This window comes from Eurosta solidaginis, chromosome 3, assembly GCF_040869045.1.
Source record: "Eurosta solidaginis isolate ZX-2024a chromosome 3, ASM4086904v1, whole genome shotgun sequence".
Taxonomy (NCBI): domain Eukaryota; kingdom Metazoa; phylum Arthropoda; class Insecta; order Diptera; family Tephritidae; genus Eurosta; species Eurosta solidaginis.
Window position 1 is genome coordinate 221660094 of NC_090321.1, and position 131069 is coordinate 221791162.

The 131069-nt window shown below is 37.3% G+C and overlaps 5 protein-coding genes across 16 annotated transcripts in view; 3 read left to right on the forward strand and 2 right to left on the reverse strand.

Annotated features, from left to right (window-relative positions):
* Positions 1-15921, forward strand: part of Lrt (Leucine-rich tendon-specific protein) — a 101084-nt gene extending 85163 nt beyond the window's left edge. For all 5 annotated transcript variants that reach the window (XM_067775248.1, XM_067775249.1, XM_067775250.1 and 2 more), the window contains 7 exons: positions 4734-5250; positions 5312-5507; positions 8734-9019; positions 9100-9811; positions 9884-10030; positions 12044-12129; positions 12349-15921. In XM_067775248.1, the coding sequence (XP_067631349.1) occupies positions 4734-5250; positions 5312-5507; positions 8734-9019; positions 9100-9811; positions 9884-10030; positions 12044-12129; positions 12349-12916 (2512 nt within the window). In that variant the 3' untranslated portion in view covers positions 12917-15921. The remainder of the gene's footprint in view (positions 1-4733; positions 5251-5311; positions 5508-8733; positions 9020-9099; positions 9812-9883; positions 10031-12043; positions 12130-12348) is intronic.
* Positions 15922-34594: 18673 nt separating this feature from the next.
* On the forward strand, positions 34595-57333 carry LOC137245114 (uncharacterized). The gene is made up of 3 exons (XM_067775264.1): positions 34595-35114; positions 56266-56487; positions 56640-57333. The coding sequence occupies exons 1-3, from the start codon at positions 34982-34984 to the stop codon at positions 56732-56734; spliced, it is 450 nt and encodes a 149-aa protein (XP_067631365.1). The 5' UTR covers positions 34595-34981; the 3' UTR covers positions 56735-57333.
* Positions 57334-59072: 1739 nt separating this feature from the next.
* Fem-1 (protein fem-1 homolog B) lies at positions 59073-120147 on the reverse strand. 3 transcript variants are annotated; one of them, XR_010951252.1, is made up of 10 exons: positions 119669-120147; positions 78561-78843; positions 76184-76536; positions 69567-69956; positions 69317-69499; positions 67151-67380; positions 64183-64285; positions 63986-64109; positions 61256-63810; positions 59073-61201 (listed from the first exon to the last, which is right to left on the reverse strand). XR_010951252.1 is itself a non-coding variant. In XM_067775256.1 (10 exons), the coding sequence occupies exons 1-10, from the start codon at positions 103864-103866 to the stop codon at positions 63647-63649; spliced, it is 1947 nt and encodes a 648-aa protein (XP_067631357.1). In that variant the 5' UTR covers positions 103867-103881; the 3' UTR covers positions 59073-63646. The 3 variants fall into 3 exon arrangements, 2 of the variants coding, with proteins under 2 accessions (XP_067631357.1, XP_067631356.1); XM_067775256.1 differs by lacking the exon at positions 119669-120147 and adding exons at positions 103643-103739; positions 103847-103881 and having other exon boundaries at positions 59073-63810; XM_067775255.1 differs by having other exon boundaries at positions 59073-63810.
* Positions 108818-111857, reverse strand: LOC137245112 (uncharacterized). 2 transcript variants are annotated; one of them, XM_067775262.1, is made up of 4 exons: positions 111622-111857; positions 109531-110012; positions 109303-109468; positions 108818-109239 (listed from the first exon to the last, which is right to left on the reverse strand). In XM_067775262.1, exons 2-4 carry the CDS (start codon positions 110005-110007, stop codon positions 109016-109018), a joined length of 867 nt encoding a protein of 288 aa, XP_067631363.1. In that variant the 5' UTR covers positions 110008-110012; positions 111622-111857; the 3' UTR covers positions 108818-109015. The 2 variants fall into 2 exon arrangements, with proteins under 2 accessions (XP_067631363.1, XP_067631364.1); XM_067775263.1 differs by lacking the exon at positions 111622-111857 and adding an exon at positions 111333-111562.
* Positions 114603-117182, forward strand: LOC137245111 (uncharacterized). 5 transcript variants are annotated; one of them, XM_067775260.1, is made up of 5 exons: positions 115201-115396; positions 115462-115495; positions 116000-116501; positions 116568-116730; positions 116805-117182. In XM_067775260.1, exons 3-5 carry the CDS (start codon positions 116004-116006, stop codon positions 116978-116980), a joined length of 837 nt encoding a protein of 278 aa, XP_067631361.1. In that variant the 5' UTR covers positions 115201-115396; positions 115462-115495; positions 116000-116003; the 3' UTR covers positions 116981-117182. The 5 variants fall into 5 exon arrangements, with proteins under 5 accessions (XP_067631358.1, XP_067631359.1, XP_067631362.1 ...); XM_067775257.1 differs by lacking the exons at positions 115201-115396; positions 115462-115495 and adding an exon at positions 114603-114694; XM_067775258.1 differs by lacking the exons at positions 115201-115396; positions 115462-115495 and adding an exon at positions 114720-114742.
* Positions 120148-131069: the final 10922 nt, after the last annotated feature.

The following is a 131069-nucleotide window of genomic DNA, read 5'->3' on the forward strand; positions in this document are numbered from 1 at the left end:
CGATAGATTTTCTATATCAAATCGAAAGCTGATTTATAGCAAATCGATGTTTTCGATAACTTTTCGATACAAAATCGATATCTCACCTATAACAATTTGGTAACACTCCAATAACAAATCGATAATTTTTCGTTAAAATTTCGATCAAAAATCGATATTTCGCCGATAAAGAATCAACAGCTTATTGGCAACATTTCGTTGCCATTTTTATAAATAATTAGCTTTTCGTTGGTAAGTAGATAACAAATCGATAGCTTTTTGAAAACAAATCGATAAGTTTTCAATAACATATCGTAGTTTTCAATTACAATAAAAAAACGAAAACTCGTCATTAAAATTTCGATAACCCATCGACCACCTCTCTATGCTAACGCTTACACTTACATACCCTACGTTTACCTTCTGGATTCCCACATACTGCGAGTAAAGATATTTACAATTAAAAACAAGTAAGGACGGGACTGTCTTCGGTTGTGCCGAAGACTTCACACCTTTCATGAATGGGGCTGTACAATAATCTTATCCCGTTCGTAATCTCCAAATAATCGGTTGTATAAAATATGTACATACCTAAACGATTTTTAAGATAAATATAAAATAAAAAATGGCAAAAAACCCCCTTATCTGAACGATCGGTTGTATGTGATATATATTATATATAGCTCCGATCGAAATGATTTTTACAGAAAATCTTCTATGATATATTAGAATAAATATCACAAAGTTTAACGTGTTTATATTGGAAATTAAGGGAGAAATGGCTAAAAATCTTCCTATCTGAACGATCGGTTGTAAGGGATATATACTATATATAGCTCCGATCAAAGTAATTGTTTCAGAAAATCTTCTATGATATATTAAAATATATATCACCGAGTTTCACGTTTATACTTTCTAAATTAAGGGAGAAATGGCCAAAAATTTTCCTATCTGAACGATCGGTTGTATGGGATGTATATTATATATAGCTCCGATCGAAATGATTTTTTCATGAAATCTTCTATGGTATATTAGAATAAATATCACCAAGTTTAACGTTTTTATATTGGAAATTAAGGGAGAAATGGCTAAAAATCTTCCTATCTGAACGATCGGTTGTAAGGGATATATACTATATATAGCTCCGATCAAAGTAATTGTTTCAGAAAATCTTCTATGATATATTAAAATATATATCACCGAGTTTCACGTTTATACTTTCTAAATTAAGGGAGAAATGGCCAAAAATCGTCCTATCTGAACGATCGGTTGTATGGGATGTATATTACATATAGCTCCGATCGAAATAATTTTTTCATGAAATATTTTATGATATATTAGAATAAATACCACCAAGTTTAACGCTTTTATATCGGAAATTAAGGGAGAAATTGCCAAAAACCTTTCTATCTGAACGATCGGTTGTATGGGATATATACTATATATAGCTCCGATCAAAGTGATTTTTTCAGAAAATCTTCTATGATATATTAGAATATATATCACCAAGTTTAACGTTTGTACTTTCTAAATTGCGACAGGAATGATCAAAATCGTCTTATCTGAACGATTGGTTGTATGGGAGATATATGTTATAGTGGTCCGATCCTACCGGATCCGATAAATGTCTAATATAATACAAAAATACATCCTTGTACCAAATTTCATTGAGATATCTCAAAATTTGAGGGACTAGTTTGCGTTCAAACAGACATACGGACGGACAGACGGACATGGCTATATCAACTCAGTTCGTCGCCCCGATCAATTCGGTATACTTAATGGTGAGTCTATCTTCTATATTTCTCAACGTTACAAACATCGGACCAAAGTTAATATACCATTTCATGTTCATGAAAGATATAAAAAAAAATTGTATGACTTGTAAAAAATAACTCGCAATTTTGGTTCCGGCTTCATGCTTAGTTTCGGTTTTGATTAAGCCTTCCGTTTCATATTCATTTCTGATTTCAGTGCTTACATCGGTCAGGTGAAAGTTCCGATTTGAGTGTAGTTTTCGGTTTCGAGATAGGACCAACTTAGGTTCCGATACCGGTATCGTTCTCTGTTTCCGTTACGGTTTCAATATCGTTCTGCTTTCAGTAATAGTTTTAGATTGGGTTCAGCTCCCTTTGAATATTGGATCAGCCTTGAATTTTCGTTTAGGTTTCGCTTCCTGGTTTGGTTCCAGCTTCGGTACCGTATTCGGTTTCTAACTTCTGTACAGCGATCAGCAGCTCTGAGAGATGCCTTTCCCCTAGTTTCAGAATAAGCCATAACCAGAATAAGCCCATCATCTTTTTAGTGGAAAAAGCAGATGGATAAAAAACATATGATATTCGTTGGATAAGAAAGCAGGAAGGAAACGTTTAGGCTGTGATAAGACCGCTGAAAAAATGAAACCTAGACAGGTGGATAGGGTTCTGATCGTTTCCGTATGATTTGGAGAGAGATCTATATCAATTGTTTCTTAGCTTCTTCAGAATCTTTAAGGAATAATTTCCACACTCGTCTTCAAATGCTTAGTTAAGGCCCGACCAAGTCGCCGTCGATAGTCTAATAGCAAAAGATCATTTCGGGAATATTTGAGCATAATTTTGGGACCAATTTTAAATAATTTCAAGAACTAGATTGCCAGAATTGTCACCGGTATCAATTCGGGATTATTTCATTATAATTTTTTCGAAATTAATTTGAGCCTAGGGCCCGGGTTTTCAGTGCGATTTTAAACTCCTGTAAATAAGGGTGTGTTCAAGCTCTAGTTGTTGCGAAGTGTCTCTTTTTTATAATCGAGCATCACATTCCTCGGCTAATTTGTACAAAATTTATAACGTGGCGCTTTAGTTGAAAAGAACGTTGACAGTGCTCTTATCCGAAAATGGCGCACTTTTATAAAAATTTACCTAAATTTGTTAATCAATTTTTGAGGCAAAGGCAGACAAGCCTGGAAACGAATAATTAAAAATGCCCACGGAAGGGCTCTTAAATGATCCCGAAATAATTCTGAAATATTTGCCAAATAATTCGAAAAACTATCTCAAAATGGTTCTGAAAATAATCCCGAGATCATTATGTGATTGTCTCGAAATTTCGAGTAATGATACCGAAGAAGTCTCGAATTGAGAGCGAAAATATGTATGTCCTAAATTATTCCGGGTATTCGCATATAATAAAAAATATTCGAAAACTACCCCTTTCACAACTGCATTTGGAAAACGGGAAAAATTTCTTTAAGAAACGGGCAAATTTATTTGAGAAAAGGACAAATGTATTAGAAAAAAGGGCAAATGTGTTTGAGAGAAGTGTTAAATTAATCTTTTTGAATTGTTCTGAAATGCACCTTACTCAAATAACATTTTCCCGGGTCTCAATTTAATTTGCTCTTTTCTGGAAAACATTTGGGGAATGTGTAGTTTTCACTTTCACGATTGAAGTATAAATTTTAACTTCTATTATAAAATTCATAGCCATTAGCACCTCATGAAAACCCCTGCCTCAAAAAGCAGAAGAATGACTGCAGTTGAAATGTAAAATACATAAAAAATTGTTAATATTGTAACGAATTGTTTTTGTTTTTATCGGCCTATTGATAAAACATTCAAGGTTCGAATCGTTATTGTTCTGGCCTTGAGCTCGATTCGAACCTTGAATGATATTGTAACGAATTTTGGGGAGTTCCCGATAATTGTGAACTTTCTGCTAACGTTCGAATTGATGAACTCTTGAACAAATAACTCCAATATTCAGTATTGCAAAATGATCTTTATTTAGACTACTTTGGGGTAGTACTTCACAACTAAAATTATACTTCACTAATAGCGTGTTTAAATCAAACTGATTAGTTATTCCTCAGCTTGCGTGAGTTTTATACTCTCTGTTGCCTCGTTCCCATATTTCTCCTAAGTTCTAGACTTTTCACGAACATGCAACAGTTGTATCGCATACTTGATTATTTAGCTATATGCGTGTGTATGTGTGAGTAACAACTTCTGCTCTTAGCTGATGACTACATATGTGTATGTGAGATAATCTCTTTGCTTCAACCTGTTGGTTATGTGTTTGAAATATTTTTCGTTGCCTTCTCTGTTAGTGGGGCTGCTTGCTTTAATGTGTACATGTACATAAGTGTGGCTGCTTGCTGTTTTTGCCGTTGTTATTATTTACTAACAGCATAGCGATGTTAATATTCGCCACAATATTCTTCACCTACTCCAGATAGGGTTAATACGACAACTGACTAATTGGATTGCATCTTATGAATTTATCAAACAAACTTGTTGTGAAATTCACAACTAATTTGTTTATATGTGTCAAAATGTCAACGTCTTCTTTATTGACCTAGAAACCTAGAATGCTTAAAATTTTCCGTAGAGCTATTTTTTATAAACATTTTCATTGAGTTTTAAATTAATGTAAATTTGTCTATAAAAAAATATTCATATGTATGTATATATCAAATGTATATATGTATTTACGCATTTTTTTTATGTAAATAAATGTTTGGTTTTTTTGTTTCAATTCATATCTCACTGAAGTCGAACATAATGTACGCAAACTGCGGAAACAAGTTGAGAATAACGTTAGTAAATTAAAATATGGAAAGGCTTAATTTATTACAAAGCTTAATTGCTGAAATTTAGTTCATCCACGTGATAAATGTATATCATCTTAAGAGTACTTAAATCATATGACTTTTTTGTTGTTGTTCATATCATATGTCTCATTATACAAATTTTCTACGTCTTCTTTTTCAGCACCCAAACGCTCCATTTATTCACCACAATCATATTTATCGTGGGCGCGATGGCTAATGATCTGCACACGAACATTTTACCAAGCGAAATCCCAACAATGACAGCTACTGCGACAACAACAACTACTACACCTTCACCAGCACTAAATTCCACATCCGGTGTTACGCTTTTAACGAAAAGTTCTCCTTATAACACATCCCCAGCAGCAACAGAGCTACCAAATAATTCAAATGAGATGTCAAACTCCATTTTAGTAGCTGGGATGTCTTCGTCGAGGGTTACACCTGCGCATACACCGCCGCTAATACCACATCCTCCACCAGCTGTCAAAGCTACGGGTAAACTTTTCAATAAAAGTTTACCAAAACGTAGAAAAGCTGGTGAAATTTCTGCTATACCCGTTTATGATCCGAGTATTGAATGGAAATGTCCGAACGTTACGAGTTCGCGTAGTTTAGAATGTGGTTGTGATTTACCGCATACGTTACGTTGTACTGGGGATTTACATGGACTAACGGTAATTTTAACAATTTTATGGTAATTGATTTGTGTGTATTTTTAATATTTGTTAATTTAAGGTTCTCGCTAGTAATTTGCTTGTGTCGCCGTATACGATCTCACTGTTGGACTGCTCATTGCGTAATGTCACCTTTTTGAGTGATGCCAAAATTTTCGAGGGCATCTCTTTGTATGGCTTGGTGATTTCTTCGGGTGAAATTAAACGTGTACATAAATCGGCGTTTTTGGGTATAAAAGGACCATTGCAGGCTTTAGGTAAGTCATTAAATATGTCCTATAGATGAACCTGAATTAAAGAGTTTGGTATTACATATGTTTTGGGAGAGTTCTGAAAATGTTCCTAGAAAGTTAGCATGTTTTAAAAAATAAGTTTTTAATAAAAATCAAAAAGAGTAATGCATGGAGGACATCCTCTAGCCCACGGTCATTTATATGGCAGGCGTCAAACGTTGACGCAATCTCAGCTGCCGGATAATGACTCCTCACTCACCTTAAGCGTTAGGTTCCATGTTTTTGGCCCTTTTGCAGGCCCATTGACTAGGACAGTTATGATTCCCTATAGCGATTCTCTCTTGCTTTGCGATGACTAAGTTTTAAATTTGAGTGATCTCGACTTTAGACTAATCCCTCAGGTATTTGTGTAAACACTGGGATAAAACTGAAACGTAAAGCATAATGCGATCTGATCATACTCCATGTTTATGCAGCCGGATTTTAGGGAATGAAGAGACAAAAAGCAAGGACCCCCATTGAATAGTGTTTAGCCAGAAGCTCAATCACCAAAGATAAATGAGTCTTAGTGAAGCCAATCACAAAAGATAAATGAGCGTTGATCGTGTATACAAGATTCGACTACAGGTGTGGCGAAACTCCGAATTCATTCAATCTTTCACGTTCGATTTAGCTTTACCCAATGGGGCAAAACATTCCAGCGACTGTTGCCTGGGGTATTCCCACTCCACGGAAGCCAGATGATCCTTACTTAAAAATAATTGGGGGACAATCGGTAGCGATATTAGGACTTCAAACCACCATCGGTAACACCGCAGCCGAGCTCGGTTCCTTCATATCCAAGTAGACGTTAAATTCTCTAACCGTATTAATTTTGGTATCTAGACCGCTCAAGTTTGGTGCTAAAACTCTCTTCTCCAGTATGTCATAAAAAATTCGTACTATCTCTCCCTATTTCGATGGAATTCGCAAATGGTTGGTAGGTGAAAATTCTAATTCGGTTTCATCTGTCGTTCCATCATGGATCTCGCACATTATCCGTTACTTTTGAGTCCGAGGCATTACTTGCAGCGCTTTTACCATCCCTTGTTGCTCTCTCATTTTCATTATCAATATAAGATTTTGAAATATTCATCGTGGTCCCTATCAAACTAGGGGTGAAGGATCGAGATTGCCTAGAAACTTCAATGTATTCATATCGAATCGTTTCCGATATGATTGGGCTTGTAAGCTAATGGTGGTGTTTGTTACCGCAGCGTACCGTATTAAAAGCTGTTAATGTACCATCAACATCGAAAAACGTTCTTTAAAACTTCGGGAGGTGTATTTATTGTTTCAAGAAGAAGAAGAAAGAGTCGTACTTATATATGGGTGAAGAAAAACTGGCCGTCACAACAGTGATCCTTACTGAAGCTTGGAACAGTCTAGAAATACTAGACCACAGTTTGTTGGATATCCAAGAAAACATGGCCGAGTTGGAATCTGAAGCGTTCTCCAACCAATCATTTCCTTACAGGTAAACTAAGAGGACGCAGTTTTTTCAATAGCCACAGGGAAGATGAGCAGGATTACGTTCCTGGTATCTGGAAGGAGTTCCTTCCACCACAGGAACTCATCTCTCAGCACTGGCTTATGTTGTTGTTGTTGTTGTAGCGATAAGGTTTCTCCCCAAAGGCTTTGGGGAGTGTTATCGATGTGATGGTCCTTTGCCGGATACAGATCCGGTACGCTCCGGTACCACAGCACCATTAAGGTGCTAGCCCGACCATCTCGGGAACGATTTATGTGGCCAGATTAAACCTTCAGGCCATTCCCTCCCTCCCCACCCCAAGTTCCATGAGGAGGTCGTCAGAGCCTCGTCTGTTAGTGAAACAGGATCCGCCGCGGATAGGTCAGGTTGACAATTGGGTTTGGAGAAGCTATATATTGCGCTGGCAACCTGAAGGGTTGCGCTACACAGCCCCTTGAATCTGGTATTTTAGTCGCCTCTTACGACAGGCATACCTACCGCGGGTATATTCTGATCCCCTAACCCGCGGGGGGGTATCACTGGCTTATCGAATCTAACAATATATATAGATAAGGGCAGCAAGACATCGCTTGCTAGGTTAAGCGAACAGATAAAGTTGCTGCGGCTCAGAAAGTATTCCCTTCGGCAGCCGTATTTGGAAGCAGAGGTGGGAAAACCTGCACTGAGTCGGGAGAGACAGGGGCAGGAGTACTTAATTTGCTATGCAATGTCCACAATCGCCTCGCGGGATCGTCATCATCCAATAAGCGTTTATGCGCCCTTTTGTTATAAAATTTCCCTAATATTCCAGCAAAAATTATTTTAAGAAAACTAAAGAAGTTTATATAGTCGGTTAGGAGTCCCGTTCCGTTTGAATGATTTAGAAGCTCCCCAAGGCCACCAATGATCTGGTCAGTCCTACAGTAGGTGCTCCAACGTTTCCTCCTCCTCTGGAAGTAGCTGCGATATGAGGTGTTGTGCTACAATATCGTTGGTATGATATTTCATACCCCTGGGTGACTAGAGTCTCGAGATATAGGCCAAAACGTGAGCCCGTGAATGCCTAGACAGTGTTTATACAATATTGATATCAAATGAAAGCTGTTGATGAGTGCTTTAGTACAGAGTAATATATTATACCGCTGGGTGACTATAGTCTCGAGATATAGGACAAAACGTGGACCCCGATATCCCTAGAATATGTGGGTAATATGGATATCAAATGAAAGCTGTTGCTGAGAGCTCTAAAGTAAATTTCATTGTGATATTCGATTTAGTCGCATAAACCTGGTAAAACTGATAAATATGCATAAGCCGAAATAGACATGAATTAATAATACCCACATACCTACTTATATGTCCTATTCGATTTGCCTGAAATTTGGTATATAAATTTGCCTATATTAGTGTTTACCATCCTTTTTGGGACTGGGATTAGGACTAGGACTGGGACTGAGACTCGGAGTGGGACTGGGGCTGGAACTAGAACAAAATGGATAGACTGAGAGAGAGATAGAATGAGACGACGATGGAGATAGATGAAGCGAAAAAGACGGAGGGAGGAGTGAATGAAAGGATTAGGAAAAAGTGTAGAGGGGGAGGGCAGAGTTAGACGGAAAAGGCTTTTTAAAATGTATGCAGGTTGGCGAAATTTAGGGCAGAACAGCGTCTGTCGGGTCTGCTAGTTTGTATACATTTTCCACAACTAACTAATTAATTTAATATCTTCACCTTTTCCAGGCCTTCCAGCAAATGCGCTTCTGAGCGTACCATGGAACTCGATAAACTCACTTGTTTCGCTTGAGCGTTTGGATTTATCAAATAATAAAATAAAAGCTTTGGGCACATCCGACTTTGGTGGGCTCACGAATTTAGTCTACCTCGAGCTAAGTAATAATCAAATATCCAGCATAGCACAACGGACGTTTGTGAATTTAAGAAAATTGGAAGTATTAAAATTAGGCGGCAACCGTTTGGGCGATTATGCAACAAGCCTTAAAGCGCTTACAGTTTGTTACAGTTTACGGTAATAGTTGAGACAAAACAAATACATAAATATTTGACTTTTAAATAAACCTCTCGTCTTTTTATTTCTCCTACCAATAGGCAACTTGATTTATCAGCCAATAATCTTAATGGTCCGCTCACCGCAGCAACCTTGCCAGGCTTACGTAATCTTGAATCGTTAGATCTAAATCGCAATCTCATCAAAAGCATACAAAATAAGGCATTACAAAATTTCACTGGTCTTACGAGTCTTTCGTTGCGGCACAATCAAATCGATGTATTACAGGATCACGCCTTCTACGGTTTGGGCACGCTAGAAAACTTGGATTTAAGTTTTAATGGCATCGTAGCCATATCAAGCGCATCTTTACAACATCTCACACGCCTCATTACTCTCGATCTTACGCACAACTTTTTACGAGCGCTCACTTCTGACTTGATTACACCTCTGCCATCGCTGCAAGTTTTACGCTTGGCAGGCAATGATATTTCGATTGTGGCTAAAAATGCTTTGGATGGCGCACGCGAGCTTAAGAGTCTCTCTATGCAGGATAATCCGCTTTCGTGTGATTGCACTATACGTTCGTTTGCCGAATGGTTGCAGGTGACGAAGTTACAGTCGGGAGATTTGATTAGCGCTACATGTGTAACGCCACCACGCCTTGAGGGTGCACCGCTTCTACAAGTACCGTTGGAGACGCTCAATTGTGAAATGGATAATGTAGAGAAGGATAATGCGAACATAATTGAGCAATTGGAAGCGATAACAAGACAAAATCATACGACCCATATTAAAGATCTGTCGGAAGAAGTAAGTTGAGGAAGAGTGGTAGAGAGTGGGTTTTCGGAATTTTACTGCAATTTCTTTTATTTTTTCATTTAGATTGTGCTGCACGAGCTTCACTTCTCAGCCGACTATGGCCTCATACTTACCTGGATACTAAATCTTAGTAAAAACGACTATATGTGTGATGCAATCTTTGTCTATAAAGAGGAAAATATCAATGAAATACTTATTGATAATTCACCGGTAAGTTTAGACCTTGGGTATCCAAAAATAAAAAGTCATTGTCCTTTTGCATACGCCAAGCGAGCACAATTGTGCTAAAGAATGCAGACCCCTGGCCTAGATCAACTCCTTACGGGCAAATTGCTAGTTTGTTTGTTAGGCTGAAGCTTAGTCTAGAGACTATGTTCTCTAATAGGATCCCATAGAGGCAAGATTCTGGCTCGGCCGCCTATATGGATGGCTGCCATCTAAAAGTTCCACACCTGTGGTAATTTTCTCAGACAATCAAGCATCGATCGACGCCCTCCACTGCTGGAATACTTTGAAAACTGACGCTAAAGATTTGTGCTATCAATTCTTCACAGTAAGTGATATGGGTTCCAGCTCGCCGCAGTGTAATTTGCTGTGTTTCCGATGAGCTTGCGAGAAAAATGATCAAACCGGACACTATAGCTTGCACATGAAGAGTTCAGATAAACTTGACCTAAAATAAATGAAAATTGAACTAAGTTCCTAATTGACCTCAATCGTCTTTCTTTAGATCCACTGATTGGGATATTAACGGGATGTTATACGATGAGAGTATACGGCGAACGCATTGGAATCCCAACCAATAATTTCTGGCGGAGCAGTAAAGACAAGGACAAAATGGGGAGTGTTAATAATTTCTATGCAGATGCCCTCTGGCCATAACACTGGTTTAGATCCAAAAATAACCAGAGGAGTTAAAAATAGAGCTTCCTAGACTTCTATTCGGATACCTTTTTGTACATAGTGTATGCCCTCGATGCAACAGCAAAGTGATCTAGAATAACGTCTGTTAATACTCTCACTTCAGATTTGTTTAGTTTGAAATGTAACCTCATTTCTTCCTAACCAAAGGGACCATGAGACCTCACAATCATCCTTATTTTATCAACACGGAGTATAATGCCTTTAAGGTTGCCTAACTGTCAATAAAGATCGCTACATATTTTCCACAAAATTTATCGTCCTTGTGAAATCTTGATTAAAGCATGGACCTCCCCTTGAAGACACTTCAAGAGTCAGTGAGTCGGCACGACTTAGTTATCCACAAACGCTTCGGGTACCGCTCAACCTTTGTTCGATTTTTCAATTCGAAGCGGTCTCTGTAGAGTGTAATGTTTCTTTCACTACCTAGGCCCACCTCCGATTCCTCCATCAAAGAATACTTTATATTCTCTATCTTTTCGCTAGATAATTGAAGTACACTTTTTACGTCAGTGCTAAGATGCCATTATAACTCCTGCAGTAATATGCCCCGCCTGTGAAACCTTCCATCATCTGCTGGATTTTTTGGTAGAATTTCCGGGCGTTATTTCTATCCACATTTAGCCGACATCTGAACCTCGTCGCACTGGCATTTCTTTCTTTTGAGTAGATGCCGGACTTCTTTCTTAGCGTAATGATAACGCTCCTATGCACCGCACGCTGCTGGAACGGTGCCCAACGTAACACTGTGTAGAGTCAGAAAACGTGCCAGACCTTTTTATCTGGCAAATATCTATCAACATCAACAAGTCACCCAGAAACCTTAGGAGAGTATTTTTATCACTACTACTATATTAACAACAACTCGTATTGGATACGAAATGCAGAAACTCCGCGCAAAATCACTATCCGCTCAATCCTACCTAGTATTATGTATATTGATGATGTTGTTGTAGCGATAAAGACACTCCCCGTTCTCGATATTGGTGGCCCTTTTCCGGATATAGATCCGCTACGATCCGGTAACAAACACCATTAAGGTACTAGCCCGACCATCTCGGCAACGATTTAATATGACCACAATGAACCCTCTAAGCCATACACCAACTTCAACCGCGCTGTAATTTAGTCAAGCACTTAAACTCTCAACCCTTTCATGCGTTGGATAGCATTTTACTGACCGCATTCATAATGGCCGTAATCGCCACCGCAAGACGGCATTAATGCAAATGTAAATAGTACTTCTTTATGCAGCTTGATTGGCCTTAATTACTAATAAATTACTTTTGTTCTTATTTGCAGATCCATTGCGAAAGCAAAGTCTTGAATGGTCAAAATACGGTCAGCGTAATTGTGCCAGACAGCTCCACTTTGGAAATTGGGGAGAGGTAAGGACTTATTCATAATAAAATGACCACTAGGGTGGTCCTTAAGAAACGAATATCTCGAAGGTGATAAAGATACATTTTGGTATATTTAACCATTTACAATCGGCATCTAAATATATCATAACTATTTTATTTCATAGCTTTAAAGACTACCCTAATGTTAATATATATTACTCATTTATAATTCTTTAAAAAATACCAAATTCCTTCCATCAACAGCTACCGTTTCTGTTTGGTCATGGTGCAAGAACAAAATCCCGATGCCGATTTAAATGTTGGCTGTTCGAACATTACCAAGCTCCAACTCAGCAATCCCGGTTCAGTGCCCGAAGTTAGACAATATCATCGACGGCCATATAAAACTGAGCTACCAATTTATCGTGCTAGCGATACCAGTTATGCGCCTGTTATATCAATGGATGAGAGTCGTACAAACTTGAAACGAAATTACAATACACTTTACGAAGAAACAAATCTACACAAACAGCAACAACAACAAAGCACACAACAACATGCCTACACATTTCTGGATTCATTAAATAAAAGTTTCCTGCCCGGCTTGGGACTGGGTATAGTAGTGACCTCGATAGTGGTGCTGGTTTGGGGTGCAACACGTATACGGCAACAACAACAACACCAGCACCATCAGCAGTGCACAAACAATAATAGCCGTGCAAGCACGCCGACTGCCACGACATGCTATGCTGCATCCGAACATATAGCACGACTTGCGGATGCCGAGAATGGCACGCGATATTTAAAATTGCAAGCTACAACAAGCTTGTGAAATTGATATTAGACTGACCTTAGTAAGTTCAGAATTGCGCAGAAAAAAATCGAGTCAGTTTTTATGAAATATGTACTGATATAAAAAATCGATAAATTTGTGAGTTGCTGTGGTATTTACAGTTAAATTTGTAATTCTCAGCAATTCTTGTGATAGTACTTCAATGTACCAATGCATTATGTATTTGATATGCGAACATATGTATGTAGTATATGCATTAGGGTTGTGCGAAAAAACTGTTTTGTTCTTCTTAGGATGTTGAGGTCCTCATGGTCCACCTAAGCTAAGGTGTTGATTGGTGATATGCAAAATGTAGTAAACAGGCGTGTTGAATCGATTTCTTTGATGAACCTGTTATAAAAAGGCAACGGGTTTAAAAGTATCGAAGTGTTCAAAAACGTTGTAGATAAAGTTCCAAACGAAATCGCCGGTTGCAAAATATCGAAGTGGTCAAAAAAGTTCCAGATCAAGTTCCGAAAAAAACAACCGGTTCCAAAACCCTGTCCAGTTTCAACAACGCAACCAGTTCCAATAAAATAGAAATCACTTTCGAGAAAGTAACGATTTCAGAACATCAACCGGTTTCAGAAAAAAGATACCGGTTTCAAAACAGAAAACAGTTGCAAAAACGCAAGCGGTTTCAAAAATATAACGAACTCAGAAAAAGTAAGCGGTTCAAAAGAAGTTGACGATACTAAAAAAGTTACCAGCTCTTAAAAGTAGTAGGTTCAAAAAAAGTTACCATCCCTTAAAAGAAGCCGGTTCTAAATCAGTAACAAATTTTAAAAAAGTAGTGGTCCTAAGTAAGTAGCCGGTTTAAAAAAAATTACTTTTTCTAATAATAGTAACAGGTTTCAAAATGTTACCGGTTCTAAAAAACACAACTGGTTGTACCCACTTCGAAAATATCGATTATAAAAAAGTAACCGCTTCCAAAGTAAGCGATTCTAAAGAAGTTACCGGCTCCAAAAAAGTAACGGTTTCTATCAAAACTATTGGTTTCAAATAGTGACCATTTCGAAAGAAAGTAAACAGTTTTATAATAATAACCGGTTTCAGAATCGGTTTCAAAAAAGTAACGACCTCATGAAAAGTAGCTGCTTCTAAGAAAGTAACCGGTTTTAAACAAAAAACATTTTCTAATAAAAGTAACCGGTTTTAATAAAATTAACTGGTTCCAAGTAGCCAGTTCTAAAAAAGGAACCGGTTCTAAGTGAGTAGCCGGTTTTAAATAAAAACCCTTTTCCAATAAAAGTAACCGGTTCAATAAAAATAACTGGTTTTAAAAAAATAGCTGGTTCTAAGATAAGTAGCGGGTTCGAAAAAAGTAGGCGATTATAAAAAAGCAACCGGGTCGCTTTAGCTTGTTCCGTGAATTGAGATCGCAGCCAGTGCCTGCAAGTATTGAGAAGAGAATTCACCCAGCCAACTGAGGTGAGGTGCAAGTTGATGCCTTCCCTTGCTCCTATGCTCAGGTTGCACTTTTCAACCAGCTTCTTTAGAGCTTATAAGTTAAGCTTCGTCGGTAGAAGCAGATGAAGGAATTGCGAGCTGCAAGAATAAACGGTTTAGCACGTTCTGTGTTCATGTCCTGCGCTCGCCAGGTCAAGGCGCTAGTTATTAGGGGCGGCAAAGTTGTCAGATATCAATTAAGCTAGGTCCTAGAAAACTTCTAGCATTTGCAAAAGGATGGAGTTTTTCTATAACATAAGTCCTGGCACCTTATTGGGGTTTTTCTGTTTGTTCGATAAACAAAACTGGTAGCACAATGGACACATTTAGTCTATGTCAGGTTTTCATTGACCTTACCCAACAAAGAACGAATTGAAGAAACTCGAAAAATGTTTTAATAAAACCGAGAAAAAATGGGAAAAATCTTTGAGCTGACCCTTGTTTTTGATAACTTTAGGTTGCCTAATATTACTCTTGAAGAGCTAAGTCATCTCGAAAGAAAAGCTAGTCAGCCACACGTTATCAACTTGCATTTGCCAACAATGTGCCTCGGTCTTTCACCGGTTGGCGTTTAAAATCTCATTAGTCCAAGAACAGGAATTTATTTCGTCTCACCCTAATGCAGTTTTTTTTCGTTTATTTTCTAGTTATAAAGTTAACACTTTAGCACCTAAGCCAAATATTAAAAAAAGAACAATTGTTAAAATATTTTATATTAGTATCCTAACTATTTCTGTATGCATTAATGTTTGTTTTTAAGACTTTTTCCAATTTTCAAAAATTTGTATTTCAAACACATTCTTTATTATTTGAGGATATATGCTAAATGAATCGCATAGAATAGTGTATTTTGTTGCATTCTTAAATTTCTTGTGCCATAGTTTTTAAAACTATTTTCTTTACTGCAACATACTTGCACACTAGGGTGGTGCAAAACAAGTCGAGGCTTTTTCTTGAATCGACGATATAGGCCACCTTTAGAATATTTTCATAAAAAATATGATTTTTATAGAGAAGGATCACTCATCCGTTTTTTTCTCCGCTGTATGTAGGAAATTGAAAGATCTACAAGAAAAGATCTCATAATAACTATATTATGATTTATTTATTAGATGTCCCTATTTACCCGAAAATGTAGATTATTTAAAAATTTAGGGACACATTTTATTTTTCTTATTCGTTGCGAAGAGTTATTTTAATGTTAGTTTTCTTCCTGCTTTTGTTGCTTTTCTTCGTTCCCTTTTCAATTATCTAGCTATAAGTTTTTCTGTGATCCATGCAAGAAAAAGATTTAAATTTGTTTGGCCCACACTAATGCACACATTCACACATATACACACACATAGCACCGTAATTTTAGGCGCTTAAGTTAATTAACTCTTCGCTTTCGCGACTTTCTTTTATTTATTTTTAAGATTCTTTTCATCATTTAATTTGCAAATACTTACACACATCATATCATACACTTACATATGTACATACTTTTGATATATAAAAATAATTTAATAACACCCTTAATTAATTTTTTAACAAGCAAATAAAAAATATTTATTTAAAAGCAAAGTATGGAATTATTTAAATACTAGCAGGGTACCCGACGTTGTTCGGGTTGCGTATTTATATTAAAGTGGCCCTTATTTTTTTTTTTATACTCAGTTGAGCAGAGCTCACAGAGTATATTAACTTTGATTGGATAATGGTTGGTTGTACAGGTATAAAGGAATCGAGATAGATATAGACTTCCACATATCAAAATCATCAGTATCGAAAAAAAATTCGATTGAGCCATGTCCGTCCGTCCGTCCGTCTGTCCGTTAACACGATAACTTGAGTAAATTTTGAGGTATCTTAATGAAATTTGGTACGTAGGTTACTGGGCACTCATCTCAGATCGCTATTTAAAATAAACGATATCGGAAATAACCACGCCCACTTTTTCGATATCGAAAATTTCGAAAAATCGAAAAAGTGCGATAATTCATTACCAAATACGGATTAAGCGATGAAACTTGGTACGTGAGTTGAACTTATGACGCAGAATATAAGACTAGTAAAATTTTGGACAATGGGCGTGGCACCGCCCACTTTTAAAAGAAGGTAATTTAGAAGTTTTGCAAGCTGTAATTTGGCAGTCGTTGAATATATCATGATGAAATTTTGCAGGAACGTTACTCTTGTTACTATATGTCTGCTTAATAAAAATTAGCAAAATCGGAGAACGACCACGCCCACTTTTTAAAAAAAAAATTTTTTTAATTCAAATTTTAAAATAAAAGTTAATATCTTTACAGTATATAAGTAAATTATGTCAACATTCAACTCCAGTAATGATATTTTGCAACAAAATACAAAAATAAAAGAAAATTTCAAAATAGGCGTGGATCCGCCCTTTTTCATTTAATTTGTCTAGGATACTTTTAATGCCATAAGTCGAATAAAAATTTACCAATCTTTGTGAAATTTGGTAGAGGTTTAGATTCTAGGACGATAACTGTTTTCTGTGAAAAAGGGCGTAATCGGTTGAAGCCACGCCCACTTTTTATACACAGTCGACCGTCTGTCCTTCCGCTCGGCCGTTAACACGATAACTTGAGCAAAAATCGATTTATCGTTACTAAACTCAGTTCACGTACTTATCTGAACTCACTTTATATTGGTGTAAAAATTGGCCGAGATCCGACTATGACCACGCCCACTTTTTCGATATCGAAAATTACGAAAAATGAAAAAAATGCCATAATTATTTACCAAATACGAAAAAGGGATGAAACATGGTAATTGTATTGGTCTATTGAAGAAAACTATAACTTTAGAAAAAAACTTGGTAAAATGGGTGTGACACCTACCATATTAAGCAGAAGAAAATGAAAAAGTTTTGCAGGGCGAAATCAAAAGCCCTTGGAATCTTGGAAGGAATACTATTGGTGATATTACATATATAAATAAATTAGCGGTACCCGACAGATGATGTTCTGGTTCACCCTGGTCCACATTTTGGTCGATATTTCGAAAAGTCCTTCACATATACAACTAACGGCCACTCCATTTTAAAACACTCATTAGTGCCTTTATTTTGATACCCATATCGTACAAAAAAATTCTAGAGTCACCCCTGGCCCACCTCTATGGCGATATCTCGAAAAGGCATCCACCTATAGAACTAAGGCCCACTCCCTTTTAAAATACTCATTAACACCTTCTATTTGATACCCATATTGTACAAACAAATTCTAGAGTCACCCCTGGTCCACCTTTATGGCGATATCTTGAAAAGGCGTCCACCTATAGAACTAAGGTCCACGCCCTTTTAAAATACTCATTAACACCTTTCATTTGATACCCATATCGTATAAACAAATTCTAGAGTCACCCCTGGTCCACCTTTATGGCGATATCTCGAAAAGGCGTCCACTTATAGAACTTTAACACCTTTTATTTGATACCCATATTGTACAAACGCATTCTAGAGTCTCCCCTGGTCCACGTTTATGGCGATATCGCGAAAAGGCATCCACCTATAGAACTAAGGCCCACGCCCTTTTAAAATACTCATTAACACCTTTCATTTGATACCCATATTATACAAACGCATTCTAGAGTCACCCCTGGTCCACGTTTATGGCGATATCGCGAAAAGGCATCCACCTATAGAACTAAGGCCCACTCCCTTTTAAAATACTCATTAACACCTTTCATTTGATACCCATATCGTACAAATAAATTCTAGAGTCAGGCCTGGTCCACCTTTATGGCGATATCCCTAAATGGCGTCCATCTATAGAAATATGGCCCACTTCCTCTTAAAATACTCTTTAATACCTTCCATTTGATACAAATGTCATACAAACACATTCCAGGGTTACCCTAGGTTCTTTTTACAACATGGTGATTTTTCCTTACTCTGTCTCCACAGCTCTCAACTGAGTATGTAATGTTCGGTTACACCCGAACTTAGCCTTCCTTACTTGTTTTTATTTTATTTAGTGTATGTGTACGACAACCAATCGCACACCTACCAAAGCATCGCAGTACACAGGAAAACTTTGCGCCACCTGTCAGCGAATAGATAAACCGAATTGCACCAAAAGGTTTGAGTCCCTGATTAACGCGTGTAAAAGGTTTAAAATCTTAGCTAAAAAAATTTCATATTGTAGGTAAATTTAAAGATTTTGGAGCAAATACATTTTGACCGATAACTCAGTTATCGATTAATTTATCGAAATATCACAAAATTCAAATGAAACCTGTGACCTTCCTCTATTGTTTGATGCCCATATTGTACGCATATTTAGATGTTTTAGGTAACCTCAATTTAACCGATTATCGTAATATGGCAGCGTGTAATAATTTTTTTTGGTACGCCACTGTATCTATTTATGAATTTGATTTTTAATTTATATGAAGCTGAAAAAAAACTTTGCAAAGGCATTCTTTGATATTTGTTTGGAAACTAAGTGTATTCGTTTTTCAAAAAAAAAAATCCTTAAAAGTAGCTTAATTATAGCTTAAACAATTATATTTTTTTGTTTCTCACGCGATTTTAATGATATAAGTTCTATATTCCCTTCTGGATTACAGGCTATCCATCTGTGAAAGTCTCATAAAAATCCATTCGTTAGTTTCCGAGATTATCGATATCATACAGACAAACAGACAAACAGAAAAAAGTGGTGCCGATGGATTCTACGACGTTCCAAACGCCAAGTACACTCATTTTTTTTTTTAGAAATCTTGGATCTACAGACACGATTTTCTAGAGATTTATTATAGTATAGATTAGATAAAGAAAGTCTTAAGGTGGACTTACATAAACGCTTTGGTCGCTTCAAAGCGAAGAAAGCGGCAAAGGGTTTCATTGTTATCTTAAAGCTCTGTCGAAGCGACAAAGCGAAGCAACGCGACCAAAGAGTTTATGTAAATTACCCTTTAGCTCCTTTACATACATGGGTATCTATGTCGGGTTGGCCGACAACGCGGAGAAGACGAATATGGTATTGTCTACTAAGAGATACAAAGTCCAAAATCGGACTAGGCCTAAGCTAGAAACATTGCACAAAATATCTAGCAATCATTCTAGACAGTAAGTTGTCGTGGAAGCTCAACGGGGAAGCGAGAGTGAAGAAGGCTTCAACGGCACTTATTACATGTGAAAGAATGCTGGGGAGTACGTGGGGTCTAGCACCCTCTCTCTCACATTGCGTATTTACAGCGATTTTAAAGCCTATCCTATACTATGTAGTCCTTGTTTGGTGGAAAGCCACACAAAAAAGAACCCTGCTCAAAAAATTAGAGGAGGTGTGCACACTATCAACGCTTGGCATTACGAGAGCCCTGAAAATAACTCCGACTGCTGCACTCTATGCCATTCTGCAGATTTCACCTCTAAATCTGGTGGCAAAGAAAAAAGCGTTAACGAGGCTAAGTGCCTCGGTGCAGCTTCAGCGCAGATCGTACGGCAATAGTAGTATATCGTCATCAATTTTAGGACGAACAGACTACCTGATTCCATATATTGTCTTCGAAGGGGCTCTTAGAGCCACAATACAGGTGGATAGTCGGCGCTAGGGTGCTCAAATTGCAGGCGAGGCAATACACGTGTACACCCATGGTTCCAAAGTAGTGGAAAGAGTAGGGTCTGCCGTATACTGTGCTGATCCGGAAATAAACAGATCCTAGAGGCTGCCAGATCACTGTAGCGTTATTCAGGCAGAAGTAGTAGCCTTAACCAAAGCAGTAGAAACACTGTAAAAAAATAGCTTAAACAGCGGCGTCAACTTTTATACTAACGGTCAAGCAGCAATTAAGGCAATAATCTTGCATTGCACAACGCCTAAAAGTGTGTTAGAATGTAAGCTATCTCTGGAAAGAATCGGAATAGGGAGAAGCATACATACGTCCCAATTAGATTGGGCGAAATGAAGAGAAGGCCACAGATCGACCAAAAAGGAAGGGCGTGGAGGTCTTAAACCCAAGACTAACAAAGTTACTACTTTTATTAAAAAGAGAGAATGTATCCTGCCTTCTGATGTCAAATGTTTTTAAATAAGGTTTGGTCAGTGATAGCAGATGTAGGAAGTGTGGGATGGAGAAGGACACGATCGAACACGTTTTGTGCTTTTGCCCTGCGCTTGTCGGACTAAGTCTCCAGTCATTAGGAGTGAAACAGCTGTCAGGTCTGGAAGAAACAAGTGGCATAGGTCATAGAAAGAAATATTTAGATCTTTCCTGAATTTGGGAAAATAGAATGGTTCGAGTTCAAAAATATATCTGCTGCTGATTAGGATATCACTCTATTTTGGCTGCCGTCTCAAAAAGCCTTTTCTCAGAGGTTGTTTTAAAAACGCCCTATCTGAGCATACAGCGGTACATTTTGACGTGAGATAGAGTGCTTTTTCAACCGAATCCCGAGATAGGGTGTTTTATGAAGTAAAGCTTGGAATAGGGCGTTTTTCAAAACTTCTCTGAGATAAGGTAATAGTGTACTCAGCAGTCGATAAATAAGCAATAATAGGGTGGTTGTCTGAGGAGGAAATCCATAGAGACTGTATGGAGTGGTGGAGAAGGCTGTTCTGCATACAATTAATTCTGGCCAAAGGATACAATTGGAGAAACCAATAAGGTATTTGATCTGTGCACTTCTTCCTAACTGTGCGAAAGCTGACTAGCATGGATCAATATTAAACAAGTCGATATTTAGGAGCAGCTGACAATGATATCCTAGTAAAGCTCAACACAAAGGATGTGAAGATTACAGCGAACGCTAACAATGAGGAGATACTTTCCGTAAAGTTTGTTAGCATAGAAAAAACGCTGGCGACGGTCATAAGCTAAGTTCGCAGAAGGCCGGTTTATTGTTCTCCAAAAGGAAATACAAGCCACGTATTTTTTAACTGCCAACGCTAAATGGCCAGCCAGTATCCTATATCCAAGTAGGGACTAGCATTCGTTTGCAAACTAAACTTTCTATTCTTATAAATCGCTGTTCGGTATGAAATGGGATCTCAAGCCGCAAATGATACTGTAACGAATTTACTGCAAATCCTCTTATTTGCAACCTTCTGCTAAGTTCGAATCACTAATCTGTTGAATACATAACTCCGCTATTCTATAATGCAAAATGGCCTTTATTAAAGTTCTTCACAATAACACTACTATTGCTCGCCAGGTAGCGTCTTAAATGAAACTGATTGTCGCGCCTCTACTGTTGCTGCCTTTTATACTCTGTGATTTCCTCGTTGCATCTTCTAGGTGCTTCCAGAATTTACTAGTTACTGCTATATAATTATAACTACAGATGCACATGATAGCTTCTCATATGCGGAGTATTTGTGAGCGACACTTCCACAATTATAACTGCATACTTTTGGGAGCATCTCAGATAAGATATCTGCACGTATTTGTGCGTCTCTTCTCCGTTGCGTGTATGTACATATGTGTACACATAATGATTGATCTATTGATGTGCATACAAGTCACTGCTTAGCATCGGCTTAGAGATGATAGTATCCCTTAGTGCTGCTAATATTCGTTACAATAGCGAAGCAAATAAAGCAAATAAAGACGTGTTTTTGCTCGATCCGTGTTCTTGATACTTTTGTTTTGTACTTTTAAATTTTTACCTGTTTTTTACATATTAAAGAAATAATGGATCCTTTCTGCGGTAAATGCGAAAAGCTATTCTCAAAAAAAGATAGCCTAATTGTACCATGCAGTGGAAAAATCTTTCATCGCGCCTGCTGCGAATCCATATCGGAATTTGATGCGGATCGGTTTATTAAGAACCGCAATATTATGTATATGTGTGGCGAGTGCGTGAATGCACATGATATGTTGAATAAAACCTACGATACCGTCCTAGTTTCCCTTAAATCTCGATTTCAATCTATTCTTACATTTGAAGTGAGATTTAAGAATTTGTGCACATAAATTGACGAAATTAAGGCTGAAATTAAGGCAAATAAACAATCAATAAACAATAACACCTACACCAACAACGCCAACAGTAATTCGAAGTGCTTTGAAACAATAGTTGAGGGAATGAATACACTGAATGATGCTGTGAGTTCGCGCAATGCCGCGCATGCATTGAACAGGTATAGCTACAATTGCGCGCATATACCACAAGCTTTGTCGATGACTGGCCCTCTCACTCCAACGCCCACTCAGCCATACACATTGTGCCAATGTTTCGCTGCTCGCTCCCCTCACTCTAGTGCACTTGCAGTCGACAGCGGCCCCGTGCCGTCAATTTTACCTGTGAGCTATACAACTGTTAACCCCAGTACTGCTGCTAACTTTGCAATGTCTAATAGGAACAAGACTGCAGCTTCGAAAAACAAATCGAATGCTGTTGGTAACAGCACTAATTCTGTTAATGCTGATGATTCTGTTGCTGTAATTGTTCCTGCTATTCAACCCAATTTTGGTAAGGATTTGACTGCTGTAACAACAATCGCACTCGCAGCCCTAATCACAGCCCCTGTTTCTGAATCGGTTGCTTTAGAACCTGGTGCTCCTAGGGAGGTGACTGCCGCCCCCCCCCCCGTAGGTCCATTTTTGTGTCACGGCTCCACGCATCGCTGACGGAAGCTGATATATCTAACTACGTATGCTCCAAGCTTGGTGTTGAACTTGACAGCAATATTAATGTTTTAGAATATTAGTTCCTGACAAATTTTTTGATAGGGTACTCGATTCTACTTTCTGGCCGAAACACTCTGTGGTGCATTTGTTTACTAGAAAGTCGAACCGTGACCGCGCTACTTTAAATGCATCAAAAAACTTGACAGGCAATACTCCAGAAGTGGTACAAACTTAAATTATGCCTTATCAAACGTAAATAATATTTCAATTAGTATATTTTATCAGAACGTTAGGGGGTTGAATACCAAATTAACGGAAATTTTTCTACTGAGTCATGATAGTCCTTATGATGTACTCGTTTTTACTGAGACTTGGCTAAAACCAACAGTTTTTAACGCTGAAGTTTTATCGAGTTCGTTTCAAGTGTTTAGAAAGGACCTACTGGCCAGAGCTGGTGGAGGTGTGTTAATTGCCGTTCACACTAGGTTTTCCGTGGAGGAACTACATTTTCCTGACTTTGAGGATGCTGAGCTTCTTTGTGTGAGAGTAAAATTTTCCTCAACCTACAGATATTTTATAGCCAACTACGTTCCCCCACAATCTGATATTTCCTTATATTTGAATCATTCCTCAATAGTGAAATCTGTATGCTGCACTGCCAGGGCCTGTGATTCTGTTACTGTACTTGGCGATTTTAATCTGCCATGTGTGTCATGGAGTCTTATCGACGGGAAGCTAGTCCCTACTTCTTCTCGCGCTATCGACTATGATTTCCTAAACGAGTGTGCAGATGTTGGACTTTTTCAAATTAACAACATTCAGAATAAATTCGGTAAATGCTTGGATTTAATTTTCTCAGACGATTCAAATTGTTTTGTAAATCGATGCGATCCCCTTGCCCTGCCTGAAGATGTGTATCATCCTGCTCTCGCGATGTTTATGGAATCTCATAATTTATCTGAGCGTTCCTCCAACGTAGTGCGAAAGACCCCTCACCGGTTTCTGTTTAGAAAAGCCAATTGGTCTAAAGTAATACTCGAAGTATCGAGAATAAATTGGCCTGAGTACGATGGGGATATTGATTAGAGGATATCCCATTTTAATAATGTACTATACGGAATATTTAAAAAATGCGTACCTACGTCCGAAACCACTGCTATATCATCATCGGCTTGGTGCACTAAAGAATTGAAACGCCTGAAAAATCAGAAGACGCGTTCATTCAAACGCTACAAACTTTCTGGATCAATGACTGACTATGCCGCCTACTCAATTTTACGTCACAAATATAACACATTGAACAGAATTTGTTATAGGAACTATATCAGTAGGATTAAAAGCCAAATTTTTGTCACTGCTAAGTCGTTTTACAGCTTTGTGAATTCAAAAAGGAAGATAAAAGGGTTTCCTTCTACAATGAAGCTAAATGATCAGATTTCCAACGATAGCTTCGAAATTGCTAACATGTTTGCGGATTTCTTCGAATCTACTTATTCAAGCACCTATGATTACCCGCCATCGAATTATCCTTTCAGATTGTCTCCTCTGGATTCCCAGGCAGTCCTATATATATGTACTGATGATGTTTTAACTCATCTGGAAAATCTAAAAATTTCTTACTCTAGTGGTCCGGATCAAATTCCGTCGGTAGTGCTGAAATCTTGTGCTCGATACTTATATCGACCTCTAGCCTGTTTGTTTAATGCGTCCCTGAAGCAAGGGGTATTCCCCAAGAAGTGGATAGAATCATTCATTATACATCTGCATAAAAATGGAAGCAGAACGTGTGTTATAAATTATAGAGGAATATCCAAACTCAACACTATTCCTAAGCTATTTGAATTGATTATCACAAAACAGATTGCTTTTAGAGTATCTTCATTAATTGACTTTTCACAACATGGCTTTTGCAAGGGTAAATCAACGGAGTCCAACTTGATCGAGTTTACAACCTTTGTAACCAACAGTTTTAAGACTAATTGTGAAGTTGATGTTATTTATACTGATTTTAGTAAGGCATTTGATAAAGTTTCTCATTCTATTCTTTTACTCAAACTTGATCGGTTAGGATTTCCTCCTTTGTTTCTTTCCTGGGTTTCTTCTTATGTGAAGGAAAAAAAACAAACAGTCATATTTAATAATAGTTGGTCTCGGTTCATAAACGTAACTTCTGGTGTTCCTCAAGGCAGCCATCTTGGTCCGGTTTTGTTCCTGTTGTTCCTAGTTTTTTGAAGAGCTGCAAGCCGTTGATGTACGCTGATGATGTCAAACTTGTAATGCCTATCCGCTCACCCATGGATAGGGCATGCCTTCAGGCTGATCTGAATAGTCTTGATGACTGGTGTAATGTAAACGCCATGTCACTAAACCTACCTAAATGTAAGTTCATGTGTTTTACAAGGAAGTCCTTCCAATCCCATGATTATGTTATTGGCGACTATGTAATCAAGCAAGTCACTAAGTTTATTGCTTTAGGCGTTACTATGGACCCAAAACTCGATTTTAAACTTCATATTGAATCTTGCGTGAATAGCGCTAAAGGTACTTTGGCTTTTGTTAAACGTTGGTCTAAAGAATTTAATGACCCGTACGTTACAAAAACTCTTTTTACATCATTGGTCAGACCTACTTTGGAATATGCTTCAATAATTTGGAATCCGCGTTATCAGGTTCATTCTGACAAGCTGGAATCGGTTCAGAAACAATTTTTTCTTTCGCTTTAAAACACTTACCATGGGATCCTTCTAGAAATTTTCCCCCCTATCGCAGCCGGTTAAAACTAATACAGCTGCCCACATTGCAGAGCCGCAGGGAGATGCTTGGAGTCTTATTTATTGTTAAATTAATAAGAGGGTCAATAAATAGTCCATTTTTGCTTGGCGAAATTAAGTTTAACGTTCCTATTAGGCCATCGAGACATTTTCAATCAATTTTTGTAGCTACATGCAGGTCGAATTATGAAATGCACGAACCACTTCACTGTTTATGTCGTGATTTTAATAAACACTGTAAAAATTTAGACGTCTGCGACTCGTTTCTTGGTATTAAAAAATACCTTTTAACTACATTAAATTTGTAATTCGAAATGAAGCAAAGAACGCCAAACCGTGATATACTGTTCAACCCTCTGTTGCAAATTTGAAGTACCAGTTACTTGAAACTTGTTTGCAAAATTGCGTTGTGATCATTATTTTTATATGTATGTAATGAAATTCTGTATAAATTCTATTCTGTATATATTTTATCTACTATTAATTTGCTTTATTGTCAATGTCATAAATTATTATTTACTAGCTCCTTCATGAGTACATTTTATCACATTTACAACATTTTATCTTTTGCTTACTTCTAAGTCTTTAATTGAAATTGTCAAGCGTTTGGTTCAATACTGTTTAAATATTACTTTAAAATTGATGACTGCTTATGTTGCTTATTTCATGTATTACATCTCAGATTTAAGTGTCGGTATATTTGGTCTGCATAATTGTTTAATTTGTAGATTGTTAAATAAATAAATAAATAAATACGATAACGATATTAGGCGGTGATGTAACCGGTGCAGAAGTATAGCTGTACAACATGACGGCAAGCACTATTGGAGCTTTGTGGTTGCATCTGTCCCCTGCCACCTTGAGATCACATTGAAAACCTACTTCCGATTGACTTGCATATACGCTAAATATCGGAACATAACTCACTGATACTCCGTGAATTTGGATGGTGGAGGGATACTCATCGGACACAATTCATTTAGAAATTGATTACATTTGAAATTGAAATTGATTTGTACGGCACTAAAACTTCAGTCGTATTGAGGGTATTGCGCTTTTAGCGGAAGACCTCGTAATTTGGCAGGCCTGGAAATTATTAAAGCAATCGAAGGGAATAAGCAAGCCAATGAACTGCCACGTAGGGTTCCAGCAAATAAATGGGTATTCCTCATAATCACCACTGCAGAAATTGTAAAGTCGTAAATACCAAGAATACTGTTGCGCATTTCTTTTATTAATGCCCGACTGTAGCTGCAATATTTTTAAAGCTCTTCGGAAGCCCTTTTTCGAACTAGCTATTTTTTTAAAAGTTCGTGGAACATCGTCATCATCATCATCATTAATTGGCCCTTAACCGCCTAAGTGATTTTGACCGTTTCGTCACAAGTCACGTCATCTATCCCCATTTTGCGATAACTAACAAAAATTGACAGCACCATGGGAGGTCAATTCTTCCTTCTCTCCAACTCAGTGGAGCTCTCCCCCTTCTTCTGCTTTCAAACTGCGGTGTCGACTTAAATATTTTCTTTTCCGGAGCGTCTTCGTCCATTCGTGTAGCATGATCTAGCCAACGAAGCCTTTTGGCTTTTATTTGCGGCACTAGCTTCATATCTGCGTAAAGCTCATACAGCTCATCATTATATCTCCTTCGATACTCGCCGTCGGCATTATGTACAGTATCAAAAATCTTCCGGAAAACTTCCCTCTCGAACACTCCAAGTCTATATATGAGCGACTTTTAGAGCTAATGTTCGTCAAGAGAGAACACTTTTGTTTTCAATTCCCCACTCAATCCAAGTCACAAGGAGGTTATCGGAGATAGAAATTCCAAAAATTATCGCTCTGATTAATTTAGATAAGTTTTTAGTATATAGCTAATCTTACATTCAGTAGGTGTGGACAGGCTTTTTGGCATCTAATTGGCTTTTAAATAGCTACTTTGACGATTTGGGTCGTATTCATTATACCTACCCACCAGACAACTATTTTTCTTAAAATCTACAGGTAGGTATACAATTTTTGGTTATGCTAATGCTTAGACTCTAATATTCATTCTATTTTTGCTCACAGAAATCATGAGTCAACGACGCATTAATGCTACGTTAAAATTTGCCCATCACTGTCATGTATGCATAACAACAACTTTAGTCGTTATTCAGCTGACGCTCCTTAATAATTTCGTTCTATAAGCATTCATTACAAATTAACATAGATTTTCTATGTATATAATGACGTCAAACTTTTCAGAAAGCATACGCGTATAGAAGTATAAATTATGACGTTCTTATTTGCTTAACTTACATATCTGCGGTCATAAGCAATAATCAAGTAAGTATAATCCTTTTACATGGGACTAAGGCGAGTATTGCTTATGCCCAGAGATATTTATATACCCCGCCTACAAATGTAACGCGGTGAAGCAAAAGTTTTGCCTTGTGAAATATTATTCCGCCTCTTTTTCTTATTGTTTAGCGGCAGTAAAAATACAGGGATAATAGTTATGTACCTACATTCAGAGAGTACTAGGCTCTCTGCAGGTTATATGGGACATTGTAGGTACATAGGAAAAGAGACGTTTTTTATAGGGCAGCTTGTCTGGGCTTTAGGGTATAGGGTTATATGTCTAAGGGCATAACCAGTGGGGGTTCACGTTTTTTATTAATATATATGTTCGAGGAACTCATGGAACTTACTGAATTTGAATTCCTGAAAACGGAAGAGAGCAAACAGAAAAGGTAGGTGACCCATAATCTAGCTATGTTCGGTAAAGAATATGATTGATGGGGATCTTTTTGGAGGAGAAAGGAGTGAGGGAGGCCGCATGTGTGCCCACTGCCACCGACCAGCGCGTGTACTGTGTGCAAGATGTGATCAGGACGGTATTCTTTGCAGGGACTACACTTATCATGCGCCAAGAAAACAACCACAACCTCGTAAAGAGTTGTTGCTAGCATAATACCAACGCCAGACCGAGAGAAAACTTCGATATCCGGTTTCATGCCAGCAGAGGCATAGAGAGCATTCCCACACTAGGGAACATGCTTGCCACACTGACTTGTATTGACAAAAGAATACGCCAACACCCGGAACACCGCCAAATATGTTCATGTAAAACCACGACAAATCTTGCTGCCCGACCAAATGCCAATATCCAGCTCCCATGTGTTTAGGGTAAAAATAGCGCTTGGCGCAAATAGAACCAGCCTATTGGTGTCAGCACTTCCAAAGTTAATCGAAAGGGAGATTATCGGGATGGATTTTCTGAACAGCCAGAGGAATACCATCATGTTAGATGGAATGCAGCTAGCTAGCCCCCTGCACGTCATCACAGCCGACCCATCTCAGTATCCTGACCACGTGGGAGCACTTGCCGGGAAAGCAGCAGGCGATTCCCTCCCAACGAAAAGAAATGTTCTCCTGTTGCCCGCTATAAACAAAGGGAACTGGGACCTGCTCCCACCATACTATCCTACATCCACACACCGGCTGTGTATAAACAATAACAACCGACAAACGAACTATATGTTTTATGCCGATTGCGAACGGCACCTGCAGGTCAGGTAAATGTTTCCTAAGAAGTTTTTCATCGTAGAAATACATGCGGAATGTTTGTCAAACCAGTGCCGAAGTGCAATCCCTTTAGAAAAACTGTTTTTCTAAACTATTTTTGCCCTTATTTTTCCAGGTACTTGAACCTATTAACATGGGTATGGCAAGGGAACATACTTACTCCATACCACTGTGTCCGCTTAATGACTTGATTAACTAATTTTTGGTTCCACCCGATGTTGTACTTTGTTGCTTATTTAAAACCTTATATACAAATAACTAGGAGTATAGAGAAATTCAATTTAAATTAACACATTTCGGGCAAACTGAATACATGTAGACAATACGTAAACGTCTTATGATGTGATATATCATCAGACATACCTCTATAGAGTTGGCTACATGAACAGGCATTTATCAGCGATTAACAGCACTTCACATGTCACATGCAATTACGTTTATGAAAATCTTCATATATTTACTTATGTATATCATATTATAGTGTCCGCTGTAAAGAAGTTAGGAACCGAACTCGTAGCTGGAACCGAATCTGGTACTGAAAACCACCACCGAAATTTATACAGAAAATCGAGGCAGATTCAACACTGAACGAGAACTGCAACCCCATCCGATAATTGAAAGCAGAACCGAGATCGAAATAAAAATCGGACCGAACCCGGAACCGAAACCGCCACTTAAATCGAGCCCGAAACCTGACTCAAGCCGGAACTAATATGAAAGACGTAAATGAAACCAGAAGTGAGACCGTCACCGAAACCTAAAATGCGCTCTATGCTCTCTAAATTATTTAAATTTTTAATGTGCAAACATCTTTGGTCTTGGTATGGGGGAATCCAGAATATAAACGTAAGGTATGTGAGCATAAGCGTTAGCATAGATGTGGTTTTCGATCGATGAATTATCAATTTACCACCCACGAGATATCGGTTTCTTATCGAAAAGTTATGAATTTTTTACTGAAAATGTATCTGTTTTCTATCGAATATTCTTTTTTTGCTATATAAAAAATTTGTCGATTTATTATGGGAACGTTATTAATTTTTCATCGGCGAGTTATCGATTTGTTTGCCGACATTCATATGCATATGTATTGAAATATCCATTAGAGTGGCCTTTAATTCGGAAATGTTGTATCTATTCTCCTATGTTTGCGTTGTAGAAGAGCTTTGATTCCGATTTCGGTAAGCCGAGACTTCAGAGGATTCAGATTTAGATTTCGGTTTGGAATGAAATTGGCCAGTAGAAAGGTTTCGTGGAGAAACATATATATATATATATATATATATATATATATATATATATAAACTAGCAGACCCGTCTGACGTTGTTCTGTCCTAAATTTGGTCTATCTGCATACATTTTAATAAGCTTTTTCCGTCTAACTCTGCCCTCCCCTCTTTACCTTTTCTTAATCCTTTTATTCACTCCTCCCTCCGTCTTTTTCGCTTCATTCATCTCTATCTTCGTCTCACTCTAACTCTTTCTCAGTTTACTTTCCTTCTCCTTCCCTCTTTTCTCTTCTCTCAAGTTTTTCCCATTCTTCTTCATCCCTTATTACCAGTCCCAGTCCTAGAGAGTGGTATGTATTTTGTTCCAGTCCCATTCCAAGTCCTAATCCCATTCCCAGCTCGTCTCTGGTCAACTTCCCGGAAAAAAAGATCGTAAATACTAATATAGGTAAATTTATATACCAAATTTCAGGCAAATCGAATAGGACGTATGTAAATAGGTATGTGGGTATTATTAATTCATGTCTTTATTTCGGCTTCGCATGCATATTTATCAGTTTAGCCAGGTTGATGTGACTAAATCGAATATCACAATGAAAATTACTTTAAAGCTCTCAGCAAAAGCTTTTATTTGATATCCATATTACACACACATTCTAGGGGTATCCGGGTCCACGTTTTGGCCTATATCTCGAGACCCTAGTCACCCAGCGGTATAAATTACTCTGTAATAAAGCACACATCAACTACTTCAATTTGATACCCATAATGTAAAACCACATACTAGTGTTACCCTGGTCCCCGTTTTGGCCTATATCTCGAGACCCTGGCCCATATCTCGAGACCCTAGTCACCCAGCGGTATAAATTACTTTGTACTAAAGCACATATCAACAAATTCAATTTGATACCCATAATGTAAAAATATATCCTAGTGTTACCCTGGTCAACAGCTTCAATTTGATACCCATAATGTAAAAACACATCCTAGTGTTACCCTTTTCCACATTTTGGCCTATATCTCGAGACCCTAGTCACTACCTACTTACCCTGTACTAAAGCACTCATAAACAGCTTTCATTTGTTATCCATATTGTATAAACACTTTCTAGGGGTACCCGGGTCCACGTTTTGGCCTCAATCTCGAGACCCTAGTCACCCACGGGTACGAAAAATACCCCGTATCAAAGTACTTATAAACAGCTTTCATTTGATACCCATATTGCACAAACATATCCCAGGATTACCGAGGTTCACGTTTTGATCTCAAGGTCCTATCCAGAACGGGATAAAAGTATCCTCTGCTTGTCTCCTGATTCTAAGCTACCCCTTCACCAATCTATTCATCTGCTCTTGAGTTATAAATAGTGTAACTAACACCACTTTCTTTTATATATATACATCACATTAGAAACTTTAAAAATAACAGTATTTCTCCACTATTTAATGGATGTTATTATACAATCTACAATCTTCAATCACTCTATCTATTAAATAAAGCGCATTAAAATCCGTTGCGTAGTTTTAAAGGTTTAAGCATTCAAAGGGACATACATAGGGACAGAAAAGGCGACTTTGTTTTATACTATGTAGTGATAATGATACATGCAAAAATACCAAAAAATAAAACTTTTGTTTAAGAATTTTAAGGAAATGTTCGATATTTTTAACGAAAGAGTATTTTTCAAGAGATGTATGCATTCTTAACCATCTATGTTGCATTAACTATTAACCATTTATGTTGCATAAATATGTATGTACACACCTATGTCAAGCTGATATGAAAATATATACATATGTACATTCATACATGCCTATAAACCTACGCCCGAAGTTAAATAACGCAGCGAATGCTGTGTAAGTACGTATGTGTCGCATCATGCAATTTGCGCGCACAGTTGACACCAAATAAACACACCCACGCATTTTTTGGTAAAAATGTTACTTTTGTTTAAACAATTTGGCTGATATAAGAAAGGAATCAAGTATTTTTTCTTTATGCAGAACGAAGGTAAATATTTCAAAGTTTTACTGCAAAGTAGAATTTTTCAAATCCATCCATCCGTTTATGAGTTATAGCTATGTAAACAAAAATTTTATGATTTTTTACAACATTTTGGCAATTTGCTACACCCCTACAATATATATCTTTAAATTATATTGACAATATCCATCTGACGTAGCTAGGCTTTCAAATGCAAAAAACCGTTTTAAAATCCGAGCATTCTGTGTGACGTGATGTGCGTACATGACATTTAGCGACTTTATTTTATTTATAGATAGATATATGCGGGCATATGTTACGCCAATTCAACTAGTATAACTAGTTGTAATAACAAGCTTTACATCTGATAATAAGAATTTTTATATATTACTTTTTTGTATTTTATTGTTTGTCATCCTCTTCTGGGTACTTTGCGCCCGGCTTTCACTTCCGCGTTTGGTTCTTATTCTGACATAGTAAAGTTGTAAGTTCCGACTCTGATTCCAGTTCCAGAAAACTAATTTCCGTTAAATCCCTAGTCCATAATATATATTATACGACTGGCCACCATGTAGAAAACGGGACTTCGTACAATATTCTCAGGTAATGCATTGTCTAAAAAAAGAGGTGTGAGTACCAAGTACTCGGAGAGTTTGATGTGTACATCTAGTAAACTAATGTTTTTAAGTTAGCTAGAGATCGCGCAAGGATTGAAGTTAAACCACAACAAAAGTTACTTTACCAGAAACGAATCATTTTTGAGAAAACCTTCTTCGGCTTCTTATCGTCAACAAACAATAAAGTTAAGTTATTTTTATTGTCGGCTCATTGTCGAAAGCAAAGTTATCGTTGAGTTATCGGCCGATAGCAAATTTGTGACACTTCGATAAGAAACCGATTTGTTGATAACAAATTCAAGGCTTTACGATAACGATTCGAGAACTTATCGATATCATTTGGATAAGTTTTCGATATCAAATCAATAACATTTCTATAACAAACCGATACCACAACGACAATAAATTGGTTAAACTCTGATAACATATCGATATGCCGATAAGCTTTCGATAGATAATTGATAAATTTTTTATAATGATAATTTGAGAAAAAATTAATAACTAAACGATAGCTTTTCGATAACAAATTAAGAAATTTTCGACAATAACACAATAAAACATCTGCAGTTCATTAATAACCTTTGTTATCTATAGCAAATTTATAACGCCTCGATAGTTGATCGATAACACGTTCTTACAACAAATTCATAACTCGTCGACAAGAGTCAAGTTATTTAATTCGTCCACAACCATCACCTTTGATTCCTCTATTACTCCGTAATCTTCTTTCATTTCCTTTCGTTTCTTACTTTTCCTTTTCTTTGACTTCCTTTCCTTCCCTTCCTTTTCCCTTTTCCTTCCTTTGCTTTCTTTTCATCTTTTCTCATCTCCTTTCCTATCCTACACCACAACCACTTCTCCACCTACATTCTATATTCCCCTATATAGAATAACTGCGCTTACGCTTACACTTACCTTACGCTTAAGTTCTGGACTCCCTCAGACCGTGAGCAAAGATTTATACACGTCAACATGTATGGTTGAGACTAGCCTTAAAACCATGTTCCGACCGAAAATTTTAGCAAAGTACTAGAGGCAATTGTACCAGGACAGTGGAAGATTTCGTCAAAGATCCATACCTGTCGTCTTCGAATCAATCATTATGCCACAGGCATCTCTGATTTTTTCAATAAATGTGCGAGCCTGCGTTAAAGTGCGACCTAGCAGTTGCAACCATTTCGAGTGCATATAAAAGTTTGCTGTAGCATACCCCTTAAAACTAGTCCCACACTTGTTTAAAACCATTTAAAATTATTGCAGATATTCAACACCTACATTCAATACAACTACAAACATACCGGCAAACGCAAATGCGTGCCGAGTTTTTTGTTAGACTTTTTTTCTCCACATCTATTTTTGTTGTGGTCACCAAAGGCTATCATCATCGTTAAGCTAGTGGCTAGGGTAGCCAGTTACATGCGAAGCTAGCCGCACAATGACGATGGTCTCTATAATAGCCGAGTCGAGCAAAAAGCCAAATATCCTTTGCGTAGGGCATTCGTGGTCAGCTTAGTATGTTTAAGGATATGAGCTCAGTTACAACAATGCTGAATGTCGCGCGCGCCAACTAACAAACTAAAAAACGTTTGCCAATTATCGATTTTCATTTTTATAATTTGAACAAAGAAAAAAAAAAGAAAAACTTATAGTAGTAAACGAGTGACAAAGCCAAAAATAAATTAATCAATGTGGGGTAGCCTTTGGGCAACCATTTCAAATAATAAAGGACACATTGAAGCAGTCCTTTCGAAATTTTGTGTTTACATGAAAAGTGGATTTAATAATCAAGAAGCAAATCTTTATATTTAAGTTTTTTTTTTTTTAATAAAAGAAAAGTAAAATTAATGATTTAGTTGCTCTATGAGTATGCTGGGTTTCGTTTATCTATTTTTAATACTCGGTTGGATTTTGATTGTGTTATTTCTTAAATGCAAAAAGTCCATTAAACCACATTTCGCTTTTAGTGAGAATTATACGGACGCAATTGCAGCTGGTGAGTGAAAGTGTGTGAAAAGTATTTTGTGAATTCCATTCACAAATATATGTAGAAGGTAATCATTCGTCAAATTAAAAAAAAAAAAAAGTAAGGAAGGCTAAGTTCGGGTGTAACCGAACATTACATACTCAGCTAAGAGCTTTGGAGAAAAAATAAAGGAAAATCACCATTTAGAAAAATGATCCTAGGGTAACCCTGGAATGTGTTTGTATGACATGGGCATCAAATGAAAGGAGGTAATGAGTATTTTGAAAAGGAGTAGGCCCTAGTTATATAGGTGGACGCCTTTTCGATATATCGCCATAAAGGTGGACCAGGGGTGACTCTAAAATTTGTTTGTATGATATGGGTATCAAATTAAAGGTATTAATGGGGGTTTTAAAGGGAGTGGCCCTTAGTTATATATACGAAGGCGTTTTCGAGATATCGACCAAAATGTGTACCAGGGTGACCCAAAACATCATCTGTCGGGTTCGCTAATTTATTTGTGTATGTAATACCACGAACAGTATTCCTGCCAAAATTCCAAGGGCTTTTGATTTCGCCTTTCAGAACTTTTTCATTTTTTTCTACTACATGGTCATAGTAGGATTTCGCCCATTTTTATTACCAAGATAAAGTGAGTTCAGATAAGTACTTGAACTAAGTTTTGTAAAGATATATCGATTTTTGTTCAAGTTATCGTATTAACGGCCGAGCGTAACGACAGACGGTCGAATGTGTACAAAAACTGGGCGTGGCTGCAACCGATTTCGCCCAATTTCACAGAAAACAGTTATCGTCAGAGAATCTATGCCCCTACCAAATTTCACAATTTGGTAACGTGGTAACAATGGTAAATTTTTGTGCGACTTATGGCATTAAAGTATTCTAGGCAAATTAAATGGAAAAGGGCGGAGCCACGCCCATTTTGAAATTTTCTTTAATTTTGGTATTTTGTTGCACCATATCATTACTGGAGTTGATTGTTGACATAATTAACTTATATACTGTAAAGATACTCATTTTTTTGTTAAAATCTGACTTTAAAATTTTTTTTAAAAAAGTGTGCGTGTTAGTCATCCGATTTTGCTAATTTTTATTTAGCACACATGCAGAAACAGGAGTAACGTTCCTACTAAATTTCATCAAGATATCTTCAACGACTGCTAAATTACAGCTTGCAAAACTTTTAAATTACCTTCTATTTTAAAAGTGGGCGGTGCCACGCCCATTGTCCAAAAGTTTACTAATTTTCTATTCTGCGTCATAAGGTCAACCCACCTGCCATTTTTTATCGCTTTTCCGTCTTTGGTAATGAATTATCGCACTTTTTCGGTTTTTCGGAACTTTCTATATCGAAAAAGTGGCCGTGGTTATAGTCCGATTTCTTTCATTTTAAATAGCGATCTGAGATGAGTGCCCAGGAACCTGCATACAAAATTTCATCAAGATACCTAAAAATTTACTCAAGTTATCATGTTAACGGACAGACGGACTGACGGACGGACAGACATGGCTAAATGATTTTTTTTGGCCCAGATCATTTTGATATACATATACACTTAAACGAACATAATCGACATTGATTTAAAATCAACCAACTTATTGCATGCGTGAATAGCTGTATTTCGTTGCAAACTAGTACAATTAAAACACTAGCTAGCTTACCGAATTGCATGGAAAGCAACAATAAAAAGTAATCGAGTTGAGTTGGCTACCGGAACCGCTTAGGTAATTGTCGACCTGATTGATAGTGTTGTATAATGTTGCATATTCAAAAATAGGGCACTATTGTGAACGAGCGAATGAAATGAACATACGAATGTGCAGATAAACAAAAATAACAAAATAACAGCGTGGCGGCAGGGTGACATACATACAAACAAACACACGCATTTCATGTATTTTGTTTTTGTAATTCTCTGGTTGAGTGTCAAAAACATACTGCGCTAGAAGTAGAAATGTCAAAGCAGCGAAAAAAAGTAACAATTAGCTGATAAACCTCGACCATCTGTATGGTTTTGGCATAATGAAACTGTTTAGCTAATTGAAGGGTTTGTTCAAGCTCGCTTGAAAAAAAATACACCTAATATAATCAATTCAGGCGTTTGCTCGTTTGCCTCAACGGTGATTACATTCATCGGAATGAAAAGGCAAATATGAAAACTCCATGCGTCTGAATATTTGCATGATTCTTCTGCCCTTACGTCACGGCGACAAGCTACATATAAATATACATATAAACATAGATATAAACATTGCTTACGATTGTGTTTGTTTGCCGAACTAAAGCCGGAGTCATTCATTGGTGCCGTATGTCGTATCGCTGTATCCGTATCCCTAACGTAATCAGCTGTTTATCGTTACGACAGTAAACCAAACCCCAATTGGTTGGCTACGATACGGTTACTACCTTAGCGGCACCAATAATCGATTGCATTGATTCTCATAAGGTTGGTCGAATCAGCTGTTATAAGGTTACCGATACGGTTACCGATAAAGCACCAATGTCTCCAGCTTAAACGATACTAATTCTCGTGCTTTGATTTTATTCTCCGCTTGCCTTCGTTTGATCAATACAATCGTACGCAAAACCTGTTCGGTCATTCGATCATGCTAACAGAGTCTTGTAAAGACAGATGCTGAGTATATTCAATTACGAGTTTATTCAATTATGAGTTTATTCGCATGATTGAATGTGAATGCAAGTTTTATTAGTGTTTGATTAATTCAAGAAAATTGTGATTTTTGCAGTTCTCTGAGAGGTTTACGCCGGTCACTTAATCGGCGGCGGCGGCTTAGACTCTCTTGACGGCGGCGTCAATGGTATTTTTGACGATCTGGAAAAATATCATTAACTTGCGGATGAGTATCTGGGAGTCTTGTTGTTTTTTATATGTATTTAAGGAATTCGACGTTTCGGCCATTTCGGAGAGATACGCGGTTTTTACCTCAAAATCTCGTAGATCGTTCAAAAAATTTCAGGAGTAGCTCCTTGCGGAGAGAGGGAGAAATACTTAAGGCCGCGGCACAAGGACATTTTTCATATAGATGCGTTTAACACAAGCTTATGCATTCCAATAACATCGCCACAATCAACCAAGATGTTGTGTTTGTAAATATGAAGGAACTTCAGACTTGGCAATTTAAGTTTATTTCGCCTTGCCCATTCACATACGAAATTTCGCGAGGCACTGGTATAAACATTCTCCCTATACAACAAAAATACTTGCTAACATATTTTGTGTCGTATTCATTTCTTATATTGCAGTTTTTACTTGCGAAAGGTTTTATAAAATTTACCAACGAGTGGGAAAAATAATTTCACTTGCAAAGTGTGCCAACACCCTTAGCCAAAGCAAATGCAAAATTCTTCTTCCTATGCTTTGCTTATAACAAAATTTGGGAGTTGGCTACTTTTCAATATCAGATGACGCCAGTGCCGGTCATTCTATCCATAAAAATACGTGCAATCTACTCATAATGCATAAGCTTGTGTTAAACTCATCTATGTGAAAAACTGCTTATATGTCGGGGCTTTTAAAATGGTCACACTTTTGTAGCGTAGTTTCGCCGAAGCAGATGTTCTGGGCTAACTCTAATACCCGTCGTCGTCACGGTTTCTTTAAATCATTTGTGGGTACATTCTGGTCACGCACAAAGGCGACTTACGGTTATCATCAATTATCTACTAATAGTTATGACTTTCGTGGCACAGTTTTAACGATTAGCATCAATGCTGGCTTATTGTTGATCGCGACAAAGGGCGCCTTCAGTTTTTTCGGCTGTTTTTAAGAGCTACAACTCCCGACGTGCGAACAGTAGCAATCCCGACCACCAGTCGCTACCACGCATCCTAGTCCTTATACCATATGCCAGCACAGAAGCCATAGGACTGCGACTTCGAACTCATAACTTCGTCGACGTCACTTTCCTAAAAGCTCTAGGTGTAGCTCCGAAGACTTTCTGACGGCTGTTTTTGTAGCGCTATGCTTTCGGCGGCCACCGTGGTGTGATGGTAGCGTGCTCCGCCTATCACACCGTATGCCCTGGGTTCAACTCCCGGGCAAAGCAACATCAAAATTTTAGAAATAAGATTTTTCAATTAGAAGAAAATTTTTCTAAGCGGGGTCGCCCCTCGGCAGTGTCTGGCAAGCGCTCCGATTGTATTTCTGCCATGAAAAGCTCTCAGTGAAAACTCATCTGCCTTGCAGATGCCGTTCGGAGTCGGCATAAAACATGTAGGTCCCGTCCGGCCAATTTGTAGGGAAAAATCAAGAGGAGCACGACGCAAATTGGAAGAGAAGCTCGGCCTTAGATCTCTTCGGAGGTTATCGCGCCTTACATTTATTTATTTATTTATGCTTCCGAGTTACACCAAAAAGAAACACCTTGAAACGTTAGGGAGTAACTATTCGGTCAAGGATGACGCCATCGAAATCATAAGCAGTCGAAGTGGATATCATTACGTAGCTCATGGGTGAAAATCGTATAATCCTTGGCGCATCTATATAATTTAAAATTTACAAGGACTGTGGATAAAAGTTTAAAAATGTAGACCAAAATTTGCAGACGTTTGTGTTCGATACATTTACTTCAATAGTCTTCGTTTCCGGCCGTATGGTATAAGAGCTCATTATGGATGCCCGCCTTCAGTTTTCAGACCAGTTCGACTAACCCCTACGTTAGGGTAGTAGAACATCCGGTAATTTGTTGGCCTCTCTTGAGAAAGCTTTTGCTTCACCACGTAGGTCATATTTAAACATGGTTGATAGGCTATATCCAATGTGATTCACTCCAAGGACTAGTTAGGGAAAGGGCAGCCAACTTTAGGAAATGTCAAACCGGGAGAACTGGGTGCTGAATTTTGCAGTGTGAAAATCAAAATTAAGATTTCTGACGCTATTTTATAGTTAAGCAAATAAAGTGATTTTTCAAACCCTTCTCATACGCGTTGAAGAGATGTACATATATACAACTTAAGTATGAGCTGAGAATCATTTCAAAGGAGAATTTAAACCACTGGAGCCTGCTATAGGATTTTGCATCACTGATTTCTCTTGTTCTCTAAGCCAATCGGGATATAAAATTCGGAACCTTTTTCGGGTAACTTGCTTTTTAACAACTTGAGAACAATTTGAAAATATGTTCGACTTGGGACATTTTATTCAAATTCATTGTTCTTTATTAATTTTTTGAAAAAATTCAGCCCTATTCTTGAATCCATCGTATACTCGATTTTCGTAAGTTCTACGAAAGTACGTTTACTGAATCCATCGTAAGTTCGAAATTCGTAGAAAGCCTTCACTGAACACACTCGAACTGTCAAATCGTAGAGTTTCGTACAAATTTTCTACGACGCGTATCAGTTTGCGGGAAAAAGTAAAATCATTAAAAATTCAGAATAAAAAGGGATATTAAACAAATAAAATATAAGTATATTATTAAAAGTGATATGTATACTAATTTAATTACAATCTATTGTTATAATAGGTCAAAAATTGTCACAACTCGCCAACAATGTTCCCGCTTACTTGACCTATTGCAGCAGCACCCTGAAATGGTGCTAGGCTTTACAAAGTGCCCAAAGAAGGAGTTTAACAAATTTTGGGAAAACATTGCAAATAGTATTGCGTCACCAACAAAAGATGCAACTATCTGGAAAAAAGTAATGGTTTTGTAATATGTATGCATGTATGCATATAGGCAACAGAGCTTCACAGATTTGGAAGAAAGCTTAAAAGAATTAAATTAAAATTAAATTACTAAAATATTTATTTAAATTTTTAAGGGTCTTATAATAATGACAATTATTACAAAAACTATAAAACATGATTACACCCTGAAACCTATATTTTTCGTAGAAATCCCTTTTAACGCTACGTTTCTCTTCGTTGGTCAGATCTAAGTGTATCAGTTGTGGACATAGCCGCGAACGGTGTACTTCCTTCATTTATAACACCGAGCACGTAGGTAAACGCAGCCTTGTTTAGGTGTAAAGTTTTTATAAAACACAATTTTTTAAAATCTTTATAAGTTCATTAAAACACGGATCCTTTCACATACATAGCCTCTTCTAATTTCAAGACGCCTCGCAATTTTTAAATCACGCCTTTCTTGCTCATTATACTCAGTTGAGCAGAGCTCACAGAGTATATTAAGTTTGATTGGATAACGGATGGGTGTACATATATAAAGGAATCGAGATAGATATAGACTTCCATATATCAAAGTAATCAGGATCGAAAAAAAATTTGATTGAGCCATGTCCGTCCGTCCGTCCGTCCGTCCGTTAACACGATAACTTGAGTAAATTTTGAGGTATCTTGATGAAGTTTGGTATGTAGGTTCCTGGGCACTCATCTCAGATCGCTATTTAAAATGAACGATATCGGACTATAACCACGCCCACTTTTTCGATATCGAAAATTTCGAAAAACGGAAAAATTGCGATAATTCATTACAAAAGAGAGATAAAGCGACGAAACTTGGTAGATAAGTTGAACTTATGACGCAGGATAGAAAATTAGTAAAATTTTGGACAATGGGCGTGGCACCGCCCACTTTTAAAAGAAGGTAATTTAAAACTTTTGCAAGCTGTAATTTGGCAGTCGTTGAAGATATCATGATGAAATTTGGCAGGAACATTACACCTATTACTATATGTACGCTTAATAAAAATTAGCAAAATCGGAGAAGGACCACGCCCACTTAAAAAAAAATATTTTTTTAAAGTAAAATTTTAACAAAAAATTTAATATCTTTACAGTATATAAGTAAATTATGTCAACATTCAACTCCAGTAATGATATAGTGCAACAAAATACAAAAATAAAAGAAAATTTCAAAATGGGCGTGGCTCCGCCCTTTTTCATTTAATTTGTCTAGGATACTTTTAATGCCATAAGTCGAACAAAAATTAACCAATCCTTTTGAAATTTGGTAGTGGCATAGATTTTATGACGTTAACCCTTTTCTGTGAAAATGGGTGAAATCGGTTGATGCCACGCCCAGTTTTTATACACAGTTGTCCGTCTGTCCTTCCGCATGGCCGTTAACACGATAACTTGAGCAAAAATCGACATATCTTTAATGAACTTAGTTCACGTGCTTACTTGAACTCACTTTATCTTGGTATGAAAAATTAACGAAATCCGACTATGACCACGCCCACTTTTTCGATATCGAAAATTACGAAAAATGAAAAAAATGCCATAATTCTATACCAAATACGTAAAAAGGGATGAAACATGGTAAGGTAATTGATAAGGTACATGATAAGGTATTAAGTAGAAGAAAATGAAAAAGTTCTGCAGGGCGAAATAAAAAACCCTTAAAATCTTGTCAGGTATTACATATATAAATAAATTAGCGGTATCAAACAGATGAAGTTCTGGGTCACCCTGGTCCACATTTTTGTCGATATCTCGAAAACGCCTTCGTATATATAACTAAGGGCCACTCCCTTTAAAACTCTCATTAATACCTTTAATTTGATACCCATATCGTACAAACTCATTCTAGAGTCACCCCTGGTCCACCTTTATGGCGATATCTCGAAAAGGCGTCCACCTATAGAACTAAGGCCTCCCTTTCAAAATACTCATTAACTCCTTTTGTTTGATACCCATAATGCACAAACGAATTCTAGAGTCACCCCTGGCCCACCTTTATGGCGATATCTCGAAACGGCGTCCACCTATGGAACTGAGGATTACTCCCTTTTAAAATACTCATTAACACCTTTCTTTTGATACCCATATTGCACAAACGAATTCTAAAGTCACCCCTGGCCCACCTTTATGACGATATCTCGAAACGGCGTCCACCTATGGAACTAAGGATTACTCCCTTTTAAAATACTCATTAACACCTTTCTTTTGATACCCATATTGTACAAACAAATGCTAGAGTCACCCCTGGTCCACCTTTATGGCGATATTTCGAAAATGCGACCACCTATACAACAACCACCACTCCCTTTTAAAACCCTCATTAATATCTTTATTTTGATACCCATATCGTACAAACACATTCTAGAGTCACCCCTGGTCCACCTTTATGGCGATATTTCGAAACGGCGTCCACCTATGGGACTAAGGCCCACTCCCTTTTAAAATACTCATTAACACCTTTCGTTTGATGCCCATATTGTACAAACAAATTCTAGGGTCACCCCTGGCCCACCTTTATGGCGATATCTCGAAACGGCTCCCACTTATGGGACTAAGGCCCACTCCCTTTTAAAATACTCATTAACACCTTTCGTTTGATGCCCATATTGAACAAACGAATTCTAGGGTCACCCCTGGTCCAACTTTATGGCGATATCTCGAAAAGGCGACCACCTATAAAACGAGGGCCCACTCCCTTTTAAAAATACTCATTAACACCTTTCGTTTGATACCCATATTGTACAAACAAATTCTAGGGTCACCCCTGGCCCACCTTTATGGAGATATCTCGAAACGGCATCCACCTATGGAACTAAGGATTACTCCCTTTTAAAATACTCATTAACACCTTTCATTTGATACCCATATCGTACAAACAAATTCTAGAGTCAACCCTGATCCACCTTTATGGCGATATCCCTAAATGGCGTCCACCTATAGAACTATGGCCCACTCCCTCATAAAATACTCTTTAATGCCTTTCATTTGATACACATGTCATACAAACACATTCCAGGGTTTCCCTCGGTTCATTTTCCTACATGGTTATTTTCCATTATGTTGTCACCATAGCTCTCAACTGAGTATGTAATGTTCGGGTACACCAAAACTTAACCTTCCTTACTTGTTTTCTTCTAACAAAGCTGCAAATGATATGGAATCCATTTTAAGCACTAAACTTTTATTTTAAATGATATAATGCAATTTTAAACTAAAATTTAAGTTGAAATTTTTTATTTACAATCGCTCAGCTGACTTCGAATAACCAAAATTTGACATTTTATATTGGCAGCACTTTTTTCTGTTTCACATGAGTTCAGTGATAGCAAATTCTTCGTATTCGTAGCGGAGGGTTGTATTCGTAGATTTTCTACGATGGATTCAAGAATAGGGCTGATTATCCGAAGTGAGCTTTTAAATTTATTATATAACTTTTCTTTAAGTGTTTTGTTTTAATAACGTGAATTCGGTGATACGAAATCCGTGTTAAACTGGCATTGAAATCGCCCGTTTTCTCAAATAACTTTTGAATAGTTAGAAAGTGTTAAATTTCGAAATTGGATTTTTATACTCAGTTGAGGGCTCACAGAGTATATTAACTTTGATTGGATAACGGTTGGTTGTACAGGTATAAAGGAATCGAGATAGATATAGACTTCCATATATCAAAATCATCAGTATCGAAAAAAAATTCGATTGGGCCATGTCCGTCCGTCTGTCCGTTAACACGATAACTTGAGTAAATTTTGAGGTATCTTGGTGAAATTTGGTACGTAGGTTCCTGGGCACTCATCTCAGATCGCTATTTAAAATGAACGATATCGGACAATAACCACGCCCACTTTTTCGATATCGAAAATTTCGAAAAATCGAAAAAGTGCGATAATTCCTTACCAAATACGGATAAAGCGATGAAACTTGGTAAGTGAGTTGAACTTATGACGCAGAATAGAAAACTAGTAAAATTTTGGACAACGGGCGTGGCACCGCCCACTTTTAAAAGAAGGTAATTTAGAAGTTTTGCAAGCTGTAATTTGGCAGTCGTTGAAGATATCATGATGAAATTTGGCAGGAACGTTACTCTTGTTACTATATGTCTGCTTAATAAAAATTAGCAAAATCGGAGATCGACCACACCCACTTTTTAAAAAAATATTTTTTAAATTCAAATTTTAAAAGAAAAGTTAATATCTTTACAGTATATAAGTAAATTATGTCAACATTCAATTCCAGTAATGATATGGTGCAACAAAATACAAAAATAAAAGAAAATTTCAAAATGGGCGTGGCTCCGCCCTTTTTCATTTAATTTGTCTAGGATACTTTTAATGCCATAAGTCGAACAAAAATTTACCAATCCTTGTGAAATTTGGTAGAGGCTTAGATTCTAGGATGATAACTGTTTTCTGTGAAAAAGGGCGAAATCGGTTGAAGCCACGCCCAGTTTTTATACACAGTCGACCGTCTGTCCTTCTGCTCGGCCGTTAAAACGATAACTTGAGCAAAAATCGATATATATTTACTCATAGCGGAACGATACAAGGTGGCAGCTTGGTGACATACCTACAAACATAAATAAAAATTTCATGTACTTTGTTTTTGTAAATTCGATGGACAAATGTCAAAATCGTACTGCGCCGTATTTTGATGTATCAAATCAAATAAAAAAAGCTTAAAATCAGCTGTCCCATGCTGCCAGCTTGTATCGTTGCGCCATGTATTTACTAAACTCAGTTGACGTACTTATCTGAACTCACTTTGTATTGGTGTAAAAAATGGCCGAAATCCGACTATGACCACGCCAACTTATTCGATATAGAAAATTACGAAAAATGAAAAAAAATGCCATAATTATATACCAAATACGAAAAAGGGATGAAACATGGTAATTGTATTGGTCCATTGACGCAAAATACAACTTTAGAAAAAAAGTTTGTAAAATGGGTGTGACACCTACCATATTAAGTAGAAGAAAATGAAAAAGTTTTGCAGGGCGAAATCAAAAGCCCTTGGAATCTTGGAAGGAATACTGTTCGTGGTATTACATATATAAATAAATTAGCGGTACCCGACAGATGATGTTCTGGATCACCCTGGTCCACATTTTGGTCGATATCTCGAAAACGCCTTCACATATACAACTAAGGGCCACTCCCTTTTAAAACCCTCATTAATACCTTTAATTTGATACCCATATCGTACAAACACATTCTAGAGTCACCCCTGGTCCACGTTTATGGCGATATCTCGAAAAGGCGTCCACATATAGAACTAAGGCCCACTCCTTTTTAAAATACTCATTAACACCTTTCATTTGATACCCATATCGTACAAACAAATTCTAGAGTCACCCCTGGTCCACCTTTATGGCGATATTTCGAAAAGGCGTCCACCTATAGAACTAAGGCGCACGCCCTTTTAAAATACTCATTAACACCTTTCATTTGATACCCATATCGTACAAAAAAATTCTAGTCACCCCTGGACCACCTTTATGGCGATATTTCGAAAAGGCGTCCACCTATAGAACTAAGGCTCACTCCCTTTCAAAATACTAATTAACACCTTTCATTTGATACCCATATCGTACAAAAAAATTCTAGAGTCACCCCTGGACCACCTTTATGGCGATATCTCGAAAAGGCGTCCACCTATAAAACTAAGGGCCACACCCTTTTAAAATACACATTAACACCTTTCATTTGATACCCATATTATAAAAACGCATTCTAGAGTCACCCCTGGTCCACTTTTATAACGATATTCCGAAAAGGCGTCCACCTATAAAACTAAGGGCCACACCCTTTTAAAATACACATTAACACCTTTCATTTGATACCCATATCGTACAAACAAATTCTAGAGTCACCCCTGGTCCACCTTTATGGCGATATCTCGAAAAGGCGTCCATCTATAGAACTAAGGCCCACGCCCTAGAGTCACCCCTGGTCCACCTTTATGGCGATATTTCGAAAAGGCGTCCACCTATAGAACTAAGGCCCACTCCCTTTCAAAATACTAATTAACACCTTTCATTTGATACCCATATCGTACAAAAAAATTCTAGAGTCACCCCTGGACCACCTTTATGGCGATATCTCGAAAAGGCGTCCACCTATAAAACTAAGGGCCACACCCTTTTAAAATACACATTAACACCTTTCATTTGATACCCATATTATAAAAACGCATTCTAGAGTCACCCCTGGTCCACTTTTATAACGATATTCCGAAAAGGCGTCCACCTATAAAACTAAGGGCCACACCCTTTTAAAATACACATTAACACCTTTCATTTGATACCCATATCGTACAAACAAATTCTAGAGTCACCCCTGGTCCACCTTTATGGCGATATCTCGAAAAGGCGTCCATCTATAGAACTAAGGCCCACGCCCTTTTAAAATACTCATTAACACCTTTCATTTGATACCCATATCGTACAAACAAATTATAGAGTCACCCCTGGTCCACCTTTATGGCGATATCTCGAAAAGGCGTCCACCTATAGAACTAAGGCCCACGCCCTTTTAAAATACTCATTAACACCTTTCATTTGATACCCATATTATACAAACGCATTCTAGAGTCACCCCTGGTCCACTTTTATAACGATATTCCGAAAAGGCGTCCACCTATAGAACTAAGGCCCACTCCCTTTTAAAACACTTATTAACACCTTTCGTTTGATACCCATATTGTACAAACGCATTCTAGAGTCAACACTGGTCCACTTTTATAACGATATTCCGAAAAGGCGTCCACCTTTTAAAATACTCATTAACACCTTTCATTTGATACCCATATAGTACAAACAAATTCTAGACTCACCCCTGGTCCACGTTTATGGTGATATCTCGAAAAGGCGTCCACATATAGAACTAAGGCCCACTCCTTTTTAAAATACTCATTAACACCTTTCATTTGATACCCATATCGTACAAACAAATTCTAGAGTCACCCCTGGTCCACCTTTATGGCGATATTTCGAAAAGGCGTCCACCTATAGAACTAAGGCCCACTCCCTTTCAAAATACTAATTAACACCTTTCATTTGATACCCATATCGTACAAAAAAATCTAGAGTCACCCCTGGACCACCTTTATGGCGATATCTCGAAAAGGCGTCCACCTATAGAACTAAGGCCCACGCCCTTTTAAAATACTCATTAACACCTTTCATTTGATACCCATATCGTACAAACGCATTCTAGAGTCACCCCTGGTCCACCTTTATGGCGATATTTCGAAAAGGCGTCCACCTTAAGAACTAAGGCCCACGCCCTTTTAAAATACTCATTAACACCTTTCATTTGATACCCATATTATACAAACGCATTCTAGTCACCCCTGGTACACCTTTATGGCGATATTTCGAAAAGGCGTCCACCTATAGAACTAAGGACCACGCCCTTTTAAAATACTCATTAACACCTTTCATTTGATACCCATATCGTACAAACAAATTCTAGAGTCACCCCTGGTCCACCTTTATGGCGATATCTCGAAAAGGCGTCCACCTATAGAACTAAGGCCCACGCCCTTTTAAAATACACATTAACACCTTTCATTTGATACCCATATCGTACAAACAAATTCTAGAGTCACCCCTGGTCCACCTTTATGGCGATATCTCGAAAAGGCGTCCACCTATAGAACTAAGGCCCACGCCCTTTTAAAATACTCATTAACACCTTTCATTTGATACCCATATCGTACAAACAAATTCTAGAGTCACCCCTGGTCCACCTTTATGGCGATATCTCGAAAAGGCGTCCACCTATAAAACTAAGGCCCACACCCTTTTAAAATACACATTAACACCTTTCATTTGATACCCATATCGTACAAACAAATTCTAGAGTCACCCCTGGTCCACCTTTATGGCGATATCTCGAAAAGGCGTCCATCTATAGAACTAAGGCCCACGCCCTTTTAAAATACTCATTAACACCTTTCATTTGATACCCATATCGTACAAACAAATTCTAGAGTCACCCCTGGTCCACCTTTATGGCGATATCTCGAAAAGGCGTCCACCTATAGAACTAAGGCCCAGTCCCTTTCAAAATACTCATTAACACCTTTCATTTGATACCCATATAGTACAAACAAATTCTAGTCACCCCTGGTACACCTTTATGGCGATATTTCGAAAAGGCGTCCACCTATAGAACTAAGGACCACGCCCTTTTAAAATACTCATTAACACCTTTCATTTGATACCCATATAGTACAAACAAATTCTAGTCACCCCTCGTCCACTTTTATAACGATATTCCGAAAAGGCGTCCACCTATAGAACTAAGGACCACGCCCTTTTAAAATACTCATTAACACCTTTCATTTGATACCCATATAGTACAAACAAATTCTAGTCACCCCTGGTCCACCTTTATGGCGATATCTCGAAAAGGCGTCCACCTATAGAACTAAGGCCCACTCCCTTTTAAAACACTTATTAGCACCTTTCGTTTGATACCCATATTGTACAAACGTATTCTAGGGTCACCCCTCGTCCACTTTTATAACGATATTCCGAAAAGGCGTCCACCTATAGAACTAAGGCCCACTCCGTTTTAAAACACTTATTAGCACCTTTCGTTTGATACCCATATTGTACAAACGCATTCTAAAGTCAACCCTGGTCCACTTTTATAACGATATTTCGAAAAGGCGTCCACCTATAGAACTAAGGCCCACTCCCTTTCATTTGATACCCATATAGTACAAACAAATTCTAGAGTCACCCCTGGTCCACCTTTATGGCGATATCTCGAAAAGGCGTCCACATATAGAACTAAGGTCCACGCCCTCTTAAAATACTCATTAACACCTTTCATTTGATACCCATATCGTACAAAATAAATTCTAGAGTCACCCCTGATCCATCTTTATGGCGATATCTCGAAACGGCGTCCATCTATAGAAGTTAGGCCCACGCCCTTTTAAAATACTCATTAATACCTTTCATTTGATACCCATATCGTACAAAATAAATTCTAGAGTCACCCCTGGTCCACCTTTATGGCGATATCTCGAAAAGGCGTCCACCTATAGAACTTAGGCTCACTCCCTTTTAAAATTATCATTAACACATTTCATTTGATACCCATATCGTACAAACAAATTCTAGAGTCAGGCCTGGTCCACCTTTATGGCGATATCCCTGAATGGCGTCCATCTATAGAACTATGGTCCACTTCCTCTTAAAATACTCTTTAATACCTTCCATTTGATACTCATGTCATACAAACACATTCCAGGGTTACCCTAGGTTCTTTTTACGACATGGTGATTTTCCCTTACTTTGTCTCCACAGCTCTCAACTGAGTATGTAATGTTCGGTTACACCCGAACTTAGCCTTCCTTACTTGTTATAACTGGCAGTGATGCGCATCCCTTGATTTCCCTTTCGACCATATCGGACCAATTTTCAAGATGAACAATAAATGGCCTAGACAGTCTTAAAATAGTAGAAAATATATAACGCGCCGAACGCCGCCGTCGCCGCGCCGATATTTTTGACATTCGACGGCGACGTGTGAGAAACGTCGCAAATCGGCTGTGGCGGTGTTTATCGGCGGCGTATATCTCTAGTACATACCTATAAATGCCCTCCCGAAGTTACATAACGCTGGCGAATGCTGCCTTTTTTCACCATTCGATCGAATTCAACATGTATATATATGGGACGCCTAGTGTGATGTGGGGAAAGTCCCACTCAAAGCAAATATGCTCCTACAGTTCACAGCGAACAACCATAAGAGCTGAATTTTCAACCAGCTAATTTTGTGTAACATCTTAAAATTTCACTCTCATCAATTTTTCATAACGCTCCTAAAGAAGTATAACATCAAAAGGAATGTAGTCTTTCCACATAACGTTCCGATTAACGAAGATATAGCACGAACATTTTGTTAAAATTTTATCGGGAATGGAATGCTTTCGGAACTATGTTGAACCCTTCCTACTGTTAGGATGGCTCACTGATTAATGCCCCGGAATGATAAGAAACGCTTTTGAAAATGCTAAGCGAGCAATAAGTGAGTGGGCTTAATACCAAAGAGTTTCGACTGAAAACTACTTTGACTATTTAGGTTTAGGAATACTAATTTCGATAAAATAGGATACTATGCCAATTTTTTCGGCCGTCGATAACGATATTTTATACTCTATACTTCTATTACAATATATGTAGTATTCGAGTATCAAACCCATGGTATCGGCAGTATGAAACTTACAAAAATACAATTTTTTTAATAAAAGCTATGTGGTTCGTTTGCCCTAGGTAAACTTCCTTTTTTCATTAGCCCACCACCGATTTAAAAAAAAATGCATAATAATTGCTTTGAACTGTGCTGTGATCGTTTGCCCAAAGTTGGCCAAGGATAGATTTGCTAGCCCACCCTTGGAAACAGATTTGCTTAGAAAAATTTTTCAGTTGAAAACAACTGAAATGAAACAAGTAAGGAAGGCTAAGTTCGGGTGTAACCGAACATTACATACTCAGCTGAGAACTTAGCTGCGTTGGTTTCGTAGGGTTTCGTAGATGGTTTATAAGTGGTTTTTAATTCCATATCACATACGTTTGGGAAATATCGACCAAATTGTAAACCAAGGGTGACGTTTTTTGGAACGATTTTCCTTCATCCTCTGTCAAATAAGGGAAAATCACTATGTCGGAAAATGAACCTAGGGTAACCCTAGAATGTGTTTGTATGACATGGGTATCAAGTGAAAGGTATTAAAGCGTATTTTAAAAGGGAGTGGGCCTTAGTTCTATAGGTGGCCGCCTTTTTGAGATATCGGCATAAAGGTGGACCAAGGTTGACTCTAGAGTGGCTCTTAGTTGTATATGTGATGACGTTTTCGAGATATCGACCAAAATGTGGACCAGGGTGACCCAGAACATCATCTGTCGGGTACCGCTAATTTATTTATATTTGTAATACCACGAACAGAATTCCTGCCTTGATTCCAAGGGCCTTTGATTTCGCCCTGCAGAACTTTTTCATTTTCTTTTTCTTAATATGATAGGTGTCACACCCATTTTACAAAGTTTTTTTTGAAGTTATATTTTGCGTCAACAAATCAATCCAATCACATCGTTTCATCCCTTTTTTCGTATTTGGTATAAAATTATGGCATTTTTTTTCAATTTTCGATATCGAAAAAGTGGGCGTGGTCATAGTCGGATTTCATCTATTTTTAATACCAAGATAAAGTGAGTTCAGATTAGTACGTGAACTAAGTTTAGTAAAAATATATCGATTTTTGCTCAAGTTATCGTGTTAACGGCCGAACGGAAGGACAGCCGGTCGACTGTGTATAAAAACTGGGCGTGGCTTCAACCGATTTCGCCCATTTTCACAGAAAAAAGTTATCGTCATAGAAGCTATGCCCTATTTTATATTCTGCGTCATAAGGTCAACCCACCTACCAAGTTTCATCGCTTTAACCGTCTTTGGTAATAAATTATCGCACTTTTTCGGTTTTTCGAAATTTTCGATATCGAAAAAGTGTGCGTGGTTATCGTCCGATTTCGTTCGTTTTATATAGCGATCTGAGATGAGTGTCCAGGAACTTACATACCAAATTTCATTAAGATACCTCAAAATTTACTCAAGTCATCTTGTTTACGGACAGACGGACGGACGGGCAGGGTTAAATGAATTTCTTTTTTCGCCTAGATCATTAATTTGTTATATAGAAGTCTATATCTATCCCGATTAGTTTATCCCGTTACGGGTTACCTTTATGCGAACAAAATTAATATACTCTGTGAGCTCTGCTCAGCTGAGCATAAAAAGCAAAATGATTCATTTGGTCCCATAATTTAATTAACTTTTCTCTTAGTTCTTCATTTCGTTTTATATTTCATTTACTGTAGGGTATTTTCATTTCAATACAACCGATTGGCCCAGGGCAACATTTTAGATTCCGATTAAACTGAAATATATTTTTCCTTGGCCTATTTCATAACTCCTAAACAAAGTGTTTTAGTCCAGAGAATTTGTTTTCCATGAATAGAAACAAAAAAGGGTAGGCTACCCTGGGTTATCCTTGTACAAACGAACCACAGTGTAAAACAATTATTTTGAAGTTTTTCATTTTGGGTGTTTTTCAACTTGAAATTTCTTTTTTTTTTCATTAATATTCTCTCCAAGTATGTGCTATCGAAAAAAGGATGAGCTATCCAGGACTTACCGTGTGGAAATGCATCACATTGAGAAAAAATCATTTTCTTTTTTTTTAGTTTGGGTGTGTTCCAACGTGAAAAGTCTTTTAACTCAATTTTTTTTCAATGGTGAGCTAACGAAAAAAAGGATGTGCTGGGCTAACATTAGGCAAACGAACCAAATAGTTGTTGTTAAAAAAATCGCATATCGACTTGCCAGCATCACACAGCCCCTGGTATCGCGTCTATATAGAGGTATAATTTTCGTAGCTTGGAAATCAGTAGATATTTTTTCATATTATCCTAAAAGCTGGCGGATATAATTCTTTCTGGTGAAAAATCCCACAACTCTCTTTAATCCCATAAGTCTCTTTAGTAGTTCAATGGGTCGACATTTCTTATAGGACCTGTACAATTATTCGATACTTCGACCAATCAGTTGACCGGTAATTCGGCTTGGAAACGTTAGCTAATCTTTTAATGTAATTCGAATAGTCGCCCAGCTTCGGTTAGTCAAACATTTGCTTTGCTAATCGCGTAATGCCGCACATCGAATTTCGGCTTGTCTACGAAAATTTTGGTTCCATATTCATTTAACACAACTCCAAAAGAAACGTAACGTAGATTTTTAGTTATCCCGACTACATGTGTCAAAAAAGAGAGTCGTACCAAATCCAACTAAAAGTGACTAGAGGGTGTCATTGTCTCAAATCTCTACTGGCATGGATTTTTCTTCATATTAGGGAATGGAATAATGCCGAAAAAAGAATTTAATATTAATAGCGGAAGGCGGAATCCTATAATCCTCCTGTTGAGTTAAAATATCCGAGAAACTCTCCTTGTAGCTCATCAGCCAACTCCTTTCTTTGTAAGTGGCGAGGCCTATGTACCCACATCAAACCAATGCCTTGTCGAGGTACACATGTCCCACTTTCTACAACGCTATATCAGGCCTTCGACTAATCAATTATTACTTACCGAATACCGCTAGTCAAATACTATCATATTCGAATAATACGATTAACCAATTAGTTCGAACACTTATTTCTTACTAAAGTATTTGCTGTACTTACGGTCCTGGGCTGCATAACAGATGGAGTAGACTGATTTTTTTCACGTGATCCTACGTAGTTCCCATTTTATGTCTTGGGAATAAAGATCCATTACAGGTTCCAATTGTAAGCCCACTTTACCAGGTGCTGGAGTCCTAACTTCAATTGTCAATTTTTCAACGATAACGCAGAAGCACGTTTTGTCCTAGAACTATGTAAAGCTCTTACTCATTCCACCTTAGGAGCCGCTGGGCAATTATTTCAGTATACCCTCAATATAAAAATGCATTGTTTGATTCTTTGATAAATGTTGAATTCATGGTAAGGTTATCTTACTGTGACCTATTAATCTATTGTAACCGCCATCTTATCATGGTACCTCATCCAAGCCGAGCAACCTCACGAAGTCCAGGATCTTTAGTCTCTTCTTCGCTGTCGCAGAACCAGAAGAAGCTGCTAGACCACATTTCTGTTATGGAGTGCAGTGATCTGTCAGTATGTCTGTTAAACTTCTTAGACAACTTTTTGGGAGACTAGTTGCAGTACCATCAGATGAAGCGGCTCTGGTAGTGTTCGAGAGAAGTTCTTCGAAAGATTTTTGGACCTCTACGCGTTGGCGATGGCGAGTACCGAAGAATATTTAACGATGAACTGTACGAGCTCTACGCAGACATCAATATAGTCCAGCACTCCGCTGGAAAGACAAGGTGGAAAATGATTTAAACGCCCTTGGTGTGACTAATTGGCGCCGGTTGGCAGAGGACGGCTATAACCGTTTAAATGGTTAAGCGCCAATCAAGTAAGTAAGTAAGTTACAGCTTTAAATAGCCTGGCGTGTTGAAGAGAAAAGTTCCCCGGACGATTTGTGTGCCTGTCCGTCATGCCGACGATGATTTTCTATACTGAGATATGAAGAGCTCTATGAGCTTTACTTATATATCAAGTTAGTGCAACGAGTAAAAGTCCGAAGGTTTCGGTGGCTAGGTCATGTTGTGCGAATACAATCCGGCTAAAACAGCATTTAAATCGACTCCCGTATTTGGAAGCAAAGGAAGGAAGAGCAATCCACTGAGTTTGTAGAGACAGGTGCAGGAAGGCTTGATCTGCCTTGGTGCTCCCAATTGGCGTCATTTATCGCGAAACAGGGCTGATATGACATTTTACAAAACGGCCAATATCGCTTATGCGGCTAAGCGCCATTAATGATAAAAGATGACGATTGTATCGCTTTATGTTATAGCCTTCCTATCAATGCCTTTGCCTGTCACAATCATTCCCCTCTTTGTAATTGAGAGGAGAAGTCTTCTCGATATACCCTGTAGGCAGGGTTTCCCTTTTGAAAGCAGGTGCGGCAGCTGGGGTGAGTATCCATCAGCTGTCTGTTTTTCGAGCAGCTTTCGGAGGTAAAGTTACCTTGTTCTATATGCACATGATTTCCTTACAGAGGTATATGTGTATCATCGCTGCCTGATAGTTCGAGTCGAGTTTAGGGCCTCGTATAGGACGCTCTTGCTAGGTACCTTCGTTATTCGGTCGCTCAAAACGACCTGCGTCGTTACTTGGAGTCCCACTCTCCTTCAACCGCAAATCCAACACAGGTTCTGCATATTCTTTAGTGCTGATGCTTCGGTTTGGGTAAACGTTGTTCCGTCTTCAGCATTAAATTTCGTTCTCAACTAAAAATTGGCTTATAATGATGGAGTATGTTTTCAAATAAACCTAACTAGTACCTAACGTCTTTCAAAGGATACTGTAGTTAGCCTGCGTAGTGTCCTTGCAGCGAATCGCACTTGTTCCGAGCTAGCGCAGAACTATCTCATTAAGAGACGATACTAAGGACCCTTTTAACATTTTGATGGTCTACGAAATGGTAATTACCCTTCTTTGTAGACCTTTAGAGCGCGTTCCTAACTGCTTCAGTCGGAGTTGGTTCTGAAATAATCGCTGCCCTTGGTACAAGTCTTGCTGCCAACTGTCCCGCTGTGTAATAGTTCGGAGATTGTCATTAAGCCTGTAATGCGAAACTGCCGATTTACATGATGTCAATCACAGTAGTCGTTTCACTAACCAGAAAATCCACCACCGGAGGCAGCAACACTTTCCCTAATGAGGAACCATGTGCATGCCCCAAATCTTATTCGAATTATTTACGTTTTCTCATAAATTGTCTCCTTGTTGCAAGGACGATGTAAATTGTTCTTATCTATATTAAAACTAAACGAACATCCTAAAATAACTATCATATAATGTTTCCATAGATCGTCGTCCCCCAATTCACATCATACATTTACCACCAGAAGAAATGGATAATGAAGATCAATTTATAGACTCATATCATGAACGAAGCAATAGCTTACGACGACATTCAAATCGTTCACTTCATTCGGCTTTACCCGAAGAGCGAACCATCGAAACAACATATCCCACAGATGCGGTAGTAAATCCAGCATATTTGCATGATGAAGATTATATCATTAATGGTGAGTGAAAAAGGTGTAACGTCTCAAAGTATGCAGTAAGGAGTAGAAATGCTATGTAACAATTTCAGAGGCATTGCGGGGCAACGTAATGATTCCCCGTAAAGATAAAACATTTTCTAAATTGTATCATGTTTTTTCTTCCTTTTTTATAGCCCCACCACCCTCATATGAAGAAGTTATGCGCCAACCAGAAGTGTATCCAAAGTTACAACATAGCACAAGTAAATTGAGTGATGAAAATATTTAAACGCATCGACATGCTGCACTATGACACTATGTTTTCTTTGTTGTTGCAAAAAAGAAAGGCTGAGAAATTCAATGTCGAATAAAAAATAATTTAAACAATTTTGTTGCAAACCAAAAACGAAGGTTATATGCAAAGGCCATTAGGGTGTGCGCATAAATATTCAACCTTCAACTGTGATTTTGTACGAAAAAGAAAATAAGTGTTAAAAAAACTAAACATAAAAACTTTTACTAAAAATATTTTGTTTTTTTTGTTTTCAAATGAAAATGTAAAAATTAGTTAAATAACTTAGCATAATTCTTTGAATGTGGCCTTAAATAAAATGAACTGAATTCATAAACGATTAATTTTGTGGTCCTATTCTGTAACTCGACTCGAAAATAAATTAGTTCGAATTCAGTTTTGTTTGTATACTTTGTAGGTTTTTCGAATAGTTGAAATAAACGGCATCAATAGCTTGAGATTAATAATCAGGGCTGTCATGGAATCCAATTGTTGTCGGAATCGGATTTAAAAACGACAAAATAATTACTTTGGTGTCATGAAATCCAATGTTATCGGTTTAATGTTCGAATTGGAATTAATGTCGATTTTAGGTGTCACAGAATCCGATAATATCGATTTTGCTTTTTTCCTAGTTGTATTTCTCTTGCAAATGAGTATTTTCTAAAAATGTAAGTAAATAAAGGTTTATTTTATAAAAATAAATGTAAATTTACATATCTTTTCATTTATAATAGGGGAAAACATAAAAATTCAATGCAAAACAGCATTTTGACTGAATTTGTGGAGAAACATCCAGATATTGCGAAGGGCTTCACGAAGCACATCATCTCAAATCGTTGACATCATGCTCCTACCTACACTCATGCTAGAATCCCTGCCAACTGATCTTTGTTGGGATTATTCAGCTAAAAATCGTAACGTAGCTGCTAGTTGCAGCCGTGGCAGAACTTTCGAGCCAGTTAAGCGTCCTTCAATGGTGTCCAATACCATTCGGATAGCCTCTTTGTTTATGCGATAGTATGCAATGTAACTGTAAATGCACTATAAATATTTAGAAACTCACTATAAGAAATATTTTTAATTACGCTGTTTCTGGCAACTTAAATGGATTGCTGCGATCTCGCAAAATTTTCCTTTTGACCCTCTCGCAACTTCTTCTAATAATATAAATGCTACAACTGCTGATGCCATTTTGATATCAATGAATTAGTTTATTTCTGATTAAATGCACAAAACAACTATTTTATAAAATTTTGCCAAAAGAATTAACATAAAAATTGCCGGTGTATCGCAAAACAGCTGATTCGAACATCGCTTTTATTTACTTTCGAAAAGAGCAAAACCAATACGGTTTTATGACACCAATTTAAATCAAATTTGTAATTCCGACAAAACGCAAAACCGACTTGGATTCTATGACAGCCCTGAATAAATTCGTTTAAAATCAACTTCAAATATTTCGAATTGCAGAATGGAGCCCCTGATTCGTAATGTGACGAATATACGTGATATAAGTGATACTAGCATCCCTAATCCGATACTAAGCAGCCACTTGTATGTACGTAAACAAATCAATCATCTTTTACACATATACATACAAGGCAACAGAGAGATACTCACCATCAGCCGAAGTAGCACTCACATATACAGACGCATATGGCTACAAACTACAAATATACATGTTGATGGCTGGTAACCAAGCATGAAGTTCACGAAATTACTAGACCTTAGAAGAAATAGCTCAGGCATGACTAAGCTGTTTGATTTAAACACGCAATTAGTTGCGAGGTTGGCGACCACCGTGGTGTGATGGTAGCGTGCTCCGCCTACCACGCCGAATGCCCTGGGTTCACACCCCTGCCAAAGCAACATCAAAATTTTAGAAATAAGGTTTTTCAGTTAGAAGAAATTTTTTCTAAGCGGGGTCGCCCGTCGGCAGTGTTTGGCAAGCGCTCCGAGTGTATTTCTGTCATGAAAATCTCTCAGTGAAAACTCATCTGCCTCGCAGATGCCGTTCGGAGTTGGCATAAAACAAGTAGGTCCCGTCCCGCCAATTTGTTAGAAAAATTAAAAAGGAGCACGATGCAAATTGGAAGAGAAGCTCGGCCTAAAAACTCGTCGGAGGTTATCGCGCCTTACATTTATTTATTTATTTTTTTTTTTTAGTTGTGAAGAGTCATTGTGAAGTACTCTCAAGTTAGTCTAATAAAGACCATTTTGCATTACTGAACGTTAGTAGAAGGTGTAAAATAAGCGGAGTTTCCCAAAAATTCGTTGCAGTATATTCATACAATCTTCGAATTTTCTCAAAATGAAATTAACGCTAGAATGCTTGTGATTGTAAGTATGCTGTCCGTAGATTTTATTTTTTTTTCATAGGTACATACAAAACTTTTTTTACATTTATCAGGATTTACATTGTAAATACATATGCATGATTCAATCACATAAGGTTTGCTCGGCTGGCATATTTTTTTACTGACAATTGCAGCCATTTTGCTCCCAAATCGAGTTGACATCTGTTAAATGTGTTGTTTCTTTGGTACTTTTGGAAAAATATTAGTAGTAGAAATAGGAAGCAAGCAATTCACAAATGCCCGATAAGTACTGAACCGCATATTTCCTTAGTACAATACTTTTAATTTTATGGTGAATTTATTAACTATTTACTAGTGTGGCTGAACAAAAGTAATTCATCGTTCAACGTCAAAAACTCGACCAGCAAATTGATTAATGTAAAAATGCCATTAGTAAATAAAGGACATACCATAACGAAATGTACCCATTGAGTGTGTTAACTTATTCATTCCATGTGTTCGAAACATTCATCTAATACTTACTATCTTTCGCATAACGTGGCCTGCCAGCGTAGCCGCTGTGTTTTAATTCACTGGACTGTGTTGATGTATGCGTAAAACTCGTACAGATCTTCATTAAATCTTCTTCTGAACTCGCCGTCGCCAACACTCCCAGCGCCGCTTCAACTGATGTTGTTATACCACATGTAGAGCTTGTTATTTAGTGCAAAAAAGCATTCACTCTTGCCAATGTGATTCTTCGCTGGATTTCGGAGCTGATGTTGTTGTTTGTGTTCGTTCATCGTTCTATTTATTATAGATACTTTTCTTCTAAAATTTTCGTGGAGCCGATCGAAATATTTCCCCCTTTTCTTCCTTCGTAAAAGTAACCCGTCCTGATTTTTAAACTTGGGAGTGTCAAAGCTCTGTTCTGATTCGAGAACAAACCTCTAGTAATTGAATCATGATAGGTTATACATGTACTTTTACATATGTATATTTTTATTTATAAATCTATATGTACTTGATTAAATTAATTTCTTTTTTTATTTAATAATCACTTAGAGTACACACATTCAACACATTTTCGAAATTTATACACAATTACCGCCAATTTACAAGTGCGACCAGAAATTGTAATGTATATTTGTGATAATTTTCTATTTCGAATATGCTCTCTTGATGATTTTTAGTTATAACACTATACAACAATATCCAATTTTCTTGGTGTATTAGACCAAAATATTTTTTAAATGACTGAGCCATAAGTAAAAAAAACAACTTCTCCATTTTTCCAAATAAGGCTTCTAAGCATTGGTATATACTTTCGAAGAAGATATTGGATCCTTCATAATATATTTTTCTAGATTTATTTTGTATTATTAGAGAAATGTTATATTGCCATCCAGGTTTCGAAGTTCATAATTGGACTTTTGGTGTGCGTGATTCGCATTTTTTCTCATTTTAATGTTATATTTTTACCGTTGCAAGTTTGTGAGAGGTAGAAGTCAAATGTCTAATAAAAAAAATGTAAGGCGCGATAACCTCCGAAGAGATCTAAGGCCGAGCTCTCTTCCAATTTGCGTCGTGCTCCTCTTGATTTTCCCTACAAATTGGCCGGACGGGACCTACATGTTTTATGCCGACTCCGAACGGCATCTGCAAGGCAGATGAGTTTTCACCGAGAGCTTTTCATGGCAGAAATACACTCGCAGCGCTTGCCAAACACTGCCGAGTGGCGACCCCGCTTAGAAAAATTTGCTTCGAATTGAAAAACCTTCAGCCCTATTCTGCATTTCGACTTGGATTGGAATTTTTTCGATTTGGCAATTTTGGTATTCTGTGTTCCAATCTCTTTCGATCCAACTTCGAATCGTTCGATGTTGCGTATTCTGCATTTCGATCGTAGTTCCGTTTTTCTAAGTTGCAAATTAGTTGGCGGAAAAATATTTTCTTTTTAGTTTTTTATTAATTTATAACAGAATTTTAACAAAAATGTAAGTAAAACTTGTTAAGAAACGTAGAAAGCTTGATGATGATTGTTTTTTATGTTTCCAGGTCAAAAACAACATGTCGATGTCGAAGTCCTTGGACGTATTTGCCCCGCAAAAGTATCTAACACATACTTGAAAGCATCCTTGTTAAGTCGAAAGTTTTTTTGAACCTAAATAAGAAAATAAGTCATTAAACTTTACCACTTTTAAGTTCAATTTCTTACAATTCGTCACTCATCTCAAATGGATTACACAAATCTCGCAATATTTGCCTTTCCATTCTCGCCTGGCAATTTTCGTATGCGTTGCTTTCCAACTCTATAAATAATGCCGCGGCTATTGATTCCATTATAATAGACAGCTATAATTTGTGTCTGTTCGTTGGGTCCAGTTATATGCCAAAGCAAGCTGCCGGCGTAGAGGAAGGTGAAACGAAAACGTAAACAATCCTTGCGGAAAGAATAAATAAACCTTTATAAAGTATTTTAGGCCAGTGCAATGAAATTAGCATCCTTAAAATTCAGAAAATATCAACTATATTCGTGCAGGAATCCGTTTTAACAAAACTTGGTGGCCACGGCAGGGAATTGGCCAAAAGAACGACAAAAACACACTTGCAATTATGAAAGCACTTCACTCAAAAAAATATAACACTGCGGCAATATATTCTTTTGCTTTTTTTTGTACAAAATGGCGTGGATAATAAAATATAAACGTTTTTCAGTGTTTTTTACAAATTTTCTTTATTTTATTTTGTTCCAATGTTCACACATTCCGTACCAACAGCTGATTTCGAAAAATCATTTGCTCTTCCTCTTCTCTTTACGATTCCGTCGTAATGCAGAATACCAAACTTCGATTAAAGCGGAGCGTAGAACGGGAACGTAATCGAAATGCAGAATAGGGGTGCTTATTTCTAAAATTTTGATGTTGCTTCGCCCGGGGTGCGAACCCAGGGCATACGGTGTGATAGGCGAAGCACGCTACCATCACACCACGGTGGCCGCCTAAATAAATTTTTAAAAATATATCATGAAGCTTCAAATTTCGAACTTCGAAAGTCCATATGTACCTTTTTTGGAGGCTAACCTCGAAAAACGTAGCTAATAAGATAAACAAGTTTTTTAAAATATTAGGGTTCGATATCCAATATTCGAAAAAATTAAGAGCCGCATATTTATGAAATGTTTCTATCTGTTATACAAACCTCAAAAGGAAATAATAAGCCGATCAAGTTAAAAAATGTATTATTAAAATTCCAATTTCGAACTTCGAGAGCTCATACCTTTCGGAAGTTAACTTCGAAAATTGGCGAAATCAGCTATTTTCTAATAATTTTAGTAAATTTAAATGAATATATTATGAAGGTTCAAATTTAGAACTTCGAAAGCACATAGCTATGTATGTTTGTAGATTTACTGCGAAACTGGAAGATGTTACTTAATTAATATAAATATTCAAAAATAAATATCACACAGGTTTCAATTGCAAGCTCGAAAGTCAATTTCTATGTTTTGGCAGCAAACTCCGAGAAACAGAGAAAATACTTTTTTCTTATAACATAAATGAAAAATTATAACAGAGGCTCCTGTTTCGAATTTTGAAAACCCAAACTTAGAAAAAAAGAAAAATTAGTTTTCTGATATGTGTACATAAAAATTAAAGGTTATATAAAGAATCAAAAATCTATACCTACATTCTGGAGGTTAACTTCGAAAAACGCAGAAATTTATTTTTTCGCACAATAAAAATAAATTTAAAAAATGATTAAAAAGATTCCCGTTTCGAACTTGCAAAGTACACCCCAATGTTTTAGAGGCTAATTTCGAATAAATAAAATACAGAGATTTTTTTCTTATGATATAAATAAACTAAAGAAAATGATATACGAAGGTTCCAAAATACAAACTTCGAAAGCCCATGCCTATGATTCAAAAGCTAACTACGAAAAACGGAGAGTACTTATACTTTTTTAACAATATAAAGAAGTTTAAAAATGTATATATGCTAATTTCGAAAAAATGGAGAATTTACTTTTTTCCCAAGTATTTCTATTCGATTTGGAAAGCTCATTCCAATGTTTTGAAGACTAACTACGAAAAATGTAGAAATTATGCCTTTTTATTGCATTTCAGTCTCTTAAAAATTGGTTTGATGCAATATATAACTAAACAAATTTCAGTCCACAATTGTTTAGTTTGATAAACACATGGCTAAGTTATTAGTCTGTACAAATTTGTATATTTTAAACAAAATTTATTAAAATCTAAAAAACTTATTTTATTTATAAAAACTGAGTTTTTTTCATAAATTTAAATAAAAAATTTACAAAAAAAAAAAATATTAAACTGAATTTAAATACAATAACATTTCGTTTCGTGCGACACATTCCTTTTCTTTATACATATCTCCTTCAGCATGTCGACTTACCTAGCTTTTAAATAATTTTGTTTTACTCCTTGTATAAACCTAATAAATAAATATTCGATCACAAAATTTACAAAATTACAATACACAAAAAAGGAAGTATTTTTCAGTGTTTACTGGCACCCCCCATTTCTGCACAAGAGACGCGCAACAAAACATCAGCACCAACAACAGACAGTATTGCTCTTTTACGCACAAAACTTGTCAGCACTATGCATTTGTATGAAAGCTTCCAAAGCTCGTGGTATTAAACCTTGATATTTAAGTTTGTGAAATGCGATACAACGTGATGCAATACATTTCAAGGAGGTTAATGAATTCTGATAGCTTAGTATTAGATTACTAATGCCAGCTGCAAATAAAATAAAAATAAGGTTAATTACTTATCAAGTCAATAGGGTTTGGGGTCCATGCGACACATATATAATTATTTTTCAAAGATTTTCGATTTCATCGCATTATAATAATTAGAAGAGAGACGCTTAATTATAAGGAAGAGAAGTAAGGCATATAGGCTTGATGCTTACCTGCATTACCAACTTGTGCTGGCGTTAAACCATTCGCATTCACAGCATCCAAATGTGCTCCAGCGTCCACAAATAGCTTAACAATTTTTTCGGCTATTGTTAAGCAAGTGTGCGGATTCTGCATCTGTAAAAAGTGTGGCAAACAATTTTTTTTGTTTACAGGATTTGAAATGTGTCTCAAACGTCAAGAAACTTACACTTGAAACAAGCGTATGCATAGGAGTATTACGATCACGATCCACAGCCGTCACAGAAGCGCCCACATGTACCAAAAGTAATGCAGTGCGAAAACATGGAAAGCTGAAAAACGGAGTGCATTAGAGAATAATATAGATGTAAATATGTGTTGTAGAGAAACATCCATTTCAAAGCCATGATAAAATACCTATGCACGATTGCAAAAAATATTTAAGCGTTATTCGAAGTTAGCCTTCAAAACATAAGTATGGGTTTTCGAAGTTCAAAGTAAGACTTTTCATTATTTTATTTATTTTTTTAAATTTACGATTTACAGAAACTCAACAAAAAGTATGTAAAGGTATTGAATCCTTAAAGGCATTATTTTTTCCAGTAGGTTATGCGGGGTCTACGTCAGAAAAGCAATATATTTCATAATTGGTTTCATATAAACTTAAAGAAAATTCAATTCCAAACAAATAAAACAAAATATATTACGAAACTCCGATTTCTAACTTCGAAAGGCCATACCTATGCTTTTGAGGCTAACTTCGAAAATCGGGGAATCCCTTTTTTGGTAACAAAACCATAGCTCAGGGCTTTAGAAGTTAGGAATCGGGCTTTTGGTAACTCTTTTTTAATTAACGTATTACAAAAAGTAAAAATGTGGACGTTACTCGCCCTTTTTTCTTATTTTAGTTGTATAAATTTTTTACTTTATATATTCCAATCGAAGTCAAATCTTCGTAAAAATTAAAAGCCACTATTTCCAAATTGTTTCCTGTTAGTTTCAACTCTTAAAAATAAAATATGTATCCCATTCTAATAAACTAAAAAATATGTACTACGAAGTTTTTATTTCGAACTTCGAAAGCCAATACATATGTTTTGGGCATAACTTCGAAAAACACGGAGATAACTTTTTTGCTTATGTTTCAATTTTTTCAGAAATATTGGTTTCGTCCAATGCTCAGCTGGGTGGTGGAATGTGAAATATATGGCAAAATCTAATTTTGAAACCATAATAAAACAAGTAAGGACGGGCTGTGCTGAAGATTTGATACCTTTAATGCATGGGGCTGAACAATAACCTTATCCCATTCGTAATATCCAAATAATCGGGTGTATAAGATATGGAATATATAGTGAACAGATGCGCACACCTAAGCGATTTTTAAGATAAATATAAAATAAACAAGTAAGGAAGCCTAAGTTCGGGTGAAACCGAACATTACATACCCAGCTGTACACTTCAAATGATGTTGCTGTTTGTTTTGTGTGCTTAATAGTGTTACAAGGCTGCGCAATAATACATATACATATGGTTCTATTCTGAGCTAATTTTTCTTCGGGTTATGGCTACCGGAACATAAAAAATTGCTTAGTCATAAAAGGGCAGGTGGCACTTTTTTAAATTTGAAGTTTTTTCTATTTATTGTTATAAATCCACTTAGGAAATGAAATACCATTGATATAAAGCTCTTTTTTTTCAAAGATATAGCTTATTTAAAAATCTTTTATATAAAAGTGGGCGTGGTCCTTAACAGATTTCCTTAATTTTTCTTCAAAGCATTCCTTATAGTAAAGGCAACCTCTCTGCCGAATTTTGTTACGATAGGTTTAACGATTTCTGATTTATGATTAATAATATTTGTAAAATTGATTTATCACAAGTGGGCGGTGCCACGCCCATTAAAAAATTTTTTTTTCAAATTTGTATCAAGAGTCTCAATATCAGTCCACACGTCAAATTTCAACATTCTAGGTGTATTATTTACCAAATAATCAGGTTTTTTGTGTTTTCCAAAATGTTATATTTATAATAAAAAGAGGGCGTGGTTATCATCCAATTTCGTTCATTTTCAATACCAATCTATTCTAGGTCCAGATAAGCTCGCGCTTTTTCTCATTATAAAGGTATTGAATCCTTAAAGGCATTATTTTTTTCCAGTAGGTTATGCGGGGTCTACGTCAGATCTTCAAACAAATGAAAAGCAATATATTTCGTGTTTCATATAAACTTAAAGAAAATTTCATACCAAATAAATAAAACAAAATATATTACGAAACTCCGATTTCTAACTTCGAAAGGACATACCTATGGTTTTGAGACTAACTTCGAAAATAGGAAACACCTTTTTGGTAGCAAAACCATAGCTCAGGGATTTAGAAGTTCGGAATCGGGCTTTTGGTCTCTCTTTTTAAGTGACGTATTACAAAAAGTAATATTTACTTATTCCAATCGAAGTCAAATCTTCGAAAAATTAAAAGCCACATCTCCAAATTATTTGCTACTAGTCCCAAACAAATATAATATAAAATGTATCCAATTCTAATAAACTAAAAAATATGTACTACGAAGTTTCTCTTTCGAAACTTCGAAAGCCCATACTTATGTTTTGAGCACAACTTCGAAAAACAAGGAGACAACTTTTTTGCTTTGGTTTCAATCTCTTAAAAAATATTGGTTTCATCCCATGCTCAGCTGGGTGATGAATGCGAAATATACTTCAAAATCAAATTTTGAAGCCATAATACAAAAATTTCACTTCGACACCTTTCGAAGTTAGTATTTTAAACAAATATAATCAAAACTTTTGGTAATTTTCTTGATTTACATCTTCAAAAACCAAAAAGCCATTTATTTCTGTATTTTTGCTTATCCGCTATTAAGGGGCAAATTATGTTTAGCGCAACGAGCCATTTCAGTTCATTCGTTCACTTCAGTAAGTAACAGTAAACCTGATAAACCAAATTTTTAAAGTAGTGAGTGTAAAAGACAGTGACTGCGACGCAAGGTGTCACGTCGTCATACATAATCGGGCCCTGAAACTCGCGGAAATCAAATGTATCACATTGCAACTTCAAAAGCCAAGACCCACAGTTTGGAAAGTTATTTTTTTAACCTCACAAAAAATATAATAACAATTGTCTCGCGTAAGCTTTCATCCCAAATCGAATTTATACATATTTATAAAGTTCGCTCACCGGCATATATCACTGGTATAGAAATCATCAACGGGCGTTATACCATTCACAGCCAAATGTAATATAGTTTGTCCATCAGCCAGTCGTGTATCACATTTAATAAATTTCAATATGGTTGAGTATAATTGTTCGATTTGAGGTCGTTCTATATCGATATTGTTGTGCGCTAAAAGTTTCGTAATGATTTTGATGAGGTAGAGAGCAGTGATGACATTTTGTTCATTTTGATCCTAGAAAGAAATGTAATAAAAACCTATTTTCAGTTTTTAAAAATAAAAAATTTTACATTTTTTCTGAAAATGTCGCTTTTTAAAATCTGTTTTAATAACGATTGGTTGAAGAACGCAGCACCCAAATTGTGTTTCTTTAACGCCCAATCTCATTTAAAATATATACAGCCCGATTCTAAATAAAAATTCCTTGTGAGTTTTTTCACTTCTCCCTTTCCTCCTATTCTGTTCGAAAAAGCGGAAACCGGTTATGGGAGACAAGTAAGTATTCAGACTAATTCTAAATATTCTCGCGGAATTTTGTTCTCGCGGATTTTTTTATTCCCGCGGAAAAATTCCTCCAATTCTTTTCTCCTAGGGAGAAGAATAATTGGGGAATAGGAATTTCCAATTTTCGAAGTCAGCTGTTTTGTGAATTGAAATTTCGTTGCGCATTTGTTATTTCGTTTAAAAAATTGAAAAGTTTAATTATTGTTGCAAATTTGTTTGAAACTAAGAAATAAAATATAAACAATGCACAGTATTGCATTTCACGTGTTAATCACTGAAATGAGTAATGAATTTGTGCCACAGCAACATCAACAGAGGAACATAAGAAGAAGAAGACGGCGGGATAACACAAATTCGCCGGAGTTGCCTCCTTTCATTCAGCAAAGCAATTCTCTGGCGGCCAAGTCGAGTTGAGTTCGCCTTTCGCCATATGCCGAAATCTATTTAAGCCTTCTTAAAAATCCTTGCGCAATTTCTGGATGGCTGCATCAAATATACCAAGAGCTCTTATGTTGCTTATGCTATACTTTTCTACTTAAAATAAAGAATATTATGGTTGTTGTTGTTGTATTAACAGTGAGAATATTGTGGTAGAATGTACATACATATTTTAGTACAAATTTGTACAAATAAGTGTTCTTTCTTAAAAGAACCAATTTCCTTTAACTATTTTGATGCATTCCCTTTAATTTAACAAGTGAAAAAACTCCTATGAAATGGCAAAGAAATCTCCCTCTCCCTCACATTCATAATACCTACTTTTCTCCCATAACCGGTTTCCGCTTTTTCGAACATTGTTCAGAATAGGAGGAAAGGGAGAAGTGAAAAAACCACAAGGAATTTTTATTTAGAATACGAGGAATGGAAGAAGGGAAAAACTCGCACGGAATTTTTGTTTAGAAATGGGCTGATTATGAATGTGAAGGAGAGGGAGATTTCTCTGCCATTTCATAGGAGTTTTTTCACTTGTTAAATTAAAGGGAATGCATCTGGTTAACATATTTTTTCGGTTTTTAAGGTTAGGGCCGAACTGGACTCGCTGGCTCAAAAAAAAAAAAAAAAAACAAAGCCCAAAAATAAAAATGTATAGGTATACATGTGCCGCTGTTTTGTGTAGCTATTTTTTTGAAGATCTGCCTTTTGACTCCTCATAAAACCTTGAAAGCATTGTATACAATTTAAATAAGAAAATAAAGACAGACCACAACTTCATGTTTACTAACTCAGGTACAATAGATAAAAAGATATATTAGGAATTGTTCCACTTCGAATTTCGAAAGCCAATAACTACGTTTTAGGGGCTACTTCGAAAAACGGAGTAATTACTTTTGCGCTTAGGAATCAACTTCTTAAAAACAAAAATGATTAAGTCCCAGGTGGGCGTGATTGCCAAAGAGCTTACGTAAGACTCATTTACAAGGCGAATTTATACGAGGTCATAGCAAGGCGAATTCAGCACAACTGGCCGTGCACAATTACGTAAAGTCAAAAGAAAATTAGCTTTGCTTTCGATTAACTGACGTCTTGTTGCACACAGGCGTTGCTTGGAAATAACACCACCTTGTAATGAATTCGCCTTCGTAAGATTTCTTAGACACTGTCGCTGCGAGCTACTGTGTTATTTCAGTCAATGCAGGAACCCACAGCTGCATGAAGAGTTTCTTACCGCCAACATTTGCGGCACATCTTTTGGACCAGGATGTGCTATTTTATATTTATTATTTTCGATTTCCTGCTGACACTTGACCAACACCGATAAAACAGTTGACAGATCCAATGTTTGTTCCTCGAGCCGTAAAATTTGTGAGAACAGTTGTGCAAAACGTAACAAATCACGCTCAACGGAAACCTAGAAAGATAATGAATTGATAAAATAACTTTTCTCTGCTCTTTTTAAATAAACCAATTATACTTACATTATTAATCATACGCAAATCGATAGCATAATTCCATAATATCTGACATTGTGCAAAACGTCCTTGATCGGCCATAACAGCGCCACGATATACAATTGGTTGAGGTAAATCAGGATGATGTCTGCCTAAAATACGTTCACGTATCGTTAAAGTCTCCATATGTATTGAATGATGATTGAGGCGTATGGCTTGTAATTCGGGTATATTTTCTGTTTCGAACCAATCATCATAGGCTGTTATTGGTGCCATTACTCGCTTTCGTATCACTTTATCTTCATCGGCGTAGCGCATTTCCATTGCACGCATTAAATGTTGATAAGCTTTTGTTACATCATAATTATCCTTATCATTGGCGAATGAGGCACCCATTAACTCGATTGCATTTATTATCTTTAAAGGAACGTTGAGTTAAATTATTAATATTGTTACGAATATTAGCAACACTAAGGGGTACTGCCATCTCTAAGCCGATGCTAAGCAGTGACGTGAATTCACATCAATAATTCAATTATTATGTCTGCACACACGCGTACACGCGGCGGAGAAGCAACGCACAAACACATGCAGATATCTTATCTGAAATGCTCCTAAAGGTATGCAATTATGATTGTGGAAGTGTCGCTCACACATGCAAGCGCATGGGGTATGAGAGAAGCTATAAAAATTATACATCTGTAGTTGTAGCTGAGCAATTTATAACTAACTAGTAAGTTCTGGAATTAGAAAAGCCTAGAAATATGCAACGAGGAAATCAGACAGTATAAAAAGGCGACAACAGTAGAGGCGAGAAATCAGTTTCATTTGAGCTATGAATCAGTTTGGTTTAATTAAGCAAGCTATTCGTTGCAAAGTATAAGTGTTATTGTGAAGTACTTTAATAAAGGCCATTTTGCCATTATTCAATATTGGAGTTATTTATTCAACAGTTTAGTGATTCGAACGTTAGCAGAAGATTGCAAATAAGGGAAATTGCAAGTAAATTTGTTACAATTGGTGTCAGAAAAGGAATTGTTGAATAAATTCCGAAGACTTCGAATACAACTTGGACATGCCAAAGTTAAGTGAATTGAGGATCCAGCAACTGAAGAAGGAGTTGGAGAATCGTAGATTGAATACAACCGGCATTAAACAAGAACTTCAGAAACGACTACGACAGGCAATGGAATTAGAAGGAATAGACGTGGAAGAGTATGACTTTCATCTTGATGGCGAGGAAACAACAAAAATGGAAGAAACGCCGCAGACAGTTACGAGCACAGACTTGAACATGATATTGGCTGCAATATCTGCACAAACATCGACAGTAACATCAATGTCGTCGCAAATGTCATCTCAACTGGAAGAACAGAGGACATATATGGCATCTCAACTGGATGAACAGAAGACATATATGGCATCCCAACTGGAATCACAAGATACACGCATAACATCTAAGATTGAAGCACAGGAGACGCGTATTTCCGAAATGTCGGCACAAATATCAGCACAGATATCATCTCAGATCTCCACACAACTAGAAGATCAGGAAGTCCGTATATCATCTAAACTGGAAGCGCATATGGAAGAAAAACTAACCCAGTTTAATGAAGGCTTCAGTGGTCGACAGGATAAAATAGAGGCAGAGATGGATGCTTTGAAAGATCGTATACAGGAGTTGCAACTAAATCGCCCAGCAGTTTCAACGAGTAATCCAAAGGTAAAAACACCATCCTTTGCCGGTTTTGTTCCTGTTTGTTCGGCTTGGGTGCAACTGAAACCGGCAGTGGGTAGGCGCACACGGGCCGATCTTGGGTTGATAGTGCACTCGGAAGAAAATAAAAGAACACACGAAAAATTCCTCGTTATAAAATAATATTTAATTAGAGTGTAAGGAAATATAAAGTGGATACAATATTACCTTTGTGTTTAACGTGACGATGGTGATCCTGGGCGTTGTGAACTGCTTGGCGGTCGATCATAAAAGAGGCCGGTTGTCCCGTTGAGGACAACCGCTAAGCCGCGAAAAAGTCCTCTGGTGTTAAGGAGGGGAAAGGCCACTCATACAAACACCCCACATATACGTGCATGGGTGCTGACAACCTGCACACACACACGTGCATGTGTATGAAACGCATGCATGTGCATGCATGCACACAAATGCGGCGTGAGTGTGGGTGGCTGGAAATATTATTAAAACGTTAGGAAGGGGCGCCGTCAATCAGGTAAAAGTTAGGCATTGGGCCTAAACACTGGTCTTTAAGCTACAATTTGAGAAGACCGCAACAGTGAACAACTGGAATGCTGAAGATAAAGTTGCTGCACTCTTCGTGGCATTGAAAGGGCCTGCAGCGGAAATCTTACAGACGATTACAGAGTACGAACGGAACAGTTATGAAGCGTTGATGGCCGCTGTCGAGAGACATTATGGAAGCGAGCATAGAAAACAGATATTCCAAATTGAGTTACAAAACCGCTACCAAAAAGCAAATGAGACATTGCAGAAGTTTGCTTCAGATATTGAAAGATTGGCTCATCTTGCAAATGCGGACGCACCCGTGGAATACACTGAAAGGGTAAAAATCCAGAGCTTCATAAATGGCATACGAGATGTGGAAACGAAGCGGGCTACATATGCGAATCCAAAACTAACATTTGCTGAAACGGTATCGCATGCACTGACTCAGGAAACAGCCTCACTTTTGAGAAAGCCAGCGTACAAAGCTCATGGCGTGGGAGTGGAAAGGCCAGACTGGGTAGACGAAATTTTGGAAGCATTGAAGGGTACGCAGCAGAAGAATAATGATGCAGTCAAATGCTTTAAGTGTGGAAAGCCAGGGCATATTGCGCGTTATTGCAACACCAACCCTAACAGTTCCAACAGTGTGGGTGGTCGTAAACGCAGAGCAGAAGGAGATGAGCAAATCTCCAAGACCACTCAATCGTTAAACTAAATCGAGTCAGCCGCAAGGGGCGACAGCTGGCTCCCGCAATTGAATGCCCCATAATCTCTATCTTGCAGATTGGAAGAAGATCGAGCAATCTTACTGTTGGAGGACATGTGGATGGAAAGGAACGTTTACTGACTGTAGATACGGGTGCATCTCATTCCATAATTCGAGCGGATTTAGTCAACAAAAAGATAAGACCATTGCTTGTAGCAAGATTACGTACAGCCACGGGAGCGGACACCCAGGTAATTGGAGAAGTAGAATGTGAAGTAGCAATTGGGAACGTCACGGTACTACACAATTTTATAGTGGCAGATATTGTTGATGAAATCATAATTGGAGTGGACTTCTTAATCAACCAAGGCATCAAGATCGATATGCAAAGCAAGACGATGCGATATAAGAACATGGATGTGCCACTTAATTTCGGCTACGAGAGAGGCTACAGCGGTAAACGAGTGCTGGTGGAAGAGAGTCAGCAAATACCACCAAAATCCGAAGCAGTCATCTGGGCAAAGGTTGATGGAGATTGTGGGACAAACAAATTGTGGATTGTCGAAGCAGCAAACAAATCAGCACTGAACATACTTGTAGGAAAAACCCTGGCTATGACAAAAAAAGATGGACGTATTCCGGTAAGAGTACTCAATGAGTTCAAGTCACCATTCAATTTGACCAAAGGAGCTATTTTGGGAAGATGCCAAGAGGCTGAAGTAGTTATTAACTGTGGACAGATCCAGGAACACGTTTCATTTAGTAATACTGATCTTTCAAATGAGATCACGGCATGGACGCAGGGGCTAGAGGAAGCCTATCAGAGTAAAGCAAAACAACTGCTCCTAAAGTACGCGAACATATTTGATCAGGATGGTTCCAAACCAGGCCGCACCAATGTTGTGAAACATCAAATTGACACTGGAGACGCGAGGCCGATACGTCAAGCTCCTCGTAGTGTTCCACTGGCGAAACGGGAAGTTGTGAGTCAAATCGTACAAGAAATGAGCGCTGTTTAAAAAGGAAGTCAATTATTTGGGTCATAAGGTAACGACAGAGGGCATCTGCACTGCGAACGAAAAGATAGAGGGTGTAAAGGATTGGCCAAGAGCACAGAACCTACATAAATTGAGAAGTTTCCTTGGGCTGTGCACATATTACCGCCGATTTGTACCAAATTTTTCCAGCGTAGCCCATAGCCTCCATGAACTTACAAGAAAAAATAAAGCTTTTTAAATGGAAGACGGAGCAAGACGTGGCTTTCCAAATATTGAAAGAGCGGTTGTGCACTGCCCCAATGTTGGCATATCCGATTCCAGGAGCAACGTTTATTCTAGACACAGATGCGAGTGGATATGCTATAGCAGGCGTTTTATCACAACTGGTCCATGGACAGGAGAAGGTAGTTGCATATTACAGCCGTTCGATTGGAAAACTACGATTGGAACTACTGCGTTACGCGGAGAGAGCTATTGGCATTGGTAGAGTGCATTAAACATTTTCACAAATACCTCTACGGCCAGCGATTCCGTGTCAGGACAGATCACGCAGCGTTAAAATGGAACACTTTAGAATTGATATACGGTTGCCTTCATCGAGTATGGGGGAGTGAGGATGGTCAATGCAAGAAGAAACTGATAGTTGTTCCCAGAAAGCTGATTCCTGACGTGCTCAGCAAGCTGCATAATGGTCCAAGTGGAGGTCATCTTGGAATCACGAAGACGCTTGAGAAAACTAAGCAGAGATTCTATTGGGTTGGTTGCCGTCAGTCGGTCACCGGTGGATTGCCAACTGCGAGGTATGCAACAGAGCGAAAGGGCCCAAAACACGAAGTCATGGCCAGATGAAGCATTATATTTCAGGTGCACCATTTGAAAGGATCGCCATGGATGTCGCAGGTCCATTTCCTACTAGCAACCGCGGAAACAAATACGTACTGATAGTTATGGATTATTTCAGTAAATGGCCAGAGGTATACCCAATCCCAAACCAAGAAGCAGAAACAGTAGCAGAAGTGGTTACAAACGAATGGGGCGCAAGGTATGGTGTACCAATGGAGTTACATTCTGACCAAGGCAGGAATTTTGAATCAGCTGTGTTCCAAGAAATGTGCAAGAAGTTGGGCATTCGAAAAACACGGACAACTGCATTGCATCCTCAGTCCGATGGTATGGTGGAACGTTTCAATAGAACATTGGAGGAGCATTTAAGGAAAGTAGTAGACAAGTAACATAAGGACTGGGATACACACATATAATTATTCTTGATGGCCTATCGATCGGCAGTACATGAGGCAACGGGCCAAACTCCCGCAAAGTTAATTTTCGGCAATGACCTTCGACTGCTAGCTGATTTGAAGTATGGGATAGATGCCGATGCGGAGAGGAATGTCAAGAAATCCACTGGTGTCTTGGAAGAAGAGCTGAGAGAGATACACGATCTGGTAAGGCGTCGAGCAAAGATTATGAGTGACAAGATGAAAACGAGGTACGATAAAGCAATTCATTCGGAAGGGTTTCAGGAAGGAGATTTGGTGCTGCTATACAACCCACAACGAAAAATAGGTTTGTCCCCGAAATTGCAGTGTAACTGGGAAGGCCCATACAAAGTTGTAAAACGGATCAACGATGTAGTGTACCGCATACAAACCATTGGCAAACCACGAACCAAAATGAAAGTGGTTCATTTGGAGAGGCTAGCAGCGTTTAGATCGAGAGATTTGTCTGATCGGGACGATCAGACTTAGGTGGAGGGCAGTGTTACGAATATTAGCAACACTAAGGGGTACTGCCATCTCTAAGCCGATGCTAAGCAGTGACGTGAATTCACATCAATAATTCAATTATTATGTCTACACATACACGCACACGCGGCGGAGAAGCAACGCACAAACACATGCAGATATCTTATCTGAAATGCTCCTAAAGGTATGCAATTATGATTGTGGAAGTGTCGCTCACACATACAAGCGCATGGGGTATGAGAGAAGCTATAAAAATTATACATCTGTAGTTGTAGCTGAGAAATTTATAACTAACTAGTAAGTTCTGGAATTAGAAAAGCCTAGAAATATGCAACGAGGAAATCAGGCAGTATAAAAAGGCGATAACATAGATACGAGAAATGAGTTTCTTTTAAGCTATCAATCAGTTTAGTTTAATTAAGCAAGCTATTCGTTGCAAAGTATAAGTGTTATTGTGAAGTACTTTAATAAAGGCCATTTTTCCATTATTCAACAGTTTAGTGATTCGAACGTTAGCAGAAGATTGCAAATAAAGGAAATTGCAAGTAAATTCGTTACAATATGTAATTATAGAATAAGTGTTGATGTTGTCGACGAGGAAAGAATTCGAATTATTTTCGAACGATTTGCCTCAGCTTTTTGCCATCTTCAGTGTAATCTTTTGCTGAGTGCAAGCAATACTATACTTAGTAGTTTCTTTTTATTCTGGTGATTTTTCGACAGTGTACTGTTTATGTATATTAGAATGACTTTAGGTCACAATTCGACCACGAAAAATGACACTGAAGATGGTAGTATACCGAAACCGGTTTGTCTACAAACCAAAATTGACAAGGAATAACAGGAAATCGTTCCAAAATATTTTCAATATATAAATGTTAGCACCTGACGTGCAAACAACATCCCCATCTCCGGCCACGCTGAAATAACATGACGCAAATTCGCTCAATTACCTCCTCTTTTGTCATCAGTCCAGGACGTGAAATAAACATTTCAACCACCGCTTCATGTGTGCGCTCTGCTGCTTGCAGTACGGGCGTTAATCCATGTTCGTTTTTTAGCATTCGTGCACCATGATCAAGTAATAGACGACACACCTCTAGATGACCACATTCGGCGGCGTAGTGTAGAGCGGTGGCACCGCAAAGCGCTTGCTCATTCGGATTAGCACCATTATTTAGTAATGTGTCTACTACATGAGCATGGCCTTTGTAGGCGGCAATCATAATGGATGTGTTATTATAGGTGTTAGCCAAGTTTACATCGGCACCATGTTCAATTAGATATTTAACGATGTCCAAGCGACCTGAAAAAGGATTACAAAAACATTAATCGGCTATCTTTAAATTTGTAAATTGAGAAACACATGGCTGAATATTTGTGATTGGGCTTAAGAACTTCTACCGTTTACCTAACGTTTTACGTTTACCTATCCGTGGTGGACAGGGATATTACATCGGAGCTTCCAATAGGCGTCTCTTCAACTACCCTAGAAGAGTAAAGTACTCTCGAAATTCTACAACTTGGAGTAAATAATTTTTAAGTCGGAGATTGGAGCAGCTAACCGGGCCTCCTGGTTAAGCTTCTGCGATTTGGTGAAATTGTGTAATGACTCTACTAGTTTCATCGCTAGGGATTCCGCTTCTTAAGTTTCTAACGGACACTGGTTTTGCGGACGTCCTAATTGCGGGAAAATCTGTTTGCCTATCGGCTATTGCCGGCGTAGGTGAAATGAAATCCATCACCTTATGAAAAGTCAATGCGAGCCATTACCTCTTATAAGCGCTTCAAACCTTCGGGGTCAGATGGAATAATACCTGCACAGCTTCAGATATAGTTGGGGATTTCCCGCAGCTGGCTGAAATAAGTCAAACTCATCTTCATCGCAAAGGTGGGGGAAAGATCTGTTGTCACTCCTAAAGACTTAAGATCATTCGACAGAAAATTCTCTTCATTTAGTTGTTAAGCTGATAAAGAGCAAGCGTTCAACATAGAGGATTTAATAGCACTGCGACTCAAACCTTGTCATATAGATGTTTCTGAATACATTGAGGAACGTTTTACATGGGGTGTCGTAATCAGATGGAGTTGCTGTATACTTTAACAAAACGAAGATTGTTCTGTTCACGTGGAGGTACAGGATCCCTGAATTTAGGTTACCCCTAGTTTAACCTGTTACAGTATCCAGAATGAAGTTGAGCTAGAGTGACTCGCGTTTCCCTAGGGAGTGTGCGTTCCTCTTCTGCAAGTTTAGGGTATTGTTCTTTGAGTACAGGATTCACCGGGCAATTCCTAACATAGAGGTCCGACGCCTGTTTGTGGCGTTCACTGAGGAACTGCTTGTGTTTTTTGGCTTCATACGGCTGTGTTTTCAGGTGCCGTATTTCCTCATAATGCTTACTGAGACGACTCCTTAAGCCCCTGGGCGGTGTTGGCTCATCAATCAGATGTCTATTGGGATGCCCAGGTTTCTGGGTATTCAACAGTTTCGGGGACATAAGACAACCCGTGGCGGTTCTGATGGCGGTATTTTGGTAGGCCTGTAGCTTCTTCCAGTGGGTAGTCTTTAGGCTTGGCGACATTCCCTCATCTTATTATACTGTTGTTGTTGTTGTATTTGTAGCGATAAGGTTACTCCCCGAAGGCTTTGGGGAGCGTTATCGATGTGATGGTCCTTTGCCGGATACAGATCCGGTACGCTCCAGTAACACAGCACCATTAAAGTGCTAGCCCGACCATCTCGGAACGATTTATATGGCCACATAAAACCTTCAGCCCATCCCTCCCTCCCCACCCCCAAGTCCCATGAGAAATACTATACTATAGGGGTAAGGCATGCCAAATCAGATGTCCGCACAATAGGTAAGGTTAGGGTGACCTGGCCGGTCCTTGAGGACTGAATGGGTCCAGAGCGTTACACCAGCAGCTATGTTATAATATAATAATTACATCATCTTTGTAAATAATATGTGCTACTTTCTGCTTCTAGATCTGATAGCTGTATCAATTCTTATAGCTGGAGTACTAGCCCGTTGAACGCGGCACACGTGCATAAAATGGGCTCAACCGGTTCTTCCTCCAACCCGTACTAGGTAAATTAGGCCTCTTAGCATGTGACAACAAAGGACAGTGTCCAGTCAGAATAACCATCATGAGCTGACAGTTCCCCTTTTTAATGATAAGAGTAATTTTGTTAGTTTACGGTTATAAGCGCTTTTTTCCACGCCCTTCCTGTTTTGTCAATCATGAGCAAAGGGAGATAATAGATCGCGGTAACATTTAGTTACTTGATATAAATATGACTGAAATAATACCATAAAATCAACTCACCTTCATAACATGCCGCTCTGAGTGGTGACGATTGTGCTTTTGTATTGTGATTAACATCCGCACCACGTTGTATCAATAATTTTACCACTTGCATATGTCCCATTCCAGCGGCAACCCAAAGTGCAGTGGCGCCATAGACCAATAGCCCATCGAAAACCACATTGCACTCACGTTCCAAATCAATGTCATATTGCGAGAGTAACGTCTTGACAAATGTCACATTGCCCATCATGGCGGCCATTGTGAGTGGGGTAACCGATTGTCCATCCACTTCATCGAATTTCTGTTAAATATATGTAAATGGAATATTTTTTTAAATTTTAATAAAGTGATGCTTTACTTTGAGGTGAAAAACATTTAGCCGTACATTTATAAATATTTATGCCTGTGAAATTTGTACAGTCGTGTGCAAAAGTTTAACAATAACGGGGCAAGATCATGATCATGTTTTGCAACTTTGTGCACATTCTCAGCACTAGTTCTTATATTCTGCGAGTATTGTTTTGCACCAGCGCAATGCAAATTTTCTACACGAAACTGTAGGCCACAACTGTACACAAGGAAACTGACATAATTTCGCCTGATTGACCAGTTGGCAAAAAAATTTTATATTTATATTTTGCTGAAAATATTTCTTTAACAAGAATAACCAGAAATCACAACTCAATAAGCAGCGGAACGAAACTCGCAAAAATTGGAGAAAAAGCTAGTTCTCAGCTCGGCATTGTTTATCATTTGCGACAAAACTGTTTATCGTGTCTCAAAATTTTCTTAAGCATTAACTTTTCGTTTACTATTTGAGAAACAACTTAAAAGGGCATTTCGATCCTTGGTGAGTCAAAATTTGTTCGGCCTTCACACATACAAAATCGGCTTTTTACAAGCATAAAATTCGATCGTCAATAGCAAGACTACACAACCTCCAAAATGAGAATGATTTGTAGCCATATAGAATTCTTCATCAAAACAAAAAAAAAAAAAAAAACAAGTAAGGAAGGCTAAGTTCGGGTGTAACCGAACATTACATACTCAGTTGAGAGCTGTGGAGACAAAGTAAGGGAAAATCACCATGTTGTAAAAAGAACCTAGGGTAACCCTGGAATGTGTTTGTATGACATGAGTATCAAATGGAAGGTATTAAAGAGTATTTTAAGAGGAAGTGGACCATAGTTCTATAGATGGACGCCATTCAGGGATATCGCCATAAAGGTGGACCAGGCCTGACTCTAGAATTTGTTTGTACGATATGGGTATCAAATGAAATGTGTTAGTGAGTATTTTAAAAGGGAGTGGGCCTTAGTTCTATAGGTGGACGCCTTTTCGGAATATCGTTATAAAAGTGGACCAGGGTTGACTCTAGAATGCGTTTGTACAATATGAGTATCAAACGAAAGGTGTTAATAAAAGTTTTAAAAGGGAGTGGGCCTTAGTTCTATGGGTGGACCCCTTTTCGGGATATCGCCATAAACGTGGACCAGGGGTGACTCTAGAATGCGTTTGTACGATATGGGTATCAAATGGAAGGATTAAAGAGTATTTTAAGAGGAAGTGGGCCATAGTTCTATGGTGGACGCCATTTAGGGATATCGCCATAAAGGTGGATCAGGGTTGACTCTAGAATTTGTTTGCACGATATGGGTATCAAATGAAATATGTTAGTGAGTATTTTAAAAGGGAGTGGGCCTTAGTTCTATAGGTGGACGCATTTTCGGAATATCGTTATAAAAGTGGACCAGGGTTGACTCTAGAATGCGTTTGTACAATATGAGTATCAAACGAAAGGTGTTAATAAAAGTTTTAAAAGGGAGTGGGCCTTAGTTCTATGGGTGGACCCCTTTTCGGGATATCGCCATAAACGTGGACCAGGGGTGACTCTAGAATGCGTTTGTACGATATGGGTATCAAATGAAAGGTGTTAATGAGTATTTTAAAAGGGCGTGGGCCTTATTTCTATAGGTGGACGCCTTTTCGAGATATCGCCATAAAGGTGGACCAGGGGTGACTCTAGAATTTGTTTGTACGATATGGGTATCAAATGAAATATGTTAGTGAGTATTTTAAAAGGGAGTGGGCCTTAGTTCTATAGGTGGACGCCTTTTCGGAATATCGTTATAAAAGTGGACCAGGGTTGACTCTAGAATGCGTTTGTACAATATGAGTATCAAACGAAAGGTGTTAATAAAAGTTTTAAAAGGGAGTGGGCCTTAGTTCTATGGGTGGACCCCTTTTCGGGATATCGCCATAAACGTGGACCAGGGGTGACTCTAGAATGCGTTTGTACGATATGGGTATCAAATGAAAGGTGTTAATGAGTATTTTAAAAGGGCGTGGGCCTTATTTCTATATGTGGACGCCTTTTCGAGATATCGCCATAAAGGTGGACCAGGGGTGACTCTAGAATTTGTTTGTACGATATGGGTATCAAATGAAATATGTTAGTGAGTATTTTAAAAGGGAGTGGGCCTTAGTTCTATAGGTGGACGCCTTTTCGGAATATCGTTATAAAAGTGGACCAGGGTTGACTCTAGAATGCGTTTGTACAATATGAGTATCAAACGAAAGGTGTTAATAAAAGTTTTAAAAGGGAGTGGGCCTTAGTTCTATGGGTGGACCCCTTTTCGGGATATCGCCATAAACGTGGACCAGGGGTGACTCTAGAATGCGTTTGTACGATATGGGTATCAAATGGAAGGATTAAAGAGTATTTTAAGAGGAAGTGGGCCATAGTTCTATGGTGGACGCCATTTAGGGATATCGCCATAAAGGTGGATCAGGGTTGACTCTAGAATTTGTTTGCACGATATGGGTATCAAATGAAATATGTTAGTGAGTATTTTAAAAGGGAGTGGGCCTTAGTTCTATAGGTGGACGCCTTTTCGGAATATCGTTATAAAAGTGGACCAGGGTTGACTCTAGAATGCGTTTGTACAATATGAGTATCAAACGAAAGGTGTTAATAAAAGTTTTAAAAGGGAGTGGGCCTTAGTTCTATGGGTGGACCCCTTTTCGGGATATCGCCATAAACGTGGACCAGGGGTGACTCTGGAATGCGTTTGTACGATATGGGTATCAAATGAAAGGTGTTAATGAGTATTTTAAAAGGGCGTGGGCCTTATTTCTATAGGTGGACGCCTTTTCGAGATATCGCCATAAAGGTGGACCAGGGGTGACTCTAGAATTTGTTTGTACGATATGGGTATCAAATGAAAGGTGCTAATGATTATTTTAAAAGGGAGTGGGTCTTAGTTCTATATGTGGATGCCTTTTCGAGATATCGCCATAAAGGTGGGCCAGGGGTGACTCTAGAATTTTTTTGTACGATATGGGTATGAAATGAAAGGTGTTAATGAGTATTTTAAAAAGGAGTAGGCCTTAGTTCTATATGTGGACATCGAGATATCGCCATAAACGTGGACCAGGGGTGACTCTAGAATGTGTTTGTACGATATGGGTATCAAATTAAAGGTATTAATGAGGGTTTTAAAAGGGAGTGACCCTTAGTTGTATATGTGAAGGCGTTTTCGAGATATCGACCAAAATGTGGACCAGGGTGATCCAGAGCATCATCTGTCCGGTACCGCTAATTTATTTATATATGTAATACCACGAACAGTATTCCTTACAAGATTCCAAGGGCTTTTGATTTCGCCCTGCAAAACTTTTTCATTTTCTTCTACTTAATATGGTAGGTGTCACACCCATTCTACCAAGTTTTTTCTAAAGTTATATTTTCCGTCAATAGACCAATACAATTACCATGTTTTATCCCTTTTTCGTATTTGGTATATAATTATGGCATTTTTTTCGTTTTTCGTAATTTTCGATATCGAAAAAGTGGGTGTGGTCATAGTCGGATTTCGGCCATTTTTTACACCAATACAAAGTGAGTTCAGATAAGTACGTGAACTGAGTTTAGTAAAGACATATCGATTTTTGCTCAAGTTATCGTTTTAACGGCCGAGCGGAAGGACAGCCGGTCGACTGTGTATAAAAACTGGGCGTGGCTTCAACCGATTTCGCCCTTTTTCACAGAAAACAGTTACCGTCCTAGAATCTAAGCCTCTACCAAATTTCACAAGGATTGGTAAATTTTTGTTCGACTTATGGCATTAAAAGTATCCTAGACAAATTAAATGAAAAGGGCGGAGCCACGCCCATTTTGAAATTTTCTTTTATTTTTGTATTTTGTTGGACCATATAATTACTCGAGATCTGGCAACTCTACCGCCACTTATAGCTGGAGCTTTGACCTTGCGAGCGTAAAACACAAACACTGAATGTGCACAACCGTTTCTTACTACAGTTCGCACTTTCTACATCTGACGAGGCCTAACTTATAAGCATATGACCCCAGAAGTCAGTGTCCAGTTAGTATGCCAATAGTGAGCCTTAAGCCTTTCCTCTTCAAAGATATTTAATATCTTAGGATTTGCACATGATCATAGAAATTTCGCAGCAGCGCGCTTCTGTCCAGGCCTTTCCTGCTTGATGTATCATATGCAACTCCCGTCTCCTTTTAATTTCTCCCAAACGGATTGGGACGTGTACCGTCGATTTAGCGAGTATTGTACCCTCCTTCGCTCGAATCAAGTTTAAGATGGCTTTGAGAAATTGAACTTCTTCAATTTGGAAAGTGGGAAAATTCTTTATTAAAAATTTACCTTTTATTTTGAGAGCGCTATAAATAGTTTTTTGAGCTCCATTTGAGAACTTACATTCGAGATTTGAGAATAGGATGAATTAAACTAAAATCAAGTATCAAAAAAAAAAAAACGTATTGAGCACGCGACGAACTGACTGATGATCGCATTTGTTCAATGACACAGATCGTAAAAAAGTGTATCCGTATTTATGCAAGCAATATATGTATGCTGGCGCCTTGCTCTGGATCGAAAAATGCCGCCGCGAATTCTCTTCTTTTTACGTTCCCAAGTAGGTAATCTTTGAACACTTTTGGTTTGAATTTCTCTACGGTGTTTGATTTAGTGAAATAAATCGGTATCATTATTTAGATTTTACTAGCTGGATTGGCGGAATCTATATATTTTTAATTTGTAAGCAAAAGCGTAAGCGAGCTTTTGTTAGTTTCCCCAGACTCGCATGTATAAGTATTTGAATAAGTAAAAACAAGTAAGGAAGGTTAAGTTCGGGTGTAACCGAACATTACATACTCAGTTAAGAGCTATGGTGACAACATAAGGGAAAATAACCATGTAGGAAAATGAACCGAGGGAAACCGTGGAATGTGTTTGTATGACATGTGTATCAAATGAAAGACATTAAAGAGTATTTTATGAGGGAGTGTGCCATAGTTCTATAGGTGGACGCCATTTAGAGATATCGCCATAAAGGTGGATCATGGATGACCCTAGAATTTGTTTGTACAATATGGGTATCAAAAAAAACGGTGCTAATGAGTATTTTAAAAGGGAGTGATCCTTAGTTCCATAGGTGGACGCCGTTTCGAGATATCGCCATAAAGATGGACCAGGGATGACCCTAGAATTTGTTTGTACAATATGGGTATCAAAAAAAAGGTGCTAATGAGTATTTTAAAAGGGAGTGATCCTTAGTTCCATAGGTGGACGCCGTTTCGAGATATCGCCATAAAGGTGGACCAGGTGACCCCAGGATTTGTTTCAAATTAAAGGTATTAATGAGGGTTTTAAAAGGGAGTGGTGGTAGTTGTATAGGTGGTCGCTTTTTCGAGATATCGCCATAAAGGTGGACCAGGGGTGACTCTAGAATGCGTTTGTACAATATGGGTATCAAACGAAAGGTGTTAATGAGTATTTTAAAAGGGAGTGGGCCTTAGTTCTATAGGTGGACGCCGTTTCGAAATATCGCCATAAAGGTGGACCAGGGGTGACTCTAGGATGTGTTTGTACGATATGGGTATCAAATTAAAGGTATTAATGAGGGTTTTAAAAGGGAGTGGTGGTAGTTGTATAGGTGGTCGCCTTTTCGAGATATCGCCATAAAGGTGGACCAGGGGTGACTCTAGAATACGTTTGTACAATATGGGTATCAAACGAAAGGTGTTAATGAGTATTTTAAAAGGGAGTGGGCCTTAGTTCTATAGGTGGACGCCTTTTCGAGATATCGCCATAAAGGTGGACCAGGGGTGACTCTAGAATATGTTTGTACGATATGGGTATCAAATGAAAGGTGTTAATGAGTATATTTCAATAAAACAATCCAATTACCTTACCATGTTTCATCCCTTTTTTCGTATTTGGTATAGAATTATGGAATTTTTTTTAATTTTTCGTAATTTTCGATATCGAAAAAGTGGGCGTGGTCATAGTTGGATTTCGTTCATTTTTCATACCAAAATAAAGTGAGTTCAAGTAAGCACGTGAACTAAGTTCATTAAAGATATGTCGATTTTTGCTCAAGTTATCGTGTTAACGGCCATGCGGAAGGACAGACGGACGACTGTGTATAAAAACTGGGCGTGACATCAACCGATTTCGCCCATTTTCACAGAAAACAGTTACCGTCATAAAATCTATCCCCCCACCAAATTTCAAAAGGAATGGTTAATTTTTGTTCGACTTATGGTGTTAAAAGGGCGGAGCCACGCCCATTTTGAAATTTTCTTTTATTTTTGTATTTTGTTGCACCATATCATTACTGGAGTTGAATGTTGACATAATTTACTTATATACTGTAAACATATTAAATTTTTTGTTAAAATTTTACTTTAAAAAAAATTTTTTTTTAAAAGTGGGCGTGGTCCTTCTCCGATTTTGCTAATTTTTATTAAGCGTACATATAGTAATAGGAGTAACGTTCCTGCCAAATTTCTTCATGATATCTTCAGCGACTGCCAAATTACAGCTTGCAAAAGTTTTAAATTACCTTCTTTTAAAAGTGGGCGGTGCCACGCCCATTGTCCAAAATTTTACTAATTTTCAATTCTGCGTCATAAGTTCAACTCACCTACTAAATTTCATCGCTTTATCTGTCTTTGGTAATGAATTATTGCACTTTTTCGGTTTTTCGAAATTTTCGATATCGAAAAAGTGGGCGTGGTTATAGTCCGATATCGTTCATTTTAAATAGCGATCTGAGATGAGTGCTCAGGAACCTACATAACAAATTTCATCAAGATACCTCAAAATTTACTCAAGTTATCGTGTTAACGGACGGACGGACGGACGGACATGGCTAAATCAAATTTTTTTTCGATCCTGATGATTTTGATATATGGAAGTCGATTCCTTTATACCTGTACAACCAACCGTTATGCAATCAAACTTAATATACTCTGTGAGCTCTGCTCAACTGAGTATAAAAATTGCCGTTTAAATTGTTTTTCTGTAAACAAACAAATAATACCATTGGCTGTTGTTGTATTTTACGTTTAAGGCATGCATTTTGCAAGAGGTAAATGATTGAATGATATTAAACAAAGGACATTGCCACAGAATAGACTCGATGAATCGTTTTTGTGTGCGGAAATGAACACAAAATTACAAGTTTACAATTTTTGCAGAAAAAACAACATATTTTTTAAATTTATGTTACAGTCTTATTATAGAGGGATTAAAAAATGTATTTTCAACAAATTGCTCACGGTATGGGGAAATCCTAAATGTAAGCTAAGTGTTAAATTTAAGCATAATCGTAAGCGTAGTCCTAGGGGGATATATGTATAATGTAAATGCAGGCATAGTGGGGTATTGGTATACTGTATGAAGAATTACAGTGAGAGAGAGAGAGAGAAAGAGAGAATGTATTGTCACTACACTGTAGCGTAATGTTGGCAAAAGGTACATTGTAGAGAGTTGATGTGAGCGAAATCACACAGCAAATCAAGGCAAACACGTTACCTACATATAAAGCAAAGCCTATACATACATAAAAATAGAGCATGTACACAACTTCTAAGCATGCAAGTGCAAGAAAAGCTGTACACACTGCTGGTTTGTTGGAAACACAGACCCAAGGATATAATGGCAAACATGAGCGAATGCGTGAATTTTATTACTGATACACAAAGTTTTTACAATTACAAAGCACGTGGTTAGGTATTCAGGTTTAAGTTGAAATTTGTTTCTTTTAAGGATTTGGTTGGTTGTAACATCTTTGTACATTTGTATGACATAATAAAGTGCAAGCAGAGAAAAAAATATAATAAATTAATATTAAAAAAAATTTAATTAAATAAAACAAAACTAAGTTCCATAAAATGCTATAAAAAAAACAAAATTAAATTCAAAAATTATAACAAAATAAAATTAAGTTTTTTTGTTTTAATGGTGTATTCAATTTATACTTATTATTAAGAATTGATCGTTATCAACAGTCAATACAGTGTGCTAGCTGTAGTGAACTTTTTCATCTTCCCTGTGTTGATATTCTTACAGATGACATGGATTATTTAGTGAAATCTAATATTCCTTTTTATTGTAAAGCTTTTGAGAGGGCGCGTCGCAGTTATTTTCGCTCACCACCCCTGTTCATCTTGACAATAATTCTAATCAACAGCATCATGCAAATGCTAATAACAAAACAATAAAAACGAACAATGTGTGTGCAGTGGGCAAGAACATGATTTAATGAAATGTAGCAAAAATTCCTCCTCAAAGTTCCGATCCAAAAAACTTAATTAAACATCTTGCTTAAGCATTTACTATCAAAACGTTAGAGGCTTAAATACTAAATCAACTGACTTATATTTGAAAACCATTCACTGTAACTATAATATTATTGCTTTTACCGAAACATGGCTGAAACCCAACGTTTTAAATTCCGAATTTTTTTGCGGTGAGTATCAGACCTATAGAAATGATCGCTTAAATAGGACCGGAGGTGGTGTCTTGCTAGCTGTACATTCTTCAATTCCATCTGAAGATGTTAATTTAGCCGAAGTTGATTCCATCGAGTGTAAAAGCATCCGAATCTTACTAGGCCGGACTCATATTTACATAGCCGTTTGCTATATTTCACCGTCTTCTGATCTATCAGTGTATATGCACCATATTTCACTGTTACAATCAGTCAATTCGATGATAAAGCCCACGGACTCAATGATTGTTTTAGGCGACTTTAACCTGCCACATATATCTTGGAATACCGTTGATCACAATATTGACCCCATATCATCCAAGATGCACAACAATGATTTTTTGGATGGAATTACTGATCTTTGCCTTAATCAGATCAACTTCTTTCCGAATAAGTATGGAAAATTCTTAGACTTAGCATTTGTTGACGACATATCTAAATTCTCTATAAATCGGTGTGAACCTCTTGTTTTGCCAGAAGACGTTTACCATCCTTCTCTTGAGATAACTTACGAAATCATAAGCAACGAAGTCGGCTGCACTAACAAAACACGTGTCTCTACCAGATGCTTTGATTTTTCCAAAACTAATTTCAACAATTTAAATAAAGAGCTTTCTGAGATAACGTGGCCTCGATATAAAGAGGATGTAGAGGAAACGTTTTACATTTTAATAAAACCATTTATACTTTATTTGAAAAACATGTGCCCAAACGCACATGCTCGTACATTGAACCAGTGCAAGCCTGGTTTACTAAAGATTTAAAAGCTTTAAAAAATAAGAAATCACGTTTATTCAAATTATATAAGAGAACCGGTTTACATTCTCATTATGCTCAGTACGATATTTTCCGTCATAAGTATTTTGAACTTAATAAAAAGTGATATAAAGCTTACATATGTAAAATTAAAAGAAACTTTATTTGCCACCCGAAGTCTTTTTATGATTTCGTAAATTCTAAACGCAGAACTAACGGGTTTCCTTCTGCCATGAAGTTTAGAAATAGCATTTCCCGCGACGATCAAGAGATTGCAAACTTCTTCGCTCAATTCTTTCACTCTAATTACTCTGCTGTGGTTGATTCATCTCAAATTATCCGTATGAGCTCCATTCTAGTAACTCAATATATGTCCCACATTTGCTGCCTGAAGATGTTCTACTACATCTAAAGACCCTAAAAGAATCCTTCAAATACGGTCCCGATTTGATCCCTACATGTTTTCTTAAAAAATGTGCGGAATACATTTACCAGCCCCTTACTGATATGTTTAACCTCTCTTTAAAAAATGGCATTTTCCCGACGGCTTGGAAGGAATCTTTTCTTATACCACTCCATAAAAAAGGAAGCAAGTCGTCTATTGAAAACTATCGTGGAAAAGCAAAGCTCTCCGCTATCCCTAAGCTTTTCGAAGCAATCGTTACTAATCACCTTACATTTTCGATTTATACATTGATAGATAGTTCTCAGCATGGCTTTTGTAGAGCCAAATCAACCACAAACAATTTGCTTGTATTTACAACTCACGTCTTTAATGGGTTTAGAAACAATCATCATACCGACGTTACTTACGTACTTAATTGGCGCTTAACCGTCTAAACGGTTATGGCCGTCCAACAAGGCGCGCCAGTCGCTCCTTCGCTCCGCCAACCGGCGCCAATTGGTCACACCAAGGGAGTTTAAATCGTTTTCCACCTGGTCCTTCCAACGGAGTGGGGGCCGCCCTCTACCTCTGCTTCCATAGACGGGTTCCGATAGAAACACTTTCTTGACCGGAGCATCATCTTTCATTCGCATAACATGGCCTAGCCAGCGCAGCCGCTGCGCTTTAATTCGCTGGACTATGTTGATGTCTGCGTATAGCTCATACCGACGTTATATACACTGATTTCAGCAAAGCATTCGACAAAGTACGCCACTCATTACTTGTTTATAAACTCGAATTGCTTGGTTTTCAACCTGGCCTAACTCGCTGGATCTCCTCCTATCTTTGCGGTAGAACTCAAAGAGTCATTTTTATAAACATTTGTTCGAATGTCATCGATGTACCCTCCGGTGTGCCTCAGAGCAGCCATCTCGGTCCTATTCTGTTTTTGATCTTTATAAACGATGTTTCCGCAACTATAAAATATTCTAAAATTTTAATGTATGCCGACGACGTAAAACTTTTTAAGTCATACGCGTCGGTTGAAGAACGTTCTGTACTCCAGGCGGATTTAAATCGTTTAGTTACTTGGTGTAATGCGAATTTTATGCCTCTCAACATAGAAAAATGTAAATCCATGTGTTTTTCACGTGGGAACATACAGCCAGCTTCCTACACAATTAATCGCCAAACTCTGGAAAGCGTTGATGTTTTTGTCGACTTTGGAGTTACAATGAATTGCAAACTTAGTTTCAACCCTCATATAAATTCCACAGTCAATAAAGCGAGAGGAGTTTTAGCATTTGTGAAAAGATGGGCAAAAGAGTTTAGTGATCCTTACGTTACAAAAACCCTTTTTATATCATTGGTGAGGCCGATATTAGAATATGGATCGATAATTTGGAATCCGCGTTATCAAGTTCATGTGGATAGACTAGAATCAATTCAAAAACAGTTTTTACTTTTCGCCTTGAGAAATCTTCAATGGGACTCTCCGTATAATCTTCCTCCTTACACTAATTGATTAAAACTAATAAATCTTCCTACACTTGCAAGTCGTAGAGAAATGCTAGGTGTACTATTTATGGCTAGACTTTTAAATGGATCGATTTCAAGCCCATTTCTTTTGAACGAAGTAAACTTGAATGTTCCATGCCGAGTTTCAAGGCATTATAAACCTATAATTCTTAAACAATGCAGAAGCAATTTCCAACTACACGAACCATTTCTATGTTTGTGTGAAGATTACAACTCTCACTCGAGAATAATTGATGTTTCGGACTCGCTCTTTGTAATAAAAAGGACGGTTCTATCTTCTCTTAATAACTAAAAAATTATATTTATACTTTTAGTCTATTGTATTTTGTGAATCTATATTTCTCAGCTGGCCTGGTTTCATCGGGCCACTTGAGGGCAGTGCGCTGCCACAACGTCCGAGTAATAAAAAAAAAAAAAAAATATCAAGGTTGAGTGCAATTATAGACGAAAACAAATCTTTACGTTCTGAGGTGAATGACCTGCGTGCTGATTTGCACTCTTTGCTGAAAATAGTATGTGACAATAACGATGTTGTTGCTAAAGACATCAAAGACATTAAAGCTGACTTTGTTTTTATGAAAACATTTTTGCCGTTGCCTTGCTCTCGCTTTCAATCGTGTGATGATGTGGGGTATGGTGTTGCTAAGAGCATTTTAACCAACGATGTTCGTGAGACTTTTGTTGGTGCTAACAATTCTGCAGAGAAAATGTCGATCGAAGCCAGAAGTAAATCCAACGATGCAGGGAAAATCTCTGTCGATAATTCTAATGACCCAAGCAGTGGGTTGAATAATTTTTCTGATGTTGCTAATTCGGCGCCTGTTGCAGCTGACGTCGATGCTGACGCTTCCACGGCACAAGGCGAATCTGAGTGGAAAACAACGAATAAGCGCAAGAATAGGAAAAAGAAAAATAGACAAATGTGAACAAAGAAACGAATGTAAGCAACCAAGATAAACCAATGCAAGTTGTTGTTGGTACAAGTTCAAACGTTGATTTGGCTGTAGTACGACGCAATGTTGTGAGGCATTATATGGTTGCATATCTCTTCGTTTTTGAATACTGTCACTGAAGAAAATATTCTGAATTACCTTGCCGAACATATTTCTATCGATAAAATCCAACTGTTTTGCTTTAAATTAATAAAGGTGTGGATCCGCCTACCTTAAAATGGGTAAATTTTAAAATTGGGGTGCCTGAAGAGATTTCTGACACTATTTTAAAATCAGAAACTTGGCCTGCGAACGTCAAAGTGCAGCCTTTTCGTTCCGTTTGTGCAAAACGGGATTCCTGATGATGTTGCAACTATTCCCAATGTTAAGTGTAATTTTAATTGCCTAAAAATATACTTTCAAAATGTATCTGGTCTTCGTACTAAATGTTCGGAAGTTTTTATGTATAGTTCTGCATTAGATTATGATATTTTCGTTTTTGTTGAATCTTGGCTGAACGAGAAATTTTTTAGTAGTGAAATCTTTGATCCACATCTCTTTGATGTTTTCCGTAAGGACCGGGATCTTGTTAAAACAGGTTGCTCGAGAGGAGGGGGTGATCTCATTGCTGTTCGGAGGAAATTCCAGGCGACCATGGTAACACTCACCAACTCTGATACAATCATTGATCAGCTCTGCGTACGTGTTCATGGTTCTTCTGGTATCTTGTATTTGTGCGCTTCGTATATTCTACCGAACAGTGTAGATGCCTTATATATTGCACATGCTGACAACGTTCTCTTACTGGTATCAAATGTGGGTGACAATCATTTTTGTGTACTTGGAGATTTTAATTTATGTAATTTGAATTGGTCTCATATAGTTCTTTTATGGCCTCTAACGTTAACTCTTCAGCCGAAATTCATCTTATTGATAGTTTCTTAAGCTAGGAAAGCTAGACGTCGAAAAGCTTCAATCACAACAGACTGCCAATGATTTCGCAACTCGACTCTCACACCTGCTCTCTGAGGGCACAACTCATCCTGAAGGAATACAGGAGCAGTGGGAGCATATCTCCAAAGCACTTCATACTGCCGCCGAGGAAAAAAATTGGTTACCGGCGGCCACGAAAAAACAACTGGTATGATGAAGAATGCCGCGTTGCAACCGAAAGAAAAGACGCTGCCTACAGGGCTACGTTAAAAGCGAGCGCGGCAAGAGGAGTGTGTGAACGCTATCGTGAGTTGAAAAGGGAAGCGAGACGCCTTTTCAGGAAGAAAAAAGCAGAAGCAGAAAGGCGTGAGTGCGAGGAGCTTGAGCTGCTAGCCACCAGGAATAACGCCCGAAAATTCTACCAAAAAATACGGCGACAGACGGAAGGTTTTAAGACCGGGGCAAACTCCTGTAGGAATGAAAACGGCGACCTTGTAACTGATGTCCAGAGAGTGCTTAGATTATGGAGGGAACACTTCTCTCCTCTCCTAAATGGAGGCAGCAATTCACCGCGTAGAGATGAAGAACCCGATCCCGCAATCGATGATGATGGAATATATGTCCCCCCGCCCGATTATGACGAAGTTAGAATAGCAATAACCAGATTGAAAAACAACAAGGCCGTGGGCGCTGATGGATTGCCTGCGGAGCTATTCAAGTTCGGCGGCGAGGAGTTGGTAAGGCGCATGCAGCAGCTTCTTAGCAAAATATGGGCGGACGAAAGCATGCCCGACGGTTGGAATCTAAGTGTTCTTTGCCCAGTACACAAGAAGGGGGATACTGCAAAATGCACCAACTATCGTGGAATCAGCCTTCTTAATATCGCATATAAGGTCCTTTCAAGTGTATTGTGCGAAAGATTGAAGCCCACCGTGAACCGGCTGATTGGACCTTATCAGTGCGGCTTCAGACCTGGTAAATCTACCATCGACCAGATTTTCACAATGCGCCAAATCTTGGAAAAAACCCGTGAAAAGAGAATCGACACACATCACCTCTTCGTCGACTTTAAAGCCGCCTTCGACAGCACGAAAAGGAGCTGCCTATATGCCGCTATGTCTGAATTTGGTTTCCCCTCAAAACTTATACGGCTGTGCAAAATGACGTTGAGCAACACCATCAGCTCAGTCAGAATTGGGAAGGACCTCTCCGAGCCGTTCGAAACTAAACGAGGTTTCAGACAGGGTGACCCCCTATCGTGCGATTTCTTTAATTTGATGCTGGAGAAAATTATACTAGCTGCAGAACTTAACCGCACTGGAACAATATACTATAAAAGCGTGCAATTACTGGCATATACTGATGACATTGATATCATCGGCCTAAACACCCGCGCTGTTAGTTCTGCTTACTCCAAGCTGGAAAAAGAAGCGGTAAAGGTGGGTTTGATGGTGAATGAGGACAAAACGAAGTACCTGCTGTCATCGAGCAAAGAGTCAGCGCATATGCGCCTTGGCAACCACGCTACTGTTGGCAGCCATAATTTCGAAATAGTAAAAGACTTCGTTTATTTGGGAACCAGCATCAACATTAGCAACAACATCAGCACTGAAATCCAGCGAAGAATCAATCTTGCCAATAAATGCTACTTTGGACTAGGTAGGCAATTGAAAAGTAAAGTCCTCTCTCGGCGAACGAAAATCATACTCTACAAGTCACTTATCGTACCCGTCCTGCTATATGGGGCAGAAGCATGGACCATGACAACAGCAGATGAAGCGGCTTTGGGAGTGTTCGAGAGAAAAGTTCTTCGAAAGATTTATGGACCTCTACGCGTTGGCGATGGCGAGTACCGAAGAAGATTTAATGATGAGCTGTACGAGCTATACGCAGACATCAACATAGTCCAGCGAATTAAAACGCAGCGGCTGCGCTGGCTAGGCCATGTTATGCGAATGAAAGATGATGTTCCGGCCAAGAAAGTGTTTCTATCGGAACCCGCCTATGGAAGCAGAGGTAGAGGGCGGCCCCCACTCCGTTGGAAGGACCAGGTGGAAAACGATTTAAACTCCCTTGGTGTGACCAATTGGCGCCGGTTGGCGGAGCGAAGGAGCGACTGGCGCGCCTTGTTGGACGGCCATAACCGTTTAGACGGTTAAGCGCCAATTAAGTAAGTAAGTAAGATAGTTTCTTAAGTATTGGTTTGGTACAAATTAATGGGCTCTATAATAGGCTAAATAGAATTTTAGATTTCATGTTCATCTCAAATAATGTTCACTACACATTGTCTGAATGCTTCACACCAATCTTGCAGACCGACAAATATCACGTTTCTATTTCCCTAGAATTGGAGTTTTATGAATTTGCTGAAATTCAAGATAAGCATGAAACGAATTTCAACTATAGTGCTTGCGATATGTCGTATCTTAATGAAATCTTATTAAGCATTGATTGGTGTGATTCATTCCGCGATAATGATGTCACATCTTGTTTTCATATTTTCAAAAATAAGGGTCATGAGTTGTGCTTGAAGCATATCCCAATATATAGAAAAAGAACATATAAGACGCCCTGGCATACTAAGAGGCTAAAACATCTGAAGAATGTTAAGTGCAAATCTTTAAAACAGTATAAAATAACTGGAGATTCGGCGCACTACTTAAAATTTCAAAATGATTTAAAGGCATTCAAGTGCTTGAATAGGTTTTTGTACAGAAATTATGTTCTGAGCTTTGAGAGTAATATAATGTCGAACTCAAAGGCGTTTTGGCGTTTCATAAAGTCAAAAAAGACCTGCTCATCTGTCCCTAGTAATGTGTTTTTCAACGACAAATCTGCAAACAATATAGTTAATGCTGCGAATCTATTTGCCAATTTTTTAGTTCTACTTTTGAACGAGACACTCGCGTCCACTCGAGTTTGCCATCCATGAGCAACTCAGCGCTCAGTTTTGGATCTTTACGTGTTTCCGTTACGGATGTTGTGAATGGTATTGGAAAGTTTAAGACGTCTACTAAGACGGATTCAGATGGTCTTTCTGTCATATTGTTGAAAAACTATTTGTGTTTGGCTGAGCCTCTTACAATTATCTTCAACAACTCACTGGCCACTGGAACATTTGTGGATGACTGGAAGCTAACTTCAATTTCTCCGATATTCAAGAGTGGTAACAAAATTGATCTTCGTAATTACAGACCTATTTCGAAGCTCTCATGTGTATCCAAACTTTTTGAGATTATAGTAAATGATAAAATATACTTTGCAGTAAAGGGCCTAATTTCGAACAATCAGCACGGATTCGTTTCAAAACGGTCCACTGTTAGTAACTTATCTATTTTTTCTGAATACTGCATTTCCGCTTTCCATAATAGAATGCAAGTTGATACAATATACACTGACTTTTCAAAGGCTTTCGACAAGGTTTCGCACCAGATACTATTGGCTAAGCTTCTGGCATTGGGTTTTCATTCCACATTTTTGATGTGGATTTAGTCGTATCTTTCAAATAGACATTGCGTTGTTGACATAGACAACGCCACGTCCCAGCTCTTCATTACTTCCTCTGGGGTCCCGCAAGGAAGTATTCTAGGGCCTCTATTTTTTATTTTATTTACAAATGATATCGGCCCGTGCTTCGCTTTTGCGGAATACTTGTTGTATGCAGACGATTTTAAAATTTTCGCCACCATAAAGAGTTCTCGTGACTCTGAACGGCTGCAATCAGACTTCCTCAATGTTGAAAACTGGTGTTGTTTAAATCGTCTTACTCTAAACATCAAAAAGTGTTTCCATGTAACTTTTTCGAAATCGGCTAATGTTCTACGGACTTCATATAGTATTGCGGGCTGTGCCCTGGAATCCGTAGAGGAAGTTAAAGACTTGGGTGTATTTTTTGACTCTAAATTTGGTTTCGCTAACCAAGTCAACTACGTTATTACTCGGTCTTATGCCATGCTAGCCTTCATTCGTAGAAATTGTTCAGCTTTCACTAATCCTCACACCCTCAAGTCTCCTTATTGCTCTTTTGTCAGATCGAGACTGGAGTATGCTGCTATAATTTGGTCCCTCTAATCGTATCGAGAGAGCTCAAAAAGTTTTTTTATGTTTTGCTCTCCGTTCTTTGAATTTTTCTGATCCTTTGCCGCCATATGAATCGAGATGTCTTTTAATTGAACTGAGTACGCTTGAAAATAGACGAACCATCTTATCGTGCTCGTTTATCATTGGCTTACCAGCGCTCCTGGAAAAAATTCAATTCAATGTTCCCTGCAGAAACTTGCGGCACTTTGAGACCCTTAAAATTAGTTTTGCAAGGACGAACTATGCGGTAAACGCTCCTATTGCGAGGGCTTGTGCGGATCTCAATTTGTTTTTCAGTTCTTCAGGTGTTGACTGCACTTCTTTGTATGTAACCGTAATTAGTCATTTAATATCTTTCTACTCTTACTATTATGCTAGTCTGTTAAAATTTGTAAATTTAAAGACTCAAAAAATAAATAAATAAATAAAGAATTCATGAGCTTAACACCGGCTTATAATAATTGAATATTCAATTATTATGTTTTTCTAAGAGAAACTGAAAAGAAAGAAGTCTCAGTTGTGTTGTTAGAAATAAGAATAAGTGAACTCAGCAAGCAGACAATTACAAGCAGGATAGCCTAGTGGTTACGGCAACTGCAGTTTCACCGTGTGACTCGCGGTTCGAATCTCGGTGAAACCTTTGATAACATTACGAAATGGCCTGACGATGAATTCGTGGCGGTTTTCGAAATGGTACCATCGTAATATGCCAGTAAGTGTTTCTTTCTTTCTTTTCAGTTTCTCTTAGAAAAACATAATAATTGAATATTCAATTATTATAAGCCGGTGTTAAGCTCATGAATTCTTAATAATAAGTATAAAATAAAATTTAAAAAATAATAATAATATAGAACTAAACAAAATCAAATGAATGAATAATATAGAACTAAAAAAAAAAATAAAATTAAAAATAAAAAATAAAATAAAATAAAATAAAAAAATGCAATAAAATAAAAAATTTAATTAATTAAAATAAAATAGAATAAAAAGAAATAACATAAGAAAAAACAAAACGAAATTCCATAAAATGCAATAAAAATAAAACAAAATTAAATTAATTTTAATTAAATTAAATAAATTAAAACAAAGTAAAAAAATAAAATAAAATAGAATAGAATTAAACAAAATAAAATAAAATAAAGTAAAATAGCATAAAGTAAAATTATTGTTTTTGTATTATCGGTCTATTCATTAAGGATTCTAGGTTCGAATTCGAGCGCAAGGCCAGAATAATAATTTTAATGTGTAGGGAAGGAGGTCTCCCTACGTGCATTAGCACATCCGTGCTTAGAAAAACTAGCCACAAGAGTCAATACTGTCTACTTGTGTCTAAGTCAAACCAAACTCGGCAACCCAAAAAAAAGTAAAACGCTTTAAATATTTTTAGGACGATGTGTCCTCTTTAATAGTCGCTATACTAATGATCGAAAATACATTTGAGTAGGTATATAAATAGTTAAATGTATAGAAATGAAAAGGATTACAGTTATATACAATCGAAAAATTGAGATTGAGAACATTTTCGTAACACTAAAATTAGTATTATTAACAATATCTACATATTACTAACATATATCAGTTAAATTTAGAGTGATCTCTCTACCATCATTTTAGATAATTGAGTTTAACAACAATAAGAACATTTAACATTATCAAAACAAATAACTTTAATGGGTTAACATCGTCAAGATAAATCGTAGTCGACTTTTAGGATGAAAGTGTTACTATATATACACATATGCAACTGCATGGGTCGTTGTTATCATTGATGGATAGTTGCTATAATTGTTCTGCTGTGGACACAATCGTTACAAATAATAATTATTGGTTAAAGCAATATGAGCATGTTTCGCTAATTCAACACAGATATTAATATTGATATAATAGTGAACAGCGGAAGTATTACTTATAAAAGCACTGCTATAAATCCAATGTTACTAAGCTTGCGATACCGCGCCCACAATTAGGGTTAAAAACATATATAATTAGTATGTATCTAATGGTGTATAAAAGAAATAACAAAAAGGCAATACTTATACTGTTTTCACACAGAAACTTAATGATCTCATTTCACCTTCTAATGAAATCGTAAATTTTTCGCTTTCACACAGAAGTAACTGCTCGATTAGTATGAAGGATGAAATGTCAAGCGAATAAAGTGACAATGCTATATGACAGACAATCATGGCGGAACGATACAAGGTGGCAGCATGGTGACATACCTACATACATAAAAAAGAATTCCATGTACTTTGTTTTTGTAAATTCGATGGACAAATGTCAAAATCGTACTGCGCCGGAAGTTGATGTATCAAATCAAATAAAAAAAGGTTATAATCAGCTGTTCGATGCGGCCACCTTGTATCGTTCCGCCATGCAGACAATGACATTTACTTTGACAAATGAAATTTTTAAGCACTGAACACACCAAAAACTAAGAAACTGAACGCTCGCAACAGAGTTGCATTGTGCTTTTGACTTCATTAGGCATTCGATTAACTACCAATGAAATAATTATAGATTCGAATTTTGTAGGGAAGATTGAGCTCAATAAGCGCCTTAATGTAGAAAACTGCCTTTATTATTCAATAAGCCGTCTGTGTGAAAACAGTATTAGAGACCAACTGCAAAGCCAGCAGCGGGGCATTCATATGGCTAAATGCATAAAGGCATCTGCCTTTACACTACATAGTATAAAGTATGAATGTTGGAAATTTTGAGGTCAATACTCGAAAACTAGCTGATGAAGAAGTGAAATTCGGAAACATGTCCTAGTAACCATTGCCGTTTGTAAACTTTATAATTTTTCTCTAATATCAATAACCAAATAAAATTAAATTAAATTAAATTGAATTAAATTAAATTAAATAAAACAAAATAAAGTAAAATAAAATTAATTTAAAAGCAAATACATGTAAAATTAAATGAAAAAAATAAAATAAAATTAAATCAAAAAGATTTTTAAGTGCAAGTTATCCCTTTTTAATAGAAAGGCGTTCGTTTTCCCATAGAAAAATTATCGAATTGTTACCAATGTCTTATGGGGGTGTTGTCAAAAAGTTATCGATTTTTTATAAAAAATGTTTGGATTATTTAGCGAAAAGTTATCGATATGTTATAGGAAGAATATCAATTTGCTATCGAAAGTTATCGATTTCTCATCGGAGTGTTAAGCGCCAAATACACGACACGAACATTTCCGTGAACATTCCGCAATCTTGTTCGCAGCTTTGGCCATACACCATACGAACTTTTGGCCGAACATTAGTTCTCTTTCAGACAGCGATGAATACGGACAACAATTGTGCTGCAGCAATATTGCTCGCTTGCATTATTCTTTTTAATTCTATTACAATAATCTTTGATTTTTACTTGCCACAATGATGGCAAAGATTTATACATTTCAATAAATTCACTCAGAAATTTTTTATTGTCCATTTTACTTTTCCGCGCACGTCTGTTCCGTTCAGAAATTACTACGATTATGAGCTATTTCGCCATACACGCACGAGCAGTTCGCGCAAATGTTCGCCAAAAATTAAAATATTTTGATTTTTGGCGAACATTTGCGCGAACTGGCAAACACCACCATACACGACAGAAAAGGTCGCAGAAACATGACATAACGGGAATGTTCACGGAAATGTTCGCGGAAATGTTCGTGTCGTGTATTTGGCGCTTAACCAATTTGTTCTAGGCATGTTATCGATTTATTAACGATTACTCATCGATCTGTTATGAAACTTTTAAAACTTCAATATAAAATCGATGACACGTGTAACCCTTAGATAACAATCCAATAACAAACCAATAAAAAAAAAAAACAAATCGAAAACTCGACTAATAATTTCTATCAATTATATACCGATAGTAAAACTTGTCGGCCGTCGAAGCTCTGCTCAAAAAGCCCTAAAATATTTCTTTCTGGTAAAGTGACCTCTGCCGAGCTCTAGTTAACTTAACAACATTAGTTTCCTACACATACACCTGTATGTTTACACATCGAATTGCACGAGTACTTGGTACCCACGCTTTTTTTATTAGCGGAGCTCACACCTGCCTCATTATTTCGTTAGTCATTTGTTATTTTATATATGTATGTATTCCGTTTTTATAATTTGAAATTCGATAATTCTATAAAAACAAAGTACACATAAAAAAACTATCAACTACCGATAAACGTAGTAACGAACCACGTGAGAGTGTCAGTACTGTAAATCCATGAAATATTTTTTTATTTTGCACTACCTTTTGGGCGCACATTATGGGGCATTGCCCTCAAATCAAAACAAATTATAGCTAAGTCATTTAACACACAAAACGACACAATATGTCTTAATATACATTAATATATCGCACAAGCACGCCTATGATATTCTAAACATCATCAAAGTCAAGGTTTTTGCTCTTGGTCTTCGCCCCAAACTCTTTGTGTCGCAGCGCCATCACTTTAATGATCGAAGATCAACGCCGACAAGACATTGTCAACGGGAAAATCTTTATGTGTTTATGAATATTCTTTGTTTTCATTTTCATATTTTTTTTGCGATTGCCCTCAAACAAGCGGTTAATTTATTAATAGGGAAATGCCTTCAATGGCCGGCAGAGTTGAACAAAATAGTGTACACGGATGTGTAAATAACGGTTATAATGTAAGGCAAACCGAAAAAGAAAGTATATTTAATGCAGTGGTGACCAAGTCAACAAATTCACGTTTCACAATATTGGTGCGTTGCTATATCTGACGGCTTCTGATCGGTTTAATTCCACTGGTCCAACTATTTTCACGAGCATCACATAGCCCCAGCCCCTATCAAAAGCTGCGTTCACGTTTCGTGAAAATCTGGTTAATAGGAGACTTAGCAATCGTTGATTTTTCTGGTAAAATTATCGAGCTTTCATCTTTATGAGAAAGTCATACGGCTCCGAAAAATTGAACAGAATCTTCTCATTGCAAATGGTGCCATCATGATACCGATTGTGGAAATTTAGCTACATATCTTGCCTACCTTGGCGTTGACACCACCAAGCTCGATTTTTCCATCATAAATCCAACTCCGCAGCTCATTCTCACTGCCAACTGTGGAAGATATCACAAGACCTGCGTTCATAATTCTACGACTTATGTCGCAGATCTACATTTTAAATTACATAAAATAGAGATTCTTACACCTCTTGCTTCTGGTCGGCGGTTTAGGAAAACAGCTCTATGGGGGCAGAGTACTTAGAAATACAGACGTCTGGAGCTCAACGAGTTTAGGAGAGAAACGACATTGATTCCCAGCAGGGAAGGAGTGAACAGACCACCCAAACTATTTACATTGACGGCGCGGCAGTAAATTTGCAGGTTGGTGGGAGCATTTGTGAAGTGGCGCACCTTGAACCTGCCGTTTTGGCTTTCACATCATATAAGCGTCTTTCAAATTAAAGTGTTTTCCAGTTTGGAAGCTGCACAAGGGTGGGATCGTACATTGTGAGCACATTCATATTATCTGATATTCCCTAATTAGTCCATAAAAACTAAAGTAGGAGCAAAATTTCTACTTTCCTTACCTTTGCCAGACTGCCGAAAATCGTGCGCCCAGAAATTAGAGTCGTCTTGTTTACAGCTCTGGGTATTGGCAGAGAATTTAAGCCTCTTTCATCTCATCTTGACAGCTTCTGCGTATACCCTACGCGATCGTCGAAGCTTTGGTGGTATATCAAAGTTAGCTGTGAGGGCGGATTTTTTTATTCTCACTGTCGATTTGTTATTTGTTAGAGGGAATCTTGCCTCTTTCCTATCTTAACATGGCCATAAGAACCCGGCAATCATCTCGCTTAGTCCGCATGAAATTCGTTGAATTAATAGTGTATTCCTCGATTTTCTTCAAGAGGTAACTCAGCGGTGATCGTACGCTATATCAATTTCGGAGACTCTCCTAATTAAATAAATAAATGCGAAGCGCGATAACTTCCGAAGAGATTTAAGCACGAGCTTCTCTTCCAATTTATGTCCTGCTCCCTTTAATTTTTCCTACAAATTGGCGGCACGGGACCTGCATATTTAATGGCGACTTCGAACGGCATCTGCAAGGCAGATGAGTTTTCAGTGAAAAGCTTTTCACAGCAGAAATACGCTCGGAGTGCTTGCCAAATCACTGCGAGGTATAACCCCGCTAAGAAACTTATTTCTAATTGGAAAAATTCTTTTTTAATTTATGATGTTGTTCGCCCGAGGCTTGAGTCCAGGATATTCAGTGTGGTGGGCGAAGCAAGTTACCTCCACACCACGGAACCTCGAACAGAAAAATAGTAGTGGCAATTTTTATGAAATTTCGTCAATTAAAATTTTAGGAAACAACTTTTATGAATTCAATAAATGAAACTATACAAACCAATTTCAAAAACAATTTTCGAAAAAACTCAAAAATTTTACAAAAGTTTAAATTTTTTTGTTTGTTCTCTGAACTTTTTTGAGTATGCAGTTTTCTAGCCGCACCAATTTGGGTCTAACAAAGTACATACAAGTTATTGGTCTCTCAAAATTCGCATTGATTTTTTTAAATTTTTTTTCCAAAGAGGGTTTTAGTTTTTTTTTTAAATGGACGGAAACAATTGTGAAAAATCAATGCGAACTTTGTGAGATCCAAATTAGTTCGGCTATAAAACTGCATACTCAAAAAAATCCAGGGAGGTCCAAACAAAAAGTTCAAAATTTTCGAACTTTTTCGAAAACGTTTTTGGATTGAATCTCATAGCTTCTTTTATAAATCACAGAAGTTTTCTTTCTCCAAATATCGAATTTTAAAAAATTAGAATTTAATTGACCAAATTTGATAAAAATTGTTTTGTTTTCTGTTCACTGCTGTAGATATTGGCTTTTGGAGTTTGAAATTGGACCCATCCCAATATACATACATATGTTGGTTTTTATATATTATGCTAAAAGAAATTTTAAAATGTTAGCGTTGTTTACCTTCTTTTCTTAATTGAATTGTATGCAATGTTTTCATTTCAAGCTTATATAGTTGAACCGAGTTCTTCGAAAATATTAAAGCCGATAGATTACACAGCTACATGAAACAAACATTGGCGGATCTGGTAACGCGATGCATGTATTAACATGCAACTTAATGCGCTGAACCAGAATCCGCTAACACAATAAATAATATATGGTACAAAAGATCCAACTTTGAAAGCCAATATCTATGTTTCGGAGGTTAACTTCGAAAAACGGGGAAATAACTTTGCTTGCAAAAATTAGTTTGGTCCAATACCCAGAAAATAAGTTATTTTGACGTATATTGCCACTTTCTTATAAAATCTTCCCACTATTAACAAGTCCACACAATACAGGCTCGATATATTCATGGCTTACAGCTGTATGCCTTCCATCCGATGCACTACCGCTATGTCTGTGTCGCCGTTGACTGTGCGATTATGAATTTCATTTTATTTAACTAAAGTCTCATTCAATCACAACACAATCTGCTCCAAAGTATATATGTAAGATGCCGAACAGCACTTGATATTCATAAATTTTGCAAAAATATGAAGATCTCGAAAAGAAAGTTTTTACTTTCTCAAACTGTATTCACTATCTATTTGACGTCGGTTCAATTGTGTGCCTATGTATATAGGTAGCTAATCAGATTAATTTGTATATCCCCTCAACTCACCGCAGGATATGAAATATACGAGGAAATGGGCGTCGTACTTGTGCCCTTCCAAAATTTTGCACCTGGCCAAACGGACTCAAATAAACGTTTACGCGTTCTACAAAAAAAATTATGTAGTTTCCAGTATTGAAAACAACAAATCAAAGAAAAGTTATAATTAGTTTTATTTATATATTTTTTGCTTAAATTTGTATTTTATAATACCGAATTCGTTCAGAATTCATTATCTTCTTTCCGTTTAAGTTTTATGTGTCACAAAACTGCGCAAGGATAAAAAGCCAACTGTTTATACACAGTTAAACGTAGGTACATATATGCATGTCCTTTGAAGTTTGGAAAATTCAATAACAATTCTTGAGCGAGCGCTAAATGTAAACGAAAGAAAATGTAATGCTGAGTCCTTTAGCGCGCACTTGGTCTCCATATGTGCTTTATCCTGCGCCCATATAATGTGCACACTCCCTTATTTTGCATGCGAACCCCTGAGGCAAGTATAAATACATATGTACGCATTGAAGGATATACACTCACACATTACTTACATATGTTTATATTGGAAAGGAATTCGAAAAGTGTTGAGGGTTGAAAATATAGAAATTGGCTCGTGTGGCGTCTAGCTGACAGCTGATGAGCTACACGGCTGCCATACCCAAGTTTTTTTTCATGATGACAATCCGTTATGGCTAAGGACTAAAAACAAAAGGAAAAGATGTTATATACCATCATTTGAAGACTAAGAAACCTAGAGCTAGAAAACTCAACGCAAAATTGGATGAGTATTTGAATGAATTTTGGAAAAGTAAGCAAGAGTTCTCACCAACCCTTCTAGACCGCAGTTTTTCTACTCAGCTGAGCAGAGCTCACAGAATATATTAATTTTGTTCGCATAACGGTACCCTGTAACGGCATAAACTAATCGAGATAGATATAGACTTCTATATATCAAAATGATCTGGGCGAAAAAATAAATTCATTTAGCCGTCCGTCCGTCCGTCCGTAAACACAATAACATATGAAATTTGGTATGTAAGTTCCTGGGCACTTATCTCAGATCGCTATTTCAAAATTAACCAAACCGGACTATAACCACGCCCACTTTTTCGATATCGAAAATTTCGAAAAACCGAAAAAGTACGATAATTCACTACCAAAGACGGTTAAAGCGATGAAACTTGGTAGGTGAGTTGAACTATGACGAAGAATAGAAAATTAGCAAAATTTTGGATAATGGGCATGGCAACGCCCACTTTGAAAAGAAGGTAATTTAAAAGTTTTGCAAGCTGTAATTTGGCAGTCGTTGAAGATATCATGATGAATTTTGGCAATAACGTTACTCCTATTACTATAGCCATCATCCGGTGGCAAAATACTGAGCCAGATAAATAATTTTGCATGTAAATGCAACAACAACGATTTGAGCCAGATAAATCCAGATAGAAGTCTGGTTCAATTTGTGAGCAAGACAATTTTTTAATTACTTCTTTTTAGTTTGGCAACGCTGCTTTTAATAAACCTACTTTTTCAAAAATAGATGTCGCTGCTTAGCGTTTCGCCGTATGAGTTAAATGAAAAACAGCGGCGATATCTGCCTATCACATTTCACGTGTGCGAAAATTTCACGACATCTGCTTCTCAAGTCTCTCAATGATCCAGAGCATTCCCGTGAGAATTGAGCGTGAGCCGGAGCTGTAAAATTTACTGGAAGACGGCATATATGTGTTCTATATAAGAATTAGCAAAATCGGATGGCGAAACGCCCACTCTTTAAATAAAAAAAAAATTTTTAAGCCAATATGTAACAAAAATTTAATATCTTTACAGTATATAAGTAAATTATGTCAACATTCAACGCCACTAATGATATGGTGCAACAAAATACAAAAATAAAATTTCAAAATGGGCGTGGCTCTGCCCTTTTTCATCTAATTTGTCTAGAATACTTTTAATGCCATAAGTCGAACAAAAATGTACCAATCCTTGTGAAATTTGGTAAGGGCATAGCTTCTATGACGATATCTGTTTTCTGTGAGAATGGGCGAAATCGGTTGAAGCCACACCCTGTTTTTATACACAGTCGACCGCCTGTCCTTACGCTCGGCCGTTAACACAATAACTTGAGCAAAAATCGATATATCTTTACTAAACTTATTACACGTACTTATCTGAACTCATTTTATCTTGGTATTAAAAATGGGCGAAGACCGACTATGACCACTTTTTCGATATCGAAATTTTCGAAAAATGAAAGAAATGCCATAATTCTATACCAAATTCGAAAAAAGGCTGAAACATGGTAATTGGATTGATCTATTGACGCAAAATATAACTTTAGAAAAACCTTTGTAAAGTGGGTGTGACACCTACCATATTAAGTAGAAGAAAGTTAAAAAGTTCTGCAGGGCGAAATCAAAAGCCCTTGGCAGGAATACTGTTCGTGGTATTACATATATAAATAAATTAGCGATAACCGAAAGAGGATATTCTGGGTCACCCTGGTCCACATTTTAGTCGATATCTCGAAAACAACTGAGGGCCACTCCCTTTTAAAACCCTCGTTAATAACTTTAATTTGATACCCATATCGTACAAACACATTCTAGAGTCACCTCCGGTCCACCTTTATGGCGATATTTCGAAATGGCGTCCACCTATAGAACTATGGCACACTCCCTTTTAAAATATTCTTTAATTCCTTCCATTTGATACCCATCTCATACAAACACATTCCAGGGTTACCCAGGTTCATTTTCCTAAATGGTGAATTTCCCTTATTTTGTCTCAAAAGCTGAACAATTTAAGAAACATATTAACCATAAGTAGCTGGGAAACAAAGCAGTTCAGACAACACTGGATTGAATGCCCAGGGCAAAGGCAGTCCAAATTATTTATACTCAGAGCAATGAGAGTACTAAACTCATTTATCTAAGCAGAGAATATCTAAAAACTCGCACATACCTACGATATCACCTAGGAAGGTAAATCCATTCGAAACACAAATCTGTCGCTTTTGTGAGTAGGAGGATGAAACGCTGGTTCACACTCTCTGCGAATGCGCCACTCTGGCAAGGCAGGGACTCTCCCATCTAGGTGGCGTGACTCTTAATAATTTCTGCATACAGTATTAAGTACAATCGAACTTAATAAAGGTCGCAGTCTATCGGGATATATTTAACAATATCTGAGCTTCTTTTTGGGATTGCTTTCGGAACTATTTCGGGATCATTTCCGGACTGTTTGGAGAATGATCTGCGGGGTCATTTAAATTTTGGTATTTTTTTTTTTTTTACAAGATAATTTCGGGACTATTAGATATTATATCTCATTAGCGATGAAAATCCTTTTCTCTTTAACAAAAAAATTACCATTTTTGGTTCAAATGAACCAAAGTGGCAACCGCGATGTGTACTTGTTCTTTTTACCCTACCGGTGGACGGCGGGAGAGGAAAAGAGAGCAAAGGTTCAAAAGAGACCTCATGCTAGCACATCTGCTTTGTGGCTAGAATACGCTCAATTTTATATTACTGAAGAACCCATTATATGATCATTTAAAGCAACAACAACAGCATTTAAAGCGTACCAGTACTGAGCTGGTGCTAAAATAAAAGAAACCTCTAAGAACCGTTAGCTGAGTCTCTGTGCATAATGGTAGATTGTAATAAGGGCATTATTGGACCGAGATTGAGAGAAAGATTGATAAGAATTTGAAAGCAGTTTTGGCAGCTAGTTACGCCAGTCATCCTAACAACAACAATAACAACAACAACAACCAAGAGCAATTAAGTCTTCCTTCACCTGTCTATCACCTTAGTACATAGACCGGCTGCCAAGGGAAGGGCCTGTTTATCCTGGAGTTAAATTCGCCAAACATGATTTTGATTTCTAGTTTCGTTTAAAGTAAAGTATTTTCCACTTCGGCTCATCATATATTGGTGCGTAGGTACAAATAAATTTTATATTGAAAGCCCTGCTGTGGTGCCCATCGCGGCGAGGCACCCATTCAGGGCCGTAAGCGACAGTACTTTTTGGGGTTACACTGAAATGACAGCCCTTGGTAGGGAAAAATCCCAAGTCGCTCCGGTACATAGAACCGGCTGCCGTGGGAAGCGAGGAAAGCAACCTCCCCAGGGCGACGCGTGTCACTTTGGCTCAACTTCGATCTGGATAATGTAATAGGCTAAGATTAGTTATCCGAAATCAACCCCAAAATACCCAATGTATATCCTGCCTAACGTGTCCCCACATTAACACCAACCATTTCTGCAATTGGAATGTGAAATAAACGCCTCTATCATAATTATCTAACTGCTGAAACAGCAAGGTTCCTCGGACTCCCGTTAGAAGATATTGATGACAATTTGTGAGTGATCGCACCTATTGTACAGGGCGAGACACTGTTACAACACCAACAACATCAACAACAAAAACAACAACAACAACATCAACAACAACAACACCAACAACAGCAACATCAACATCAATAACATCAACAACATTACTTGATGGCGAAGTCTCTCCAAATGCGCTTCTCACCTTAAGACCACTGCGGTAGACGTCCCCTATTATCGTTTGGTTTGTCCCGTCCATAGTGCTTCCTGTGTGGCGATGATATCCGCATTTGGTTTTACAAAGGCATCAACCATCCGGGCTGTACCTTCATGTCTAAGAGGCTCCACATTCCAGGTACATGCCTTTAAATCGTAGTCTTTGAAACGAATAACGCATAACCATAGAACGGGATTTGGATTGATTTTAGTCGCCTCTTATGACAGGCATGCAACAAATGGGGTTACAGCATGCCTTATCGCTCTTAGTCGGCTGGGCCCCTAATTCTCAAGATACATTTAAATTCTGTCTTAGAATGCGTAAACGAATGGATCTATAACAATGATTTGGTTTTGAACATAAACAATAACATTACATTGTTATTTATAAAAATGCCTTCGACCTCGATAACAGGTACATCATTTTATATTATTTTTTATTAAAGAAAATGTTTAGCTGAAAATACAATTTCAATGTTATAAGCATTAAAATCATCAGGCGGGTGGGGTCCCTGGGAGACAAGAACCCTAGTTGTGGATGTTATTGTTGTTGTAGCGAAAAGGACACTTCCCGAAGACAAGAACCCTTGTGGCAATGACCGTTTCATATAAATTTTACAAAAATCGAAACATCTCCTCCGCCAAATCGTGCATTTATTACAGTCTGATCACATATCTAGCAGATACAAAACGTTAATAAACTATTTTTAGTCTTAAATAAACTTTTATTTATTTAATGAAATTTTAAACATATCTGTGATTAGAAGCATACTTTATAGACTTATATCTAAATAGGTCGAATATGAAAATAACACTAACACTGTGGCTTTGATTATGGCAACATTGAACCCTCATAACCATTATAGCTTTGTTCATCTTGTGTTGTATCATTATCAACAACTGGCTCTTCATTTCGTGTACCATCAGTATTTCCCTGACGTTTTTTCTCGTTGCGAATTGTTTTCCTCTTGTGATCGTGAGCATAATTGAAAAATCGCATTGTGTGTTCCATGAAGAAGGCAGCATCCATATGATGAAAACGTTGCAAAAAGCACTCTATGAAAAGGGAACAAATAAAATAGGTACACTACTTCCATTACATTTAATGTGTATACTTACCTCGAAATATATCGGTAAAAATATAACTTTTAATAGCTCGCTTTTTACAGCGACCATTACCTCTATATGAGTAACATTGAGCTGCTTCATTTTTAAAAATACTACGCCATATATGTTTTATATATTTATCGGGCTCATCGAAGTGGCCTTGCAGTAGCTCAACCCGCTGTACATTAAAAAGATATTTTCATTTGATATAAATCGTTCAAGAAGTCTCAATATACTCACCAATTGATCACACTGATCTTCGTCACATTTTAAAATATCATTCCAATCCTCAAATTGGTCCGCGGTCTTGAATGGTTGCGTTGGGATGACACGTGATTGTATGTTGAAAAAGTCTAAAACTGGTCGACTAACTTTCGGCATACTTTTCACCTCAACATGATCAATGGGTTCCTGTTTTGTCGGCACGGGTTTTTTAACCGTTGGTTTCTTATCCGCTTTCAATTTGTAACATTCAGTTTCGCTTTCGCTATTATTGTAACGGTTGAGCTTTGTTGGCGGCGGTGAGTATCTGCTTGGACTAGCGCTACTTTCCCGTTTTGATTTTTTGTTTTTTGCAAAACCATCGGAAACCTCACGCCTTAAATCAACTATTTGTTTTGTTAGTTTGTGAAATAATTTTTCGAATGTTTGTCGCATTGTTAACATCTCTTCCGTAACTTCATCGCAGCACTTGCAGCGTGCCGTGCTAGAGGACATTTTTTCTAAGAAAATTTGTTAAGTATTAGAATACAAATTCTTGTACCTCAAGAGTGCAAAACTGTTCCATTTTGAATATAATTGTATCATATTAGAAAAAAATAATTAGTAACACTTTCAGACGGAGTCACTCTAGTTCAGTGGCGCACAACGCCAAAATGAATGTGTGTACCAAGAGAATGTATATTGCAAGTTTGTGCATTGAATTTTTCCATGAGATATTCATTACTGGAAGTACAAGAGAAAACTGATTCACTTCCTGATTTCCTGTTACAAATATGAAAATTCATATTTTAAGCAGCGAGGCTTAGACGAACCCAAACTCTTCATGAGAAGCGGAAACATTGTAAGGCCTACAACGTTCAAAGTATTCAAATCAATGGTCGAGTTCTAACCTAAATGGTGCTTGCTTTCGGAACATACCGAGTCTACATCCGGCAAAACACCATCAACTTCAATTAACTTTCGGGAGTCATTATCGCTACAAAATCACCAGCATGAAGTGAAATAAAATGGGTCGTTTATTTCAAGTTCGTCTCCAAGAAGAGAGGTTCTTCCCAGCTCTGATATTGGTGGTTTTATTGATCAGCATAACTTGACGAAGCCGTTAAAGCTTTTATTTCAAGAAACCAATATTTCAACAATGCAGGAAACGTAAAATCACCTTGCATGCATCTCACTTTGGACCAACCCCCTTGCTACGGAAGGTAGCGTAGGTCCCCATTTTCGCCCGCAAACGTTTACTTCTTGCTTACGTTTATATACTACGGGCGGATGAAAAAATCGAATTTTACGACGTGTTGTCATCACTAATAGGATGAACTATATAGAAAATGTATGTACATTTTTTGGGGAATTGAAATAGGATTTTGATAAGAAAATATTTTTGTGCCATATTAAAGCCTGAATATAAACATGTGTTTTTATGTATAAAGAGTGTAGCTTTGCTTGATCTCATGGAATTCTATTTATGAATTGTTTTTGTTGTATGAGTGAATAAATCAATGATTTTGTTCAATATAATTAGTTTTATTAGTCCCCCGAAAAATACCCGTTTTTTCTATCTGTTGTACCCCCAAATCCCGCAATTTGTTATTATCTGTCCCCCTTTCGACATTTTTGGTCTGGGAACCCTGCCGCAGACTATTCCCTAATAGCAATAATATCGCCAGAAAAAGTAGGAGACAGACTAGCTTAATCCGGTAAAATCAGCTATGTGGTTTTCTATACCAGTATACACAATAACTAGATACAAAGCTAATGAACCAGTAATTAAAAATATGTATGCAAAGTGGTTCCCTAAGGAAACCACCCTCGACCCTCACCTATCTTATACGTCTTTCCTTACACAGATTTATTTAATGCACATGTGGACATGTAGATACTCATATGGTTATATTTGCTCATATTTGTATCCACATACTTGCATTTTATTATACACATTAACAAAAAATTGCATATGCAAAGTGAGATTTAGTTTTCAATTGCACTTTAATAAATTTCCTGCGTTTACTAAGTAGTTTGAAGCATTACATATTGCGACTAGTTATGTTCTTTTCTACATGTAAATGGAACAGCTTTGTAATTTTTTTGTTTTAAGCACACAATAATTACCTGGTCTAGTGTTGATCGCATATAAATGTTGAAAATTCTCCGTTTTTCTTCGGCATTTCGTGATGACATACGGAAATTTGCTCTACCTTCAATTTTTCGTGCGCGTTGCCAACTCAATCAAAATTCACATGATAAACACTAGGGCTATTCATGCTAATAACATAAAAGTTTTACTCGGTATTCGGTAAGTACGCACGGTACACAGAAACTTAATGATCTCATTTCACCTGCTAATGAAATCGTAAATTGTTTCCTTTCACACAGAAGTAACTGATCGATTAGTATGAAGGATGAGACAGACAATCATGGCGGAACGATACAAGGTGGGAGCATGGTGACATACCTACAAACAAAAAAAAATCCGTGTACTTGTAAATTCGATGGACAAATGTCAAAATCGTACTGCGCCGGTAGTTGAGGTATCAAATCAAATAAAAAAGGTTATAATCAGCTGTTCGATGCGGCCACCTTGTATCGTTCCGCCATGCAGACAATGACATTTGCTTTGACAAATGACATTTTTAAGCACTGAACACACCAAAAACTAAGAAGCGGAAACGGAAGCGGAACGCTGCCAACAGAGTTGCATTGTGCTTTTGACTTCATTAGGCATTCGATTAGCTACTAATGAAATAATAATAGATTCGAATTTTGTAGGGAAGATTGAGCTCAATAAGCGTCTTAATGTAGAAAACTGCCTTTATTATTCAATAAGCCGTCTGTGTGAAAACAGTATAAAGCTTAACAAATAACTTGCCGCTATGAAAATGGGACTTAGGCCCGGTTTTTCAGTACAAGTTCAACTCAGTTTGTCAGTTAAACTATGCTTAAACTTATTCTGCAGTTTTTCAGTTCACTTTAACTGAAGTTTAAGCTGAGCTTAAGCGGCCGATCTGGCAGGGTTAAACTCTAGTTAACCTATCGGTGATTTTCGTTCGTTCGCAAAAGGCGTCTAATATACCCAACAAGCATATGGGCTTGAGTACCATTAGAGCTCATAGTGATTAAAAGCATACTTCTAAAATTGTTTCGAAACAGTTGCTCAACTTGAGAATCAGCGTACTCAGCAAAATAGGGTATAAAGCGAAAAATTCTATTACGTAAGTTGAAAAATGATAGTTCCCAACTTGGGGTTCTTTAACTGGACTCAAGTGTAAGATTCCAATGCTACAGTATTTTAATTTATTTTTGATTAATGACGCTTCATTACTGCTATCAATCAGGTGTTTATTTCTCAAAATACAAAGCTGTTGACTTTGGTAGTACCGCCTTGGAGATTTTTTATTCAACTTCACCTCAACTCGATATCCAACTGGAGAAACGTGTTGAATATTCATTTGAGAACTGTACATTTCTCAAAATCTCTCAAAGGTTGGATAATAATTTGAAAATGCTAATGACGTCGGAGATCAACTCGAGAATTATAAATTTTACAAAATTTCTCAAAGGTTGGATAGTGATTGGAGAATGAAGTTGGATTTTGAAAGCTATGTGGTTTAATGAATAACTGTTGTATATCACCTCCGGAACTATATATATATTTCGCTGGAGAAATATCTTTTAAATGTTTTTGGGTTGACAAAATCCAGCTGTTTTCATATCTACAAATTATATAGATAATAAAATACCAATGTTGCCGTACAAAAAAGCGTACTCGAAAGGCGGCCTTAAACTGTGATTGAAAAACTGCCCAGTAGTTTAACTAGAGTTTAAATTTGACTCGAGTTTAAGCAAAATTAGTTTAAGCCTAGCTTAACCAACTACTGAAAAACCGGGCCTTAGTTTTTAAAAATGCCATTTTTTTAACCAGCCGTTTATTTATTCGGAACTAAAAAATATCTACTTAATACTTTAAATATGTAGGTTGAATCGAATGGGTGCCAACTCTGTTGCTTCTTGACACTTGTTTCAATTTGTTAAATGATTCAATAAATTTATTTTTTGCATTGTTTAATTGTATACATGCGAGTGCCGCAAATTTCATAATTAACTCCACATATGTTTTTGTAATTATAACTTTATTGCATTTTCCTTTATTATTTTTCTCGTTTTTTGTCTTTTAAATAGTTACCTATCTGTGAGGACTGTGCCCTGTAGATAAATAAATAAATATATAAAATAGAAACTTCACGAGCATTCGTGGGAAAATACGGGATAGGGTTGTTATTTGAGATCATGTTTAGATGATTATTATTTTAACAAAAAAGAACACTAACACTGAATTACCCTTGTTTCTAACTCCTATTTCTTGTGCGCGCTGCCAACTTAAGCGAAATTCACAAAATAAACACGAGTTATTCAGCCTGATAACATAAAAGGTTTACTAGGTATTAGGTGAGTAGTTAAAACATCCTTTGCATCAGCCCATTTTTTCACATTCAACCAGTTCAAGACATTTATTAACCTGTTGTTGTTGTTGTTGTAGCGATTAGTTACTCCCCGAAGGTTTTGGGGAGTGTTATCGATGTGATGGTCCTTTGTCGGATACAGATCCGATACGCTCCGGTAACACAGCACCATTAAGGTGCTGGCCCGACCATCTCGGGAACGATTTATATGGCCACATTAAACCTTCAGGCCATCCCTCCCTCCCCACCCCCAAGTTCCATGAGGAGCTTGGGGTCGCCAGAGCTTCTTCTGTTAGTGAAACGGGATTCGCCGCTCGAAGGTGAGGTTGACAATTGGGTTGGAGAAGCTATATATTGCGCTACACAACCCCTTGAATCCCACATTTATTAACCTACTCCCTGAAGGTTTTGGGGTGTGTTATCCGATGTTGATGGTCCTTTGCCGGATATAGATCCGGTACTTTCCGGTAACAAAGCACCATTAAGGTACTAGCCCGACCATCTCGGGAACGATTAATATGACCACATTAAGCCTTTGAAGCTATAATACTTTGTTTTGCCCTTATCAACCCCTTGAATCGCCCTTGTCGTTTGTCGTGTAACTTTACTTAATACTTTGTTTCTCTTTAACAGGGGATGTTTTTAATAGGTGTTGCAGTAACATTCAGCTGTTATCGTTTTGATCATCATTCCACCCGTTGCATTGCTGATTATGCTACAAACAGGTAACGAATTATCATTTTAGACACTATAGCTTCAAAGGATATGATACGGTAAATTTTATGATATATAAAACTCAGTTAACGAACTTCCTAACATGCCAACCTAATATAAACGCACGCAAGTCATTTTCTGTCAAAAAAGTTTCATGCACATACAACTTGTATGAGAGCAACCGAAATTGAATTTGCTGCGTGAAAACCTAAGTAGATATCCAATTTTTGTTCTGCGTAACATTTAGATTTGACGTTTGCATACATGTTTTACATTATCGCAAGGCATACTTATTTCGGTTAGGGCAAAAACGCCGGTTGTTTGCGTGCGCTAAAAAAACGCAGTGCGGTTTTATTACGTTGGCATGTAATATAGTTTGCCTGAACACGTATAAAGGGTAGCTGTAGGGTGCTTCACCAAAAATGCACAGTAGTTGGCAACGTCTGGACGGACACAAGAAAACAAACAAACGTCAAAGAAAGTGAAATATCATGAGAATCTGAGAAAACATGTGAGGATTTTGAGTTTTTACAACAAATATATAGTAATACTTATGATTACATACAATTTTCTTTAAGCACAAACTGCGAAAATAATTGGTTTGTGTATATTTACACCTGATAAGATAAAATTACGCTAGTTCATAATAGCGCCTAATCAAACGGGAGAGCAAATACAAGTGCCATACAAGTTGTCTTTTAAGCATTTACAAGGTGAATACCAATTATATATGTACATACATGCGTAACTTATTTTAAATTTTACTACATATTTGTAGATAAGCAAATTATTTAGTAACTAGCGCAGCAATGGTTGGTGATTTGTTACTCGATGGTTGGTCAATGGACATGATTCCATCGGCCTCTCACTATAATTTTGTTTGTTTGTTTGAGTAACGACTAAGTCCCTAGCCAATGTGTTTTGGGAGTGCGGCCGGTTTTACAGCCAATATTCGAAAAAAAATCCATTACGCTCAGGCCTTAGTAACATGACATACTAGACCATCTGTTATACGAACGTTGGGTACGAACACGTCAACCTGCCTAGTTGGCCATACGAAAGCCCATAAGGAATTCTCCACCGACAGAATTCGCCTTTTTTTGTGCGTACATATATTTGTAGCAGGATTTGCCTCTCGTAGGTGTAATTTCACTTGGGATGAATAGGCCCGTGCAATCTTACATTTATATCGGGCTAGAGGCAGACGCACCAGCCGCACCCTTCAACCTTCTCCTGGTGTTTATGTATCCACAAAAAGAATTATATCCATACACCGTTGTATTTTATTGAGATTGATTATATTTTATATTTTTCAGTAAAATGGCTGATCCAAGCAGTGCCAAACGTTGCAAATGTTGTTTGGAAGTTATGGATGAATTAATTACAATGAGACTATCCTTTGATAAACTAAGAAAAGAAATTATTGGACTAAGACGTGATGTTGGTGAAGTTTTAGAGAATAAATCCAATCAAAACACTCTGTCGAAACCTACGAACACGTCACCAAATCCATCAGTAGAATCTACGAATCATGAAGAAACTAACGACTTTTACGTAGAACCTTTGTATACATCTGATTTCTGTCTTAGCGATACAGAGGAAAAAACAAAGAAAAACAGAATAAAAAAGCCAAGACAAGAAAAAGCAAAGAAAAAGGAAAAATCCGAAGAGATCAACTGTGCCGGTACAGTAAGACCAGTTTTGGATTTTTTCAATTTACAAGCACGCGTTATGCCCACACAACCGTTTAGATCTCCACAACAATTTGAAGATTGGAATATTTTACTAAGAAATGATGAAGATCAACGTGATCAGCTGGTGAGTATGCCTGAGACCACATATCATATTCAAATCTAAATAAAGATTCAATATATCAATTTTTAGCGCGTTGAACTTATGCAAGGTAATTATAACGATCCAGATAAATATATAAGACAAACTTGGCGCAATTTATTTCATAAAGATGCTGGTTATCATTTTTCGTACAAGCATATTGGACACAACAAAATAGCAATAAGAGACTTTATATTCACCGATATTTTTAAAGGTAATAGTGATTTGTAAGCATATAACCTACATACATACTTCTTAATTGTTCAATCAATAATCTTTATATTGCAGAAGTATTTTTACAACGCTTCTATAATATGGATGAAGACTTCTTCATAGAGCGAACGAAACAGTTCTTCAAATATGTGCGCGATCAAAGACGAAAAGCGATATATAGGCAACGAAAAAACGCACCGGCTAAAGAAATTGAGACACAATATGTTGACGAAACAATGGATGGTGAATAACCTTAAGAACAAAAAATAATTAAAAGACGCTATATACCTCCGAGAAGATGTAGGCCGTAATGAATGATTGAACTTATTTAGTATTAATCAATTGGGGAATTCACAAGATTGTTGTATTCATGTAAAATATTTAAATTTGCGTTGTTTTCATGGTTTCCAATATAAAATTTGAATAAAGCATAGCACTATTGTCTGCTTAGAATTATTGTTTAATTATCATATATAAGCAAACTAAGTATAATTTAAATTGTTTTTGATTGAAGCTGTTTGTTTGTCATCTAAAGAATTTAGCACCAGCCAAGAAACTAGCAGTTAGAAAAACAGCTGTACTATAAATAGCAGAAGAAAATAAGGTTTGCGTCATGTTGGAACGCATCGCATTCCAGAAATACATTGCGTATATCGAGGTCAAATCGGGATAAGTAAGAGTTTAACCTGTTGCAATATTATACGTTTACTTAGATCACTTTCCGGCTTCTGCAAGTATTGGGTATTTGTCTCACCCGGCGTGATTCGTCAAAGAAATTTACCGATTTTGTATGCACGAACTTGCAGATCCGTAGATATTTTTTAAAATCAAACGCCTGCGGTATGTGGTGTCGGATTATTGTATATGTATATTCACAATGTTTTCGAAAACGTCCTATTGTTTGATGTTCCGCTGGCTTGTACTTACTTGTGACAGTTCAGCATTTTCTTACGCTCTTACTCTTGTTCTTAGAGCATCTTCGCCTAACAATGCTATTGACTCACTTGGATTTATCGGTTGTGTAGTGAAAACTTATCAAGGGGTCGCAATTTCTAGCTTCTAAAACTCAATTATCAACTTCACCTAACCGTGGCGGATCCTGTTCATTTAGGAGGCGAGACTCAGGCGACCCAAAGTTCCTTACTGAAGAAGGGAATCTGATGACCTAGAAGGCTTAACGTGGTCAAGGAGAGCGTGTTGTTGTTGTTGTAGCCGGTCAATTGGGTTGCATGTGCTCAACAATGGGTTACCTTTTCGCTTGCATCCTGTATCCATTATTGAACAGTCGTCAAATTAGCTTCTTCTGATGCTTAAGGAAGCTTCGGTATGTAGAGGTGGGTTGAGGAGACAGACATGTGGTACATCTTTTTTAACTGTCCTTGAATTTTTTGCAGATGTTCTGTATTCTGGTACTAGCCGAACTGCCCTACCGCGGCCCATTTTTGTTGCAATCCCCACCTAAGGTCTTTCTAAGACGGAAGGTTGGCATGAATTACATTGATTACTACAGTTCCCGAGGGGCTGTTGGAGTGTTATCAGGAGGTGACGTAAGATCCATGGCCGTAACGTCAATTTGTCGTACTACCACATTAAACGGCAACACTTCAATTGAAGTTATGACCACATGAAATGGTCACAATGTCAAATATTAAAAAGTTATTGACATCAAGACCACTATGCTTTTTTCAAATGGTTATTACGTCAACTCCTATTCTCTCATGTAGTCATAATTATTGTGTTTCGCACCTCTACGTATACAAAAGTTAGCAGCTCGAGAATTTAAAGTTACGTTTTACTATTTTAGATATTGGTTTTCAGTCGAGTGGAAAGAGCAATCAAAACCCCTTCACAGTACAATTTGTGTTACATTGTCAAACTTAGTTAATTAAGTTTTAAGAATTCCAATACATAAATGGATTGCACTGAGAAAACTAAACAGAACGTTTAACCCTTCCTATGTTGTTGTTGTAGCAGTGGTTACACTGAAAGGACAGTCCTTGGTCGGAAAAAATCCTGAGTCGCTCCGGTACATAGAACCGACTGCCTTGGGAAGCGATAGAACCGACTGCCTTGGGAACCGGTAGAACCGACTGCGTTGGGACGCGCATAGAACCGACGGCCATCCTGCGTCGCTTTGCAGGTCATGATACAGTAAAAAATATGAAATGGTCGTAAGGTAAAGCGGAATTTTCATATTTGCTCTCGTAGTCAAATTTAAAATGGTCATACAGAAAATTTACCTTATGGCATATTTAAGTAGCCATTCCGTAAAGAATTGGGAGTCCCCCAGTTTTTTTTTTCATGGGGGCATGGATGTGTAATCTACATGCCCTGTAGTCATGCTAGGCATAACCCTCTTATTTATAGCTGTTACCATAAATTTGATTGCGACGTAAAATATTTAAGTATTAGTATATTAATTCAAGCAATGCTCAAGCACATAAAGTGATGTCGACATTTTAAACGCAAATACTTATGCGGATAGCTTTTCCGGACCAATGATGACCCTATTTTTACTAAATGGAAATAAAGAGCGCATACAAAACGCATATGGTTTTTCAAAACTGCTTATTTGCTAAGAAAACAAAGGACATACATAGGAAACGTTAAGTATGAGCAATTTTCCGCATAGGGAATCATCCAAGTAAAAATATGCTAATTCCAACAAATACTTAACAAATTTGATTTCTTCTCACAATAAAAAGTAAAAATTAGTACATAAAAGAGGTATTATCATATTTGCAAGTATAAAACTTTGAATCTACGCCACGAGATATTTCGCATTATGTTTACATATAAATCTACATACTAATTATTATTATGACTCGTATCTCACCTAATGGGCGCCCAATTGGTTTCTATGATAGTCTCACATAAATAACAAAGAGAAGAGTATATACATACTTATAGGAAGTAAAAATATCTATATGATTGCTCACCAAATTTACTAAATAATTGACCAGCTCTCTGTTGTGTATATCATTGGTGGCAGCCAGCAGCCGTTTAGCATGATCCAATCTGGCGGCGTAGTAAATAGTTATAAGCAGAGGCGCATTAACTTTTTCACCTGGAAAACGGAATTGAACCTCTTCTGCTAGTTCGTCCATCATCTTGATCGACAGTCCACGCACTTCGCGGCTGCACATAGGAATCAAGAAAAAAGCTTCTTTCGAAAACTTTCCCAAAAAGTAATTTTTGCAAAACAAATTTTCACTTTAATGATATATTGGCACTAATCTATATGCTTTTTTTCTCTTTGAACATAGATTTGCACTTAGGTATTTACTGCGACTTTATTGCTAGCACTACATAGTATATATTAAACGCACTTTTTTCTTAGACTAACTTTTCTTAACAATTTCCACAATTATTTTTCGACCGTAGCTTTTTGGAAACTGACAAATATAGTAAACAATGCTGACAAAGTTGGAAAAAATACCGTTTCTGCCAGCTGATTTCGCATACTATTGCCAACTATTCATTTTTTTGGAATTTGTAAATTTTTCCGTCATGTGCGTTGCCAACGGACGATCAATGCATGGTGAGAAAAACCTGCACTTCGATTTTTGAGCTAAATTCAATAGTAACGTTCCAATGACACGTGAACCAGATACGTATAGAAATTTAGAGCGCTGTGCTTTTAAAAAATTACCATGGCCATTCCACCAATGGTGTGAGATCAAAGGTAAATCCATGAAAATTTCCTTTACACACAATTTGTCTCCCTGTGTACAACAAAATTACAACAACCACAGTAAAACTGCCAACTTTAGCTGCAAATATCTCATGGCAAAGTTAGGCAAGTTGCACACGAGGCGTAGCTTCATAGACGCGTACAAGATATGACATGTAGCTCCGATTTCTCTACGCCTCAAAATATGCACACGAAGCTACTTTCGAGCGTCGATACAAAAAGCAAACAATTATTGAAAAAACTAAGGAATTAAATTTCTTGAGGTATATCCGTTCCCGAAACCAAAGCAAAATATGTATTACAAGTTGTTTGTATCCCTGTGCCTTTGTAAAGCCGGAGTCATTGGTGCCGTATGTCGTATCGCTGTATCCGTATCCCTAACGTAATCACGTAAACGTAATGTTTATCGTTACGGCGGTAAACCAAAACCCAATTGGTTGGATAAGATACGGTTACGACCTTAAATAAAATAAATGTAAGGCGCGATAACCTCAGAAGAGATCTAAGGCCGAGCTTCTCTTCCAATTTGCGTCGTGCTCCTCTTGATTTTTCCCTACAAATTGGCCGGACGGGACCTACATGTTTTATGCCGACTCCGAACGGCATCTGCAAGGCAGATGAGTTTTCACTGAGAGCTTTTCATAGCAGAAATACAATCGGAGCGCTTTCCAAACACTGCCGAGGGGCGACTCCGCTTAGACAAATTTTCTTCTAATTGAAAAATCTTATTTGTAAAATTTTGATGTTGCTTTGCCCGGGAGTTGAACCCATGGCATTCGGTGTGATAGGCGGAGCACGCTACCATCACACCACGGTGGCCGCCGTTACGACCTTAGCGGCACCAATAATCGATTGCATTGATTCTCATAAGGTTGGTCGAATCAGCTGTTAAAAGGTTACCGATACGGCTACCGATAAAGCACCAATGTCTCCAGCTTAAATTAGCAAAGGCAACTTCGCACCACCGCGGACTAGAGACAAAAGTTATTTCTAGTTTCCGATACTTTTTAGCGTTTTACTCACTTCAACAATGTCCAAGCTTTTAAAAAAACTAAAATAACATTTTCTAACTAATTACATACATTTGCATATAAAAAAATGTAAACAAACATCTTGTCCTTCCTGTTTTTCAAGCGTACGTACGCTCAGCGACCAACATTGCTGTACGCTTAGCTACATGAAGCTTTCATGCTTTGTCGCTTTCATGCAGCTTACGTCTCGTGTGCAACTCTCCATTCAAGTACATTTGTTCGACATCAAAGCGAACAGATATCGCATGCAGCGTCTAATACGCGTCTATGACGCGTAGCCTCGCGTGCACCTTGCCTTAAGATATTCATGCCCACTGTAGAAGGAACAAAATATGCCTAGTCATCGGATCTAAGAGGTTGAATTTAAATAAATGTTTACCCTTTTCTGAATTTCGAAAATACAGCCGAACCGTTTCAGATAGCATAACTCTTCTGTATTTTTTTATTTACTTCACCTGGTGATTCCACCATGGGAACCGGCTATCTTCAGCGGGTGATAGAAACAGATACAGAATGAGACCACGACGATAGTCAATTGAAAATCAGGTGATCGGTTCTATTTGTAATTTTGACGTATTTGCAGAAGTTATCAAACTTATCTTATCCACAATGAATGGAGTAACCAAGGCGAACTCAGTACCAGGTGTTGTTATTCCAACAGCTGATTGCTTGTTCTTGATTATTTTTCATATAACGCGTTGCACTACAACATGTAAGCTAATCGGAGTCAATGAAAACTTTCTTTTGACTTAACATTCTTCTGTACGGCGAATTGGTTGATTTCTTTTTGCCACCACCTGGTATGCATTCACGTTGGGATTAACGAACTGAGGCCTCTACACCAAGGCGAATTCAGTACCTGCACAACAATGTGTCAGTTAATCGAAATCCATGAAAATTGTCTTTTCTTGACATTACTTTTTAACGAAGCAGCATAAAAGGCCCCAGATGTAAAAACGAATGCATATTACACTTGGCAATAACCCAGATGAGTCCCTCATATAAAAATGAAAGGTGTTTTCGGAACTCTTACTCTCGGATCATAGGCGAGAATACTCCCCATTAAGGGGATAAATGAAATGCTAGCCAAACAGTTTCTTTTGAATACCCAGGCATTGGTGAAATACGGCACCTGAAAGCATAGCCGTTTGAAGCTAAAAAGCACAAGCAGATCCTAAGTGAAATCCACAAACAGGCGCGATCTCTTTGCCAGGAATTGCCCGGTGAATCCAGTACTTAAAGAACAATACCCAAAACTAGCAGAGGATGAACGCACCCTCCCTAGGGAAACGCGCGTCACTCTAGCTCAACTTCGATCTGGGTACTGTAACAGGTAAAACTCTTACCTATCCAGAATCAAACCCCGCATACAAAATATATGTCCTGCCTGAAATGTGTCGCCACATGACACTGTAAACCCAATATGTACATGTAGCTTAAGTTACTTGTAGTTAAGCTACCCTATTGTAAATATTGTAAAACTATCGATATGAAAATAGAGGGCAACCTAGGAAATAAATATGTTAGCCGGCAAAAGTCGTGTTCCAACTTGATTATTAAACATCGTATAAAATAATTGAAATACCTAACCAATTTATAACACCAACCATCTCTTCAGCTGTATTGTGGAACCAACACCTCTAACACCCCTCTCATTATGCAACCCTGTTGAAACAGCAATTAAACCCCATTTACGCCCCGATTCTAGTGTGGTAACAACATTCTTTACCACGGTAACGAAATCATGTGGAAACTTTTACACCCTTTTGGTATTCTATCCGCGAAAGTAGCCGGATAATTGTTTACCCACAAAAGTAGGTGGTTACATCTAAATAACCAAACAACAGCTGTTGTTTAGAAAAAGGCAAAACTGAAAAATAAAGAATTGTAAGCGCAAATAAGTAAAGATAATAGTAAAAAAGTGTTGCCTCTTGCTATATATTATATATTTGTTTACATTATGTACTTTCACAGAATAAATTACAATATAACTTCGTAAAATCTTATGCATCTATGTACATATATACACATCGTCTCGTTTATTTGTTAACCTCGTATCTACGAGTGACACATTTTCGGTAAAGCCATGGCGGAACCATACAAAGTGGCAGCATGGTGACATACCTACAAACATAAATAAAAATTCCATGTACTTTGTTTTTGTAAATTCGATGGACGAACTGCGCCGGAAGTTGATGTATCAAATCAAATAAAAAAGTTTGGATTCAGCTGTCGGATGCTGCCACTTTGTATCGTTCCGCCATTGGTGAGTTTTTCGATGATGACAGCGTTACCACTTTGGCCAGAATCGCGAATAAAAGAATTGGTAACGATTTTCGGTTACATAATGTTCTGGGGAATATTTTACCGGTAACGCTCAGAATCGGCCCGTTAATCACAAATTGTCATCAATGGACTCCCGCCAAGGAAACTTGCGATTGGTCGCACCTATTGGATAGGCGAAGCACTGCCACAACAACAACAACAATAACAGGGTGCTGTACACGAGTTATATTATGATTAATTTTAATTGTAATTTTTAAGTTAATTATTACTATAAACTTTAAATAACTTTGTATGAGAAATGTTTTCTTATATTCATAGAAAAAATGATTTTAGATTTTCATTTTATCTATCAAAAATTTTCATTGTAAGAAATATTCTAAATCAATTGAATTTTATAACAATAGTTTTCATTCTATAATAAAAGAAAAGCCAATAAATGTTGAAATTGGAAAATGTAATAAAATAACGATACATGAAAATATATTTAAAACAAAAAAAAATTATATTGAAAAAATAAATAAAAAAAGAAAAAATTATGTTGAAAGTAGGAAACAAGGATTTATTAAAAATTATAAATCAATTAGACATAAACAAGAACCCAAATATAAATTTCACAAATTAGATAACATTCACCCTTCGAATATAAAAAGGAAATTGAAATTTGAAGGCATTATTAATACCAAAGAAATAGATAAAGGTTAATTAATTTTTAAATTTATGAATTTCAAATTTATTATTATTAATTGTTGTATTATAAACATATTTAAATGTTAATAAAATACAGGTGTATTTTAATTTAAATGAGGGAGAAGTTATATTATGATTAATTTTAATTGTAATTTTTAAGTTAATTATTACTATAAACTTTAAATAACTTTGTCTCAGAAATGTTTTCTTATATTCATAGAAAAAATGATTTTAGATTTTCATTTTATCTATCAAAAATTTTCATTGTAAGAAATATTCTTGAAAAGAATAGTTTTAATAAACAAACATATAAAAATATATCTAAATATTTATTTCACGCGAAAACAAATATTTTTTAATGAAAATACCACAGAAATATTTCGATTCGGTGTAAACCACGTTTGAGCTGGTTTTAATAATAATGGAGACAATTCTACAAAAACAACCCAGTAGATTATTAAAAATTTATTGATTAAGCATTCGAGCCAAGTTACAGAATAAGCCAATTGTCCGGTCTCTAGCACACTTACCCTACGATTTTCGATATACAACTGCTTCCATCGACTATGAACATATTTTTACCTTCTCTCTCAGCACGAGAGCTGGATTCGATTCGATTTTTTTAAGAATCGATTTATTCGATTCTATTCTAGAAAAAAAATCGATTAAATCGAAACGAAAAAAGTTTATTTAAATTTTGCTTATTCTTTGTAACAATGTACTTACTTGCGTACTTAACCATTTACTCGATTTTTCCCGACAAATAAAGCAGGCAGGGCCGTACCGAGACTGGTGCAAGCGCTGCGGTGCACCAGGGCCCAGCCCCTAGGGGCCCCAAACCCCCGAGTCGCAGAAGTTTCACCGAAAAATGTACCTATGTACTTATTATTTTTTATTTATTTTATTCAAATTCTAATCCAAAGGCAGATATCGGGATGGACGCCTAGGATAGAAATTGAGTAAAATACCGTATTTTACACATACCAAACGTCGATTTAGACCATCCACCTAAAATTCTCGGCTCCGCCTTGGATTTTGAACTGTGGATGAGCGAAAATCCATGTTTCCAATGTACCGATTGACCTACTATTAGTGTCTGAAAATTATCTAATTATTGAAAGATTTTAAGCCCTTTAATATATAGTCGTGTAAATGGACACAATGAAATTCCACTTATATACGAACGACTGAAGAACCGTGGGCGCAGGTTATATTAAACCCTAGTAGGAAGTAGAGGGACTCACAACTCGTAACACGCGTTGAAGTTATGTTTCTGAGATTTTACATTGAGTATTTGTCATTAGTTAACTAGTCAAATGTAGTGATATAAGAATATTTTTTTTTTTTTTGGAACGCTGATCACTTGTGTTTAGCGACACAAGTAGTACGACAATTTGGCTGTAAAAAAGCATGTAAAGAAACTATGTATGCAACATAATATAAAAATATCCTACAAGCAAAATCTCTTGTGTCTATAACCTTTTTTTTTAGAAAAAGGGACTCCTGTGAATTTTGCACAAAGGCTCCACGACCTCCGTTACGGCCCTGAAAGCAGTACAGTTTCTCTCTCGTTTCGTTGACTGCCGACAAAATTGGAAGCATCAAGGAATGACACATGGGTCTTCACTAGATCCTTTCATGGGAGTGAGATTAGTATCGTGACGAATATTAGTGACACTAAGTGATACTCACATCACTAGTCTGATGCTAAGTAAATGAAGTCACAACAACAATAAAGCAGGCAGTCACTTGTATCTACATAAACGAATCAATCATTATGTCTACACATATGTACGTACACGCAGCGGAGAGAGACGCACCAACACATGCATATATATTATCTGAGATGCTCCCAAAAGTAGGCAATTATCTGTGGAAGTGTCACTCACATATACACGCGTATATGAGAAGCTATAACGTGCATCTGTAGCTATGTTATAGCTGGTAGCAAATCCTAGAAATAGAAACGCCTAGAAATATGTCAAGGAGGAAACCAAAAAGTATAAAAGCATCAGCAGCTGAGGCGCGACGATTCAGTTTGATTTAAGCACGCTATCTGTTGAGCAGTAGAAGTGTTATTGTGAAGTACTTTTATAAAGGCCATTTTGCATTATAGAATAGTGGTTATTTATTCGACAATTTAGTGATTCGAACGTTAGTATAAGGTTGCAAATAAGAAGAATTACACTGAATTCGTTACAGTATATTATATATGTAGTATATACGCAAATGTCATACTTTTTGCGCTTTTTGAAACTTTTATTGCAAAATACAGTGGTATACATATGTAATACTCCTATATTGCTACCCACTCAACATTTAGGTGATTCAATTTTGAATTTCCCTACATATCAATAAAATTTGATTACTCTTTCTGACTAAATAATGAGTTATCATACAATTGAACAAAAGAAATAATCAGATATGAATACTTCTGATGATGAAAAACTAAAAAGCATTTTTCGATCACTTTTTGGAATCATTTATGAAGTCCTTTAATGACTTAATTTTAATATTTCATAAAAACCAACAAAAAGAATAATCAAATATGCTTACCTTTGATGATCAAAAACTGAATATAGTTTTTCAATCACATTTTGGAAGCATATTTGAATCAAATGTGTTTACTTTAGGTGATCAAAAATTTATGATCATTTTTATTCAGCTTTCTGAATCTTTTATGAATATATTTGTTCACTGAATAATGAATTTTATACTTGTTTAAATTTCACTTTTCATTTTTATTTTTTTCACATACACATTTTTTTTCAAAAGCTAAGAAAAAATATGTAAAAATTTTATTATTTATGCAAAAGATATTCTTCAAGACAAAAATAATGTAATGCTGCTTGTGAACGAAGATTTCCCCAACCATTTCTCCCGTTCAGCTTCCCAGAAAATACATAATGATTGGACAATACATAGGTTCTGAGCTATTTGAACCCCAGGTAAGTGAAACTATCTTGACATACCTGGATACGGCTTCAACATCCCGCATCGTATCCGTATTTTAATACGTTGGATGTTGTAGTCGCAGGTGTATATCGGTCAAGTTTGTTTGCGAGTTAGCTGTGGTTCGAATTGCTCACTTTCGCATGCTTTCTTCCCATGATGAAATAAGATTATTATGTAGTGTCCTATTTTGAATGGTATATGAAGAATAAACGCATCATAATCGCATTCAAAAATGATTCAAAAATCTCAACCAAAACGATTGAAATATATTCACGAATATGATCAGAAAATGACTGTGAAAAGCAGTCAAATATTACTCTAAAACTATTAAAGCTCAATTTTACAATGATATCAAATATGTATAAAAAGCGTTTTGAAATAGGAATCATAAATGATTATTCAAGAATAATCACATTTATGGTACATTTTTCTCCCGACGATACGTTAATCTTCGAACAGAAAATGCTTTTAAATTTGAACGTTTTTAATCATTTTGGGGTATGATATTTAAATATTTTTTGATCAAAAATTTTCAAAAAATGCTGGCTGGGTAATACAATATGCTCACAATGAGTTTTGATTTCGAAATAAAAAAAGACAGGCTACGAAATTTTTGTAATTGTAGAAGCATAAGTGTGAGAAAAAAATTTTAATTTGGGTACATTCGATTTTTGATTACAAAAAACAAAAACTTTTACCCAACCTGCATTAGCAATATAGGAGTATTACATATGTATATGATGTTATGGTTTCGCATTTACAGTGGAAGCAGTAAGGAAGGCGGTCGGCATGATGTGGTGGTGCACAGTGGCTAGTCATTGTTGGCTGGGGCGGGTCCTTGCCAACCTTACTGTTCCTGCGCCATAAACAGAAAAAAAGTTCCTATCATGCCTATCAAAAAAAAACTCAGCTGTCATTTTAAAAAAAAAAAACCGACAGATGGAGGAATACAATACAAATTAAAACGACATCCGGTCGAACCGGATGCCACGGACAGACCGTTGACATATTCAAAAATTTAAAATTCGAAATTCAAAAAAAACTAACGCCAAAAAAATTACCGAACCAGACATGACCGGTTACTACTCTGAAATCAAAATTCAAAAAAAACTGCTGAAAATAAAATAAAAGAACCAAAAGGAAAATAAACATAAAGGGCCGAATATATACAGGGGCGCCGCGGGTGTTGTTGTGACACCCGGTGCTTAGCCCACCCTCAAAAACCATGGCCACCGACGCACCTAAATTTCGGTGGCCCCTTACCTGGTGACCCTACGTGCCTTCTAAATAAATGGCGACGCCAGCATTCCCATATTATGAACAAATTTATTTAAGTTTTATTATTACTAATATAGCATTTCTTTCTACAAACTTCTTTTGATCTTACTGCAAGGTTGTTTTTTTTTTTTTATATATATATTTATGCTTATAAATATTTTTATTTAAAAAAAAAACTAGCAATCAAAAATGCGTGCCTCATTGGAGAGGAACTCTATTTTTTTTTGTAAGTTTTTAGAAAAATTATTGTGAGCTGCGTTTTGTGACGGTTCATTGAATGTAATAATAATTGGTTTGTTTTTATAATCTAATATATTATATATATAATAAAATTATTATTATTTTTTTTTTTTGGCAGAAATTTGGTTAAATGCCCTTTTCTTTTTTCATTCACAAACCTATCTTAGGGCTGTACAGTTTGGATACAACTTCCGATAATTGGGGCCCCCTTACAAAATTAATATGTTGTTGTATTAGACTTACTTTGAGTTTAACAAAACATCAATTTGGTATAACACATAGTGTAATGACACTAATATGTACTATGTACTAAGAAACTTGTTATAAACGCAACTAAGACTAAATTTGGGGTAAATCATACTCCTCAAAAAAATTTTTTCACATGTTCAAGTAAAACGTAAGCTTTTAAATTCATAGAAAAATTACCGGAGTCATTTACCTGTTCAGGTAAAACGTGAACTTTTTAAACTTATAGTAAAATTAATGAAATCGTTTTACTTGTTCAGGTGAAACGTAAACTGTTTTGCATGTATCAGTCAGTGCTGGTATTGTTTTGGGTTTAGTTCAACTCATTCAAACAAATGTATACAAATTCTTTTTTTTTGTTGATAATGTAAGCTAATCCGCATTACTCGCTATTTGCGTCCCTTAATATAAATTTAATGCGTTTTAACTGATAATGCAATTGAACTTGAATTACCAATAAAACTTTATTCCTTACCGAAACAATATTAATACTTTTTGCTCATTCCAAAATCATATCCGCAACAATTGCATTAATTAAAAAAGTAATAGTAAAATTTTACCGTAATGCAAAGCAAATTTTAATACCTGAAACACTTTTTTTTGTTTCACAGGCAGTACAAATTGCCTACCTATGACTATTAAGATGTGCTTTGTTTTTTTTTTTTTTTTTGTTAATTTTTCAGTATGCAACAATTTCGAACGTATAACAAGAATTGCTTTCTTAAATTTTCATTTTCTTCGCTCATTATGCATATTGCATTCGTATTCATATTCGTTTTAATTCTATACTAGGGTGATAGCCTTAAATTTGGATATGTTTGTATATTAACATTATACCGTGGTGTGATGGTAGCGTGCTCCGCCTATCACACCGTATGCCCTGGGTTCAACTCCCGGGCAGAGCAACATCAAAATTTTAGAAATAAGATTTTTCAATTAGAAGAAAATTTTTCTAAGCGGGGTCGCCCCTCGGCAGTGTTTGGCAAGCACTCCGGGTGTATTTCTGCCATGAAAAGCTCTCAGTGAAAACTCATCTGCTTTGCAGATGCCGTTCGGAGTCGGCATAAAACATGTAGGTCCCGTCCGGCCAATTTGTAGGGAAAATCAAGAGGAGCACGACGCAAATTGGAAGAGAAGCTCGGCCTTAGATCTCTTCGGAGGTTATCGCGCATTACATTTATTTATTTTTAATGGAACGAACTCACCGCTTTACCCGCTGATATTCGTTGTCCCAATTGGCCTGGCCGCAGGCCTATGTTCGCTGCCCTGTGGTTGTCATTGTAGCTGGTTTATTGTAGCCCGTATGGTCGTAGCTGATAAAGATGCGGCTAGTATTGGTGTCGGTGGTACCGCCTGTTGTAGGTGTTAACATTAGTGGCCTCAGACCTATGTTCGCGGCCCCGTTGTGTGCGTTGCAACTGGTGGTGGCGGTACGTCTGGTGGTTGTTGCGCTCGTGGTTGGCGCTAATAAAAGGGTTGGGGAAGGTACAACCGATGGTGATGCTCGTGATAATAGTGGGCGCCGTTGGTGGTGGTTGGCGCTTTATCATATGCTACTGCGTATGGAGTTTGTGGTGGTTTTGGGGTACCATGCAGTCAGCGCAGACCACGTCACAATAATAGGTGGCCGTTGTATGTTGCCATAACGAAAAAGTGAAATTGCGGCTAGTAGTAAAACAGTCGGAATGGCAAATGTAGGTAAATTAACCACTTTGAAATGCAGGTAAGATTTGGTGTACGATGAACAAATGTTGGTTATTAGTGGAGGATTATTTACACTGCCTTTGATAAGTCTTTTGATTCCATGGTGCCTTTAACTCGTTTCCTTTGTAGCTGCCCAGCTGACTGTCGCTGCATTTCTTCCAGACGCGTCACGATTGCGATTTTAATAATATCAAATGTTGCTTGCAGAAAATTAATTCA

Coding starts and splice junctions, on each gene's coding strand:
- LOC137245112 (XM_067775262.1), bottom strand. CDS start 110,007: ATGTCCTCTAGCACGGCACGCTGCAAGTGCTGCGATGAAGTTACGGAA. Junction 109,469..109,530: donor AAGATCAGTGTGATCAATTG/GTGAGTATATTG, acceptor TTTAATGTACAG/CGGGTTGAGCTACTGCAAGG. Junction 109,240..109,302: donor TTTTACCGATATATTTCGAG/GTAAGTATACAC, acceptor CCCTTTTCATAG/AGTGCTTTTTGCAACGTTTT.
- Fem-1 (XM_067775255.1), bottom strand. CDS start 119,875: ATGTGCAGCCGCGAAGTGCGTGGACTGTCGATCAAGATGATGGACGAA. Junction 76,537..78,560: donor CAGAGCGGCATGTTATGAAG/GTGAGTTGATTT, acceptor ATCCTTTTTCAG/GTCGCTTGGACATCGTTAAA. Junction 69,500..69,566: donor ATTTGCGTATGATTAATAAT/GTAAGTATAATT, acceptor TTATCTTTCTAG/GTTTCCGTTGAGCGTGATTT.
- LOC137245114 (XM_067775264.1), top strand. CDS start 34,982: ATGAGTATGCTGGGTTTCGTTTATCTATTTTTAATACTCGGTTGGATT. Junction 35,115..56,265: donor TACGGACGCAATTGCAGCTG/GTGAGTGAAAGT, acceptor ATGTTTCCATAG/ATCGTCGTCCCCCAATTCAC. Junction 56,488..56,639: donor TGAAGATTATATCATTAATG/GTGAGTGAAAAA, acceptor CCTTTTTTATAG/CCCCACCACCCTCATATGAA.
- LOC137245111 (XM_067775257.1), top strand. CDS start 114,606: ATGTTTTTAATAGGTGTTGCAGTAACATTCAGCTGTTATCGTTTTGAT. Junction 114,695..115,999: donor GCTGATTATGCTACAAACAG/GTAACGAATTAT, acceptor TATATTTTTCAG/TAAAATGGCTGATCCAAGCA. Junction 116,502..116,567: donor AAGATCAACGTGATCAGCTG/GTGAGTATGCCT, acceptor ATCAATTTTTAG/CGCGTTGAACTTATGCAAGG.